Source organism: Physcomitrium patens, chromosome 7 (genome assembly GCF_059467195.1).
Source record: "Physcomitrium patens ecotype Gransden chromosome 7, ASM5946719v1, whole genome shotgun sequence".
NCBI lineage: Eukaryota > Viridiplantae > Streptophyta > Bryopsida > Funariales > Funariaceae > Physcomitrium > Physcomitrium patens.
In genome coordinates, this window is record NC_143416.1 from 2,266,653 (window position 1) to 2,410,831 (window position 144,179).

Below are 144,179 nucleotides of genomic sequence, written 5' to 3' on the forward strand. Positions count from 1 at the left end.
GACATTTATATTTGGGGACTGTAGTGCAGACGTGATGGAGTCCGTGTCGGAGACATCTGCGAAGACAACGGTACTGCCTGGAAAATCTCGGATGGTTTGTTCGGCGTCAACCTTTCCTCCAATGCCGCTCTTCTCCCGAGCAACTGCGATCACGTTGTAGCCGCGATTCACCATCTCTCTCACGACAAATTTGCCGATGTAGCCCGTGGCACCCACTATCATGACGGTGGTATCCTTGGGTTCCTTGCTCCGCCATGACTGCTTGGAAACGGCGGCCTCTACTTCGGGTGCCAATGCAGCTCGACATATCTGACGCACTAATGGTGTCTCTAACTCTCGCGAGATTTTCAAGGATGGTAATTGAAATCCCAGCAACCCTGAGGACTCCCTAAAGGATATATGAGAATGCTGCAAACTTAAGAATCCAATTGAGCTAACCTGAGAGAATCCATGGCTGCACGGGGCCGAGGACACAGCCCCAGGAAGGAGAGAAGACGTAGCTCTTGCGGAGACGAGCGAGAGCGACATTATCAAACAACTTCACAGGCCTTGCAGAGAACAAGCTGAAGATTACAAACCCAGAAAAATCTGCAAATATTCGAGGAATTGCGTACCGGGGCCTCGAAGAAAATCCTGCTGGAAGCTGCTACAACAGCGACTCTCCGCCTCCGAAACCAAAGAAAGCTTCGGAATGTAGGAGCATCATCTACCATACACGGGAACTCTTCATTTCAGCTGAGGTTCATCAATTTCCTGGTGACAAAATCTCCAAGATCTTTTCTTTCCATGCGAAAGGAAGCAGTGCAATCTGGGTGTGGATAACGCTCCTCATCTCCATTGTCGGATGAATGTCGTCCATGAGAGACTCCGCTCGGTCTCGAACCCCTCAAGGTCTGATTGGGAGGACTCTACGTGGGTTAGCCTTCAACGTTACAGTGGAAAGACATGATCAAACTCAGATGCGGATTGATTGGTTTGACAATGTGAGGATATGATTATAGAGTGCAGAGGAGGGATTATAATGGCATTAGCACCTGGCAGAGTTGCATAGAGGCTGTTGCACTTGAATCCAGCAACGAGCAGCTCGTCATTGTGCACGTCTTCATTTCTGCCTGCTGTGTTGTGCACTTTCTGAGCCCTTCACTAAGACCCACTTGCTCAATTTATGTCGGGTGGTTCGGTTCCTTCCTCATCAGGCAAGCTTTGCAATGCAGTATCGGCAGTTCAGATTCTTGCTACAGTTATTGAAGACGAAGAGGGATGAGAGGAGCATGTAGCCGAGGTACACGGCAGTGACAAGAGTACACCCGCGGTTGTTACGAGGAGATGTGGAGAGAGGACACGATGGCACGACTAAAAACTTTAAGAAGCGAGCAGATTGCAACGACTGACTAGGGGTTATTAAGGCGGATTAGAAATAATGGATTCACTAAACCCTAATTAGTCATTGTGTATATGTGTACACACACACATCTGCACTTGTTTGTGGAAACTTGTGTTGATAAGCGTTAAATTCTTGTAAATCTGGATACTGGAAATTATTTCAGAATTCATTCTCGCCTCAATAACCACCTCCACCAATCCACTCAAAACCACGAACAATGTTTCGAGTTTCTTATATGCACCAGATTGACACCAAGTTTTCACGAACAAAATCTAAGAATTTATATGTGTTCCGCTACAAATTTTCTTATTGTGACCACAACTTTGTTGCTGTGTTTTGGTAGTGTTCTGTGCCTCACTATACTTCCTCGTTTTCATTTCATCTTTCACCTTTTGGTGGATGAAGAACAATGTTTTTTTTTTTTTTTTTTTTTTTTTTTTTGTAATTTTTTGTAATTTTTTTTACTAATGTATTTAAATGATTGTACTTTTTTCATACAATAAATCTAAATCAGCTATTTTTTAATAAAACAAAACATGTGCATCAATATAGATATACATATATATATATATATATATATATATACATACATATATATACAGTAACTACAGTATGTTTTTCTTATTTTAATGTCTAATTTTATTTCTAATTCTTTTTCCAAATCCTAACACAATGTTACGTACATTAAAATAAAAAAAAAGGGAAAAAAAAAATTTGAAAAAAAAAATGAATGAAGCTTGTCACATCTAAAGCATGTTCTTGCAAATGTTTGTCATCGAATCATCCAGCAATGGACACATTTAGCATACTGAAGTTAACAATTGTTCAAACGGGGAAGCGAGGAAAGACCCACGCAGTTAGCCCTAAAATTCCTCTTCGTGCATCTCGCTGCACCGATAGACGATTTCAATTAGCCAGCATGCAGAATCGGTGTTCCATATTCTCTCAACCCAGACAATCACTCCTCTGTTGTAAGTGACCCTTCCTTCAAGTTGTTTTTCAAATTATGATTCTTTGCTTTGGAGCTGACTTTACATTCGTTTCACAAGTTATTGGATGTCTTCGTGTAGATCGTGGTCTCCGCTAGAGCGCTCAGTATCAAGTAATGCTGGAAGCAGTAACGACAATGGGCTCAATTTGGTTCCTCCCATAGTAATGTTTTGAAGTTTACACTAATATTGCTGATAAATTACGGAGCGACGATTGCAAAGATGCATTCTCTATCTCAACACGCTTCCCGTGATTCAGGTTCCAGACAGTGGAGCGCAAACATGGCACTCTGCCCTGTGCACAATGGAATGCTTAGCGACAGTGATGACCTTGTAGGATTTGAACTCGCAATCTCTCTCGAGCGTGGCAAATGTGATATCGTGTATAATATAAGACCAGTGATATTATTATCCTTTTTTTCAACGTGCTGACGCTGGCGTTGGTGGCTATTTGTATATATATAATTTTTGGCTTCACTTCGGCCTACACAATGTTGTCTGCCAGTGTGTACTGGGATCGCACATAGAAATTGGGAGTTGAATCCTTATGCCGACTTGCCTCGACACCACAAATATGTGAAGAATCTCAATTCACAAGAATGTTGGAGTTTTTCTTGACGCTGCGACATTTCCTTCCAATTAGGCTACAGTGAGCTTCTCCTTCATACAGTCCCTCCATTCACATTGTTCTCGGTCAAGAAAAGTTTAGATTTCTGGAGATGAATGCGGCTTTGCCGACCTTCACCCAGTTGGGTCTGTCAACGTATTTTTAACTGACCCACATTGAGATATGGATTTTTAGTAGAAGATTGACAGACGGAGAGGTGTAGGGATAAGCATAGGCGTGGCATTGTATCTGCGGTGTGCTATCTCTATTTTTCTTATGCCAGCCTTTCGTTTTTTATGGGATAATCTTGTTTTCTAAGTTTGTTTTGTTTTGCTTCTTCCGGCATTGCCACCGATTCCCGCTCATAATTTTGATCACTTGCTTGTCATGTTTTCGATTGCTGTTTGTGGGTATTTAGCTCAAGAGCCTTGGGGGAGGGAATCTGATTTGGGTCAGAGTGCTGAATCGTGTAGTAGTAGTATAGTGGCAATGCGGTCTTGCGATGGATTTATTAGGTTCGGAAGGCAGCGTGATCTGATGAGAATGATGTTTAGAGGACACAGACGGATCTTGTTGTCTTAGGTTGAGATCTTGTGACTGTTTTTTGGCTTGTCTGTTGTCTGTCCTTGCAACTCAATTATTGGCTCCCTTTATGACGCCGTCTACAAGGACTGTTTCACAGCTTTCATCTGTTTAAGTGTCTTCTGAGCCGAGTGCTGTGAATCGTTATATGCCGCCCTCGTCTCATTTGCCTGTTCTTCTCGGCTCCTTTCGATTGAATTTTTCGGTCAAGTGTAAGTTCATTGCCGATTCTTTTTTGTTTTTGTCAGAATTTTATCCCTGATTTGAAGGTCTTTCGAGCTTCTCTGTGCCTGCGGTTATTTTTTCTTTCTTTAGCAGCGCACTTTAGTCGAGAGTCGGTCAAATGTATTGCTCGCGTTTGGTTTACGCTCTTGCTCAAATCCGTGACTGTATTATCTTTAGATATCTACCGACCTCCTCAAGCATGCACCGGGGAGCCAATGGAAGAAAGATATCGTCGTAGAAGCTCTTCGTTCTTCTTCGCTACCCTGCCGTCCATGGACAGTGAGTAGCTGCCCTTCCGTTCTTGAGGAGGAGCTAGTCCTCATTGTCTCTTAAGCTGATGATGTGGCACCAGCAGGAAAAGAACAGCCGAAAGATTTCCAACATGGGAATCCCCACTCTGTCTTCCAGGAGGCATTCCAGCGGAGGTTTAATGACCTTCGTGACGCTTCTCCTCTTTGCCACCTTAGCCACCTTAGTATGGAACTACGAAGGAGTGCAGAGGCTTGTGAAATTGTTGCCAACCGATGGATTCTATAGTGGGGCCAAGCATCCTACGAATGTGCTTACCCCGATTTCTTCAGCACAGAGTGAGGTGATTCCTCGACAGGAGATACCGGCAGGTTCAGACGCTTCGAAGAATGATTCTGATGCAACCGTTCCGCATGAAACTCAATCTCTTCAGCCTTTAGTTGTGCCTTTGACTATTCTGGAGGGGGCTGTGGCGGAAGGTGCAGGTATTAGCTGAACTACATTGAAGACTATGTATGATGCTTGCTTGCATGTATATGTTTACTACAAATGATTACATAACATGACTGTGAACATGAACTTGAGAGCTAAATTTCAGTGGGTAGCGAAAGTTCAAGTCCTATTTCAATCGGTTTTATGACCTGATGTTTTTTATGTTCACTCCTGAAGAAAGTTTGCATGGCTCCTCCTCATGTGCGCAGTATGCTTGGATGGCTCTCCACCGGGTTATCATCTACACGAAGGGAATGGGGGGAACGCCAGGAATTGGGTTTTGTTTTTGGAGGTCAGCCCATCAACGTTGTTATGCTTGAGCAACCCTTACCATCAGATGCACTCCTAGACTTAAATTGGGAAACCATGCAACGATTGCAAACAGCGAGGCTAATAATTGTATTCAGCTCCTAATGGTCCTTTCCAGTGATGAACGGTAAATGTAGCTTCACGAGTTGACGAAAACGAACTTGTGATTTGCCGGACATGATGCAATCAGAGCATTCACGTTCAGACCCTTTCATAGTTTATATCGAGGCTCTTTCTGCACCTTGTTCACAAATTGTGAAGAGAAGAAAATTAGTTCTAAAGAATAGGGAGCACGCAGAGTAGGTTCACCCAGGGGTGAAAAGTAACAAGGGTATACCAGTCAGTCCAGAGTGCTGTTTATGCATGATGAAGTGGATGGCCATCACGGTTTTAATGCTTCATGAGACGAGAGTGACTGTCTTGATTCCTTGTTCATGTTATGCAAATTTTCAACTGCTGTTTTTAAGTAGTTATCTGCATTTACGTTTGTCGGTCTGTTTCTTGCAGGAAGGAGCGTGGTGTGAAAGTGAAGCAGCATGCAAGGTTCGAGCTCGAGCTCACTTGGGATCTTCCAAGTGGATGAATGATCGGACTTTTGAAGGAATTTTAAGCAACTCAGAGGAGGTCAATCCAGGTTTGAATCTTTATTTTTAGGACTAAGAGCTTTACAACCTTACTGAGAGACTAAAACCACCTGTATGTGTGAACAAATCGGTTTTATTCCATTCTTTACGGCATCGTGATGTATCTAGGACCGATCAAATGTTAGCGTTACGCATGAGCACTGTACAGATGTGAAATCGAGCAATTGCAGAGAAATAGGTGGAAAAAAATACTTTCTGTTGAATATTTTTCTTGGGGTATTTTTCAGATTTTTACAACTGGAATCGTGTATTTGTGAGGTACTGCGATGGTGCTTCTTTTAGTGGCAATTCCAGCTTGCCCACTAAAACCGAGGTTAGTGGTGTGAGTTCTTCTGTCTTGAGTACTTCCGTACATTTCTTTCTAACCGAGAATGTGGACATCCAATACATCCTTGTGTAGATGCAAGAACAAGTGTCTTGATTCTAACTGAATCGTCCCTGTCGATTATAGGGAAATGCCTTGCACTACAGAGGCGAAAGTATTTGGAACTTTGTTATTGATGACCTCTTGAAGAAAGGCTTGAACAAAGTTGAGAAGGTATATTTTCGCTTGCATGTGCCAAACTAAGTTCAGACATCAAGGATCAGCATAAGTGTTCAATTACCGTTGAACCTGTAGTCCTATTATTATCTCGGGTAGCATAAACATTAATAAATCCAACAATGTATTTAACCAATGTCTTCTTAACCGTCAACAGTCACATTACTAGAAAGGAAATGGTCAATGCCATATTTTCTCGTCTTTAACGGCTCTGCAGAGGAACTTTTACCGCCCAGTTGAGGCTGACTAATCCTGTCGTGGGGTTCCTTGTCAGGCTCTGCTTGGTGGTTGTTCAGCAGGCGGCTTATCCTCCATCCTTCATTGTGACAAATTGAGAACAGTTTTGCCGCGTGCCAAGGTCGTGAAATGCATGAGTGATGCAGGTTTCTTTGTTGACATGTACGTTCTCGCATACTATGTCTTCATGTCGAAAAGCGTCTAAGATTTAAGATCTAGTTTTAAGTAGTGCCACTTGGGTTTTACATTGAGCCCTTTGTATTGTATTATCTAGTTATTTTTTTATCATTTTTGGGTAAGTTTAGATGCGTGTGGTCTCTCACTATGACTACTGAAGACTTGCTAGGATCGTTGGCTCGTTCTTGATTCTTTTTGGAAGTTGTGTAGAGAATTAATTCAAGAACTGCATCGATATCATTTAAATAAATACGTGCATCCATTCCTCTAACTGACTCCAGTGATGTACAGGAAAACGTACAAGGGCGAGAACAAAATTCAAACATACTTCAAAAATGTAGTTGATTTGCATGTAATCTAATTTCTACAGCATCAACCTTTCGAATTTTCACCTCGACTTCAATATTTTGTATAAAGATAGTATAAGTGATCAACTTCTGAAGTCAGAAGGTAAATTCCTGATGAGTATAGGATTATTATGGTTGGATGGCAGAATGTCAGTGGCACGCTGCCGGAATACTGTACGGAGACACGGAATTCAGTTGAGGTAATGGAATGTTTACAACTGATAGTCCGGTTTGTCCTCTATGTGAAGTTCATACCTGACATCAATATTTCATAAATTCTAGCAACAAACACGTTAATGTTTTGTTGAGCATTGAAGCCTTCGTAGTCGGACACACTGTTGCTGATGTCTCAGTCGCTCAGACAAGTGTATAATGATATGGCAGTGTTTCTTTCCACAATATTTGATATCGGAAATGAAGACTCCACTTTTCGTCGTCAATGGTGCCTACGATTGGTGGCAGGTACACAGAAGTCCATTATCTTGGATTCGTGCTTTTGCGTGTCGACTCTTTGAAGTTATTTTATTGCTAGAATTTAAAACTGGTAGCAACCACTGAAAAATCTGCTTATTCTGATTTATTGGTTAGATGGACAACATTGTCGCTCCAGATCCACTCGGTGAATGGGATGACTGCAAAAATAATGCTATTAGCTGCACGAACGCGCAGCTGGAGATTATTCAAGGTGCATTTCATTGATTTGGATTCTATCTTCTCTATGACGCTTTATGGATGCATCACGGTCGGAAGCACTATCATTCTAAGCCTAACATTCGTGTCTTGATGCGACGATGACAAGAGAAGAGGAATGAACTTGGGAGTAAGGGTAAATTACTCCTTAAATGTGGGCATTTATTGGGACAGGCTACAGGAAAGAGTTGCTAGAAGCTCTGAAGCCAATACAGAACAGCAAGAAGCATGGAATGTTTGTTGACGGTTGCTTTCATCACTGTCAAGCTTCATATGATGCGTTTTGGAGTGGCCCGCATGCACCTCATGTGAAGGGAAAGGTATTGCAACTTTTCAAATTGTAGCATGTGAAGATCAGTCACTTGTGTTGATTTGGGTCGGATTTTGGATGCTGCTGATTGATAAGTAATATGACAGTTCAAGAAGGACAAGATTCAGTGATGGGACTACTTTTGTTTATACAGACTGCATCGCAAGCTTTGGGTGACTGGTACTTCGAGCGTGATACAACAGCGAGCTCAGTTATCGATTGCGCGTATCCGTGTAATCCAACTTGTCCTCCAAAAACCAGTGGCCGTCTAAGTGTGGGCAGGCCCAGCTTCCGAAACTGGAGTAAGCGCCAGTGACGATTGTTTTTTTTCTAGTTCTAATTATTGAAGATTGTATCCTTGCTATTATTCTGCTATTATCCACTGATATATTAGTGTGTAGACCGATTTCTTGCAAACACCTTCATGAAACCACTACTAACGGTTTGGTATGCGTGAGGATATTTGCCTGGTATAGTCTTAAGTATTTTTACCTCAATTTCTCAATTAATTCTTTGAGCTTTCTCTTCAACTCAGATGTTGCAAACTAGTTGCTCCTTTGAAACTTTTCTTTGCTTTTTGAGAGAGAAAATTTGATAAATTTTTCTTCAGTCTTATCCATTCTTCCTGGTACAAGTGCTATTCAAGAATCCCTAGTACAGTTTAGTACCCATCAGCAGCAATGTTCAGGTGGAGGGAAGTGTACCCTACCGGTTGATTGTTAACTATTATCACTGCAAGTACCATCATTGCATGCTATTTCCTAAGCCGCCCAGGGTGACTCGGGGCACGAGAAGTAAACCCCTCTCTATCTTTTTTTGAAGTGAACCCCTCTCTATCTTTTGCCAATTAGGTTGTTGTCCATCCCTGTCCATGTAGAAGTGTTTTTGAATCACTGTCTTGTGGTTAATGTTTAAGATCAATGTAATGAAGGGATCTTTCTGGGCCTGTTTTTGATAAGTGACGCACTCAGGTCTGTGGTTATCTTCAAATTTTGACATGACTGTTGCCTCAGTGATGCAAATTTGTTGTGGGTACTATAATTGGATTAATTGAGAAGACAATTTTGAAAATTTGAAAACCCCTGGTCAGGTTGAGAAGATGGAGCAGAGTCCGTGTGAATTGCAGAATGTCAATCTACCTCTCTGTTATGGCGGTGCTGCATGTGTCGACGACAAATATTGAAGTAACCTTTTCCATCTCTATTTAAAAGATTCGTTCAGTGAAGTGTAACACTTTGCCAGGATTGTAGAGCAAAACAGTTGTTCTAATAAGATGTCTACCAAATGATTGGTTGATATCACGGCATCGTCTCTCTTGCCATAACACCGAATTGTCTTCTGAAAAAACTGGGCGCATGCTTAATTTATTCCAAGGATTACCGGCAAGTAATTGCGACCTTCAAAAATTGGTTGATGCGTTTGTTGCAAAATTAAGTTAGCAAGGAAGTAGGTAGAGTCTCCAACTAGAGAAATCACACTACTGTGAAGATGATCACGATGCTGCAAAATCCGCCTCTTCATCCCCATACTCGCTAGTTATTCATGATCTAAGAAGGAATTCTCGTCATCTCAACAATGATCATTTTATTTGATTTTGTTGAAAAACCCTCTTATTTCTTTGAGTACTTCAAAGGATCCTTGAGAACGAACAATGCAAGTGTCGAGCCCCTAAGTAATCCAGTGAAGCCGTGTACGCAACACGCTACATACAGTAGACGACTTGCTTTACAACCTAGGGAGATTGTGTGTGTGTGGAGCATTTGGTGCAACACTTAGTAGTTCGTGGAAGATGAGAATGAAGAGTAAACATGGTGCTGCACAAACAGGGAGATGAGCGCCAAGAGCAGGGCCAACATGTTCACAATCGCAGCAATAGCGCAGGCTGCCAGGCCAGTCCACTCCCGTGGATGGTTCTGACACTGCACAAAGAATGTTGTGTGTATAAATATACATAAGTACTATGGCACGTACTTACTTATTCTTATGTATATTTCTACACACAACCTTCTTTGTCTCTAGTAGTGATTTCATCAAATGTTATGTGATTTGCTATGTCATGACCACAATTTAAGTTCTTACTCTTAATTCTTATAATATTTGAATGCAATTTTGGTTAAAAATAATGGCCATAAGATAGAAAACTAATTGCAATGCCATAGAAATATATATCTCATTAGATTGTTGTATCATTTGCAACTAGGTTTATTTTTATTTTGTGAGATTATATTCATTTAGTAACAAAAACTTATTCAAATCTTACGAAGTGATTATAATAAAGCTAGTTGTAGTATTGTTGGTAATTTTTATGTTGTATGTCATCACATTTATTGTTAATGTTTTCTAAGAGGAATGTTTATATAATGTTAAAAGTTTGTAATTGTATATTTTGTTTTGTCATGATATCTTCTTTGCTGTGAGGTAATAAATCATATAATATACTTAGTACAAATTTAGACAAATTAAAGAATGAATCAAACTTTTATAGTTTATATACATTGTTTATGTATATTATGTTTAATCTAGAAGCAATTCTCTAAAGGCCAAACTTTATGGCTTGTGATTATCAATAACACATTGATGTTATAATATAAATATAGCTGAATAGTATTTTACAATATCGACAAAGTATTATATATTTCTTGAAGTATGTAATTCTTAAAGTAGAGGGCTAGTAGAATTTCAACAAAACGTCTTTGAATAATAATGTATCAATTGATTCTAAATTATTTGAGATACTATACAAGATAAATATATTAGATTTTATAAGATTTTAGTAAATAACATTTATATAAAGATTGTAATTAAACAAGGATAAAAGTGCAATGTTTTAACTATACATATAGTTAGGAAGAAGTAAATATTTTCTTGCTTCAAAAAAAAGATCTTTATTTATATTGTTAAGCAATTATATGATTCTAAATTTAATCCTATCTTAAGAATGTATGGAAATCAAATTTATATTATTATATTACTCTTAAGTTGATAACCACTTATGACATGTGTAATTTGTTGGAACATATGGAAAGCATGATATATCAAGTTTGAAATCTTCAATCTTTAAATTAAGTTTTATATTATTAATTTTTGAATCATAAGTTTTACAATTAAAATTCTACTTATATAATTTTTATATACTTTATTAACTTTTTACTATGTGATATATTTTTTTTATATATTTATGTTGATTTTATATTTTATATTTCTTCCATATAAGTATCAAGGATATAAATTGGAAGAAGATACATAAATTTGTGGAATCTGTGTCAAAAGAAAAATGATAAAATAGAAAAAAGTATGTATATTCAAGGAAGAATTCGAATGGCAATTGCCAAAGTCTAAAAAAACATGAGACTCTTGAAACTAGACTAAAAGCAAGAAAGGAATTGACAAGAGTGAGGAAGGCCTCATTCTTGCCTCTATATATACTACTTAACTAAGAACTATGTAGTGACATACTATACGACCACTAATACGTGTCCAACTTGTAAGACACATGTCTAATTTGCAAGGCAAGTTTCCTAAGTGTGCACCATATGTCCAACTTGTACTACAAGTGGTCAACATGTCGACATGTGGCCTCTTTGTTGGCCAAGTTTTCAACCTACTAGACATATATAAATATAAAATGGCATCTATGAAGCTTCTAGGAAGCTTTCTACAAGATATTATCATATTTATCTATTTTAACTTATTTCTATGTATTCTTATTATCTAGATAATTATTAAGATAAATATATATGTTTGTAACATTATTCCCCCCCCTCTTTCTAGGAACAAGTTCCACGAGGAGTGGTGATTATATGTTGATGAAGTTCAAGATGTGCCAAACTATATTTGCCATGTACTTTAATCTTTGTTCCCTTTGAATGTAGTTGATAGGTCCCTTCACCTATTGATAATGTTTCATACCAGGGCAAGAAGACCACCTTCATATTTCATCATTATTGTGGCCTTCATAACTTCCTTCAAACAAAACATTAGTAATACCATCAAGAGTGGTTCCTACCTCCAAAAGTATCATTAAACACCAAGAGTCTCTTTTAAGGTCGTGGTACCAAAAAGCATTGTATCTTGCCATCTATTTGAAGAAGAACATATCATTCTTATGGATCTTCATCTCGATTCTGCCATTTCAAAGGTTGTGATAGTCACAATGTCTTGTCTGGTAGCTCAGCTAATGATAGCTCTTGAGTTGAATCTGCTGGTTGTTGATTTTTCATCTTCTAAGCACTAAAAAATCTAAAGAAATATTGATACAAGATAAAATGAAATCTCCATTGGACTTGCTTTGCTTCATAGCAAAGAATTTCTTGACTCTTCATCTTAGTTTTGATAGATGTCATTATTGAAAAGCTTTAACTTTGGCTGATGCATTTGTTAGATTCATGGATGGCTCCCATGTGCATTCATTAATGTCATATTCCTGCCAATGTACTAGATATTCTAACCTATTTCAATGCCACCTTGAATCTAAGACTTCTTTTACCTCAAATTCTTTATTATTGTCTACTTTTATAGTTGGTGGTGGCATTTGTCTCATTCCTTGTACGTCTATTGTCTTATATGACTCGAGTAAAGATACATCAAATACATGATGGATTTTCGTAAATTCCTGTAGGTGTAATTGATAAGCAATTGGATTGATCTATTCACAAATAAAAAATGGTCTAAGCTCATGATAATCCAACTTGTCATAAGAACAAATAGTTTTAATATTACTACAAAGTAATCATAGCTTATCTTCCACATAGAATTGAGGTTTTTCCTTGCAATAGACATATGCTTTGGCTTATTGTTGTTCTTCAACTTCTTTTAGTTGTGCCTTCATTTTTGCATGTAGCTCTAAGAATCCATTTATCACATCTTCTATTACAAGATTATCAACTTTTAAAAAGTTAAAAGTGTCAAATCATAGATGATAACCATAATTGGTAAAAAAAGTGTTTGTTGAGTAGAAGAATGTACCGAATTATTGTAAGAAAATTCTGCCAATGGCAAAAGATTTGTTCAATTATCTTATTGATAGTTGATGGTATACCTCAAATACTACTCTAAAACTTAATTTACTTATTTTTTTTGTCCATTACTTTGAGGGTAGAAAGTCGAAGATAGTTTTATATCCACCTTCAATATCTTGAAAAGAATTCTCCAAAATCTCAATAAAAATTGTGTTCTTCTATTTGATATAATATTCTTTGATAATCCATGATAGTAATAGATGTTGTCAAGGAAGAATTTAGTTGTTCCTTTATATGTGATAGATTTTTTACATAGTAGAAAATGAGCCATTTTAGTGAAACGATTTACAATCATGAATATGGCATCATATGAACTTGAAATCAAAAGATCCGTGATAAAATCTATAGAGATAGAAGACCATAGTTGTTCTAGTATAGGTAATGGTTGGAGGAGTCCATAAAGTCGAAGACAAGGAGTTTTTGATCTTGAACAAACATCACATGTCTGCACAAATTCTTTAATAGCCTTCAACATTTGAAGCCACCAAAAATCTCTAGATATAAGTTCCAAAATCTTATTATATCCAAAATATCCTGTTGCAAAGAAATTGTGAGAAGCTTTAAGAGCATGTAATTGTGCTTCTCCTTTTGGAACATATAAACATCCTTCAAATAGAGTAGGTTCTCTTTTAACTCAAACTTGAAAGTATCTTGAGACTTAGAAGAATTGTTTTTAATATTATGAACAAGAAGGTCTGAGGACATACTTGCTTGGATCTGCTTGAAAAAAGTCAAATCAACAATCAAAGTTGATTAATTACTTAGAGATAAAATTGTTCTAGCTTCAGTAAAATTATCTTTTATTACTTAATAGTTGCTTCTCCTTCTTTTGATGTATGATAAGAATGTTTAGAAAGGACATGAGACAAACCTTGTTATTTTTCTCACCGATAAATGATATTGAACTTAAATCTTGACAAAGACATGCTTCAATGAGCCTAGCGACAATTCAAAACATGTAAGTGGTACTGCAACTTGAAAAAAGTTCTTGATGAAGATTCGATAATAATTGACAAATCTAAAAAAGCATTGCACATCTCTTACTATTTTTGAAATCTTCCAATCCATGATTGTATGAATTCTTTTTAGATCCATCATTAAATCATTGTTTGAAATGATGTATCCTAAAAAGCCAACTTGAATAGTGTAAAATACATATTTTTTCTTCTTGGCATATAATCTCATATCTCTAAGTTTTTGTGACACACAACAAACATGAACTTCATGTTCTTTTGCTTTTTTAGAGTAGATTAAAATGTCATCTAAATAACAAACAAAAAAATCATCTAAAAACTCATGAATAACATAATTTATAAGATGTTGAAAAGTAGCTGATGCATTCATGAGTCCAAATGGCATGACATTATATTCAAAGTATTTATACTTTGTTTGAAATACAGTCTTCTATTTATCTCCTTTAATGTAGATGAAGTTGTATGCTCCTTGTAGATCTATTTTTATATAAATCTTAGCTTGATTTAATTGATCAAGAAGTCCCAATATCAAAGACAGAGGATATCTATTCTTACTGGTAATCTTCTTGAGTCCTTCATAATCTAAACACATTTGCAATGATCTATTTTTTTTTCTTCACAAATAAGATAAGAGCTCTTGTAGGAGATTTTGAATGGCATAAGAAATTCATGGCCAAGTTCTCATCAATATACTTCTTGAGTTCAGCCAACTCATTTTGTGATAAACTATAGATTGGACCAAATAGCAGCTGAATTCTTTCTTTAAAATCGATTGAGCAATCATATGAACAATGCTTGGAGAAAATATCTGCATTCTTCTTCTCAAAAATATCTTTAAAATCTTGATATTGACTTAGAATTTCACTTGAAATCTTTTCATCATTTAAAATGGATGTGGCTTTAATAACAAAACACAATCCTTCTTTTGCAACATGCAAAAAAGCTTTTGCACCTATAAGTACAAATTTGGCTATAATAGACTCATGGCTTTCTACTGGATTAGAAAAACTTTTAATGATGTTTGAAGAAAAGTCAAGTTTATGAAAAATCCAATCTATCATAGGATCATATTTTTTTAACCATAATAAACTTAAAATAATTGGATTAGTAGAAGATCTGATTATATTAATAATTACATGACTATTTTGACGATTTATTATTACATCTATAGGAAGTATTTCATAAGTAACATCTCTAGAAGATAACAGGGACCGTCTATGACTTCTATGTGTACGGATTTAGTTTTTTGTACTAACTGTATATTATGACTTTTAACAAATTTTTCATCTTAAAAACAAGCTGAGGCTCCTGAATCTATTATGGCAGAGGCTTTGTGATTATTAGATCCTAAATACACATCTATTATAAAACAAAGAGAGAATTTTGTGAAAAAAATAGGACCTTCATTAGGAATTGTACAAGATTCCATCCGCACGATCCCTATTATAATTGAACATATTCGTTTTCCAACATGTTTTCATCTTTGATAGCAATACTCTTCATTTTGTAGTTGCATCATTTCTTTAGACAATATTGAGCAGTGTGCTTAGCTTCTCTATAATATAAACATAGTCCTTCTTGATGACAATAAGTCTTTTCTTATTCGATAAAAGGTTTAAAATATATTGCATTAATTTGCATGTCTTCTACTTTCAAATGTTTAGATTGAGAAGTTATTGGTGTTGTCATTGAATTGTAATAATATTGAGGTTTTTTTTTGTGTAATTCTCAAATTAAAACTCAAAAATTCAATTATCACATTTCACATCAAAGTCAATTGTTTGAGTCAATGTTTGAGGATCAAGTAAATTAAGCATCAATTTCTTTACTTCATATTATAATTTGTAGAAAAATTGGCTGATAAGTGCTACATCATCCCACTTGATATCAATCGCTAATTATCAAAATTGTAAAGCGTATAATATCATTGATTAATGGCCTTGTCACAAGATATGAATCTTGTTAATTGCAACATAGATTGCATCATGTTCTCCATACATAGATCAAAACTCTGCTAAGAATGATTCTAAATTATTCAATATTGGATCATGTCATTGAAAAAATGATGAAAACCATGATAAAGTAAAAAGTGAAAGTAATATTTTAATAAACATGACTTGTAATCCTTGAATTGAATAACTTTGAGATTGTAGTTCAATCACTAATTCTACCTGATTGATGAATCCTTGAAATTTAGATCTTGTGCCATCAAACTTTTCAAGCAATCCAATTTTTGGTTCCTTCAAATTTGAACAATGTTCGATTGTAGGAGCATTAGTATGACTTGGTGTAGATGTTGAAGCCACTCCAATCATCTCTATATCTTCATTGCTTGATAATCTTTTTGCTCCTTGTGGTGGTAGAGTGAGTTGATGCATAGCAAGCATTAATTCTCTCATTTGCTCTTACATTTGAGCCATTGCACTCTTCATTTCAGGAAGCTCTTCTATGCTAACACAATAAAAAGAAAGGTGTCTATTATCACAAAATACAATACTCAAGAATCAAGAAAAAAAATAATTCTAGAAACAATATCAATTTAGATGAAGCTAATCCGCACCTTCTAATATACTTATGTCTTATTAAGAAAAAAAAGATAATCCATTCTTAATCAAGAAAGGACAAAGCTATAATATTATATATGTATTCTTGTCAATATATCAAAGATACAAACTAGAAGAAGATACATAAATTTGTAGAATCTGTGTCAAAAGAAAAATATCAAAATAGAAGAAAGTATGTATATTCAAGGAAGAATTCGAATGGCAATTGCCAAAGACTAAAAAAACATGAGACTCTTGAAATTAGACTAAAAGAAAAAAAAGGAGTTGACAAGAGTGAAGAAGGCCTCACTCTTGCCTTTATATATACTACTTAACTAAGAACTATGTGGCGACATGCTATAGGACCTCTAATATGCGTCTAACTTCCAAGACACATGTCTAATTTGCAAGGCAAGTTTCCTAGGTGTGCACCATATGTCCAACTTGTACTACAAGTGGTCAATATGTTGATACATGGCCTCCTTATTAGCCAAGTTTTCAACCTACCACACATATATAAAGGCAAAGCAACGTCTATGAAGCTTCTAGGAAGCTCTCTATAAGATATTATCATATTTATCTACTTTGACTTACTTCTATCTATTCTTATTATTTAGATAATTATCATAGTAAATATGTATGTTTGTGACAATAAGTGTCCATAAATTTAATCATATTCCTATCTAAAATACATTTTTTGTATTATACCTTGATGACTAATTATAACAAATAACTTTTTAATTAAAATTTTTAATTTTTAGAATAATATATATATATATATATAATTATAATTATATAAATATATATAGTTATTAATTATGTATAGTATAAATTATTTTTAAAATATTTAAGTATCAAATTATTTTTATAATAATAAATATAATTTCATTTAAAAAACTAGATCTAATCTTAATTATTATTTAAATTTTAAAAAAAACTTAAATATATCCAACATATTAAATATTATTTATATTTTATATTAAAATTTATATTTTATATTAAAATTTATAATTTATATTATTTAAAATAATTATTTTTATAAATATATTAAAAGAAAACATAAAATATATATTATTAATATATTTTTTTAAAATTTAGAAAATTTGATATTTGAAAAAATAAGAATAATAAATGCATAGTATATTTTTTATTTTTTATTTTATTTAGTTTATCCAAAACATAATCTAATAAGTAACTTTTAGACATGTTTCTTACATTTAGGCTGAATACACTAAGTTTTTTGATATACTTGTTATAACATTTTTTTAATGCATTGATTTACTTATTATCTATATATATATATATATATATATATATATATATATAGATATATAAAAGATATTGTTAAGCCACCAAAATATTTTCTATTGCCATCACAACCCTCTATCCACCACATACTATCTTTGTTCAATACCTTTCAAATTAACCATTTTTTTTCTCAAGTATATTTCATATTGCTTGATTGAATATAATTTTTGATTAGAATAAAAAATATCAATAAATAAATAAAAATATATAAAGATATTGAATAGGTGGCAAATAGTAGTATCAATAGCAAAAATTGTAGTGGCAATAATAAAAATTATATAGGCATTAAAAATGCCCAATAAATACATATATATACATCAAGATTTATTTATATTATCTTTTAATTCAAATTAAAATTGATTAATAAGACTACCAATAGAAAAAATTATCTATTATAAACAAAAATAAAAAAAATAAATTTATTTGTAAAACAATTCTTGGATGTAGTTTTGTTTGAAAAATCTTCTACCATAAGTATTTCTATTTTCCTTGCTATTTGTTGGAAAGCACTTCTATTCCTTTATTGTCATCTTGTACCTCCATTGCAACATCAATATTTAAAAATGAAAGATCCAGCCAAGCTTTAGGAAAATCTTAAATCCAAGTTTGAGCATCAAAAGATCTTTTTTTTTTTCTTGTACATCATAATTTGACATATTTATGTGTCTTGGATTTTCCAAATTTAAATTCTTTCAAAAATTAAATATATTATATTATCTTACAACTATGATTATATAAATAAAGTATCTTTAAAGAAGAAATGATTGAAAAATTTCTCTCTATATTTTCTCCCACATGTGCTATTCTTGTACAATAATATAAAAACATAAAATTTTAAAGTCATCTTGATTTCATGTCCTATCTATTTCTTGCAGAGAAACAAAATGAACTACTCTTATATAATGCAGAAGCTCATTTTGTTGGAACCATAGTTCTAAAATTTCATATACTTAATATTTCAAAGTTTAAGAAAAAATTATATAAACATGAAAAAAGTACTCATAAGCACCAAGGCAGTTATGGTTGTGACTGTTTTTGCTTATATAAAAAGATATTATACCTCAAAATACTTTGTTAAAGCATTCTAAGAAAATAAGAAACTTTGAGTTGAGGCTTGTGAAGTTCATAGCATAGATGCATCTTTGGACTCAATTGGTGTTTGATAATTTAAAGGCTTATATAAATGACAAAACCTCTAATGATGAGTTAAATGATGCACTCATTGATTCTGCAATAAGACATATTATCCTATGAGATAAACATATTTTTATTAAAAAATCTTCAACTTGACAAACTAAAAATTTAATGACCATACATAGATCAAAGGTATTTTCTTTTGAAGAAAGAATAATAATGATAAAATTGCTAACAAGTTCTATCATAAAATATAAACATACATTGTTTGTACCATCAATACCTCACAGTTTGATCAGCTACCAAGATAAACATGCCAATGGTTATTACTTCTCAACTCCCAATCTAGATAGGTGAAAGGTTTTGGTTTTTGTATAAAATTATAAAATTATTGAAAAAGTCTTTATTGCAATAAATGGTTTATATTGATTTACAATCTAATCTCTCATTATATTTAATTTTGCATCATCTATTACAGAGAGTTGTATTTCTTTCTAGCATCAAGAATTGGGACATCTACGATTCACATTATTTCAAAAAATAATTCCATATATAATTAGGCATAATTTAAGATCTAAAAATATAAATTCTATAGAATTATATCATGCATATGTATAAAGCAAGATGATTGTTTGACCTTCAATTTGAAAACTTCCACAAGAATTACCACTAATACTTGAAAGATTGCATGGTAATATTTATGGTCCTATTAATTCAATATCTTGACCATTTCATTATTTTAAAACTTTTATTGATACATCAAAAAAATAATCACATATTTCATTATTATCAATTTAAAATATAATATTTGTAAATCTTTTATCTATACTTATTTATTTCTAGGTATATTTTTTTAATTATCCTATCAAAACATTGTATATAGATTAAAGTCTTTTGAAGCCTATTGTACTACAACACGGATTGAATTCACATATTGTGTTCTATATGAACATGCTCAAAATGGACTTGCAGAGTCATTTATAAAGTGTATACAATTCATTATCCACCCACTCCTTCTTCAAGCAAATTTATCTACATCTATGTGGGTCATGCAATTTTACATGCTACAACATTAGTATATCTTTGTCCTTCTCTTCTTGAAATTATTATACCACAAGAACTCAATTCAAGTCATATTTCAAATGTATGTCATTTATGGATATTTGGTTATAGTGCTTGGATTCTAGTATTAGAATCTCAACAGCATATCATTGGAGTTCATCAACAAGAAGACATATATGTTGGTTTTGATTCACTAAGCATTATTTGTATTATTAATCCATCAACTACCATATTATTATGTGCATGTTTTAAAATTATTATTTTAAAGAGTATATATTTCCATTACTTTGAGGAAGAATATCTAATCAACAAAGAAATATAATACATGTAATCAAAGCATTGAAAATATTTATAATGAGTCTTAATCCTAAAATATCATTAGCTAAAATTGTGGTTGCCAAGATTTTGTATCTAAAACAAATTGCAAATGAAATATTTGGTAACTTCAATGATGCACCTTGAATTACAAGAGTTCAAAATGCACTTGCTCAGATTGCAATATTATTAATTAATATACCTCAGATTATAACATCAAAAATTAAAAAGACTCGTAGATCAGATAAATAACTATATAAACAGAAGACAATAATATGTGCTGATTCTAGTATTGTTTTTACTAAAGTTCCTACTAAACCTACAGAACTATCAATTAATGATGATATATCCATGCAAATTATATCTTCACCTCATATATAAAAAAATCTTGAAATTAGAGAAGAATAAAATCAAATTAAATAGAAAGTTATCTATTCTATATTGTATTCTAAACAACATTTGGAATAGACTATCTATTACAATAGATGAATCATTTGCATGCATGTTTGTACAAGTTCTTTCTTATAAGAAAAAGGATCTTAAATCTCAAACCATTGAAGAAGCAATGTATAGCTCTAATTGGTTAAAATAAAATAAAATAAAATAAAACTACAATCAAAGAAGAGTATGTTTCTTTGCGTTTAATTATAGATACTCTTACATCTTGCCTCATAGAAAATAAGATAGTATTAATACTCAAGTAAGATGCTAAGGGTTAAACCACTTGATATAAAGCTTGTCTTGTTGCCTAAGAATTTACTCAATGATTTGGCATTGATTATGAATCTACATATTTTTTAATCATGAATTCAATTACATTTCAATATATTATTAGAATGGCAATTTATGCCAACCTTGAGATGCGTCTCATAGATGTGATAATTGCATATTTGTATGGTTCTCTTGATGTAGATATTTCTTTAAAAGTTCTATCTAATTTGGAAGTAAGAATTCTAAATGTACCTTTTCTAAGACAATATCATAGTATTAAATTACAAAAGACCATGCATAGTCTAAAACAATCTAAACGCATGTGATATCAATGTCTTTGAAATTATTTAATTACAAATAAGTTTATAAGTGATCCACTAATTCCTTGTATATTTATCAAACAAGATAAAATTAGTTTTGTGATTATTGTTGTATATGTTGATGATCTTAATATAGTAGTTATTAGATTTTCATGTATTGCAACTACTAACCTATTTATTCATGAGTTTGAGATGAAAATGCTAGAAAAAAAACTTTTTATATTATTCTTCAAATTATGCATCTCACAGATGGTAGCATTTTTCTCTACCAATTAATATGTATTGGAAAAATTTTGCAGAGATTCAATATGATTGATACTTATTAATTGTCAATACCAATGCTTGAATGTGGTTGTGATGGTGATGATCCATACTATTTGTACAATGGAGAAGATGAAATCTTGGAAGATCAATATTCATATCTTATAGTGGTTGGAGCACTTTTACATTTAGCTACATCTACAAGACTAAATATTGCATTTGCATTAAGTGTTCTTACAAGACACAATGCATATCCAATACTAAAATATTGAAATGGCATCAAATATTTATTAAATTATTTTAAAGGCATTGAAGACTTGGGATTATATTACATACAATTTGTAAATCCAAAATTAGCTGGATATTATGATGCAAGATATAAATTTCATATTGCAATAGCTAAATCTCAAACATGCAATGTATTCTTAAGACATGAAGTTGCAATATCATAGAAATCAGTGAAACAAACTATAATTGTAACCATGCAAAAATTATTGCCTTACATGAAGTATCTCCGGAATGTATTTGATTGCAATCAATTGATAAACTCATTCAAACAATCCGTGGACTTTCATATAATAGTTCTCCAAATATCTTGTATGAAGACAATAATGCTTATGTTGCACAAATGCAAGTTGGTTTTATTAAAGGCTTTCTTAGATAAGGTTTTTTCAAATAAGGTTTTAATGAAGTAGCAATTGTTGATCTTTTGAGATTACAAAAAAATATAGATCATAATTCTATACAAATTTTATATTATATAAATATTATGACAAACAAAGAGAAGTGTTGAGAGCATTAAATATAGATAGTATTCTTTATAATATTTATTATAGTTTATAGTAAATACTACAGCTACAATTTTTGAAATGTAGTAGAAAGAAACTATTTATCTTCTCCCCTTTTCTTTGTATACAAGAGACAACCACATCCATATACTTTGGTTTTGTTGTATGTACGTGTGTGTGTTTGTATGTATGTGCATATTACTTCGAACTATTCTTGTGTCTCTCTAACCATTCTCAATAGAAACAAGAAGCTATTCAAGATTATGTATCCAATTGGTATCTAATGATAGGTGGATTTAAAATCCAAATTATTGCATGTATCAATTTTTTTAATAATAATTTGTGGATTAATTGCATAAAATGATTTTATTTTTGACATTTTTAAATTTTTAAATCCTTAATTTTAAATTCTTACTCCAATTAGTTTAAAATAGATTAAAAAATTAGTTGGATATTATTAGTCTATCTACTAAATATATTGTAACTACATAATAATCACTCTTATTTACATACATTTTTTAAGTAGATTAAAGATGTATTAAGCTTATAAAATGTATGGATAAAAAAAAAAAATTAAAAAAAAATTAAAAATCAAAAAATTAATCAAAATAAACTATTGCACATTCTGCAATTTTTTTATTTTTATTTTTTTGTTGTTGTTGTTGTTGTTGTCATATACAAGATTACTTCATGCACATGATATTTTTATTTTCAACAAGAATTCTAGCAACTCAAAAAAAAAATTAGGTGGTAATAGAATTTTTTATTAAATATATTATAAAATATACATTATATAAAACTAAATTAGAATTTGTTTAAAATGTCTTCAAAAATTTTATATTGCAATAATATATAATATAATAATCCAAAAAAAATTGAACATAATTATGTAGATAATTTTTAAAACTAAATAATAAGTGTTATTTCATTATAAATAAATAAATTTAAATTAATGGATTTTAGTTTTATGAAAAAAAATAAAAATAAAATAATAGTTCTAAAATTATAGTAATACACAAAAAATCCATATTTTTGAGTATATATATATTATAGATCTAAAGTGATTCAATAAAATTCTATAGTATTTTTTTTACCAAAAATAATTACATTATTTAATCGATTTTATATAAGAGTATAGAAATGAGGTATTTTAAAGCAATGTATACCTTATGTATATTAAAATTTATTCCTAAGAAAAAATAGAATTATATAAAACTAAGATGGCATGTTAGATAAATAACTAGTTTATTATTTATTTAATATTGTATAATTTTATTTAATCTTATCATGACTATTTTCAAAAAAAATTAGAAGCATAAGCTCTAATTAAAATAGCATAACAAATAGTTGCAATTGTAGTATTACTAAATAAATGTAAAATCAAATTCATATTAAATATTTTAAATTGGAAAAAGATCTAAGTTACTAACTTGTTTTGTAGACTAGTCTTGTAGCATTATAAGACATTTGTGTAGCATTAAAAAAAAATGACATATATATATATATATATAACTTCAAAATAAGTAAATAAAATAAAGAAATTAAAGAAAAATAAGATTTTTTGTTTGCATATCCATATAATATAATTCAAAGAAGTTTCTGAGTTGTATTTTTTGTAATTTATTTTCAAGTAATACATATATATACACACACACACACATATATATATATATATATATATATAGAAGATGATAAGATATATATTTTAATAATTTTAATTTTTCATGCATTTTTCAGGTTAAATGTTTTCTTTTATACAAATGTTATATAAATATTAAAATACTTAATTTTATTTACGATAATAAAATAGATGAAAAGCATAATAAAAAACATATTGAAACATCATTAGTTTTGCGATACATGTTGAGGTTTGTGCGCTACGTAGTGACGATGGTCTGCTGGGGGACTTTCGCCGAAGCACGGTGGCACCTTCCACTCACAACTCTTGCTCCTTATCACAGTCACAATTCCTCACCCACACTCAGTCTCTCTCTCTCTCTCGCACCCACTCGCTCTCGCCCTGCTCACGCCCTCGATCATGACTCTCGACACCCTTGCACTGAGCGAGGGGGATACAATGGAACTGGAAACGGAGGGCATGGGGTTTGTCTACAGGTGGGTTATTGCCTCGCTCCCTCTACATCACTCTCTCTCTCTCACACACACACCTGGATTTTCGTCTCTCTGCTTTGTGTTGTTGGTCCTGTTAGGGTTTATTAGGGGCAGTTGGTTGACATTGATCTCGCTATCGCGACGTCGGGTTGGCACTGCACGGTGGGTGTGATTTTATGTTGAGGGTTTATCGTGTTCTGGTTTTGGTTTGCATATGGGTGATTACTGTTATCTTCGGATGTTTAGCACGGGCAATTCCCTGAATGAAATTGCTCCGCCTCCACCTTCCGGCAATGACAACAACCACAGCTCGAATCACCAGATTCTTTCTACTGGCTTTACTGATGGGATATGTCTCGTTCTGGGGCTCATTCTGGGGCTTTACTGCAGGTGGGTTGAGTTCTCCACCCTCTCTCTATATCTCCCTCACTTGTATTTCGTTCCTCACTTTTGTGTTCTTGTTTACATTAGTGTTTGCAAAGGGCAGTTGCTTGGCAGTGATCACGCCATGGCGAATTCTGTGGGGTCGTCTTGCACAATGATTGCGATCCGATGTAGTAGTACCTCTGCGTGTGTAACTCTGGACTTCTGGAGTGAAGTTCGGAATTTTAGACATTTGTATCTGTATTTCTCCTGTGAGGTTTCACTGTGATAGGATGCTTACTGAATGTACGGATTTTGAGTAGGGTTGCTGCTCTCGTTGGGTTTGTTTTGCTCAAATCTTCGGCCGCAAAAGAAAACGACTCAATTGCGACGCCCACAACGAAACTAAAAAAAACCACAGGCGATCTCGAAGCCGGTGAAGTATCTGTTCAGCCCTTTGAAGGTTCTCACGCAGAGGATGTAGTCATGGATGTGCGTGGTGGAATTGGGACTGAGGGAGAGTTGACTTCGCTTGAAAGCACCATTTCCCAGGTCACACCGTCTGGTGCTCAGGACGAAATCACCGGTTCAGAGATCGGAATGGTCCATGTTAATGAGGAGGCCTTGGCTGAAGGGGACAGGATTGTAGAGGTGCCCGTAGATGTAGTTGACGGGGCCTTGGTTGAAGTGAACGGGATTGCAGGTGGAGGTGGTGAAGCATTCGTTGCTTTCCCACTTGGGGTTGATGTGTTTGACATGAGGAACCTCTCTCAGGCACAATACCTCTCGTTCATGGGGTCTTTTCCGGCACTGGAGAATGGTTCACTTAATGACTGGTGATCATGACTATGCGGTGGCCGCTGCAGTAGTGACAGGAAAAATGTTCGATCAGGTGGTTTCATAGTTTGACACTGTGTCTGTAATTTATGGAATACACCTGGCTTAATAAACTATAAATGAACTGACCAGGAATACACCTGGATAAATAAACTAAAAATAAACTGATCAGGAATATATCTGGATATCACCCTGAGGCTTGTTGTAGATTACGAGTAGTTGGACTGTGGTGCTTGTGACTGGTTCGTCAGCAGGCTTGTGAATTTCCTTAAAAAATTCTGAAATTCTGAAATATATTTTATTATATTTTTTATAGATCACATTTAAACAAGAACATTGATCTTCTGCCCCACTTACTTTTGAAACTTAGTCATTTAACCAATGTTGCCTAAATTCATGCAATTATTTCAGTACTTGGTTTGAATGTGTCCAATAATACCAGTTTAAAGATTCACAAGAAAACATAAAAAATAATACAGACTTACAAGTTAGAAACCTACAAAAAAAAAAAAAAAAAAAAAAAAAAATCTTTCACACTATCAAGTTAGAAACCTAGGACAAAAAAAAAACAAAACAAAACAAAACAAAGTTGGGGATCACTACTCGTTTGACTATCCATCTAACAACTATTTAAATTAATTTCTAATTGGTTTTGTTTTTCAGCCTTACTCTTACATCCTCACTGGCTCTTTTTGGTAGAAAAAGTATAATTAAAATACTATGTTTATAAATATATACACACATATATATATGTAGACTATTGGTTTCAAATGTTAAAATGTCAAGTTTTAATTTTAGTAGTAAACATTATTACACTTGTAAAAATACTTAAAAGCTCAATAATGGTCTTCATAAAAAGAAAATTAAAACCTTTAAGAACATCACAATAAAGATAGTATTATATTTATTACTTTTTATATTATTTAAAAATAATATGTAAATATATGCATATCTTGACTTTAATAAATACAAACTTTATTAAATATTTTATTTTTCTCAAAAGCTAACACTTAGCAATAAATAAAAATATTAAATCATATTTTTATTTTAACTTTTAAAATTACTCATTTAATAATCTTTAGATTAATTATCTTTATTGCAATTATAAAAAATTGATTATATGTTAATAATTAAGAGATTATATTTGGTTGTTTTACATTTTTATTATAACGATCTCTTTAATGCATTGGTATTCTTCTTTAGAATACATATATATACACACACACACACATATACATTTACAAACATCACTTCTTTTCATATATAAATAAAGTGATAATATTAAGGAAGAATTAACCAATATAATAAGTGATGGATTGTGGAATAATATATTGTTTACTAGACACTTACAGCCAAAGGGTTGGAATAAATCAACTTCACGATTATATATTGAGGGATGAGTTTTTAAATATATATTTAATTATTTCTAAGGATTTGGATATGAAGCATGTACTGATTTATTTATTTTTAACATTTTAATTTTTTTATTTAATTTAGGAGAAAAAGAAATCATATAAAATTAGGTAGCTAGTTGATACTTAGTTTTGGATGAATATAAAATCCAAATAATTCCCTATACTAATATAGTTTAATAATTTTTAATTTGTCTAGTTTCTATAAATATTTTAAATTTTTATTTTAAATTTGGGATTTTTGGAAGTCTAAATTTTAAATTTTAAATCTCTAATACAAAGATATTTGTATTTGTAAAAATTAGTTGTATTTCATTGAGCTACCTATTAAATCTATAACAATTATTTAGTATTTATTTTTATTTTTACACATAATTGAAAAGAAAAGAAAAGAAAACAATATATATATATATATATATATATATATATATATATATTAAAGAAAAAAATGATACATAATTAGGATGTAACAACCTTATAAAATATTCAAAAGAAGTAGAATTGGAAAATAAAAAAGCTAATAAAAATAAATAATTGGATGAGCTAATAAAAAATGTAACTTTTTATTGAAAGATGAAAAAAATCAACTTAGTTTTAGGGAAAAATAAAAATTGGGATATATATATATATATATATATATATATATATATATATTAAAAAAAGGCTCATTTTGTCTTATTTTATTTTATGTAAGAAGAAGTGGCTACTCATAAAAGTTGGAAAATATCCTCAATTCTTAAATTAGGACTTTTAAAATAAAAATATTTTTATAGACTTTAATTCATAAAATATACTATTTTACAGACTTTAATTCATAAAATATACTATTTTTACAGACTTTAATTCACAAAATATACTATTTTTAAAATATAATCTACATAGTCCTTTGATTCTTAAAGCATGCTTGATACTAACAATTGTTGCCTAAGTGAAGGAAAAGTGTCAAAATAAAGAATTTGATGTTAGAAAATCAATTTACCTATTTGCGCTTCAACAATTTTTAGTCAGTTTCAAAGTGGATACAACTAGACTTTAGAAGATCATATCTGCCTAATAAAATACATCTACCTATTGAATACGTAATTTTATCTATAAGAGGATGAAAAAGAGATTTTGATGAATTTTCATCTACAAGCAAATCATAGACTTGCTTGCCAAAGCATGGTTGCAACCCTACACATGTAATTACAATTTAAACCTATAACCACACAAATATAAATCCTAACTTACAATAGCCTTTCAAATAAATGCACTTCTATTTTCTTATACAATAGCTCTTACATTGATGAAGATCCTTAAGACAAACATGTTCTTTCTCAAAGTAATAGCAAGGTACAACATCTTTGATATTACAATCTAAGAAGAGACTTTCAATGCATATTGATATTATTGAAGGTGGATATTGTACTTGATAGAATTTAAAATGTATTATTTAAATGTAGCTAAAAATTCCTTAATAATAATCAAATAAATTGGTAGTCTTTTCATCCTAGAATGAGATATTATCAATAGTTACACAAATTTATCAACCACCTTTGTCAACTTATGAAGTAATGATACAATTCTTTATAGAACTTGTCCTCTAAAAGAAGAGGTAATATAACAAATAACCATATTTACTAATATATTTACTTAGATAAGTAAAATAAGATAAAATAAAGTAAAATTAGGTTAAATTATTAATATCTTGTTAAAAAATTTCTAAGAAGATTTGTATAGTTCACATATGTTTATAAGTAATTAGTAGGCTGACAACTTGGTCAAGAAGTTAGATAAATGTTGTACATTTATATAACAAGCTAGACATATGGAGCACATATTAAAAACTTATTTTATATGTAAGTATCTTTCAAGTTAGACATGTGTCGTATGTCCTGTAGAACATTTCCAAATATTTTGTTAGTAAATAGTATATATTGAAGCAAGATTGAGGCCTTCCTTATTCTTGTGAACACCTTTCTTGTATTCTACTTTAATTCAAGTCTTCCTAATTCTTTTGCAATTGGCAATAATCCTTCTAGTTTTAAATCTATATCTATATTTTTGTAATTTACTTTTTTTCTTTTGATGATACAAGATTTTATTTTCATCTTTAGGATTTTATTGTGATTTGCATCAACAAAGATAAAAAATTGACAAGACTCAAAGTACTAGCAATCAAGCTTCTACAATAGAATATGTCTAAATGCATACTACCTAAATGCATATCAATGTAGTTATTTCACCCTTGGGCATATACTTAGAGTGAATAAACCTCTATAAGAGATTATTGCATAGTAATGTGTAGATTTCATGTACAATATAAAGCATTCACATATGCAAATATCCTTAGAATTCAAATGGACATTACTATCTTTAATTCTTATATAGGTTTTAAAAAAATGAAAAATTGGCTTTTGTAACACTTCCTTTGTCTTGAGCATGCTTGCCTTACTCTTTATCTTTTAGATGATAGAAGTTCTTAGTTTTTATTAAAACCAAAAAGTCTTCAAGAAGTGGATTAACTTATGGACCTATGAAGTTGTCACCTTGATAGATTCTTGGCTATTGTCATTAGCTTCATTATCAACATTACATTTATTTATTTATTTGTTAAATCTTATAAATGAATTTTAGTAATATATAAACAATATTCCAAAGCTAGTAGATAAAAGAAGCAGTTATGAAATTTATTCATTTTAAAGGTGTAAGAATAATTTGAGTTTAATTATGAATTTATTGATTTAAAATATTATATTTTTATAAAATCAAAAACTATCTATCTTTAGAAGCTTTTTTTTTTGAAATTTATATATATATATAGTGACTCAAAAAATAATTTTAATATTGATATATTTTGAAAAGAATGATATATTATAGATGAATTGTAGTGAATAATGACATGTGGTTTTTATGACAACTAAAGTACTCTTTTACAGCTACCAAATGAGCATAGATTGAAAAGAATCCATTAGATAATTGCGGAGCTATGACCAATCTAATTTGGAGTAGTATTGAAACAATTTTTTGAGTGTGGCATCTAATTTTTGGATTTTATCAATTACTCAATGTTATATCATTCTATCATCATCAAATTTACTATGACAATATTATTACTAATCTAATGACATCATTAATGCTTACTATAAAAGCAGCATTCTTAATCACAATTCCTAGCATAGATATATTCCAAATTATCACATTCTAGGGCCTTCTAGAATCTTTTGTAAATTTCTAGAGCCTTTTAGATACTTGTAGAATCTTCCACAATCTTTTAGAAAGTTCTATAGGCTTCTAGAAGCCTCTTTAGACTTCTAAAAACTTCCATAGAAAGTACCATAGACTTCTATAACTTTCATTATAGTATAAATAGGAGTCCTTGGAATCACTTTTGCTATCAATCTCATTCTTTGTCTTTAATCTTGACATATTTTTTTATCAAATTCTTGTGTCTTTGACAATTCCTTGAACAACTATGAGACTCATTTTCTACTCTTTTCAAGACAATATCACCTTTGCTCTTCTTCATTCTCAAAAATCTTATGGCCAAATTACTTTTGAACTTGGCTGCAATAAAGCTACTATTTCTAGGCTAGCAAAAAATATTACTTTTAATAGGAAGAACCTTAAATTAAGTAGACCAAAGAAGCTCACTATAAAAAATGAAAGGGCAATCATTTTCCAAATCAACACCATGAAGGCTAAAAATGTTGTTGAAGTTGCTAAAAACCTTAATAAGATTATCAATAATGATGTTTCAATCCAAACCATTCAAAATGTTCTTATAAAATGGAATATGAAAGTTGTGGTGAAGAAGAAAAAGCTACTACTATCTACTTGCTATCAAAAACAATGCTTGGATTTTGCTCTGAAGTACAAGAAATGGACTATAGAGGATTAGAAGACGATTATTTGGTGAGATGAGATAAAAATCAATAGATTTGGGTCAGATGGTAGAAAGTGGGTATAAAAACAAATGGATATGTTCTTGCTTGACAAGAAGATCCAAAAAAACAATTAAGCATGGGGGTGAAAATATAATGGTATAGAATTATATGGGATGGAATGGGTTTGGAAGGATGGCAAAGGTTGAAGAGAGGATGGATGCAAATCAATTTGTGGAATTCTTGAAAAAAACTTGCTCCCTAGCATTGAAGAATTTGACATTTTTAAGGAGGAGGTGATTTTTCAGCAAGATAATGACTCCAAGCATAACTTAAAACTAGCATGGAAGTGGTTTGATCTTCATGACATAAAAGTAATGGATTGGCCTACTTAGTCTTCTAATCTTAATTCTATTGAACATCTTTGGAAGCACCTCAAATGTCAAATCAATACTTAGAAGATAAAACCAAAAGAAGTTTGGAAATTATGGAAAAGAATAGTCACAAAATAGAATAATATTGAAGCAATTTTGTACTAAAAGTTAATAGAAAGTATGCCTAAGAGGTTAGAGCAATTATCAAGGCTAAAAGAGGTCCTACAAAGTACTCATAGGTAATTGGATACCACACTTAAAAAAATGTTTTGATACTATTCCAAATTGGATGGGTCATAGTTCCACAATTACTTGATGGATTCTTTTCAACATGGGCTCATTTTGTAGGTGTAAAAGAATACTTTATTTGCTATACAAACCATGTTTCATTATTGACTACAACTCATCTATAATATGCCATTCTTTCTAAAATATGTCAACATTGAAATAGTTTTTTGAGTCACTATAAATTAAAAAACCATGTAGTATTTTTGATACAATTTGATTTTCTAAAATACCATAAAAAATGTGTTATTTAATCATAATAATAAAAATAATTTTAAAAAGTTTAATCTGCTATATTAAAAAATGATAAAATTTAAAAATTATTTTTATTATAATGATTAATTAACACATTTTTTAGGTATCTAGTATATTGATGATTTTAAGATAATATATTAATCAAGTGTATTTCTCTCATACATGGTAGTATTTTAATGAAGTTGGTTTAAAAGAAAAAATATTAGAATTTATTCTTAAACCATTTTTTATATGTATTATCTTTATTTTTAAAATATTGATTCAAAATCAATAAAATTATTTATACTTGAAATTTTCATCAAAATTTAAAAAAAAAAAAAAAAAAAAAAAAACTACATTGCATTAAATTGTATTATTTTTTACCTTCTAATATACTTGAAATATATATAATTCATGTTTTTAATTGTCTTGAAAATTCAATGCTTTTAGTAATTATGTATATATAAGATTAATCTTTTGTGTTTTAAAACTAGAAAAATATAAATTTAAACAACAATATTTTGACAATTAAAAGAAAATGAGATAATAGAAAATAACTTGTGGATGTTTAAAAAACTAATAAGGAATTGGATAGTCTTTTAAAAGGTTTTTTTGAATCTTTGTGATAGTTTGACAATGGGCTGAAACAACATTTGTAGCAAGATCTTCAAGATAATGTTGAAAAATTCACTACAATAGCAAAGAGTGGCAATACAAGATTGATTTAATTCAAATACAATAAATTCTACATATTATGAAGGCATAAAGATGCCAAGTCCTTCATTACTAATGATTGCATGTTAAATAGGCTTCAATAAAAGATTATTAAGACCAAGTTCAAGCAATAATCTCACCAATTGCTTGAGTAACTAATTGTTTCCTTAGATTGTGGCTCACATTGTGGTTGCAAATTTTTAATACTCTCTCATTTCTAATTCATTTGGATTTATTCTTTGTTCACTACTGAAATAAAAAAAAATCATAAAAAAAATATATTTTTATTTTTATTTTATAGACATTTTTATGTAAATATTTGTATATATATATATATATAACTGAAGAGTAATTAGAACACAACCAAAACTACAATACATTATATTTGGTAATCAATATTGTTCAATAGAATTGCACAGGTACAAGGACAAGGTGTATACAACTCTTATTTGTTTGTTTCATGTATAATTTGGTAAAACAATGAAGGAGTGAGATTTTCAACTAGCAATCTGAATTATTTTTAGTTTCCAAGCTAAGAGACTACAAGATTTTAGATAAAACAATAGATTGAGGCTCATGAAAAAATTTGACACTTCCATTCAATGTGGAACTACCTTAGGATGATCTATGTCCTTGACATAAAGAACAAAAAAAAAAAAGAAAAAAGAAAAAAGAAAAAAAGAACAAAAAAAAAGTGAGGAATTTAGTAAATAAGTCTAATTTTGTTAGAGTGGCAAATAGTTCATAGTATGTCCATCTTATACCTCTTTTTTGAGTATATTGTAATGAGTTTGATAAAGCCAAGATGTGATTGGACTTTCACTTCGACTTACGTGAACGTGAAAAATTGGAATAGCTAGCGCACAAAAATGAGAGAGTAGTAAAAATCTGCAACCACAGTGTGAGCCACAAAAAATACTTTGAAAGTAACATTGCTGCCCGGCGATTGAAGAATAGGGGACGAAATCACGATTTCTGATTGCTGTGTTTCTCGCATGTGATAGGCCTCTTCTCAAGCCACAGAAATAATAAAATAAAATAAAATAAAATAAAATAAAAATAAAAATAAATTGCAACAATAATAACTACACCATTGAAATAGATCACATATCACACATTGTACTTGCCAGATCGCATGTAAACGATACTTAAAGAGCACATAGTAAGAAGAAATCAAACCTTCAGCACGAAACCTATAAGGCAATGAAAAATCCTTACGTATACTTACATCACCAATAGAGAGGATAAATGATGACAAGATTAAATGTACAAAGAAGAGGGACTAACGGAGTGCTGCATGCCTATACCATATATAATAGCTACACCACTAATCTGTATCAGAATTGAAGGGCCTCAGATTTTCTAATAGGTCTCTTGTCCCACCATTTACTAGGTGATCGATGCCATTTGACGAACCTGCTTTCTCATCGTGTTTCTTGATTTTTGGTCTGTTACTCAGACCCCAAATCCGAATTGTATGGTCATCACTGGCAGATGCAAACATATGAGGATTCACAGGATTCCAGCTTACGCTGTTTACAGTGCCTGAATGACCTGACAACACATCAAGTAACTCACCATTCCATCTATGCCAGATATAAACCTGCACCACAATTACCCATCCATATTTTAGAACATTCCCCTAGTAATGGCAATACTGTCTAAGCAAAAGCATACTGTCTAAGTATGACTAGCAGTAACACTAACTCGAGTTGGTAGGCCTAGAGACTGGCAAGAATTCAAAAGTACATTCCGTAACAAAAAAAAAAACTGTAAGTCGTATGCCAGAAAACCTGCAAGTGCGATGAACGTACGCGAGAGAGCAAGCGGGTGTGTGGGAGAAAGAGAGAAAGAGACCTGAGAGTCTTCGCTACCACTGACAATAAATGCATAATCAGTCCCACCGAAGCAGGATCGAATCACATATCGCCCTTGCCTGTGACCTCTATACTTCTTAGGTAGGTCTCTCGTAGCTGCTGAAATGTCCCACAAATGAATCTCCTGACTCACCAAGTTAACCAACAAATATCTCCCATTTTTGCTCACTGAAAGTGAGGTAATTGGCTTCTCCTCCTCAATGACTCGCTCTGTTTTTTCCTCCAGGTTGTAGATGCGGATGTTCTTATGATCACAAATGCTTACCTGTCATGATCCATAAAGCATAGTTTTATCACTCAAAATGCACTTGTGACAGTCGGCTACGATAAAATCTGGGACGAACGGGCTGTAAGAAACATATTTAATGCACGTTGGAGACATACAAGCCTATCCCCACACAAAAATTTGCATTGTCACTGGATTAGGGGAAAATGTCTCGGTATGAAAGTGCTACATGAATAGTTTAACGTCTTTGTTCCTTCAGCTGCAATTTTCAGGTAACTTCTAAAACGGATTCATTAAGCGTCATCCTAATCTGGAAGAATTAAACACCGATATCTAAAGCATCAAACAGGACGAATATTTACCATATGACTTCCATCCGTTGTAATAGCCAAATCATTGATACGAGGCATCCGAGCACCCTTCCAAGCCTCCAACTCATGTCCCTGTAGGAAAGTGTAAAATTAACGACACTTGTATATGATGATCAGGATTAAATCAGGGGACTTCTGGCATGGTATGGACTATGGTTAAGCTGATCGACTGTCTTTTAGTAGTCTCTTCTTTAATGGTTAGGACTAACAGTTGAGCTTGTTTCTCGGTAACTACCAGTACAGTCCGTGCAGACAGTCAGACCTGTGCGTTATAGGCGTGAATTAAACGATAAGATCATCATATTTGAATTTTCTGACGAGGATGAGAAAAACCCATATATAAATAAAATAAAATAATGATGAACAGGAATTTAACTATAATAGAGTTCTTCCTACCTCTAGATCCCACATGTAGATACACTTGTCACCTCCACCAGATACGAAACGTTGTCCATCTGGGAACCACGCACAGGACGTAAAGCAGCTGTTTGGTTTATCATAAGTGTATTTGCAAAGTCCAGTGGCTGTGTCCCACAGCTTCACGACTTCCTCATTCCCACATGTCAATAGCATGGTGTCATCTGGACTCCAAGCAACAAAAGATACAGGCTTCGAGTGACCGGTCAATTTGAACTTTACCCTGAGTGAATCATCTTCGACAACCTGCGATCAATCAAATTGTACACAACATTATTTACTAAGATTCAAATACTGACAAGAGTAAGAAGAAAAATGAAGATACATCCTGATCTCAATAATCGAACAGAATGCAGATAAAATAATCAACAAACCTCCCAAATGATGGCCGTACAGTCTTTGGATGAAGATGCGAGGTAACGACCATCATGCGAAAATTGCAAAAACCAGACCTCATCATCGTGCATTTCTAAAACCTGCACACATGCAATTCACTATGAGGTAAGAAACAGGCAAAGTCTTTGTACTTGCAAAACATCCTGAACTAAAAACATCTCTTTACTCCAAACCTCACGTAGAAGAATTTCCACTTCGAATAGTGACGCCGAAATCTCCCCTACACGATGTCAGAAAATGATAAAAATGATAAATAAAACACATAATACATAGCTACCAATCCATGAGCATGAACAGAAATAAAAAGCGAAAAAAGACAGATATTCTATTGTACCTGCAAAGTCTGTGTCGGAATTTGGTCCCGACTACAGCGATGGTCTGCATAAAGGGACAAGACATCATCCAGTGTATTATGATAAACACATGCTTCGCGCTGCACTTTAAGTGCAACTTCGACAAGATGCTCCAATCGGTTCTCAGGCACCATGATTGAAGGTGGAAGCAACTGCTGCAATTCTTCTAACAAGAACTGACGCGATTCTTGTCCAACACCCTTCCACTGAGCTTTCGTAAGCAGGTCTTGCGGGGAACAAACTATGAAGCTAGCGAGCTGATGAACTTTGGGAGTACTTACTCCTAGTGGTGTAATTTCCGACCGCAAAATTTCGAGCGCTGCAGTTGTATTGCTAGACTGTAAGGACTCCAAAAACTTCTGTTGCAAAATCAGAAATGAAGCAGCCTTAAAAGTGGATTCCTCAAGGACGCCAATTCTAGACAATGTGGTTACACATTCATTCCAGCGCCCTGCCAGAATGTCCTCGCGAAACTGTTGAACCGCTGGCGACTGAAGACGAATACCTGACTCCTCTTCGAGCGCTGCACCTGCCTGTTGATAGCCAAGAGAAAAGAGCGCTTGCTCTATAATCCTCACAAACTCCACCTTCCGAATTTGACCATGAGACCCCACCGTTTCGCCATCATTAATAGGAATACTTCTGGCCATTAGGGCGGCGGACCCCGTGGCTACCACACCTGTCCGAGACCCCTCCAGGGGGGTTATATGACTAGGTTTAGAAAGCTTCTGTCGCTTCAAGGGGGGTTGCCCAACGTCGTTATCTCCTCCCATGTAAGGGCGTCAACCCGATGGCTAGCCCATGCATGAGAAAGAAAAACAAGGAGAAAAGAATTCAAGTCCCCAAACGAAATCTCCAGACACTGGGCTGTGATTAGTCGGCACAGCTCCGACACCCTGTCAAAACGCCAATTTCAAAGTTCTCAAATTGAGGACAATCAACCACACAAGTGAGAGGTGACAAAGATAGGTAATACAAACCCATGTAAAAGCATTTACCAGTTCATAGTTCTCAAACTCAAATTCGATACATGTGGCATCAGAGGCCAAGTCCAGAAAACTCAGAAGCCGACTTCAGGTTTGTCGCTCAAATACAGAAGTCGACAAGATGAACTGTGAGAAGAAATATGTGCCTTACACTACTATAATCACATATGAATGTGGTGAAAAGTATAACCCTCTCCGTAAGGTTCATGAAGCTTAACCGCGTTACTCCATCAAAAAACACTACATAAATTGAACAGATGCAGCATGAAATTCACCAACGAAAGAACACGGGACAAAGATTCGAAGAGTTTCATTACATGAGCAACAGCAGATAGACGATCAACAACGAATGAGAGATCAGCGTATGTGATTGCCACGGGAACAACAGTGCCTGGACCTTCAAGACGAAAATTGCAAGAGCCGGATACTAAAAGATTCAGATTCCACAGCACGAGCCCGAACTACACATTCAACCTATAACCCTAATATAAAACACATAAAATTCACAACACAATGATCAAACTCTTTGACTGTAAATGTTGGAGAATCTCACTCAAAACAGGGAGACTAGCAAACTGTAAACGGTACTTTGTTCTTATTCAACTAAAATACGCCTGTAATGCATCCCTAAGTTGTGCCCTAAATGAAGAGAGACGCCCGAACCCTAGTCCTCTTAAAGAAGAACGACCTCACAATTGAAATCCAAATGTGGCATGAGTCGCATGCCCTAAAACACATGAAGGTACAAAATCGCTCATGCTTCTCCACACGGCAACCTCAACGCCGTCCGAGAAACCCTTATTTCCGGCCACAAGCAAGCCTCCCCAGAAATCCCACTCCATCCACCCCCTCAGTCGCCTCTAATCCCCAACTAACACCCCATTCAAGAATACTACCATATATCTACAGACCCTCGGCATTAGAACGAGGGGATGCGGCCACAATACGCCAATCTCTGCGCTTCATGAAAATCAATGAAGAATCTCGTCTCCAATACGAAATACGAGATGAAGCCAGAATGCCAGACAATTGCTCCTCTCTGTCGTAGCAGGGCAATCCAATCGACTCGACCACCGTCTCTCTCTCCCTCTCCCTCTTGCGCTCTCTCTTCTCGGACTAGCAATAGCAGCGAAGAAAGAGATGGATCCAGTTGGATGTAGAAAGCGACTTACGGGCAGATGAGGAAGGACTGGAGGGCGACAAGTTGAGCAATGCGATTGGTGATGGAACGATGGAAGAGTGGAGCGATGGCGCTGCAACAAAGCATAAACGCTGATGGAAAATGCCAGAGCTTCACTGAGAGCGCCGGAACAAATTGTTCAACAGAAATGGCGCTGCCGGTGAAGATGGAGACAGGCCCTATCGCTGCGAGTGCGTCTCACCGTGGCATGGCCTACCCTACCACTACGGGCTCGACTTCTTTTACGGAGGGAGGTGGTAAAAGAAATAGAAAAAGCGAATAAGGTGTTAGAGTTAAAAAAGAAAAAAGAAAAAAAAGACTGACTAGAACGACTGGTTGTAGGGGTCTAGTGTGAAAGGGCCATTATGGATCAGGATCTTTATTTATCACGCAAGGCGGGCCATTTCATAGCAAGTCACAACCACTTGGTACCCAAGTTCGATTCGCAAGATATTATGAAAGCCCAAGAACAACTCTCACGTTCTTCAGAAATTTTGTGTGTTCCGGCAAGTGTGTAGAATCGGAAAGGAATTTGAGCTGTGACGATTACATCGAACACATTTTGCACGGAACAGACAATCAGATTCCGGCCGACGAGTAGTCATGGAGGCAGTCTCTGTGAACGTGAGGAACGCTGTTGCTGTGGTGGTAGCGTCCGTGATTGTTTACAGCGTGATCAAGTTTCTCAGGGATTCCGTATGGGAGCCGCTGCGATTGAGTCGCATCATGGCTAAGCAAGGCGTGAGCGGGCCCCCGTTTAGGTTCCTTCTCGGGCAGTACATGGAGATGGTGAAGTTTACTGAGTCGTTCCCTGACGTTATGCCAATTAACGATTTCGCGAATATGTCACCCACTGTCACGCCTCAGAACGCCTTGTACTATCTAAAATACGGTAGCAATTCATTGAAGTGGATGATTTTCAAGTTTTTAGCTCGTGCAAATGTGCGACTTGACAATATGCGATAATTCTGGTCAGTTTTTGCGGGGATGTGTGCTAAGATTAAATGCAAAATCGTGTCCAGGAAAAATGTATCTATACTGGTGGGGAACAATGACCCGATTGGCTGTGGGGGACCCGAAGTTTGTGAAGGAACTGCTGATAACAAATCACGATTCTTTGACCAGGTCGCGGATTGAAAACCAGTTTGTCGCAGAAGTGGTCGGCAAAGGATTGTTAAGCCAGGAAGGAGAGAAATGGACAAGTGAAAGGCGCACTCTCGGGCCATTTTTTCATCAAAAATCGCTCGAGGTATCAACTAACTCGTTTAGAGCTTTGAAGGATCTGCACACTGTTCAAATTCAGTGAAGTGGTAGCTCGATCGTACACGTAAGTTGGGACTAAGTAATATTAACACATGTCCATCGCGTGTAGGGCATGGTGGGGGCCATGGTGGAAGGAGCAGCCACAGAATTGCAGAAGTGGGAGCAGGAGGTAGAGAAACGAGGCGGCACGGCGGAACTTGACGTGGAGCCAGACCTTCAGAAGATTTCTAGAAGAATCATCTCCTGCACGGCTTTTGGTGACGATTTTGAAATAGGAGAGCAGATCTGCAAGCGTCAGATTCTTCATTCGAATGAACTTTGGAAGACTTTTCGCAGTGCAGCGTATTGGCTTGTCCCTAGTTACAGGTACCTATTTCGTCTTCCACCGTCGTCTTCTTCAAGTAAAAGCAGGGGTAATTTTTCAGTTATTCTACTAGTAATGCCATTGATTAGTACCACCCGGTAACGTTTGCGCAGAAATCTTCCTACAAAGGGGAACAGATCGATGAACCTATACGGTTCCCAGGTTGATGCCCTTGTTCGTGGACTTATTAACGCCCGGCGAGAAGCTGTTCAAAAGGGGGTAACAAGCTCTTACGGAGATGATCTTCTGGGGTGGATGCTCACGGTTGCAACTGAGGGATGGAGCGCCAACACGAAAGAGTTCAACCAGTTGTCTGTTATTAACAACTGCAAGCTATTCTACTTCGCTGGTCAAGACACGGTTGCGAAGGCAATTGTCTTCACGGTACTAATGCTAGCATTGCATCCGGAATGGCAAGATCGTTGTCGCCAGGAGGTGACGGAGATCCTCGGCGATGAGCAAGATTGGCGTGCTTGCGATATTTCTCACCTCAATGTGGTATAATTTTCGCTCCTTCTCCATGGATTCTAGTCAAGGTTGGCGGTCAGAGATGTGTGTTGCGAGCCATTCCGAGATTTATGTTTCGATATGGCCTGCAGGTGGGAATGGTGTTAAACTAAAGCATGCGACTCTTTCCAACTGCTTTTCAACTTACGAGAGAGGTCGTCAAGGATTTGCAGTTGGAAGGTCTGTTCATTCCTAAAGGCATGCACATCGAGTTTTCTGTAATGGCAATGCATCAAGACAAAGACCTCTGGGGAGACGATGTTGGAAATGAGATTTGCAAATGGTGTGGCAAGCGCGTGTACTCATCCACAAGCGTTTAATCCTTTCGGACTAGGTCCAAAGTATTGCATCGGGAACAACTTTGCAGTGATGGAAGCAAAGATCGTCATAGCCATGATACTTCGACGGTTTCAGCTCGTGTATTCTCCGAATTACAGGCATCACCCAACCGTCACCATGCTGCAAGAGCCCAAGTTCGGCATGCCGATCATTCTCAAGGCTCTGAAAATCAACTGAAGGCTCTAGACCTGTGTGGCTCCATTCCAAAAAAATCATATATATATATATATATATATATATAACTTTTCAAAATAATTCTCTGTATATATACATATATATATATATATATATATATAGAGAAAATGGTTAATTTTGACATGTGATTTTAAAGAAAAATAAAAATTCAGCAAGAGATATCTACTTGTAAATTTTTTTGGCAATGAAAGAATATATTTATATATATATATATATATATATACTTTTTCATTGTAATTACAATAAAAGATATGTGTTATTGTAAACATGAATAATTCAAATAAAAATGATTTTCTTTTTAATTAACATTAGATGATGGCCAATGGAAGTAGCCCTTATTATCAAAAAAATAAAAAAAATAAAAAAGTTAAAAGATGACCAAGGTGGCAAGAGATTGCCCCTGACTGGCGGCAGCCTTCTCATCAATAGGGATCCGGCCGCCGGATCCCTCTCTCTCTCTCTTGTTATTTTCTTTTTGCATCGTCACAAGCTTTAAGCACTCATAAACATTTTTATTAGATTTCCTTCACGTGGTGGGAATACTGCGATGCAGTATTACCTTTTTGATGTTTTTTGCTCTCTCAGATTTGGATTACCAGGGTCCAGCAAAATGGTTGGAAGCATGGAATTTTTTTGACTGTGTGTGTGGTTACAAGGTGTACTCTCGGTTTCGTTGAGAATTAAGGATGGAAGTGGCTTCAATCCAGAGGCACTGGTAGTTTTGAAGCTTGGTTTTTTGTTCCAGTGATGAAGCTAACTTCTTTTTTCTCGGCTCTTTTTATCATTTCTTCTTGTCGCTGCAATGCCGTGACCTCATACCTTTTGTTGTTGTTGTTGTTGTTGTTTTTTTACTCTTGGTAGGTAGTTGGTCTTGTTTTCTACTCTACGGCTAAATTGTGGATGTTGGCAAGGATCTAGCAGACTCCTCTTCTATTGCTTTATATTGAGTAGAGTTCTAGATAGTGGAAGCAGCTAGCCAAACATTCTTTTGTTCCGTGGCAGTAGTTGGTTCTTGTTTGAGATTCGGCTATATTCCATCTTCTGCTTAAGTTTGTATGGTTTGATGATGTCGTTCTAGTGGTTTGGTACTACGTCAAGCGTTAGCATGGTTTTTTTTCTCATTCTCCATCTGCGGCTCAAAGAGGAAGGTGGTTCAAGGTGCATCGTCATGGTCGTCTTTAGCCAATACGATAGGCATACTAATTATGTTGGTGTTGTAAAGTTAGCATGTTGGAGTACATCGTGCTACAACGATGACTTAGGTTTTGAGACTACTAGCGAGATTTGTTTTGTTCATTATGGCTTGGTTATGCGATGCTGTCGTTAATATGATGTTGTCGTAGTAGTAGCTAGATAGCCTCTCCTTGTGTGGATGATGTCAGCATGATCGATCTCGGTGATTGTTCTTCTTATTCTCTAATCTAGTGTTGAATCTCGTGCAAGTAGTACTACCACAATATTTGCGTGAGGATGCTCCATTGTCTTGAGGAGGTGGTGATGAAGAGCAGTTTGAATTAGAGAAGAGGAATACCTTGTGAAGTTGTAGTATTGTAGATTGAGCAAACTATGGCAGTACTTTGTCGAAGTGACTGGATGAGCAAACAGATTGTTGGGTGGATAGACCCTGCCCTCTCAAGGCACTTATGGTGATCTCGATTGAGATAAAAATTGATCAAATATTATAAAGAGGATTGTTAGATAGAACATTTCTTGTGGCTCTTGACACGTGCAGAATTAAGTTGAGCTTTGACCCCTCACAAGAAAATTGTTGCAATGGAGGACTTGAGATATCCTAAAAGGTCTACGTAGAAGTTAGGCAATTCAATTGGTGTTTGTCGACATTGAAGGCGTGTGTACTTGTTGCTACAATGCAAATTGACGAGATTCATTTATCGACATTGTTCTATGGAAGAGATAAAAATTAAGAGTAACGACACGCGAGTTGTGGCGGAAGAAGATCAACATCAGAAGGACAACGCATTCAACGCTTTCAATGTGCCAATCTTCTAAATAAATACTCAAGTGCTTGGATCATCAACGTTACACCCTACATATAAGTTGTTGGGTGGATTGACGTGCTACAATTTATGAAGTTGGCTTCGTAACTCGGCTACTGTTGCTCAACCATGGTGTTGCATTCAGAGATTCTTTTTTTAACATTTTTCATACCATAGTGAGAATCTCCAATTTGGACGACTTAAGTAGAAATGAAGGTAAATTGGAGGAACAATTAAAGTTGGATAAAGCTAGGTTAGAGCTCGAATGAATTTTGGATTTGGTTAAGTTGGATGAATACTTAAGATTTAAATAAATAATTTTTTAGGATGAAATTTTATTCATGAATGATTTTTTTTTCATGGACGCAATTTACTTTAGATGAATTTGTAATTGAATGACATTTAATACTAGATAAGAAATAAAAATTAAACAATAAATAATTAAAAAATTTTAAAAAGATATAAATTTAAATTAAATCATATAATTATTTATCTTTCAATTGTGTATTATTGATTGAGTTATTTAAATGACCTTGTATTGTTGTATAGTTATTAGGATGGATGATAATTATTTAAGTATGAATTTAATTTGTTAAGAGGTTGATTTTTCTTACAATGATGGAAGAATTTTTAATTAGTGGCTTATTAATTAATTAGTAATTGAGAATTAGATGAAAACACCTACTAGGTGGTTATTTTATTTCACAATTGGAAGGTTATTAAGTTCTTTGGACATTAAGTCAGGTTTTGATTAACAATTGTTACAATCCAGGATAATTAAATTATTGTGAATTAAACTCAAGTTCTAATTGATGAAGATTTATTTTAGTTCACAAACTTCAAAAATATTCTTAATGGAGATCTTATAATAATTAGAAAATTTAAAAAATATATATATATATATATATATATATATATATAATATTACTATTTTTAGAATCTTTTAATCCATGATAATTTGGATCTTTTTAGAATCCATCATTTGAAATGATGCATCTTAAGAAGTCAACTTGAGTATGTAAAATACATGATTTTTCATCTTAGCATATAATTTGGATCTCTAAATTTTTGTAAGACAAGACAAACATGAAGTTCATACTCTTGTATATTCTTAGAATATATTAAGATAGTATCAAAATAATAAGTAATAAAAATATCAAAAATTTCTTTAAAAACTTCATTTATTAGATGTTAAAAAGCAGTTGGTGCATTTATGAGTCCAAAAGATATTATATTATATTCAAAATATCTATATCTAGTTTGAAATACAATCTTCCATTCATCTCATTTTTTGATGCATATTAGATTGGATTTTCTTTATAGATTTATTTTTATATAGATCATTATTTAATTGAATTGATTAAGAAGTCTTATAATCAAATATAGATGATATTTATTACTAATGTTGATCTTATTGAGTCATTAATAGTCCATACACATCTGCAATGATATGTCTTTCTTCTTCACAAATAAGACAAGAACTTCTTAGAGAATTTTGAATGGCATATGAAGTTTTTAGCCAAATTTTTGTCAATATACTCCTTAAGTGCAACCAAGTTTTTTAGTGATAAGTTATAGATTGGTCCAAATAGTAGTTAAGCTCTTTTTTAAAGATCAATTGAACAATCATATGAATGTTGCTTTAGAATGATATTTACATCTTTTTTCTCAAAAACTTCTTGATAATCTTGCTACTCACTTAGAATGTGGCTTTTGATCTTTTCACCATAAGAAACGAATGTAGCATATCTGATAAAAAGTGATCATTTTTTTGTAACATGCACAAAAATTCTCGCATCTACCGATATAGATTTGATGATATTCGACTTATGAATTTCTATTCAACTGATAAAATCTTTGATTAAACTATAAAAAAAATAAGATTACAAGAAATCTAATCTATTTAAGGATTATATCTTTTTATCCATAATAATCATAAAATATTTGGCTTAAAATAAGATCTAATCATATTATATATTACTAAGCTATTATGACCATTAATTATTGCATCTAATAGTTTTATAGATAACATCTCTAAAAGACAACAAATGATCATCTATTATTTCTACATATATGGACTTGGTTTTTTTAACTATATATATTTCTTATTTTTTGCAAAAGTCTTTGTTTATGAAATAGATTGAGACTCCTAAATCTAATAAGGCAAGACTTTGTAATTTTTTGGTCCTAAATAAACTTCTATCATAAAACAAGGTGAGAGATTTAAAGAGAAAATGAGGCTTTTATTATATATTACATAAGATTTTAATTATAGAGTCCTTATTATAATTAATAAAAAGTATTTTCTAATATATCATCTTTTATAGTAATTATACTTTTTATTTTTTGTTTACATTGCTTTATTAGATAAGATTAAGTAGTGTGCTTGAATTCTCTACAATATAGATAAAAACCTTCTTGACAATGTCAATTCTTTTTATATATAATAAGAAATCTGAATTGTATTATGTTGATTTGCATAGGCTCTAGCCTACATGAATAAGCTTCCAAAAACTTAAAATATATTGCTATAATTTTACTTATATTTCTTTAATCAAATCTTTATTTTTAGTATCTTTTAAAGAATCAATTGTAATATGCAATGGCTTAAGTTATAAATTCTTCTAATGAATTTTCTTTTAGCATCATCGACAATATATCCTTGGTATTATCTTTCAACCCATATCAAAATTGATTGATAAGGGCTTTATCATTCTGATCCACATTGCAAGTAAGATTTTGGAATTCAACAGTATATATAGTGGCTAAATGTGATTTTTATTATTAAAATATAAGTTTGGTTTCTACTATCCTTTCTCAATAACTTTTTTCAAATATGGCCATAAATACTAAGAATGAATTCAAATCATAGAATAATGGTGAATCTATTTTTATTAAAGGTATAATTTTTTTTAAAAAATACTTCTAAAAAGAAGTGCACTTATGAATCCAACTTGAGTAAATCAATTAAAGTATAGGAAAGGATGCAACTTTAAATAGAGCTTCACTTGTTGTAAAAAACCTCAAAATTTTGATCTTGTTCCATCAATTTTTTAATATTATATTATTTTTTTATCAATTTTTTAATATTTTATTAATTTTATTCCATCAATATTATAATGTTAAATTTAAATAGCTATTATAAAAAAAATAAGAAGATATAGAAAGTCTTGAAATAAAACTAAGGACTAAAAAAGCATTGACAAGAGTGAAGAAGGCTTCACTCTTACCTTTATATATACTATCTAATTAAGAGCCACGTTATGATGTTCTATAGGACCTCCAATACGTATTTAACTTGCAAGTCATATGTTTTAACTTGCAAGACAAGTTATCTATATGTGTGTCACATAGTTAGCTTGTACCACAATCTATCAACATGAGCAACATGTGACTCACTTATTGGCTAAGTTTCTAACATATTAATCAACAACAAACACCTGTAAAGTCAAAGTCACTTTTATGAAGCTTCTAAAAAACTATTCTATGAGATATTGTCATGGATATACTCATAATTACATATACAAATATATAGAAGTAAGTAAAAGTAGGTAAAAATAAGTTAATTCAATAGTATTTGATATAAAAGCTTCCTAGAAGCTTCATAGACGTTGCTTTGACTTCATAGGAGTCTTTAATTGACTTTTTGGATTAGAAACGTGGTCAACAAGTTGGCCATATGCCACACATGTTGTTAGCTTGAAGACCAAGCTAACTATGTAGTCCACATGTAGAAAAATTTGCCTTGTAAGTTAAGGCATGTGTCCTACACAGTCAACACACATTGGAGGTCCTATAGAATATCACCACGTAGCCCCTAGTTAGATAGTATATATAGAGACAAGAGTGAAGCCTTCTTCACTCTTGTCAACTCCTTTCTTGCTTCGAGTCTAGTTTCAAGGGTTTCTAGTTTCTTTGTCTTTTGGCAATAGCCATTCCAATTTCTCTTTCAATATACATACTTGTTTATTTATATTTTGTTACATTTCTTTGAGTGAAGGCTCACTTGTCTGAATTACTTTTTCATTGAGTTCTTATCCTTGACAGATTGACAAGAGTACACCTACAATATTAGAGCTTTGTCTAATCTTAATTAAGAGTGGATTACCTCTTTTTCTTAATAAGATATAAGCACATTAGAAGTTATGGATTACCCTCTTCTGAACTAATATTGTCTTTAGTATTTTCTTTGTTCTCAAGTCCTTTCTTCTATTTGTCTTGAGTGATATTAGGCATCTTTTCTTTTCTAAGTGTTATCATAATAGAACTTGTTGAAATGAAGAGTGCAATGGCACAAATGCAAGAGCAATTGAGGAAGTTAATACTTGCGATGTATCAAATCAATTTACCACCAGAAGAAGCAACAAGATTGGCAAGAAGTGAAGATATAGAAATGATTGGAACTGCTTCAACATCTGCACCAAATCATGTTCTTTTTTCTATGGTGGAACGCCCTTCCAGTGTTAGAGAATCAAGAATTGTCCTACCGGAGAAGTTTGATGGCACTAGATCCAAGTTTCGAGGATTTATCAATCAAGTACAACTTGTGATTGAACTTCAACCCCAAAGCTATCCAACTCTAAGATTGTAAGTTAGATTCATTGGTACGCTTCTTTCAGGTTCAACACTATCATGATTTTTGTCTTTTCTTGAACGACGAGATCCAATATTAGATAATCTAGAGGCTTTTCTGGCGGAGTTTTGCTTCATGTATGGAGAACATAATGCAATTTGTGTTGCAACCAATAAGATCCATATTTTACGACAAGACAATCAATTAGTAATGTCGTATGCTTCACAATTTTGACAACTTGCAACTGATATCAAGTGGGATGATGCTGCACTTATTAGCTAATTTCTCTACAGATTACAATATGAGGTAAAAAAATTAATGCTCAACTTACCTGATTCTCAAATATTGAGTCAAATAATTGACTTTGCTGTGAAGTGCGACAATCTCCTTTTTGAATTTTGATATGAGAACTGTACAAGTAGACCTCAATGTTACTATAATTTAATGGCAACACCAACACCTCTTTAACACATACATTCGGAAGTAGAGGATATGCAAATTGATGCAATACATTTCAAATCTCTTATTGAGCAAGAAAAGACTTATCATCGTCAAGAAGATTATATTTATATTGTGGAGAACCAAAATACATTGCTCAACATTGTCCAAAGAAACTATGCAACCACAAAATGAGGAGTATGGCTGTGAAAGAAGACAATATGTCAAAAAACGAGTTTGTCCAGCTACAATAGGGACCGTGCGGCTGGAATCTTGCACAACATCTAGTAAAGGTCCTATTTTTTCCTCAAAGCCCTCTCCTTGTTTTACATTAAATGTTATTTTAGGACTTAAACATTACAAAGCCTCTGCCTTGTTAAATTCAAGAGCCTCAGCGTATTTCTTAGATGAAGAATTTACCAAAAGACATAGCATATCTTTAGTAAAGAAAACTAAACTTGTTCATGTAGAAGTCATAGATGGTCGTCCATTATCTTCTGGAGATATTATTCACGAAATCCTTCCTATAGAAATAACAATCAATGGTCATAATAGCTTTGTAGTATTTAATATCATTAGATCTCCCTCTAATCCAGTCATTTTAGGTTTATAGTGGTTAAAAAAATACAACCTTCAAATAGATTGGATTTCCCGAACTCTTACTTTTTTTTAAAAGTATAACTAAGAGTGTAGTTAATCAAATAGAGAGTCATAAGTCCAGTTCAATTAAACCTGTGTTTATAGGTGCAAAAGCTTTCTTGCATGTTGCTATAAAAGAATCACCATATATTATTTATGCCACACCTATTTCTATTGGTGGAAAGACTTTAAGAGGCATTCCAAGCCAATATCAAGAATTTTAAGATGTATTCAAAAAAAAGAATGCAGATACACTCCCTGAACATTGTCCCTATGATTGTTTCAATTGATCTTCAAGAAGGAGCACAATCGCCATTTGGACCAATCTATAGTTTATCACAAAATGAGTTGACTGAACTCAAGAAGTATATTGAAGAAAATCTAGCCAAGAATTTCATACGCCATTCTAAATCTCCGACAGGAGCTCCAATTCTATTTGTGAAGAAAAAAGATGGATCATTACAGATGTGTGTTGATTATTGAGAACTCAACAAGATTATCATCAAGAACAGGTATCCACTACTTTTAATATCTGGACTTCTTGATCAGTTGAATCAAGCTAAGATCTATACAAAAATAGATATCCGAAGAGCATACAATCTAGTACGCATCAAAGAAGGAGATGAATGGAAGACTGCATTTCGAACTAGGTATGGACATTTTGAATACAACGCCATGCCTTTTGAACTTATAAATGCACCAGTAGCTTTTCAACATCTAATGAATGATGTTTTTTGAGAGTTTTTGGATGATTTTGTGGTGTGTTATCTAGATGACAACTTGATCTATTCTAAGAATCTAGAAGAACATAAACTTCATATTTGTCATGTATTACAAAATTAAGAGATGCATGACTCTATGCCAAGATAGAAAAGTGTGTATTCCACACTACTCAAGTCGATTTCTTAGGTTACATCATTTTAAATGATGGACTTATGATAGATCCTAAGAAAGTTCAAACTATTGTAGATTGGAAGATTCCAAAAATGGTAAGAGATGTTCAATGCTTTTTGAGATTTGCTAACTACTATTGGATCTTCATCAAAGACTTCTCTCGAGTTGCAGCTCCACTTACATGTTTGACTTGTAAAGATAAACTCCAATGGAATTAAGAAGCAAAAGTTGCTTTTGAATCTTAGAAGATGGCGTTTGTTTCTGCACCAATCTTGTATCGTGTTGATTTTTTCAAAGCGTTCTTTATGGAAACAGATGCATCAAACTTTGCTCTAGGTGCGGTTTTGTCACAAATGGGAACAGATGACAAACTTCATCCAATAGCCTTTCATTCAAGAAAATTCTTAAGATCAGAAATCAATTATGAGATCCATGACAAAGAACTTCTTGCAATTATGGATTCTTTTCAAGAATGGCGTTATTATCTAGAAGGCACTTCCAATCTAGTCACCGTATATACGGATCTCAAGAACCTCGAGTATTTCATGTCAATACGCATATTAAATCGTCGTCAAGCTCATTGGAGCATGTCTTTATCATGATTCGAGTTCATCATCACTTATCGGCCAGGAAAACAACAAGGTTTATCTGATGCCTTGTCTAGACATTTTTATCTTGTACCAAAAGAAGGTGATGCAGCTTTTGAGCAACAAAGAACGATTCTCTTGAAGTTAGAGCAATTTCATCTTCAAATAATAAAATCAACATTGCCTGTTGATTTAATTTTTATCAAGCAAGTCTAGTTAAGTATGTCTTTAGATCCTCTTGTTCATGATATCAAGAATAATTCTTCTAAATCTCATGATCCCTCTAAATTCGAGTTCAAAAACAACCTACTCTATTTCGAAAGATGCCTATATATTCCAGAAGGAAAAGCACGTTTACGTATTCTTCAAGCTCATCACGACTTCCCAACAGCAAGACATTTTGGATACAATAAGACTTTAGAACTGATATCTAGGGATTTTTGGTGGCATCAAATGTGGAAGGCAGTCAAAGATTTTGTACAATCATGTGATATTTGCTCAAGATCAAAAACTCCTCGTCATCAACCTTTTCGACTTCTTCAGCCATTATCCATTCCAGAACAACCATGGTCTTTTGTTTCTATGGACTTCATCACGGATCTTCCAATCTCAGATTCTTATAACTTTATATTCGTGATAGTAGATCATTTTACTAAGATGGCACATTTTGTACCATGTACAAAATCTATCACAGGTGAAGAAACAGCTAAGCTCTTTCTTAACAATATCTATCGCTATCATGGATTACCTAAGGATATTATATCAGATAGGAAAACTCAATTTGTATTAAGATTTTGGCAGACTCTTTTCAAGATTCTAAAAGTGGATATAAAACTATCTTCAGCATTCCATCCTCAAACTGATGGACAAACGGAGCGTATCAATCAAGTTTTGGAGCAATATTTAAGATGTACCATCAACTACCAACAAGATGATTGGACAACTCTTTTGCCATTGGTAGAGTTTGCTTACAATAATACAATACATTCTTCTACAAAACAAACACCTTTTTTTATTAATTATGGTTATCATCCATGATTTGATACTTTTGACTTTTCAAAAGTTGAAAATCTTGCTGCGAAAGATTTGGCGATTCATTTGTCAGAGCTACATGCAACGATGAAGGCGCAGTTTAAAGAGGCTCAAAAACAATAAAAGATCAATTCCAAATGTCTATTGAAAGGAACAACCACCATTCCACTTGGGGTGATAAGGTATGGCTACATCGTCGCAATATCAAGACCTCTCATCCTTATGACAAGTTGGACTATCGAAGGCTGGAACTATTTTCTATTTCTGCACAAATCAATCCAGTTGCATATCGTTTACATCTATTGGAGTCAATGAAAATCCATCTAGTATTCCACGTGTCTCTTCTTGAACCATACAAGATAGTGGACATATTAAAAAGATGACAAGCTCCACCTCCTCCTATAGAAGTGGACAATAATGAAGAGTTTGAAGTAGAAGAAGTCTTAGATTCAAGATCGCGCCGAAATAAATTAGAATATCTTATCCATTGGCACGGATATGATATTAGTGAATGCACATGGGAGCCAGTAAAGAATCTTGTAAATGCAACAAAGGCGGTGGAGGCTTTTTATCGATGACATCCATCAAAATCAAGATGAAAACCTTCTTTATAAAAGAAACAACATCTAGGCAAGATAACATTCTACTTTCAATCCTTATTTGTAGCTTCTTTGTAGTTGTGATGCTCAAGAGATAGAGAACCAACAACCATGGGATTTGACTCAAGAGCCTTCATTTGTTGACATATCGAACGAAACATTATGATTGTCACAATCTTCAAGACGACGTAATCAAGATGAAGATCTTCAAGAACGACATGTTCTTCCTCGAATAGATGGCGAGATACAACGCGTTTGGTATCACGACTTAGGAAGGGACTCCCGATGTTTGGTGATTTTACTAGAGGTAAGAACAACTCCTGATGGTGTTCCAAATGTTCTATTCGAAGGAAGTTATGAAGGCCTCAACAATGATTAAATAACTGGGTGGTCTTCCCACCCTGGTATGGAACACTACCAATGGTTGAGAGGTCCTATCAATCATCTTCGAAGAGAACAAAGATCAGAATATGTGGTGAATACAATTCATCGCATTATAGATTTTCTCAACATATGATGACCACTCCTCATGGAACTCGTCTTTGGAAGGGGAGGTAATATCACGAACATATTCATAATTACATATACAAATATGTAGAAGTAAGTAAAAGTAGGTAAAAATAAGTTAATTCTATATTATTTGATATGGAAGCTTCCTAGAAGCTTTATAGATGCTGCTTTGACTTCATAGGTGTCTTTAATTGACTTTTTGGATTAGAAACGTGGTCAACAAGTTGGCCATATGCTACACATGTTGTTAGCTTGAAGACCAAGCTAATTATGTGGCCCACATGTAGAAAAATTTGCCTTGTAAGTTAAGGCATGTGCCCTACAAAGTCAACACACATTGGAGGTCCTATAGAACATCGCCACGTAGCCCCTAGTTAGATAGTATATATAGAAACAAGAGTGAAGCCTTCTTCACTCTTGTCAACTCTTTTCTTGCTTCGAGTCTAATTTCAAGGGTCTCTAGTTTCTTTGTCTTTTGGCAATAGCCATTCCAGTTTCTCTTTCAATATACATACTTGTTTATTTATATTTTGTTACATTTCTTTGAGTGAAGGCTCACTTGTCTGAATTACTTTTTCATCGAGTTCTTGTCCTTGATAGATATTATAAAATTTATCTATTTTAATTTACTTCTATTTATTTATATTATTTATGATACTATTAGAATAAATATATATATTCATAAGTAGTTTTTTAACTACTTTAAAGAATATATTTTACATTCTATTAAATATATTACTAACTTCTAATATTATTACTAAGCATTTGGAATTGTCTTCAAGAATTGTAGTATCAAACATGTTGTATCTCCCTATTTATTTAAAAAAATAACACATATATCTTAAGGATCTCTGTTACATTAGAAAAGCAACATATATACATTAAGATAATTTAATTTTTTTATTTGACAATTTTGTAAATAATATCTCCTTAAGATAAATTTGTTGAGTATTAATTCTCTATATTGGAAAAAAAATATTTGATAAGTTGATTATCAATTTTGTTTCTTTCTAAATTATACCATTTTGATGTCAAAATATGGTCTTTATTTTTTTATAGATTTTATACTGATAAAAAATAGTATTAAGCTTAGGCATACTTATAGAATTCTTAGATGGATTTTATGTGTATTTATCAATATTATATCTCCATTAGTATATAAGATATTCTAATATATTTTTTCATTATTATAAATATAAGACTTCTTCTACTTCAAAATCTTGGTTGTTATTTATTTTTTAAAGAATAGTAGTTATTACTATTTTTAGTACTTTAATTATAGTATATGATCCAAAAAGAGATATTTGGAGTATATAATAAATCTTCATCGATAATAATAATTAAAATTAATATAAAATTAGAATATATTTTTTTGGATAATAAACACACCAAATTTTTAATAAAATTATCTTTTTAAAAGATTAATTGGTCTTAATATTATAATAGAGTAACTATACCTTATCACCAACTTTGAATAGAAGTTATTCTTTTTTAAGAAATTTTGTATCAATTTTTTGTTACTCTTAAGTCTCTCTTAGTTGTATCTTTATTTTTGTATAAAACTCTTCTATTTTAGTTATTATGTCTTTTATTACTAAAAAATTAAAAATTAAAAATATTAAAAATATTAAATTAAGATCAAATAATCCACCATCAAAAAATAGTATTGTTAATATTTGAGACTAAAAGATCTTCAATAAAATCCATTAAAACAAATGATCAAAATTTCTTTGAAATAGGTAAAGATTGAAGAAGTCTATAGAATCAATGATAAAGTGTCTTCATTCTACAATAAGTTTCATGCAATTAAACAAATGTGATTACATTCTTCTATATGTGATGCTACAAAAATCTCTTGAGATTAGCTCTAGTATTTTTATATATCAAGAATATCTTATTGTTTGTAAGTATTGTTATACTTATAATATATGCAATTACCTTTGATTCTTTGGAATCTAAAAAAGTGTTTTTTAATAAAAAAAGATTATACTTAAATTCAAATTTGGTGTAGTCATTATAAAGGTTATTTTTAATATTATAAATAAGAAATATTAATATACTTAAACAAACTTCATTAATAAAAATAATTTCATAATAAATTATATACATTGATTGAAATCCATATTTTTTTAATAAAAAAATTAATACATATACAAGAGATTTATATACCAAATTAGATTCTTTATAGAACTCATATCAATATATATTTTTAATGTAATATTTTTTCTCTCTAATAAGTTATAAATTAGTCAAAATAAATTCTAAATTCTTTCTTAAAGATAATGTGTAATTTTAAAGACAATTTATATGTAACTATATATATATATATATATATATATATATATGGATGTTAAAATATCTATTTAAATATAAAAATATTTTCTATATAAAAGATAAAATAAATTATTTATTTGTAGCTTAATAATATTATTATTCTAAAAATAGATATTTAAATTTTTAAAATTAAATTTAAATTTTAAAATTTTATTTTTTTAATTTAAAAAAATCTACTCCATTAAGAATTATAATTTATTAATTAAAGTAAGTCTCAAAAGTTAAGATTATTAAGTTAGAAATGTATTTTGGTTATTTAATATAGATTATGTTTGTATAAAAAATTAAAAATTAAAAATTAAACCACAAGTCTAATAAATAATATATTAATAACCTTGACCTAAGATGTTTGGATTGAATTACTATAATTTATAATTTCAATGAGAAGTACAACTTGATTGATAAATCCTCAAAGCTTAATCTATAATCATTAAACTTCTTCAAAAGAGTAACTATTGGTTTATTAGCAGATGCAATTGTATTACTGTAAGCCACTTAAGATAAATAATTATAAAAATAAATCTTTCCATTTTTATGTCTTTTATATTAATTACTTTTAATATTGGTTGTTATAGTAAATAAATAATTTGGAATCAATATGGATACAAGAAATTAATTTAGTATTATAGTTTAATATAGTACATAATTCTTTAAATTGATATTATTTGTTTTTGTAGTACTCAAATAAACTATTTTGAGTCAAAATTACAAAAATACATAAGATTTCAGTGATTAATTTATATTTTTTGCTAATTATATTATGATTTTATTATAGTATTATATAAACATAAATTTTATAAAATCGAATACTTTGCAATAAATCAAACCATTTTTTTTTTAATAATTTTCAATTTCAAAATAATTATGTAATTTTTTGATATTATGGACAACTCTATTATAATATATATATATATATATATATATATATATATACTATAATCAAATTTAATTTCTATTAAATATTATTAAATCTAATTGCTAATTTTGTATTGCTCTAATTTGCAAATCTTTCAAAGAATATTGCTATAATTTGTTTTAAATTATCTTTTTGTTTTTATTTTATTTTTATTCTATGAATAATAGATTTGAAGTGTTTAACTTAATATTATAAATATTTTGAATGTCTATATTAAATATGTATTAGAGTATCTAAACTTATATTATATTTTTAAATATTTACTAGTAATATATCATAATAAAAAAACACTAAATATTAGACTTTAAAATGGACAATTCAATGTTATGTTCCATTAAAGATGTGGCTTTAAATTTTTTGTTCAATAAGTGTTCAAAATAGTGGAAATAAATGCAAAGTAATTTTTTGATAGAATTCGCTGTTGTAATAATACAAATACTATGAGATTAGAAGTATTGGAAACAAACAAGTCATGGTGGATGTGCCTGTTGATCCACACCTATAGAAAATCAATTGTAAAATTGCAAAAAAATAAAATAAAATAAAATAAAAATAAAAATAAAATAAAAATAATTGCTAAAGAAGTGAAGTGACTTCAGTATCAAGTAAGTAGAGATGGTAAATGACACAATTTTTAAAAAAGAATAAAAAAAATTGAAGAACTTTATTGCCAAAGAACTCAAATAAATTGATTGCTGCACAATCAGAACAAACCCACTATCAAAGAATACACAAGTGAAACTATTTGACTATTGAAGAAGTCCATTATCATCCAAACAAATACTTGTAATGACATCCATTGACTACTCCAAACAACTAACTTAATATGCTTCAAAATTTATAACCCAAATTCTCAAATATACACAAAACAAAAAAAAAAAAAAAAAAAAAGTTAACAAAACAAAAAAAGACATGATATATTATAATCTTCATATTAAGGGGATTTAGACAATGTTTTTGGGTAACCAAATATCAAGTTTTTTTGGTTCTTGGAAATCCAAATTTTATGGATCACTCAAATATATCACCTCCTCAAATATCACTATTTAAACTTTATTATCATCTTCAAGTTTATGAAGTATCACTTAATTATTGATGATTTGAAAAAGTCAAAAAGTGGTGTGGTATGGAGTAAAAAATGGAAGCAAGTTAAGGCAAGCAACTCAATTTTTTATATTTCATTTGCCCCACTTTTGATATTTGGATTTCAAAATCACCAACCTTGCAAGGTGAATGATTTGGTGAAGTATCAAGTGACATTTCAAAATATCACAGGATACTTTATGGGTGAAATATCACCCAAAAGCCTTAAATCTGAATCTCCTTATTCTAAAGAAGACAATGAGAAGCAAATTTGCTGCACTCTGTACTGTGATTAAGCCAAGTGTATCTGCAGTGCCCCATCCCAGCTCGTCTAGTCCCCCTTATATTGTTATATAATTCAAACTAGAAAGGGAGGAACGAACCACGAGGTAGGCCAGAGTTATCCACGTCGTCGTCGACTGTCTGCCCGGCGCGTCTGTTTGTCGGTCACCGAGAGTTCTTCGCATCGGACCAGCCTAGCGCTTCCGAGAATGGTCAAAAAGCGAAGGGAAGGGTGGGGGGGGGGGGATGGAGGCTCCGGGTCTCGATGACGACGGTGGCTGCTGGAGTTGGAGTGGAAAGCCGGCCTGAGCTTAACTTAGGTCTGTGACGTTAATGAATGCATTGAATCGTCGCTGCCATAAAGTATGGTGCGTACGTTGTTGCTACGGATCAATTGGAAACTCCGTTGCGTGCGTGAGTGAGAGTCTGCGAGATCTTGAGATCGGAATGATTGTTTGAGTGCGGTGGAAGTGTATCGCGAGATTTCGGTGCGAGGACGAGGTTGGAGAAAGATCGAGAAGGAGATGATCGGAGAGGTGGCGTAGTGAGGTTGTGAAGTAAGGTTGTGAAGGTTGAGACTGTAGCGTATGCGATGGAGGATCAGGGGGTTGCATTGCAGGTGGAGACGGCCGGGCAAGCCGTTTTGGCCGCCTTGAATTGGAACTCCTCCCCGGAAGCCAGGCAGCAGGCCCTCGCCTACCTTGAATCGGTGCGTCTCTCAATCGTGGTCTTGTCGATTGGATATCGTCGATGCAGGGATTTTAGGTCTTGTTGTTCTGATGAATGCATACCGGTGGTTATCGATTCTTTCAGCTCTTGTGGTCGAGATGTTCTCTGAATTGTGAGCTTAGAGTGTGAAAATTTTGAGGTGGAGGGCGGCATTGTATTCTACGTACGTCGCTTCTGTTTCCTGTGGTGTATTGTGGTGGTTTTACTGCAATCGATTATGATACGTTTTAGATATTCGCAACTTTCAGGAGTGGAGGTCATCTGGTCGGTTTCTAGTCATTGTAACAGTCGAGATATCTTCTTTTCGCGCAGGGTCGGAATCTTTGCATCGAGAATTCAATTCATGTTTTAGTCGTTCGCCAGAAGCTCACAGTGCGTTCGGGAAGGAACACATCCGCTCGATCTGGTAGTATTAGTTTGGAATTGTATAGTTTGTACCATTCATTTTGTTGTTGAAGCCGGGTGTGATCGCAGGTGGTTTCGTATTGTAAAGAAGTGCTGTATGTTTACATTCAAGTTTTATGTGATTGGAGAATCCGAGAGCATGACTTTGATTTGAAACATAATTTATGGATTTTCCTCTTGATTTGTGAGTGGATCTCAATCAGAAAGTGTCAACAGGTTTCATAACTCTCAATTTTCTGAAGCAACACCATGGATGCTAATCCTGTAATTTTGTACATTAGCTTGCATGTCATACTTCCTCGGAAATTTGTAGATATCAAGAGATTGAACAGGGCTATATTTGTTCATTCGTCATATTTATCATGCTAGAAATTGCGGTGTTTCTTTTCCCGACCATCAAGATCGATCATTAATGTTTGGATGTGTGTTATGGACGAGATTGATATAGGGTGCAAGTTGTAGAAATTAATGTTCGACCCCTCTTTTATTTTGTCTTGAGTAGAAGTCGACCTATCTTACAAACAGATCTGCCAATTTCATGGCAATTCGGTATCCTGTGACTGTATTTTGAAAAGCTAATTATTGTAAATGATGCCTAACATATTTCTACTCATGTTGCGGTGTGCAGTTGAAAGCAGGAGAAGTTCATGTGTTGGCTACTGTTGCGTTTGCTTTGGTCACGCCTGATCAGTCTTCTGAAGTCCGCCTCGTCGGTTTGAAGTTGCTCCAGGTAAATGGCAAACGCTTGTCTGCTTTCAATGCTGAGTTCTCTTGTTTAAGAAGTGAGTACACTATCTACGACACTCGTGCACAATATCCCGAAGGTTAGCTATTTAGAGTGTATTATTAAGCGTGTCTGCACAGCACATGGTCCGGATGCGTTGGGAGAATTTGAACGCTGACGAGAGACGACAAATGGCGGCAATGGCTGCGAAGTTGTTAGAAGAAAGTGCTAAGCCTAATGAACCGTGGGTCCTCAAGAGCCAAGTTGCGGCTCTCATGGCTGAGGTGAGTTATTTATTGAACAGTTTGTTATGCAATGCGTTTCTTGCGTCAAAACTTTGCTAGTTCTGGATGACGTTGAATTTCCCCAACATGGTTGTGAGAACTTTGAATGTTGATCTTATGAATTCCTTTCAGATATGTTAAAATCTTAAACGAGCTAATCTTTTGCGCAACTAGGTGTTTGGTATGTTCCCGTAGACGAAACATTCACACAGAATGCGCAATACATATAATTTTCCTTTCCTTGAACGGCGGAGGTGGTGTTCTGTTGCTAAGAGGCTTTTTTACTTTTTGCTCAGATAGCTCGAAGGGAGGGACCGTCACTGTGGAATGATATTCTTCCTGCGCTTTATACCCTCGGCAGCAGCAGTGCTCTTCATGTAATGTCTCTCAATTGCGTTGTTGGCGGTTTCGTCCGAGTTTATAAACATTTAATTTATGTTCATATTTTGTATATATTGCTTTAACAAGACAGAATTGCCTTCACAGTTGAGAGAGCAGTATTCTATCTAACTTAAAGTTTGGCAGGCAGAATTGGTTGCTACATTTTTTCGTTGGCTCCCCGAGGATGTCACCATCCATAATGAAGATTTGGATGGTACAAAGCAATCTTTTCACTTGTTTGCTGGCTCATCAGTGTTTGAGGAATCTCTAAGCGAAAGAAAATAGTTGTAGCCATCTACCATGTTCTTTTAAATTAAACTAGTAGTTATTTTTACTACCAGGAACGTTCCTCGCGAACGTCTTAGTTCAACTGCATTCTGACCGATGATGTGAGTAAGGGACAATTTTTACTGAGTTCCCTTCTTTCAAGCGCTTCATTCAATAGATGTTTAACAACGTCTGTTACCTTGCGTGTAGTGTTGAAAGAAGCATTCCGTGACCTACCCTTCATGTATGCTAATGTTCTCCTGCTTACATTAACTACAGGAGAGCGCCGAAGTCAATTGCTCCAGGGTCTCTCTCAGACATTGCCAGAAACGTTACCATTTCTTTATAAGGTCAGTAGTGATCGCACCCGAAAGTTTTTGCCAAACCTAGTTACGTTATGATACATTTGGCCACAAATTTTTAGTATGAAGCTGATATAGTCTTGGTAGCATTAAAGTTCCTGTGAATCAATGAGTGTATACTTGTTGCAACGTTTTAATGTTGAGTGTCATTATCTATCGACTTTTGGTTATCAAACTTCTCAATCCAGTTGGTACTTCAAGTTGTGTTTGTTAGTTTTTTACGTTTTAATTTTCTGTAATCCTCCTGTCCCGTTCGATTATAGATTTCGTATAACTTCTTCACAAAAGAGCCGTGATATCTTTCAGATGTTAGATCATCACTTTGGAGCAGCCATGGCAGCTGCGAAGCAGAATCAGATAGTGTCTGTGACACAACATGCCTCAGCCGTGACTGCAGCATTAAATGCTGTAGTTCCATATGCGGAGTGGGCTCCTGTGGTTTCACTCGCTAACTATGGCCTTGTTCAAGCGTAAGACAACCACTTGTTAGTTTTGCTTTCAACCTTGTCCTTCAGTACACTGTACCTTGTGTTGCAGCTATCATCGTAAACATGTGAACACTGTCTTCAGCGTTCGCCCACAATATGCTGTTAAAGTTTTCATCGATTAACAAAATGCTTATTGACAGAAGGGTTTGGTCATTTTAATTGAATTATGGATAGTGTTGACTATTTTTGTATCACCATTTAGTCTCCTGGAGTGTTGACGTTGGTTGCAGATGCGGCTTCTTACTGAGTGCTGCGGAATTCCGCCTAAGTGCTTGCGAGGTATTCAAGCTTCTGGCTGGAAGGTATGATGACCGTTGAATTCGATATGGATGCTTAGTGGTCGATATGTGATTGGCTATGTTTTCTTTCTATGTCTTTCTTCGGTTTCTTTTATTTTTGAACTGAACACCCCAGGAACCAACTTTTGATACGGTCCATATTGCAGGCGTAGACCACTTGATGAGTCAGTGGGAAATTACAATGTTGCTATGGAGGGTGTTTTTGACACTCTTTGCAATGTATCAAAAGCCTATTTCTCTGAGCTTAGTAAACGTGCAGCATCTGGTGAGGGTGAGGACGAAGATGTTGATCAATTCGGTGAATGTCTGTGTGAAGCGATGGTGGCTTTTGGCTTGCAGAATCTTCACTGCGTTGCTCGAAATAGTCCTAAAGTGACTGACTATCTTAACCAGGTCATCTGCGCTCACGTATACATCTATTAATCTGTTCGTTTGGTTGGGCTGATCATGTATCTTCGGGCATTCCTCAGAATACTAGCCCTGTCCTGTAAGGTGATTAATTGTGAAGCATTGAAAGCTGTTTTCATTATGTTCCCGTTGTTTGATTGGTTCGTTGATATCTTATATTTAATTGTTTATGCGTGCAGATGCTTTGTTTCCTTCAACACCCTAAGCTTGCTTTACATTCTCTTGCCTTACCCTTATGGACGGTACTCAGACTTCCAGAGTTAAAGTTGTTTATTTTATTTATCATATTTTGAGTTGTTTGTTGGTACTAAGGAGGAGAATAAAGATTACAAGGTGCTGATTTTTGTCATAGTTGAATTGGGTGTGAAAGTTACAATCCTTGACTTTGTGCATGAAATTTATTTTACTACTATTTCAATGCAGTGATTCAACTGAACTATTTTTATGAGCTTTTGTAGTGGGGTATCATTCATATGCCTCGCAAATGGGGGTTAGTGCTGAGGTTGTCGAACTGTTGTGAAAAAATGTTTTACTCAAATGACAGCAATTGTTTCTCATTCAGACTTTGCTACGGGAATCGTCCCTAGCCATGAGTACCACAGATCAACAAGGACTTACTGAAAAAGAAAAGGAAAAACGAAGTCATGCAGTTCATATCTCTCCCGACTTTTGTGCTGTGCTCTTAGATGTTGCATTCCAACGCCTGTTGATTAAAGATGGTGGAGATACCTCTGCTGAGGATGAGAGTGGGATCCAAGAATTTTCAAGTGCCAATGACTTCAGGCAGTTCCGGAGTCGACTTGTAGGAGACTTTGCCTTGAAGCTGTTTCCATTATCGTCTACTATTTCTATTTATCTTCTCCAATGCCATGGGAATTTGAGTTTGATTCCTATTCAGCAGTATTGGTTCAGTTCCAAGCTATTGAAACCCTAGTTAAGTTCACATTCTCACAATCCCTACTCACTGCACAAATTGCAGGTTGAGCTCGTTCGTCATGTTGCAGCTCAACAACCACGTCTAGCAACCTCCAAAGCTGCCGAGCGCCTCCAGATGACTATTAGTAGTTCAAATTACGAATCAGTCTCTAGTAAGGTATGGTTAAGAACCTAGCAGTTCAAGTTGGCTAGTGGTTCTATGGGGCAACACTCGTAATGGCTGAAGTTGTATGTCTGCGTGTTTGTGTTTGACATTCACTCGTTTGTTGTAGCGCAAAGTCACGTTGTACGATCACCAGTCTATCGGCAGTTATATAGTAGATGTTGATATACTGAGTGAATTGATTACTGTTCTGAACTATTTGTATTTGTCAGGAGCACAGTTGTATCTTTATGAAGTTAAAAACGTTTTGTGTTTTGTTCTGTAGGAAATTACGGCCCTTGAAACTACTCAAACGTACCTTGAGAATATTCTGAACGGAATTCAAGAGAAGACATTGGCCGCTGCCTTGGCAACCACTGCATCCTCAAACGAACTTAGAACCATTCTGGAGGGTAAAATTTTCCTGCAGTTGCTTGTTGCCATGCCATGTGGTTCGACTTTTTGCGTTAGTCGTTCTTCATATTTTGTTTCATTTGGTAAATCGTTTTCCTAAGTCGTATGAATGTTGTTGGTTTGTTCTTTCCAGATATTCTGCAACTACTGTTGTCAGTGAAATGGAATGGACCTGCATTAGTTGAGCTTCATACGCGTCATTTCGATGCCATGAGCCCTTACTTTAAGCATGCCTCAGCTGCCATTCCCCTTGTGGTGGGGAAGTTTTTCGATCTCTTGACATCTTTGCCTGTGTATAGGGTAAGTGCTTCTCTGCCTGCAAGGTTGTCTGTTGTTTGTGCATGATCTACAACAATAAGTTACTCCTGTTTCCTTGTTGTTAGTCCATGTCAGCATAGTCGCCTATGGAGATGTACAAAATGTTGTCTAAAGTATCTGTCACTCTACAGGAATATGGAGACACTGTGAAAGATACTATGAGAGCTCGACTGCAGGTGTGTACTTCTTTCCTGCGATTAGCGAGGGCAGGAGATGCAGCCATGTTGCCATACATGCAGGTATGTTTTCTGCTCAGCAGCAAGCTGATTGAAACAAACGTCTAGTTTCTTTGTTTGAATAATTTCCTCTAAGTTTGTCTTGCTTTTCATTATACCCTGTATTTATGGAATGAGCAGGGCATAGCTGAGACAATGACCACATTGCACCGAGAAGGGCGTATGGTTCGATCAGAGCTGAATCTTTTAGGCGAGTCATTATTGATTGTTGGATCAGCCGCAGGGTACATTCTTCACTTCTATTATAATATATTGTGTTGTGTCACACTCGATTTTTCAGTTTCACTAATCGTGCAACCTGGTAATATTAGACATCTTTGTTGTTACGGATTATTTTGCTTCTACATTTTTCTGTTTTCACTCTAAAGACCGTGTTAACTTCAATCATTGCGGCAGGGGTGAGCAGCAGTTACAGGTCTTAGGCTGGTTATTTGGGCCTATGCAGCAGCAATGGATCCAACCTGCCTGGCAAGATCAGTACTTGGCAAACCCTGCGAGTCTTGTTCGGCTTTTTACTGAAAATTCGAGCAATGATGATGCGCATGCGGAAATGTGGTCAATTTATCACACAGTAAATTTTTTTGAGCGAGCTCTTCGGAGGTGTGCCAACCCATCTGGAAAGACCTACAGTGGTTCATCAGCTACTGTTCACAATGTTGACATGGATGGTGCCGTTACGCCTGCCTCTAGTCATGCGATGATCCAGCATTTGACATGGATGGTGTCACCTCTTTTGAAGGTAATGAAAAAGAAAATTCTATAGATGATTAACCTCAAGCCCTATTGGATTGAAGGACAACAGAAAGCTTCTAAGGGTATTTGAATGGATTTAGACTTTCACGTAAGGTTGTTCATGCGCCATGTCCAGGACACTGAACATATTTCAATGAAATGATCGGAAAGCAAGTTCAACTAGTGTATAGTCAGGCATGACTTGCGTTTGTGCTCAACGTCTGTACAAGATGTGAACTAGGAACGAACCATTTTATTTATGTGTTTTCCTTGGGTGGCCATGCAGCTGCTGAGGTGCATTCATGCATTGTGGTCCCCATCAGTGGCATCAAGCTTACCTCCACAAGTGCAAGGAGCTTTAACTATGGCTGAAGCTGAGCAAGCCTCTCTCCTTGGGGAGTTAGCGACAACTCGGGGACCTGCTGGAGCCTCTTCAATGACCGACAAAGGGGTTGATGCTGGAAGCAGCATTGAACACAACAAAGTGAAAGAAATTAGGACGTGGATAAAAGGCATACGTGATGCTGGGTATGGCTTCTAATCATTCAGAGTTCTTAATGTATACTCGAGTAGACGGATTTCGTTTTCGTGTAAAGCAATTCTTGAAATTGATTGTCGTAAGCTCTGATCTGTCATATTCTTCTCTTACGGCTGAGTAAACATGGCGGTCTTCTAAATGAACTTGCTTACAGGTACAACATTTTGGGGCTTGCTGCAATCCGACTTGGAGAAGGATTTTTTGTGGACACCGATGGTCGGCCTGCAGCTATGGCAACTGCGTTACTTGAGAATATCGAACATATGGAACTTCACCACATTCGTCAGCTCCTTCATCTGGTTGTGATTCCAGTGGTGAAAGTATGCCCAGCTAATCTTTGGGATCCGTGGTTGAGGTTGCTCTTGCCTCCAATTCTCATCCATTGCCATCGTGTGCTGTCAATATCTTGGACAAGCCTAATCAAAGAAGGGGCATTGAATATCCCTAGCAATTGGTCTTTGAACACGGATGTTAGTAATCAAAGCTCTATGCAGCAAATACAATCAGAGGTGATGAAAGAGAAGCTTCTAAGGGATTTGACGAGAGAGACTTGTCAACTGCTCTCAACTGCAGCTTCGCCAACACACAACCGTGCGACTCAACAGGATGCATCCGAAGGGGATGGCGGAAGCATGGAGGTCGTAGGGACGCAGCAGTTGAACAAAATGAATAACTTAGTTTGGTGAGTAGCATTCGGTCGATATGCTGATTTCACACCTATCAGAAGTGAGTTTTAGAATTTATGTTCATGTTGCAACTTATTTCAACCCCTTTTAATTGGGAGCCGTTCTATGATTGATGATGAGTGATTTCTATGAAAAGTATGCTAAACCCCTTGTAAAATACTCAATGGAGCTTGGTCGATGTCATAGGTTTCTACTGCAGCTCAGGGAAGCCGCAACAGCCGCTCTTCATGTGGGGATCGATGCTTTGGAGTGGCCAGACAGTGAGTCTGTTCACAAGGCTTTTGTTTTCTGTGCAGCCGTTACAAATGTGGCAACCCTGTCCGGCGATTCTCAGTTGCAGGAGGTGGTTGCAAAGGACATGTTCAGTTCTGCTATTCGTGCGCTCATGTTGGAGAGCAACGCATCCGCTCAGTCTGAACTTGTAGGGCTTCTCCGCGATATCTACTTGCAAATTGGCTCTCGGCTCTCAACACCTCGTCAGGTACATTCTGTACAATTATCAGCTGTGAACTCATTTATAGCTTTTTATCCTGTAACTTGGGGCTTTAATATGTAGCCAGTTATTTTAGAAGACAGTTTTGTAGCACATTGGCTGATCTAGGGGTGTTGCACTGTGCTCGTAATTGGTGTTGTTATTGATCAATGAGTTCCTTTTCCTGGAGCTGGCCGGGAACGTGTCTTGTATTGGTGTATTTCATGCAATTTATCAATAGTTCTCAAATGCGAGGTTGACTTAAGCTCAAATTCTGCGTATACAGCGCTCGTATTCGTTCTTGAAACATGATCTAGCCAAAATTCAATCTTCCATTTTAATGTTCTAGACTTGGGATCAGAAGCGTCCATTTACATTGTGCAACAGGTGCTTTTGGCTCTCCCTTCGATCTCACCAGACAGCTTGTCTACCTTTGAAACTGCGTTGCATAAAACTGCAAGTGCCAAGGAGCAGCGCCAGCTTATCAAGTCATTTCTACTCTCTGCTGGAGGAGACCAGCTGAAGGCATTCATCCCTCAGAAAAATACTAACGTCATAACCAACGTTACAAGTAATAGTTTTCTTTTCTATTTATTCCAGAACTACTGTTGAAGTGTGTCAATTTTTACTAAGAAGCTTGGTGTCTGCAACACATTGCGAGGGGATCTCCTAATTAAGTTCCTCTTTCTGTGAGTAGATCCTGTTCCAAGACGTTTTTCTGAGCGGTCTTCCGATCATGACCGGGAAGAATTTGGCAACATCGGTTTGGCAGCTATCATCTGAATATGGAACACCCGTCTCAAGCATAAAACTCTATCTTTGACCCGACTGAAGCAACTAAATCTTGAACGACTGAAGCAACTATATCCTGAACGACTGAAGTGCATCAAAGACACATTTTGATGGACACGTGGAGTACGCTCTTCAAAAGTTTTAACTTCAGCCCCCAAGGCCTTCAGGAAATCGAGAAATTGACGAACAGCAATATCTAACTGTCTGCAACTTCGTAGAAGTGGCAATTCAAATATCTGTGCGTTCCATTTATGGTTACTGAACTAGGACTTGCTTAAATGCAGTTCCCAGTTGATATTCTTCGAATTCACAATTAGGTTTCTGTGACGTGTTTATTCGACCTGTGGTTACTAGGACCTGAATATGTAGATTCAAAGAAAGTTAGGCCCCAGTTTTCGCTAGCACTGCTTAATGCAATAGCCTACCTGACTTGAACAACAAATCTGTTCCATCTTATGATTGTTGATGTAAGAAATTAAAAATGTAACTCACTACTGCATTCGATTCTGTTGTAGCCATGAAATGCCGATTAGAAGAATCACTGTAGTGTTTCCATTATCTCCCCAAGGTGTAGGAGAGCATGGCTGGTGAACGGCAGTCGATACCAGGTCTTTGCCAGACATAGTCATCCTCATTTATTGTTCCCACCTTACACGATATATCTTGGCTATTGCAATAGATACATACTGAAAAAAAATAGTAATAAAACATTTAGTTGTTAATTTTTGTACTAAATTATATGAAATTTCTTTTAGAAATTAATTAAAGATTTATTATAATTGTTATAATTTAATTGATTTTTTTTTAGTTGATTTGATTAAAATTGTTATTATTTAATTGCTCAACTACAATAGATATTTTGAAATTTTAATAAATATTAATTAAATTATTAATTTTAATTGAGATAATTCACCATTTTTTGCTTCAATCGAACTGACAAAAGCTGCAAGATTGCAAAAATCCTCACTAATCCTAAATTTCAATTATCCTAGATTATAATCTATAAAAACTTTGACAACCTTCAATCTAATTGGTCTAATTTTGACCTTGGTTCACAACCAATCCTCTTTGGGTATCAATTCTTGATTTACAAGATAAGTTTTTTGTATGTGCATCACATAATTATCTTATTTTGCAAGCTACTAGCATGTGATTAACTTATTGATCGAGTTTTTAACCTACCATCAATTATTAAGACATATAAAGTCGAGGCAGTGTCTATGAAGCTTCTAAGAAGTTTTTCTAAAAAATATTATAAAATAAATATATTTTTACCTACTTCTACTTAATTATATAGATAAATATTAAAATAAATATATATATCTGTGATATTACTCCCCTTTCTAGAGACAAGTTCCTCAAGAAGCAGTCATCATATGTTGAGAAAATCTAAGATGCTACAAATTGTGTTTACTACATACTTTGAACTTTGTTTTCTTTGAAGATGGTTGATATGTCTTTTCAGCCATTAATAGTGTCTTATACTAGAATGGAAAGACCACCCTATTTTTTGATCATTGTTGAAGCCTTTGTAACTCTCTTCAAATAAAATATTTGGAACACTATTAGGAGTCGTTCCTATCTTTGTTAAAATCACAAAACATTGAGAGTCTCTTCCAAGATTATGATACCAAACACGTTGTATTTTACCATCTATTTGAGAAAAGATAAGTTGTTCTTAAAGATTTTCATCTTAATTACGTTGTCTTGAAGGTTGTGACAATTGTAATATCTTGTCTAATAAGTAAACAAGTGATAGCTCTTGAGTTGAATGTGCTGATTGTTGATTCTCAATCTCTTTAATATTACAAATATACAAAAGCTATAAAGAATGATAGAAAGTAAAATGTTATCTTTTTTGGCTCTCATTTCTTTTTTAGTAAAGATTTGCTATTCTTTATCTTCATTTTTATGGATGTTATTAATAAAAAGCCTCAACTTTCTTTATTGTATTTACAAGATTGTTTACTAGCTTTTATGTATATTCACTAATATCATATCCACGCTAATGAACAAGATATTTCAACCTATTTCAACTGTCCCTTAAATCTAAGACTTCTTCTACCTCAAACTCTTGGTTATTATCTACCTCTATAAGAAGTGGTGGTATTTGTCTTCTTTCCAAGATATTTATTATCTTATATGTTTCAAGAAGAGATACATGAAATACAAGATAGATCTTCATATACTTTAGTAGATATAATTGATAAGAAATTGGATTGACTTATTCACAAATATGAAAAGGTCCAAGCCTATAATAGTCTAATTTGTTACAAGGACAAAAGGTCTTGATATTATAAGGAAGTAATCATATGTTGAATTGTGGTTGATCCTTGCAATAGGCATGTACATTGATATTTTGTCATTCTTGAGCTTCCTTTAATTGAGCCTTCATTGTTGCATGTAATTCTAACAAATAATTTATCAAATCTTCTACCACAAGATTATCAACTTTTGAAAAATCAAAAATATCAAATCATGGATAAAAATCATAATTAAGAAAGAAAGGTATTTATTGAAGAAAAGAATGTATCAAATTATTGTATAAAAACTTTATCAATGGCAAAAGAGTTGTCTAATTATCTTGTTGATAATTGATGATACATCTCAAATATTATTTCAATACTTATTCATCCATTCTAATAGACCATGAGTTTGAGGATGAAAAGTCAAAGAAAGCTTTATATTCAACTTTAAAATCTTAAAAAGGATTCTTCAAAATCTTGATACAAATTGAATCTCCCTATTTGATATAATATCTTTATATAATCTATGATAGTAATAGATGTTGTCAAAAAAAAATTACCTATTTTTTAATTTGTGATAGATTTTATACATGGTATAAAATGTATTATTTTGATAAATCGATTTACTATCACAAATAAAAAATCATACAAACTTGAAATTGAAAGATCTGTGATAAAATCCATATAAACAAAAGATCATACTTATTCTAAAATAGATAATGGTTAGAAAAGTCCATAAGATCAATAATAAGGAATTTTGGATCTTGAACAAATATCACATGATTATACAAAGTCTTTAATTATCTTTTATATTTAATGCTACCAAAAATTTCTTAATATTAGCTTCAAAGTCTTATTATATCTAAAACGTCCCATTGTTGAAAAGTTATGATGAGCTTGAAGAATATGTAATTGTGCTTTGTCTTCTAGAATATATAATTGTTCCTCAAAATAAAATAAATTATTTTAAAATTTAAACTTGAAAGTATCACAAAACTTGAAAGAATTATTTTTGATATCAGAAACAAGAAGATCAAAGGAAATATTTGATTGAATTTGCTTAACAAAGGTTGAATCAATAGTCAATGTTCAATTTAATTGCTTGAAGATAAAAATGCTCTGCTTTCAAGAAAATCATTCTTTGTTGATCAAAAGCTACATTTTCTTCTTTTGATATAAAATAAGAATATTTCAAAAGGATGTTTGTCAAATCTTGTTGTTTTTCAAGTCAATAAGTGATCTTGAAATCAAATCTTGATAAAAACATACTCCAACAAGCTTGGCAACAATTCTAAATATGTGCCAATACGAAGTACTTGAGGTTTTTTTGATCTGTATATATGATGATTGGACTCAAGGCATCTTCTAGATAATGATGTCATTCTTGAAATGAATCCTCAATTATAAAGAGCTCTTTGTTGTAAATCTCATAATTATTCTCAGCTGCTAAAATTTTTTTGGAATAAAAAGCTATTGGATAGAGTTTTTATCTACTTCTATTTCTGATAATAGTGCACCTAAAGTAAAGTTTGATATATTTGTTCTAATGAAAAATGTCTTAGAAAAGTCAACATGATATAAGATTGATACAAAAGTAAATTCCTTCTTTAAAGCATTAAATGATGCTTTGATTTTTTTACTCCATTCAAATTTGTCTTTGCAAGTCAAACATATAGGTAGAGCTACAATTTAAGAAAAATTCTTAATGAAGATCCGATAGTAATTGGCAAGGCCCAAAAAGCATTGCATATCTTTTACTATTCTTAGAGTCTTTCAATTTATGAGTTTGAACTTTCTTTGGATCTATTATTAGTCTTTTGTTGGAAATGATGTATCCTAGGAAGTCAACTTGAGTAGTGTAGAATTCACACTATTCTAATTTGGCATATAATCTTGCATCTTTAAATTTTTATAATACATGAAAAACATAAACTTCATATTCTTCTATATTTTTAGAATAGATTAAGATGTCATTCAAATAATAGATCAAAAAATTATCAAAAAATTCACAAAAAAATCATTCATTAGATGTTTAAAAAGCAACTGTGCATTTGTGAGTCTAAAATGCATGACATTATATTCAAAATGTCCATACTTGATTCAAAACATAATTTTTCAAACATCTCTTTTTTTAATGTATATCAGATTATAAGCTCCTTATAGATCTATTTTTATATAGATCTTTACTTGATCAATTAATCAAAAATAAAAGATATTTATTCTTGATGGCAATTTTGTTAAGTCTTTGTTAGTCCATGCATATCTATAGAGATTAATTATTTTTCTTCACAAATAAAATAAGAACTATTCCTAAAGATTTTGAATGGCATATGAAGTTTTTAGATAAGTTTTCATCAATGTATTTTTTTAATGCAGCCAATTCATTCTGAAATAGGCAGTAGATGGATCTAAATGGTGATTAAGCTCTTTCTTACAAATCAATTGAATAATCATAAGGTCAATGCTTTAGAAGAATATCCATATTTTTTTTTTTCAAAAAAATCTTGAAAACCTTTATATTGATTAGGAATATCACTTGACATGTTTTCACTATAAAAAATAAACATAGTATATATAGCAAAAGATAATCTTCCTTTTGTAGCATGCATAAAAGCTCTTGTTCCTATTAATAAGAATTTGAATATACTAGGCATATATATTTTTACTTCACTAAAAAATTTTTGGTTCAAACTACAAAAAAAATCAAGGTTACAAGAAATCCAATTTATATAAAGATTATATTTTTCAAACCAAGATAATCCAAAAATAACCAAATCAGACAAAAATCTTATTATATTAAATATTATTATATTATTATGATCTTTAATTGCTACATCTAAAAGAAATTTTTTATAAATAATATCTCTAGAAGACAACAAATGACCATCTATGACTTCTATATGTAGAGATCTAGTTTTTTTGATTAATAATATCTTTTATTTTTTGACAAATTCTTTATCTATAAAACAAATTGAGGCTCCTAAATCTAACAAAGCTAGGACTATGTGATTTTTTGGTCCTAAATAAAATTCTATTATAAAAAAAGGTGATAGATTTGAGAAAAGAATAGGATCTTTATTAAGAGTTACACAAGATTCTAACTATATAGTTCCTATTATAGCTAGAAAAGCTCATTTTTTGATACATTCTTTTCTTTGGCAATCATACTCTTCATTATGTAATTATATTTTTTCTTTGAATAATATTGAGCAATGTATTTAGCTTCTCCACAAAATAAGCATAAATCTTTTTGACACCATCAAATCTTTTTCTAATTTGTGAAAAGTTTAAAATATACCATATCAATTTGCATTGGTTCTAGCCTTAATAAATAAGTTTCTAAAAATTTGGAAGTTGTTGTCATTACTTGACTCAATCCTCTCTATCCAAGTTTTTATTCTTAACTTCTTTCAAATCATTAATTATTGCATAGAATGGCTAAAGTAATAAATTATTCTAAAGATTTTACTTTTGGCATTGTTAATAAAAAAATCTTTAATATTATCCTTCAAATCATATTAAAATTGATTAATAAAGATTTTTTCATTCTAATTCACATCACAAGCAAGGTTTTTAAATTCAACAACATATATAGTGGTTGATTATGATTCTTGTTCTAAAGATAAGAGCTTGGTCTTTGTTATTCTTTTTTGATCACTTTCTCCAAATGTGGCCATAAACACTTCTAGGAATAAATTCAAATCATAAAAGAGTCATAAATCCTTTTCTATCAAAGGTGCAAACCAAAAGAAAGCACTTCTAGATAGAAATGCGCATATGAATCCAACTTGAGTAAATCTATCAAGATATTAGAAAAGATGAAACTTTAGATAGAGCTTGACTTATTGCAAAAATCCTTAAAATTTTGATCTTATTCTAATAAACTTCTTAGGCATACTAATCTTTATCCTTATCTTACTTGTAGAAGCAAAATTTCCTAGATTTAATTGTGAGATTAATTTATTTGTTTTTTTCAATTGTACAACTTCTTGAAATAGCTTCTCAACTTCTTCTATAGATATAAGATTAGTATTTCTATGATTGGTACTCGTGATGCATGAAATTTCTATCCTAAGAGTGTTGATAAGTTCTTAAAGATCACTATTAGTTGCAAATATATTTTCACTTCTGCCAAGTTTAATATCCATGATTTTTCATTCTATTTTAAATAACTTAATAAATCTACAAGTCAAATAAAAAAAGGGTAATTTTCAATCTATAATATTAAATAAAAATTCCAACAAAGAAGGATAATCTACTCTCTTTAAGAAAAAAATTAGTATTAGAAAATTAAATTGTTTATTTAAAAGAAGATAGTCAATAATAGAAATAATAAAAATAGAATAATCCATTCACTTTTAAAACAAGATAAGAACAATGAATTAGGGCTCTTATCAAATTGTCAAGGATGTGAATCTCAAAAAAAATAAATATTCAATATACTCTTATGTTATTGAAAAAGACAAAAAAAATTCTTAAAGATAGTAATATATTAAACTAGAATAGCTATTGCCAAAGATAAGAAGATTAGAGAGACTTGAAACAAGACTAAGGACTAGAAAAGCATTGACAAGAATAAAGAAGGTTTTAGTCTTACCTCCATATATACTCTTAACTAAGAGCTACTTGACAATGTCCTATAGGACCTCAAAAATGTGTTGACTTTGCAAGATATGTATCAAAACTTGCAAGGCAAGTTTTTTATATAAATGCCACATAATTAACTTATTTCTTAAGCTACCAATATGTGATTAACTTGTTGACTAAGCTTCTAACCTACCATCAACTACAAATACATATAAAATCAAAGCAGCATCTATAAAGCTTCTAAGAAGCTTTTCTAAAAAATATTATAAAATAAATTTGCTTTTATCTATTTTTATTTAATCATATAGGTAAATATTAAAATAAATATGTATATCCATGACATCTTCTTTTTCAAATCTACTAATCTTATATATTTTAAGTACTAAAGTTGAATTTTGTATTCTTTCTTTCTACATTTGTAGTTTAAGATTTTGATATTGTATTTATTACATAGTATTCATATGTGCCTTCAAGATTTGTATTAATGATTTAGAAAATTTTACTGTAAGATCCAAATTGCATTTCCTTAGATTGAATGTATTTATAATGATGGGTAAGATTAAGAGGTAAGTTATGGATTCTAGATTAGAATATGTGAGATCTGATCTATCAACTCCAAATTTACCACATTGCATCAAGAAAAAAAATGTTAAGTGATAGAATTTGGAGCCAACTCCAAATCTATTACAATATCATAAACTAACAAGATAGGTATGTCTTTACTAATTGATTCCATGCTACTACCTTCTTTTTTGGAGAATTTCCAATTGCATTGTTTTTACCTTGTTCAACTTCTTATATTGATTGTATGTATGTTTTTTTTGGACCTGTGTGATTTTCTATTATTATTCAGAGAAGTAAAAAGATACCAATTGAGCTAAAATATTTGATAATATTGTTTACTATAAAAGCATGTTTCAAATTCAAGGACATTTAATATGCAAAAGTTTATTTTTTTATAATTTAATTTAGGTTTTTGGCAATATAATAATCTTGATATTCTTTGAAATATTTCTTGAATGGTCCAAATACACATGTATCTAGAAGCTGTATTGCATGTAATATATAAGATGATATGATTAGAATGTCTAATCTTGTATTTTATGTTAGTCTTTCTACTTTAATAGTAATATAGCTTGCATGTTTGTCAAGGATTAATAGATGTCTTTAAATAAGAAAAATGTCACTTAGTTATCTTATGCTCTTAATAAAATAAAAAATCCATGCAAAAAATAAATAACTTGTTATCTAAGCCTTAAGTTGCATTGCTATGGTCACATCTAGCTTGCAATGCTCTATGTAGTTTTGCTGAAAATGTTTTCTTTTAAAAATGTAAAAAGATAATAAGTCAAATCTTGCTGCATTGATATAAATCAATACTTATAGTCATTCTCTTTGATCTAAAATGATAGAATGTATTTGATAAGATTCTCTTTGAATTATTACAAGCACATTACTATTTTTTCTTGTTTATACATTAAACTTATTACAATTCTACATCCTTTCTAAAGGATATCCATACAATATATATAATCCACTTAGATTATCATAGAAGCTCTATACATTTTTTTGCATAATATGTTTGTTTTAAAAGATGCAAGAGCTTATGCTACTCACACCATGAGCTCCAAGTGTTAGTTTTTAAACCAACTTAATCATCTATTATCAAAGATTTTATTTTTGGATAAAAAGCTTTGGATCTTAATTATTTCAAAAACCTTTATTTTTAAAGTTTTAGGCAAGAGAATTAGATCCCTATTACTTATGGCTAAAATGTACTTCACAAGCTTATTTTTTTCTTCTATTGTTAGCACCTTTTAAATTCGTTTTTTAAAATAAAAGATGTCATTCCATAATATCACTTCCTAAAAGTTGTATATGGAATATCATGGTTTATTGATATTTTTTTGATGCTTCCATGCTCTTCATATTTTGCTAATGCTCCTCTTATTTGCTCATCATTCTATAAAGAATTATTTTTTACATTGATAATATTGATCAATCATTTTTTTGATAGTGGTAGTTGCAAATGTTGGTTATTGACATGTTGTAAAGTTGTTTGAATGCTCGTGATATTCTCCACATCAAGATTCTTGAAGAACAACATCCTACTCTCTATTCTCATTCTTTTCTTATCCATAATTCCATTTGAGCTATCCCTTTCAATGCCTTGACAGCCTCTTCTCTGTCTTTTCTTAGTCACATTGCTCCAACTTCTTTCACCAACTTCGCCACTCCTAAAAATTCTCTTAGTTGTAAATGTAAAATTTTAAGAGCTTTATAATTATCAACTTGAGTCTCAATAGGACAATTTGACTCTTTTACACTATTATATTAATCATCTTTGCTAGTATTGGAATTGATTTCTAATGGCTCACTTTGACTTAGCAATTCATTACATGCTCTTGCCATAATGTTGATTTCAACCTATCCATGATACTCTAGATTAGGATCATAAAAAAAATAAAAAATAAAAAAATTATGCATTAAAAAATATACATATATAAAATAAATATAATAATTAGGTATTAAATAAGTAAATTCTATTGAAATAAATTAGTTTACACCTGTTTGATAAGATTTGTTACATGATACTATATTCCATGATAATATATATTTTTATTAGATTAGAATTTTTTAGAATTAAATTTAAAAAGATATAAAATATTTTTATTTTTATTTTTTAGATATTTTTTATTAGAAAAAAAATCCAAATATTATTATTTAAATAAAGTAATTTAAAACTTAATTTATTTAAATTTATAATTTATTTATTATATATATATATATATATATATATATATATATATATATATATATATATATATATATATATATATATATATATATATATATATATATATATATATATATATATATACATGCATTTAGATATTATAATTTAATCATTATTACTTCTTTAGATATTTTATTCTTATTTAATAAAGCTTATAAATTATTTTATGTATTTTTTAAAATTAGTCTTTTTTCTATTTTTTTCTTTTGTTTATTAACAATCTTAAGACATTACAAAGATGAAATTATTAAAATACAAAAATATTTTGAAAATCAACTTAATAAATTAATATTAACAAGTGAATAATGAAATATCTCAAATAAATATAAAAAATGATGAAAAAAATTATTAAAAAATCCTAATTTTTTAAATATTAGAAATAAGTGTTAATTGATTATTTATTTTATTAATTTAATTTTGATTTTTATTGTGATTGTGAAGAGCTTCAAGGTCAATTTAGATGATGTGAGATATATTAATAGAATATTATACTTATTATAGTATGTTATTTTTATCTTATTGCATAAATGTACACTTTTATAATAGAATTGAAGATTTAGAAGTCATAAGTTGTACATCTTCGTGTTGAATGAAAAATCACGTTGATATTGTAAAAAAAAAAAATCCTTTTGCATGTTTATTTTTTGGTTATGTCAAGTAAAAGAGACATGTGGAAAAGTAGATGATTGCATTGACATGTATTAAAAGCATTTATTATTTTGGATTGTGATATAAATTATAAATTGATATAAAAAGAAAAAAAAAACTAAAAATATAATTATTTATATAATATCAAAAATTTATAGAATAAAGATTATTCTAGTATCATTTGAATTCAATAATAATCTATATTTGTTTTGTACATAGGTCTTATATTAATTAAAGAATGTTTAAAGAATTTTACTAAAAGAAGTTTTAGAAATATAAAGAGATGTTAGAATTATTAATTAATTACCTTGAGAGGTATAAATATTGGTCATAATTTTTCACGCCTTCAAACGTAGAATGGATGGTTTTCAAGTTCTTACAATTATGAAAACTAAATACTTAAAGAGATGTGAGGTTGTCAAATCCTTTAGACACCTCTCTCAAGTGCAAGCAACCATCTAATTATAATACTTGTAAAGAAACCACAACATCAAATGCATCATCATTAAACTTCATTTTCTTATAATCTTAAAAATTTAAATATTCCAATGATGATAGTATCTTCAAACCCTATGGCATGTCTTTTAAATTTTTAGATACACCAAATCATAACTTCTTTAAATTTATTATGCCCTCAAACATAGCATAGATGGTTTTTCAAGTACTTGCAATTTTGAAAACTAAGTTCTTAAAGAGATGTAAGGTTGTTAAATCTTTTAGATACCTCCTTTAAATTTAAGCAATTATTGAAGTATAGTATTTTTAAAGAAACAAAAGCATCAAATGCATCATTACCAAAATTTATTTTCTTAAAATGTTGAACATCTGAATACTCTAATATTGATAGTGTCTTCAAACCTAATGGCATGTCTTCTAAATTCTCACATCTATCAAGCCATAACTTCTTCAATATAGCTGTAATTGTTTTAAGGCCTAACCATATTGTGACAAAAACATTCATAAAATGGCTTTGATACAAAATGGCTTCAATATCATTTCTAAAGATTGATATAAAAAGATCTATAAAAAATTCTACTCCAATTGTTGTTCCATTTTCAAAATTCCTAATGCAACTCTATCATTGTATAATGTACTTAATTGGCTTGTAATCTTTTGAGCAAGTCAAAAAAAAATTGTTGACTTTTTCTTAGATATTCATATAATTGGTCTTCATCATCCTTAACTTCATTCCAATTATATGGATCAAACTATTTTTTTGTAAGATCTAATTTTTCACATAATTCTTTTTTTGAGCTAATTTCATAAATCATGTCATGAAACCATTTTAATTCCAATAGCAATTTTTCAAAAGTCTCTTTTGTTTTTCTTTGCATCAACACAACTTCTTGCCAAGTTTCAAAACAACTTTTAACCAACATCATTACTTCATAAAACAATTTGTGACAAATCTTCCAATAATGATTTGTACTTCTTACAAAGCTTTTTGTAAATTAACCAACAAGTTAATGCATTGATTTGGATTGAAGCAATCATCAACTACATCATGGATGTCTTCAACCTCTAATTCCAATAACTTCATCTTCAACGATAGATCCCTGATCTTGGAGAAAGTTGCACAAATATTTGCCTACATCATATACAACAGGTCAACCATCATTGTCCAAACACATCATTTTCCAAACACTCTTCAATCTAATTCAAAATGTTATGATATAGGATACTTCAAGCCCACATTTTCCTCAACGTGAAAACGACAAAATGGTGAGTTATCAGATACAAGAATCATATTCTAAACTCAACAATGACCTCACGACCATCCCATGTTGTTACATGTGTTGTACGAAGTAAGATTTAACCGTTCAAGTTATCTGCTTCACAAACAGATATTCTTCAAGATCCCTTCATCAAACCTACTTCCTAGACAAATTTTGTATTTCACAGCCCGGTGAACAATCTTCGGCAGTTTTAGGTACCAGCATTAGTACCACACTTTCAAAAACAACGGACCAAGTCACTCATCGACGATAAATAAAATGATGCTTACTTATACTTGTGAAACCAATTGATACTAACTGCCGACAGGAACACGGAAATTAGCAACCTAAGCTGCCGTTTACGAATGAATCAGAATTGACAACGATTTCAGTCCTAGAATACAGTGATGCTAAAAAGACAGAGCCGGACATGTGAGACAAAGTCATCGTTGCGGAAATCATCAATCATGTGAGGTCAAAATTTTGTCACGAAACAGCAACAAACTGATCCCTATGCCAAATGAGCCAACCAACGTTTCAAGACAACCCAGCTACCGAATTCCTGTAAATAATGATATTTAACACCACAGTTCCTACGAACACATCCCAAGGTCATGGTCAAGAATCATCACCTCTTGTGACTACCAACTACCTGTGTACAACTTAATCCCTTCATGCAATTCTGCCTGAAAATCAGGAACATAGTTGCAGTGCACCCAAGTACCCCGCCACAAACGACGTCAACGAAACCTTTTCGAGAAAACCACGGCAATCGTAGAGGTCTCCTTAAGCTGCAAAGAGCGTTGCGTACCGACCCTCCACCACTGCTATACCCAAGCCTAGTTACTTGCTCCCAAACTACGGAACTCTCGACTCAGCACAATGTAGTCCACGAACTCACACCACACCAGCCACAGATTCATCTTCGGATGTGTGGAAAGGTTCTAGACACCGTAACATGAAAAACGATCAACCGCTACAACCTACTAAACTGTCTTCTTAGTTCTGAAGAAAACAGCCAAGAAGTGCTGTTACCGAGACCTGCTGAGAACAGAGATGATCACGCAAACCGGCAGCCTACAATCAATTTACACGGTGCAAAAGCTACACAAAAAGCACCAACACTACCGCCAACTACCCGAACTAGATTTTGTCGACTACTGCCACCAAAACAATTGATAAGGCATGAAGGTAACCCACACATGTGCCATCTCTGAGATCTTCAACAGCAGCACCTACGCCACGATCGGTGGACCCCGAAATAACCACCTAGCCGCAACTCCTTACCGGAAGACGATGGTCCCGTCTCAGAAACAAAGCAGAGCAGCAACTCCGTCCGCAAGTCTGAATATTGGCCCCAAAGAACTTGAGGTCGCAAGAGTAGAAAAGAACACTAATTAGCGACCTCGAAACAATTAACAATGTTTTAGTTGAATATAGCAAGGAGATGAAAATAGTAAGTAGAATAATTTTATAAATTAATGTGTGTTAAAATAGATTTTTTAGACTATTTGATTTTTTTAAACTAATATAAAATTTAAATAAATTAATTAAAATAAAGACAACACTTTCTAGAAGATTAATAACTTTAAAATAAAATCTTCACCTCAGCAAAACAAAGTAAATTTATTTTTGTCAATTTTATCTAAAAAGTTGTTACAGCTTCATGATTCTTTTGTTAAATAACCAGCACATGTATCAGATTAAATCTAAGAAGTAAAGATATTAGCTGATATTGAAACCAAGCCTATTCAAAAGGTGCTTTAAGTTGATTGAAGTTGACGCCATTTAAATTACACCTTGACATTTTAATTAAAGCAACATATGTTAAGTCAAAAGATCACCTATAAAAGCAGCACTTCTTAAGAATGAATAGTAAGTTTCATTTAAACAGTCTATTCTAGATCCATATAGTCAGAAATGTTTATTTATTGAACAGGCTTAAAATTAATATACAATAAGTACAGCACTACCACTTTTAATAACAAAATATTTTGATTAGTGGCAATCAAATGGATCAGCTCAAGAATTAAAAATAAAATAAAATAAATTGCAACATTTGCAAATGTCAAAGAATATACACTCCATTATGCATATACAAGTAAAATGTATTTATTCACATAATCAAACATTTACTTGCAAAATTCATTGATGGTACCATGAGAACCTGCTTGAGCATACTATGTATTTGCAAAAATGTCCAAAACTAAAACATGCATCTCGACTTTTCATACATGTCCATCAACAACAAAGTCATGCAGAATTTGGTGAAATTTTGTCTATTCAATACAAGCAAGAAAAACTTGCTCCAAAAATTGCTTAAATTGCTCAATGAATAGAAATTCCTACAAACCAACATCTGTCCCTTCTTTGGCATAATTCCAAATATCATTATTGTTGTTTGAGGCAGTAACTTCTTTCATCTCCCCATATCCTCTCTCAGGTCAGAGACCATTGAATCTTTGGCCATTGTGACATAGTTCAAGGTTTGTAAGCATGGATTCACAATACCAGACATGCATGACTTAAGAGCAAGGAATTGTTTGTGAAGAAACTGGATAGAATTGAATCAAAAGATCTGTAGTGTATAACAATCTTTATTTACATCAACAGAATTGGGTCAAAAGCTCTGTTTTCTATAATGATCTTTATTTATATAAAAAATTACTTAAACATTAGATCCTCAAAGAGATGAATCACATCAATAAATAAGATTTTCTCTTATTATTGTAGAGACAATATTGACATCTTTTATAATATCACATATTAGGCTAAAGGTGTTTAAGGTGAAGATATCATTATGTTATCAAGATAAAAGTAAGAAAAGACATAAAGAGACTTTTGACATCAAATTTAATGTTGCTACTATGGTGTATCAAGAACTAATATTTTTAGTTACAATATTGGATCAAATTGAGTTTAATGCAGCCTCTATGAATTTCAAAAATTAAAATTTTTGAGCTTACTAATGACAACTTAGATATTTATGCTTAGACCATAAATACATCAATTGGTAGGATGGAACTAGCTATAAGCATCACAAAAAACAACTTATTTTGAAGCTTTGATAAAATAATTTTATGGATGTTAGTATCATAAAGATAAAAGCAATAATCACAAATGCAAAGTCTTGGTAGCAGTTATAGTGATGTACTCAATGGATTTTACTTTAGACTTTTGAATGACGACTATCTTTTATAGGCCAAAATAGAAAATAAGAAATGGACACAATGCTCAACTATCAATTTGATTTATTTGAATTCTTACTGGTAATATGGCTAATATCTATTGCTTTGCAGGACTTATAAATGATGAAAATTATTGACTTAAGAAAGACTTTAATAAGTGAGATTTATTGTAGACATTGTTATTATATTATGTAAGAATAGACTTAAAAATATATTAGGCATTTACTTATAGAAGGATTTATTCTTACCTTGAAGTTAGATTCATGATTCCAAAGAAATACATAAGGTGTTAAAAAAATACCTTTTGACAATTTGCAACAATCTAAGTAAACTTCCAAATATACTCAGTAAATCTTATCAATCTTAGAAAATCCTAAGAGTATCCTATTACACTCTAATTAGCTTTAATAAATCCTGAAAAATTCTTAAAAATACTAAAGAAGTCCTAGTTAACCAAAAAAGAATCTAAAGAAATCATAATGAAACTTTAAAGAAATCCAAGTCAAATCTTTACAATCCTAAAAAAATCTCAAATAAACTTTTATCAAATCTTAATCAAATCCTAGATAAATGTTAATCAAATTTCAATCAAATTCTAATTAAATATTAATCAAATCCAAAATAAACTTTAATTAAATTCTAATTAAATTTTGAATAAATCCTAAAATTTTATAATCAAATTCTAATCAATTTCTAAGTAAATTTTAATAAATTCTAATCAAATATTAATTTAACCTAAAACAAATTCTAATAAAGCATAATCAAATTTTAACAAAATCTTAACAAAATTATTAAAATTATAGTCAAATTTTAAGTATATTAGAAAAAAATTCAATAAAAATCTAATTAAATCTTAAATATATTCTAAGAAAATCTCTAAAAATACTAAAATAGATTTTAAATATCAAAAAAATATTAATTAAATTATTTATTTAAAAAATTTAAACCTATAAATCTATAATTTAAAGAGAAACATTCAAAATTTAAAGAAAACTAAATTTACAAATTGGAAGAAAAAACTCCACTTGAATGTTTGTCATTTTCTTTCTTCAACCTTGATGTCAATCTTTGAACATTAAATGCTCTAAAAATATTCATAAATTTTAGACATTAAAATTAACTATAATTTTATTAAAAAATTATTTAAATCCAATTAGTAAGTTGCTCAAATTTATAAAAACCTTCACTTATCTTTAAAATCCAAATTTAAAACCTTAATCTATTTAAATTTTAATAATCTTTGATCTAATTGTTTGATTGAGTTCAATTTTTTGACATGCATCTACTAAAATTGTATTTAAAAATCCACAAATGTTCAACCATAGGTCTATTATAATTCTCAAAAAATTCACTAAAATATGATATTATTTTATATTCTAAAAAAAATTCATTCATTCAAAATATTACTAATTTTGCAAACCTCTCACAACACCACTATCTATTCAAATCCTTCAAAATTAATGCTCAAAGTTATTTTATTAAGTCTTTTTTCCAACTCCGCTCTTTCATTAACAAAATAACCCCACATTTATCATAGATACTCAATTTTATGCCTCAAGGTCTAGATTTGATCCTAACTCACAACCAATTCTTTTTTAACATCAATTCTTTGAAGTAATTTTTTTTGAAAGCTACTCTTTATTTTTACTTAAATATTCTCATAATATTATTTTTACTAAATTTATTCTTTTTTCTTATTTTAAGCCTTATAAAGTAGATAGACTTTAATTTTTATAAAAAAGTAAAATTAATACTAAATTTTTTTTACTATCTTCTTAATTTTTATTTGTGTTATTATTTTATTTTTAATCCAATAGCCATGTTACAATACAACAATATAGAGCATTATTTAGACTTATTAGCTAAGTTAAGTCATATGCATTTAAAGATAATATACTTTGCTTAGTTTTAAATACAAACTTAGAAAAAATTGTAGAGTCTATTTTAATGAAAGAAAAAGTTCCATGGATTTTTAAACAAATATCTTATATTTACAAGATATTTTAGAACCTCAAAAAAATAATATTGATTGGTCAAGCTATGGATTTAAATTATCTCACATATATAATAACATTAGTTATGGTAGAAGAAAAGAGGTTGACTTCTAGTTTAATAAGTCATATGGATGTATAAAAGATGAATATTCTAATAGTGAAATCATCTATAATTAGAAAAATGTGTTTGATATTTAAAGATAAAGACATAATGGTTCTTTATGCATGGAAATTATGGAGCAATATAAAAATTCTTGAAGGATTAGAAAATAAAACAGCAATTTACAAACCCTACTAATTCATAGAGACAAAGTTCACTAAAACATTGGTATCTTGTGAATTTAACATAATGAATTATGAGCTTATTGATCAAAGTTAATGAAATATTTTTATAAGATAGAAGTAGCATATTAATTAGAAGAATTGTAGAATCTTTTATATGTAGAAGAAAAATATAGAATGGTAGATTTGAAGCAAATAAGGACTATTCCAAGTGAGATTCAATACCAATTAGTTCTATACTTAATGATCAAACAATGAAAATTTATTTTATTGATGATGCTCTTATTTATTGCAAATCTTATAAATATAACATGATAAAAGGAAAGATACTTTGAGATTGTATATTGAAATTATTTGAAACCAAGTTGGTAGAATTTCTACAAGTAAATTATGAGTATACATCTACTATAATTAAGTTAACTAAAAAAGATACTTATGGTAATTAGACTTTAAAAAATATGTAGAAATTATAAAAATAATATAATTACAAAATTTATAATTGTATTTATATTATAGATAAAGTTTAGACTTTGCAAGTCTGTTACAAACTACATGTTGATACAATAAGTATATATTGGTGATAATTGAGAATTTTTTTAAGTTGTTAGAAGTGGTGCCTTTGTTTGATAAGTTTAGTAAAAGAAATGCATATGTTTTCTTGAAGAAAGTATTAAGTTGATTTGGAGCTCAAACAAAGATTTTGACAAATCAAAGAAGAGTATTCCTAAAAAATATCAAACCTTATGTGAGTAAGCAATGTTTGATCATAGAACAACTTCAAGAATCCATTGATAAGCAAATAGTTTGGTAAAATTCATAGTATAAACAATCAAAAGAGGGCTTTGAAAATACAATTTTTAAAAAAGTGATCATAGAAATTGGGATTTATAATTGCTTTTATTTGCAATAGACCAAAGAATTGATAAGAAGCCTCACTAGCATCATTTTAACCTTATTTTTTATTGTATGGCAAGGATTTGGTATTACATATAGTTATCAAAAGAAATGTTGAAATTTTTGTAGTTAATATGGATAATCCAAATATGAGTGCAAGGATTTGTAAGTAATAAGTAGACTTATATAAATGAGTAATTCTAGGATCCTTAAAGAGTTTAATTATTATATAATGTTGAAAGATTCTATTTAAATTATTTATAATTTTTTTAATTATATTATTTTTATAATTAGATTCCATTAAATTAGACTCGTCAAATATATCAAATATATTCAACTTATATTATAGTATTTTTTTTTATATATGCTATAATTTTAAAAAAGGAACTATAAACCACGAGCATAAATGTTTTTTTTGAGAGAATATGTCTGCCCACAACAAATTGCACCAAATATTGTGGATGTAACAATATGACATGTAATTTTACATATATTAGAGATTCTCAAGTTAAGAATCTTGCTCTTAAAAGGTTATGATAGAATTGCACACTATGTCATTTGCGACATGTAGATGGTAGAATTGACACCAAGTTATTATATATTTTAGCTAGGTTAAAGTATACATTATGTAGAAGTACTCAAGGCATTGCCAAAATGGTTTTTTATGATGTTTATTCCACAATGTGGTAAATGGATAGTTTGAATCCACCACTAGAAGCAATTCTAACTAGAGATTGGTCATATCTAAAGTGTGTCAAGAATGGTGGATATTTAAAATACATGTAATAGTTTTCATTTAAATTATCTTTTCACCTCATGAATTAGATATGAAGAGGTTTGCTAATGTCAAAGGAGATTCAACATAGGTAAAGGAATCAAGTAGATATTTTTATCCACTTACTATATTTTGAGTCTAGTTCAAGTCTTGGATATTTATTTCTCTTCAATAAATCTTCTTTATTTGTGTAACTTATGGATTTAGTCATTACTTGTTGATATTACAGTTGTAGATTATATTTCAATTACATATTGTAAGTGTGTGGTTGAGACATGCTACTCAAGCCATGTGCTATGTAAAGTGGTTGTGGCTTGTTGTCACAATCCATGTAGATGTAATGGTAATGTGGTGATCACTACAATTTGTTTAGTGTGGAATGTATATATGGCTATTTTTAGTTTTATCAACCATGCAAATGGTATGACAATGCATATAACACATATAAAGTATTTGTTTTAACTAGTCTTTAGATTATAAATTCTCACTTGACCTTACAATGAGAAACTTGTGTGCCATACAATTTATATGTATTATGACTTATAAATAAGAAAGATATCTTAACATTGCATAGATACAAACAAATGATGATTTTGTGTTCTTTGAAACAAAATAAAGCATGCCAATTTTATTATCATAAACACATTCTTGCCTTACATACATATTGATTCTCCTCATTTAAATTTTCAAATTTACAAATTTGAATGTCCTACATAACATATTTGACTGAATTTATAATTTTTCAAGATATAAATCTTTTCATGATACATAATACATTATAGCAATTCATTCTGTGCACCATGGAACCTAGCATACTATTTTCTACAATTTTGAGAATAAAGCTTTGGTTTCTTTAGTTCTAATTAAATAAGTGGATCACATGTACATCCTTAAAAACACTGATTAAACTTTCTTCAAAAAAAGTATGATCCAACCAGAAGCTTTTAAATGTGCTAAAACCATTCTTCTAAATTTCTAAAAAAGTGATGCGATAGAGCTGTACAAGTAAACTCGCAACTCAGTCTTGCCAACAAACCTCTGAGATTCAAAAACATTACCACAGAAAATGAAACTTGAATCCAAACATCAGATATTTTGGGCAAGTCCATGACTAATTCTTCTAAATGTACCTGAACACTCCATATCTCTACTATCATCAAGTAAACAACTCACCAAGTGTCACCCAGTCCAAAGATATTCATGAGAGAGGTCAGAAACAAAAGGCACCTCCCAGTTCAACTTTTTCTAACTAGTGTAACATAAGCATACAACTCTCCACCCTAGTTAAAGTGTGAACGGTCTAACGCAAACAAGCAAGCTAGCTGTCTGAACGGCCAAAGTGAGGATTCAGTTGATATGGCTGGGAATATAGACGAGCCAAATAAATCAAGGTGGCCTGGAAGTGAACTCGTCGTTCTCTGATTTGAACAACAAGCAGAACTGCCACATGCTAAACAGCAGCTCCAGGCCAGAATAAAAGATGAACACAATGTACAGGTGCTCCAAGACCAAACAGTTCTCAAGTCAACAGGTCTTTCGCAACAGCCAGGCGAGGAGGCTGAAATAAGGCTACAAATTCTCAACCTCGAGATCATCTGCAATTGGCAACTTCTCGATGGCTGTCTTAATTAGATTCACGTCCGTAGCCGATGGCTTCAAGTCTAGAGCAATGCAAAAATGATGGATAGCACGTTCTAGCATGTCTAATCGCTTGTATATTCGACCCATCAGAAAGAAGACACTACTCTCCCGTGGAGCTAGTTCCTTCAGCTCCTCCAGCTCTGCCAGCGCCTCATGGCAACGTCCCTCGCTCATCAACACATTGGCTCTTTGAAACTTTGGGAGAGGGTTTTTCGGGTCTGCAACTATTGCTTGCTCCAACAAAGCCAAAGCTTCGCCATTCTTCTTCAGTGCATGCAATGCCATGCCCAGATAGCAATGCAACACCGAAGAGCGGGAATTCACGAAGAGAGCTCTTCGAAAGTGGTACTCAGCTAGCTCATACTTCTCTTGCCGAAAGTAGATAGTACCCAGTCCATACCAAGCATTGTAATGACGGGAATCGAGCCGAATAGCTTTGCGGTAGCAGGTGAGACCCTCCTCAAAATCTTCCATCGCTACATATTCGTGCCCACAAAGAGTATGTGCGTAAGTGAAATTCGGATCTAACTGAAGAGCTCGTTGGAAGAACTTCAATGCAGTTTCGTGATCCTTCTGCAAACTAAAACAGTTCCCCATCACACACCATGCCTGCGGCGACAACCGGTCCATAGCAACGGCATCTTGTGCTAAATAACTCAACTGCACATCTTTCTTCATATGATAAAGCGCTGTTGAATACATGTCCATTCCCTCTGAGCAGTGTGGGGAGACACGTCGCGCCCAGCTGTATACACGCTCCGCCTCAGCATAATTAACCATTTCCAAGTACGCTCTTCCCACTTGACAAAGCACCCAGGCAGTCGCAAAATGCTGTTGAGGTAGCTTGGAAAAGCTTTGAACAGCTTCTTGGCAACGAAGCATGCACAGATGACGATACCCTTCCCCCAAAATCCGTAACAGCTGGAATAATTCCGAAGCTCCACGCGAGATGCATCGAGCTGACAGTGGTGCCTCCTCTTCCGCACCTTCCAATTTGGAATTACTCAGCCCCTCGTCCACGCCTCCAGAAACCTCGAAGCTGTCAAACAGTTTCCTACCATCGTCCACGCTAATGCCCACAGCTTGCTTCCGAGATATGGTTATCCGCGAGGGCGTGACTCCGGTACCTCCGCCTCTCACGGGCGCAACAACTCCTCCAGCATTGGCTCCTGACCCCATCGTGGTGGCGCCTACATTACTCGTAGTGCAAGGTTGCTGTGCCTGTGCAGCATTACAGTCTCCACTCATGTTCAACCTTGTACTCCTTCTAGGTGCCCCCTGCTCGAAGAGCCTTCCAGGTATTTGGGTGTACCCTGGGCGCATGGAAAGCGATCGCAAGCTCTTACGAAATTTTCCATCGGGATCAACAAACTTCCGTCGCTGCTGCGCATACCCAACTGTCCCTCCACCTCCTCTTCCAACTCCCTCACCTGCTCCCCCTCCCGCAGGGCTAGCACTCGGGTTGGTACTACGACCCGGTCCTGGAAGTCCCAACCCTAAGTTCGGAACAGGCGCAGGGGTACACATACCCTCGGACGTTGGAGTCATGAACGCACTCCCTGCATCGCTAACAGCACCACCGGAATGCAGCCTCCTATGCTTAGGGCTGCCATTGCTGGACACAGGGGTACGAAGCGAATAATCATTATCATCATGCTCATTCTGCATCGCATTCAATTGCCCGAGGAACTCAACTTTCTGTAGCTGAAAACTTGCTGCATCGCTGAACACGGAGGCAGCTTCCTCTTCCGCTCCAAGGCCACACAAATCCTCGTATGCAGACCAAAGAAACGGATCCAGAGACAACGCTTGCGTGTAATGCCCAATTGCTCCCTGCCTTCGATCCGACTGCTTGCAAATGACGCCCAGTAGATAATAGCTCGCTGCTGAACTGGGCTGCGACTCAGCACCTGGTTCCAATGAACTTAACAATGCCGCTTCCGCCTCTTCCAAATTTTGCATCTCCATGCACGCCAGTGCAAATAGGTATCGACATTGCCGCGATTTGGTACCTTTCAGAACATGATAAGCCTGGTGTGCCTTGTTGCTCCGGAAATAGCACGTTGCCAGCAAGTGCACATTACTCTCCGAGGGAAACTCCGCACACAAGCGCTCACACAGGAATGTAGCATTCGCGTACAAGTACGCACGCAAAGACGACCGAACACACTCGTGCAGATAATTCTCCATCCTCCCAGCTCTCTAAACCCACAAAACCCTATCGTCAAACCCTAATTTTACATCAATCGACCTCTCCGCCTCCATTAATCGCCCTGCTCCAACTGCAACTGAAGATCCAGCCACGACGGGCCCTGGAGTACCATCCCAAGCCCGATGCTTCGCCTTCACACGCTCCAGGATTCGAAAATGCAGTTTCCGTTTGATTCGCGTTGCGTGGAACAACAAAAACGACGACCAAACAGAAAAAAAAAAAAAAAAAAAAAAAAAAGACTCACAGAGAATTCGTTCGAACACCCCAAAACCAACGCCTCACGTGCCGTCTCGTGTTCCTGCTCACAATACGCTCCTCTCAGAGCGACATCGAAGCGGCCACACACATTCCAACTCTATCATCGCCCCAATCCACCACTCCACAAGATCCCCCCAACTTCCAACCCCCCAAAACCCCCCGAAAAATCGGCCCGTTGCCCAAAACCTGCGTCAATCGAAGCGCCAATTCTAACGCGCTGTCACACACGCCGTGTGCCGTAGTTAAAGTCCTACAGTGTTTTCTCCGATTTGCGCGACTTCGACGTCTGTTGTAGCAGCTGCAACTTCAAATGCGAGCCAGAGAGCGAAAGAGTGCGATTGAGCCACACCGCCAAACCTGACGCGCGATGGCTGGAAACGAGTTTGAAAGCTGGGCAGTCCCGCCCACCTCAAGTTCCCTTGCTTGTTCCCCGTCGCGTCGTTCCCTCTATGTACATACGAATAATATATGGGTCGCGTATATACCTTTGCTGTCTCATACCTTCTGGTGAGTGTCTAGATAGTTTTAGAGTTTAGGGTTTGGAACTTGGGACATTGGGTTTTGTGATTTGACTGAGGCTTGGTTGTTGTGTAGTTGAATTGTAATATTTCATCGTAGTGGGGATAATCATAAAATGAACACCTAATCTGATTCTATAAAACATGATTCGCCACTTTAATTAAGATGATGAGCTCTTGTGTAAACTCTTGGTAGAATCAATAAAAGGTCAAAACATTCAACTTCATTCCTTGGGGATGTAATGTATGTGTGTGTATGTGTATGTAATGTGGTCAAGGTAGGTGGGTTAATCATTGGCAACTAGATTTGTTATTGTTAAATGTGTAACAATCAATTCACACAACTATGAATAAGAAGGTTATTTTTATCATTTCTACATTTTTATTTCTTTCTTTGTTTATTGCACATAGCATATAAGTTACATCAATATAATAGAATAACTCTAAAATATTTAAATTAATTGGTGTTTATTTTAAAAAAACAAAAAACAAAAACAAAACATCTCAAAGTAATATATCATTTTCAAAACGTGAACATAAATGAGCAATCCTTCAATATTCTTGCAAAACGCATTCAAGATAGTTGTATTTTAATATATGTATGTGTAACTCAAATATACTACGAGTGCCATATAAAATTCACTAGTAATTATTTTAAGGCAAAAAATATATATTCTATCTCACAAAATAAACCAAGTAAAAAACAAATAATAATAATAATAATAATAATCATAATAATAAATTATGGAACTTTTAAAAAAGTGGCACATGATATATGGAACATGCATACTTTTCAAGTTGTATTGAGATTTAATATAAACTTAACCTTGTTGTATTTTACACGTAGTACAACTACATACTATACATACTAATTGTATGCTTTAAATTTTAAATTAAAATGCATGTTAAAATATTAATATTTCATAAATTGTTTTAAACATGCACATATAATAGGACACACAAATACTATAAAAAAAAGGCATTTATATGTTTAAATAAGCAATTTATAACAGAAATATAAGCAGCATGAATGAAATAAACTAAACATCAAAACACTGTTATAATCTATTTAACAGGTTTGATTCTGTTATAAGATAGAATACAATTATAATCGATGGAACCAATTTCACATATATATATATATATATATATATATATATCAATAAAAAAATACGTTAAAATTTTTAATAAAAGAGTCAAATTTTAAAACTTTTATGTTTTTGTAATGTGCGCATTTATATATATATATATATATATATATATTTCTCATGTTATATTCAATGTATAAATGCATACAAATAAATAATTTGTATAATAAAGTCATGTACATAACATGAGAAATAATTATATATATATATCTCCTATTTTATATTAAAAAGGAAAAATAATGATATTTATTACCACGACATTTTCAAGTTAACTTAATTTCAATAGCATTTTGATATTCATAGCATTTAAAAGCATATGTATTATATCTTACTATTGTGTTTTGTTTTCATATTAATGGTAATTTCAAAAAATGTTGTTCAGGCTATCCAAAATGAATGCTGATCTCATTAGACATTTTCTACAGTTTTCCATCGTCACAGCAACAAGAAAAAAACAAACAAACAAACAAACAAATATGTGTCAATAGATTCACCACCATCTTGACTAGTACAGACCATGATACTTGAATTATTGTAACATGAAATTATGTTTACAATAAATATTCTTGAACTACTGTAACGTAAATTTGTGATTTAAATTGTATTCTTATTGTTAAAAAGTGGGTTTTAGTATGAGTATGTATAACAATTTTTTTTCACGGATTGAACTACTAAAATACATACAACAATTTTGTCCACATTATCATGATTTTGTTGTTGTTGTTGTTGTTGTTGTTTTGTTTTGTTTTTTTTTTTTTCACTTACCATGCATTGTTAATGGTGACTGATGTTAGTTTGCTGTTATTTTAGATTTTTTTTCTTTTTTTTTTTAAAAAAACCCATCAAAATGAAAAAAAAAATGTATATATGTATATATATGTTTGTAAAAACTATTTGAAAGAAATATCCTGTTAGAAAAAATTACTTTTACACATTTGTTTGTATTGTGCTACTTAAAATTCCTTTTTTATGCATATACACACTTATGTATATATTCTAAATCTGGCAGAAATGATAATTCTGTTATGGATGGCTTTTTTTAGTATCATATTCAATAGTTTTGTTTCTTGAATATTGTTATTATATGCAAAAGGTCATTATTTCATGACTTGCAGCCCTATTTTGTACAAGCAAGAGAAAGAATTTAATGACAATATCAATTCAATAAAATAATAAATACATTCACAAAGAGAATTTAAATTTCAAATTAAAACCCAATTACATTTATTTTTGAAGGCTAGTGTGAATGAAACCACATTATACTTGCAAGTTCACCAAGTTTTTAAATTCATGATATTACAACTTGCATATTATTCATGCATTTGCAAGGTATTAGCTTGCAACCAACATTTTTTTGTTTTGTTACCATACTTGTTATTTTTTGTTATAAGAAGTGATGATTACGTTTGTATTATTTTTCATGAAATAGGAAGAATTTGTAAGCCTACTAGCACTTTCTAATACTTGTACTACAATCTATTATTAAAGAAATAAAAAATAAAAATAAAATTGTAAGCAGGAGGACCTATTCTACGACAGAAGGGTTGTGGGCATCATTGGTGGGTTGATTCGAACTTGTCAGAGATAACCTCCCGCAACGATCCAGCTCTGCAGAATCAGAGTTGTTGAACGTGTCAACAGGACAATTCCACCGAGAATACCAGGTCAAGACGCGACCGCCACTTCCACAAGCTCATCGCCAGCCCTCCCAACACCAGGCCAACCCGCTCATTCAATGGGCCACCCCGTGGAAGACCCGGGGTCTGTTCCCGGCCATGTGGTGACGAGTTCCACCTAAGCATTAACCGAAGCCCAGGTGGCGCCATGCGCCAGTTGTGAGGGAACTAATGGAACAAATGGGAACAAATGAAAACTCGAAGAGAACGTCTGCGAACACCAGGGGATCTCGTTCGAAGTGGCGCGAAAGCCGAGATGGACTGGCCGGCAGGACGGGACCTGGGTGATACATATAGGGCGGCCCTACGTTTCGGGGGTTGAAAGCCCTAGTCTGAATAGACGCAAACTCTTTTTGAGTTTGCTGCTGCTCTGCGCCGTCGTCGTGCTCGTCGTCGCACTCTCTTGCTCCTCCGTTCGCGCTCCCAGATCGGTGCGTTTCTTTCCGCCGCTGCCAAGCATTCCCTCCTCTTGTCGCCTCTCTACGCTCCTGCCCCTTCATTCCCATTCATTTGAGCTCTTTTATGCAGGTTTTTGGTTGTACACGACGCCCTTTAGGGTAACGGGTTTGTTTGGGCGGTTTGCGATTTGTCGCCCTTCAGCGAGTTTGTTTGCTTTGTGTGTTTGTGTGGGCGTGAGTGCATGCGTGGATGACAGGTGCGAGTTTCGTGCATGTATTTATCAGGATGAGTGTGATTAATTGGTGTTAAGTTAGGTGTTCGACGAGCGTGGATAGCCATGTTATTTTCCCTCCCTTTTCTCTCATGTCCAAGTCTCATCTGCTCATGAGATGTTGTTGTGACTGGGTGTATCTTTGTGTCTGTTGCCTGGGGTCTGGGTGTGAGTTGACTAGTTTTGAATGTTATTTCGGATTGTTTGGGCAGTTTTCATGCACCAGGTGCAATTTACTCGCACGCAGAGTCTTTTGTCTTTTTTGGGGTTCTGGTTGAATAAGGTTGAATTTTTGTGGTACTTGACTCTTGAGGTCCTTTACAGTCCAAGAGTTCATTCTCCCTAGCATCTCGGTCTTTGTGTGAAGTTTAACCCTCTTTTCCAATTGTTCCCCACCAACCTGTGGGTGTTTAGCAACTTGCGACTGGAGCCCTTTCTCTGAGCGTCGCTCTTAGGACTCTTGGGTAAAGAAGTGGTTCTAAAGCCGGAAATTGTATATAAATCTTTTCGACGTTGAATGCTTCTTAGTATACGTTTCAATCGTTCTGATGATGATTAAAAATTCGTTAACTGAAAATGGCCAGGAGTGCAGTATAAATCTGATGAAAATGGTCTTTTAGTAGCATGGTCACCTCCAATACACCCGACTTTCATTTCTGAACGTGTGACCTCGAATTATGCATAGTTTACACTTAACGAATCTGACGTCATGAAAATAGATCGAGCGCAATTAATTTGATTCTCTCCTGTGTGTTTAGAAAGATCCTTTTTGTGCGATTTCTAAGTGATTCTTACGGTTATCGATGCTGTTTTACTACTCAGCCTGAAAGTGAGTATTTCAGTTGCAGCTGGGCACTTTCTCATACTTGTTGATTTCCCTGGTCAGTGCAGTTGTGAAGTGCTATGGCTGGTTCTGCTCCCGAAGGTTCTCAGTTCGATGCCCGCCAGTATGATGCCAAGATGGAGACTGTGTAAGCTCATGTTACTGCTCCAGCTTTGATCATCTCGATTTTCCTATTTCGTGAAACGTGCTTTTTATATAAGGATGTAATCACGCTTGAATGGTGACTCAGTGCGCAATCAAACCCTGCTAATGTTAAGTCTTTCCGGTTTCAGCTTGGCTGGCGAGGGTGAGGACTTCATTTCCACATGGGAGGAGGTCCACGAGACCTTTGATGTGATGGATCTACATGAGAATCTTTTAAGGGGAATTTACGCATATGGTAAGGTCTTCACCTAATTTCATTGATATTCTAATCGAATGCAATTCATTTATTCATTTATACATAAGTTACTCCTCCTTGGGCGCATTTTTTTAGTAGGCACGCATTATCTTCATAGTTTCCTTCCAATAGGTTATAACATTGCGATCCATTCCTACTAGCTTAATTTTGTTAATTTTTGCAGGTTTTGAGAAGCCATCTGCTATTCAACAGCGTGGTATTGTACCCTTTACCAAGGGCCTCGATGTTATTCAGCAAGCACAATCAGGGACTGGCAAGACTGCTACCTTCTGCTCTGGTATTCTTCAACAATTGGATTATCAACTCCTTGAGTGTCAAGCACTGGTTTTGGCACCAACTAGGGAGCTTGCTCAACAGATTGAGAAGGTTATGCGAGCTCTAGGTGATTATCTCCAGGTAAAGGTACATGCGTGTGTTGGAGGTACCAGCGTAAGGGAGGATCAGAGAATTTTGCAAGCTGGAGTCCATGTTGTGGTGGGTACTCCTGGTCGTGTGTACGATATGTTGCGTAGGAACGCACTTCGTGCTGATGCAATCAAGTGCTTCGTGCTGGACGAAGCTGACGAAATGCTCTCGAGGGGATTCAAGGATCAGGTGTGTAAAGGATTTTTCAAGTTCAGTAGAACTTGCATGATCTTATTGTTCCTGGATGATAAGGAAGTGATCTTTATACTTGCTCGACAGCTGTGAAAGTTGGTGCTGCTTATTGACTTAGGTCAGATTGGGTGAGTTGTGCAGATTTATGACATTTTCCAGCTTCTTCCCCAGAAGCTTCAAGTTGGTGTGTTCTCTGCCACCATGCCACCCGAAGCTCTTGAAATCACCAGAAAATTCATGAACAAGCCTGTGAAGATCTTGGTAAAGAGAGATGAGCTGACCCTTGAGGGTATCAAGCAGTTTTACGTGAATGTAGACAGAGAGGAGTGGAAATTGGATACATTGTGTGATCTATACGAAACTTTGGCCATTACACAGAGTGTCATATTCATCAACACTCGCCGAAAGGTCGACTGGCTCACCGACAAGATGCGAGGTAATTTCTTGAAGGAACTCCTACTGATCGAAATTTTGTGGAGCTGTCGTGACATTATGTATACTGATGTTGATGTTCTGGATTTCGTGTGATCAGCTCGCGACCACACCGTGTCTGCGACCCATGGAGATATGGACCAGAACACCCGTGATATTATCATGCGTGAGTTCCGCTCAGGCTCATCCCGAGTGCTTATTACCACCGATCTCCTTGCTCGTGGTATCGACGTTCAACAAGTGTCTCTGGTTATCAACTACGACTTGCCTACCCAGCCTGAGAACTACCTTCACCGTATCGGACGTAGTGGGCGTTTCGGACGTAAGGGTGTGGCGATCAACTTTGTAACAAGAGATGACGATCGCATGCTCCAAGATATTCAGAGGTTCTACAACACTGTGATCGAGGAGCTGCCTTCCAATGTTGCAGATCTTTTGTGAGTTGTTGATATTGTTTTCTGTAGCACCAGGAAGAAGGGGTACTTCGTAGATATGCCGGTGCCCTTTCCAGTGCTGGTCGCGGAAGTAGTATTGCGTAAAGGCCAGATTGACGGATCGAATGATTGTTTAGGAGGAGATTCTTTAGAAGGATCAGGCCTTAACACGAGTCTGCGCTGGTTGGAAGTGCCTTGATCGGATTTGGAGGACTGGAATTTATGGGGCAGTTAACGAAGGAAGTATTTGTTACTATCTAGAAGACTTGTTGTGGCCAATCGTATTTATTGGGAGGCTTGTTTCTTTCTGGAGATTGATGTTGTCGATCTGCATTTGTGTGATCTTATGTCTTAGCCTTGCGCTCGGTGATTTCTCGCACAACTCTCATAATCGCGTGTTTCTTCAACCAGTACCCAATCGATTTGTATAACTCCGGCTTCTGATAGTCCAGAAGATGGACGTAGAATATCAACAGTTTGAAGCGCTCTGGGAAGATGGAACATCATGCTAAAGAAATAAAAGTTTCAATCACTCCGTTGTATTTGTACTTGGGCATTTAGATTAGTGTACGTTTTCTCTTGAGTGGTTGTATGGTGCAGATCACCCTCCTGATATACCTTTGAAGTTAATGTCCTGATCTACTCATTTTTATGAGTGCAAAGCAGAACGCCTTGGGTGACAACTACCGGGTATTGCCTCAATAGTTTAGGCCGGGTGTCACAAGATCTGGACCAGGGAAACTAGAGTTCTGGTTCTATCAATCCTTTTCTGCGAAATTGATGGTTACGGAGTACATGCATCCCGTATTCGGAAAATGTGGTCGCTGTATCAAAGACATTTTCTGTAAATGCTCAATGGCAAAGAGTGTCATCGACGGGTTAGAGTCTAAAATCACGGCATAGCTAACTGTATTCCAGAGCAACAGAAGCTCTATTCTAGGAAGGGACTGACATCACTGATGCTGCGGGATTGAGTCAAACCTCGTTCATGAAGAGCTTGCTGAACTTGAGTCCCACTTTCTGACAGGGGAGGACGCTTCAATTCTCCACCCTGCATTTGTCAGAGGCGATTCATTGAAAGTGAAATTGTATGCGGCTAATACGCTCTTGAAGGCACTTCTACCAGCTCTGGACCTGCTGAAAGAGGAGGTCAATATTCTAGAAACTTAAATTAACAATTAACAATCACAATTAACAAACTTTAGCAGATGAATATACCATTAAACTACAATGCCATGGCTTAAATGATAAGAAAATGTGCGTCTGTTCGATCGATGAATGTAAAGTAGCTTGCTGTCTTAGCAAGAATTCAACGCACAACACGTGATTCATTCCACCCTCTCATTTGGGTCAAAGTTATCGGAGAGCGATCATCTAATGATGTATTTGAAAATCTTCTCAGGCATTGATAAGAAACTAATTTTTATCGCTGTTGAGCATCTCGCATAGTTCAGTAGTAAATTTTTTTCACTGCGATACTGTATGAAAGTTTTCAGATTCTGTTCATGGTTCTAGCCCGATTAGGGTTTATGAAGCATATAATGCACAGCAGTTTGCTCAAATTCTGTCCCAGACACTGTATAAGACCGAATGAAGCAGCCTTTGATAGTGTTGCGATGTGATACGAATGAATGTGTATGAACGAAGATTCTTAGGGGGTATTGTCACAGATGAACGAGTATTGTTATGAATTTTGAGCAAGGAGAGAAGGAAAGTATCTACATGCACCACGATTGGTGTGTGAATGAACTTGAGATGCGACATTCCTCTCGCAATAAAGTGGGCATCAGGGTTTTTGTTGCACAGATCCCTGCTGAGAGTTTCTACGTGGGTTTGGATCCAAACTACAGGGTTTTCTAGGGGTGATCTGTGGTGAGAGGTCGCCCAGTTTAGTAGAAGCTTAATGGCGAGTGCCGATTCCGGAAGGGGGTGAGCAGGTTAGGGTTGTCAATTGTGTGAAACATTCTACAAGACTCGAAGGATTTCTTACCGTGGCAACGACAGCTATGCATTGGAGCTGGATTTTATTCCGTGTCGCAGCGAGGAGAGGAGCGGTTCTGTTTTGGGTTTGGCCGTGCACAAATTGGTCTTAAGAAATGATGAAACTAAAATGGGATTTGGTGTGGTTCGAGCTCGTCATCTGCAGTGAAGGTAGACCTGTGTGTGATACCTCGTGCCCGAGACATCATAGGAAGGCCAGGTTCTGATATAGCGCGTAAGAGGCGGAATACTGGTTCAAATTTGAGTAGTGAGAGCGGTTTAGTGAATTATTGTGGGTAATGGCGGTGGCCTGGGCCCTGACCTCCTGTCCGCAGCCAGGGTACTTCGGTTGTGGGCATCAATGCAACAATTCCAAACCACCTACTTGGGGAACAATGCAAGGAGTTCCTCTGCAGCAGTCGTTGTTCACAAGTAAGGGAGAAGCGATTCTGGCAGGGGCTGCTGCCGCTTCTCAGCAATCCAATGCAAGAATTGCGAAGAGCAATCGACGCTCGCGGTTCGGTGAACCACTTCCTACTTTTGGTTTTGAAGAAGACGAAGTAGAAGAAAGCAACAATCTCTTAAACCAGCTGCTTTCTGATGTAAGTTATTGCATACCCGCCAACATGTATTGACGAGACGTGTGATTACTGATTCAAAATTAGGTCAATATTTGCGTTGGCAAATTTTGGTGGTGTTAAAAAATTGCATGTTGTGTAGTTCCCTCAGTTGTACCAACTAAGCTTGATTTATAGATCGCTGTAGAAAATGTTGACGTGGGAATGACATAAATGGTTGCAGTAAGTGCTGCAAATTCACCTCTAACTCTGATAGCCAGACAAACCCCACAGGTTTGTTAGTCTGTGTAATTTACTCCTGAAAAAAATGTGAGTGACAGGAATTGGAAATATTGGAACGAGATAAAAGAGACACGGTATCGACGACGAAGAAAGCTGAGCGGAAGCTCAAGAACCTGGGAATCGAGTTCAAGAGAGCCGAGAAGATTATACCATCAGTGCCTCGAAAAGTGAAACTGATTTCTCCAGCTGTTCTTGATGTTTTGACTTCCACTGACATTGCCTCAACGTCCTCTACGCGTTCTTCAGTGGCAGGTAATAGCGCAATCGATAATGTCATCGTCCTCCAGCTCTAAGTCTTGATTAATTGAAACCTTCGTTCGTGATTTCCGCTGCAATGCAACAAAGCTGCGTAGCCTTGCAAGCATATAGATTGTCGTAGTGGCTCTTAATCTCTAGCATGCGTAGTTCTGATGCTGTAGGGGAATTTTTGAAGTGTGTGACATTCTCTTGTATGCTTGCAGGTACAAGCGGCAGGAATGCACTCCACGAGCCACCGGTACTACCACGTTCAAAGTCGTTAAGTAGCAAGGAGTGGGAGGAGCAAGCATACGAGATCATTCGGCGTCAAAAACTAAGAGAGTCTGCAGCACTGCGAGCACGTCGAATGGAGAAAAAGTCCTCGCAGGTCTCCAGCAAGAAATATCTTGGACCATCCCATCCTGAATATAAGTTATTGGATTCGAACTGCGGTGTCACAAAATCAGCGGAGGTAGTAATGTCCCGAGTTCTGTTCTCTTCCGATTAAGTTGCCTTTGATTTTGTCGGTGTTCAAATTTTAACTCATGTTTCTAAAGCCAAGAAAAGTCCTGTTTCAGATTCTTGTGAAGGAGACGGCTGATGAAATGGAGGACATGGCGTTAATCAAATTATCTTGTGATCTTAACCTGGAGCCCAAGTTTTTCCCCTTGCTTAGCTACCTCCACCAGCTCGGGCTCGGTGAAACCGACTTTCGAAAGATTGCCGAGCGTCACAAGACGTGCTTGCACACAAACGCCGTCATGGCAAAGGAAAGAGTGGAGTATCTTCTTAATGAGGGCGTAGAAAGCGAGAACCTGAGCAAGCTTATCGTACGCCATCCTCAGATCTTAGAGTACACGATAGATCGGGGGATGAAACCCCGCATTCAGTACTTGAAACGGATCGGAGTACCAGAGTCTAAGCTGGGCCGGGTTATCACTGTGGCGCCTTCTTTGCTAGAATGCAGCCTCCAGCGCTCCTTGATACCTAGGGTGCAGTACCTCAAGGACGTGGTTGGGATCAAGGACGCCGATATCGGACTTATCGTCACACGTAGTCCACAGGTCAGACCCAGAGTCTTTCCTGATCATCATGTGCACAAATGTATACATGTTTCCACGAATTTCGTGGACTTGTTGCTTTAGCGCTTGCAGGTTTGTGCTCCGCCCTTCTTATGTTGCTTCTTCACTCCTGTCAGGTGCTCACACAAAGTATTGAAGACTCTCTGGAGCCGCGAGTGGAGTTTTTTATTGCCGAGATAGGCGTCACAAAGGAGAAGCTTGCGAAGATGGTAACTCGACATCCCCAGCTCCTCCATTATAGCGTGGAGGATGGCATGAACCCCCGTGTGGATTACCTCCGCAGCATTGGACTGTCCAAAGAGGACATCCTCAAAGTATTTGCTCGTCTCACACAGGTATCGATACGGACATTAACACTTTGAATGGCGTGGTATTAGCTTAAGTAACTAACAAACTTTTCTCAAATACTGGAGAGGCACTCATATTGCTGTTAAGAGGATGTACATTTCCTTTCTGCCATTGTCTATTGAAAATGAGGAGATCGCAACATTTGTTGCTCGACACTGAATCTCTAAATGTAATGCTAAATCCACTTCTTAGAGTGGATGAAAAATGATGGTTAACCTATTTAAATATGGACTGCTAAGCCTCTGGGTATCAAGTATTGATTAATTGTGAAAGCTCTAGCACCGTTGGGTTACTTGTCACCGGTACTTCGAGCTGCAGGTGGCAGGATGGATGATACTAATTAAAGTGGTTCATACGAATACGAGATTATTTATGTGGCCTCACGTTCATGAAGAGGAGTTTAGTGACTTCTCTTTATTGAGTTCCTCACACAAGCAATGTTCTGAATCTGGGGATGAGGGTTGTTGAATTGGAGGGTTCAGTATTGGCACCTGAAATGACTAGTGTGTCACGTTGGTCACTCTGCACAGATTCTATCACTGTCGATCGAAAACTGTCTGAAGCCCAAGTATGAGTACTTGGTGAAGGAGCTGCAGGGTGGCCCTCACACGGTGACGAGTTTCCCAGCGTACTTCAGCTTATCTCTGGAGCAGCGGATCAAGCCTCGGCACCGCTTCCTTGTTGCACTGAAGAGATTACCCACTGGGCCATTTCCCATGAAATCCTTAGCCGTCACCGACTCCTGTTTCTGCAAGCAGTGGGCTAAAACGTCTTTGGAGGAGTACCAAACCTTTCGCAATGAGCTGCTGTTAGGTGACTTTGCTAAAAAATTTGAGTGGAAAAACAAAGTCCACATTTGACAGAATAGTCTTGTCTTTGTTATCTTGTCCAATTCTTCTTGCTCAGGTGTAAATGCATTCTCTAGTGTACTTATTGTCTGATTTACTCATGTCAATATGTAAAAATATATGTTTTTAAATTTAAATAATGCAAAAAACATATGGATATATATATATATATATATATATATATATACACACTGCTATTGGGCCCTTTATTTTGTTGTAAGAATGACTTATTACATCAAGTTATTGAGGTGTATAAAAGAATAATAGTATTTGAATGGATGCATGGATAAATGAGTATATATATGTATATATATTAGTGGAAATCTATGCTGTTGTCTTTGAAAAAGGTGGTCAATGGCAAATATTTATTGGTTTACTTATTTGTTATAGCTCCATGTTTAGTAATCTTGTACTCTCGGCAATTTTTAGCAACAACATGCAGATTTTGATCTTTAATTGTTCTAAAGTTGAGTTATTGACTTTTGCTTCATTTTTGATGAAAGTAATGAGATATGTAGCTAATTAGAGATGGTTTTTGTCTCCTCTGGTTTATCCCATTTTTTTATCCCCTAAGCTGTTTTATATAAAAGATATTATTTATTATAATTTTAGATTATATAATATATTTATATGATTAATTAAAATTTTGATTGTCATTTTTATGACAAATACATTTTACAAATACATTATTCCAAGGTGTTGAAAGCTTTAAACATGTTTGAGGAACCCTTGAGAATTTTGTTTTGTTGCCATCTACATGTCTCAATTCCTTTCCAAGACTTGTGTTTCTTTGAGACTTGTGGCAGTAGAGGCAAGGAGTTACAAACATCAAAAGTTTCTTTGATGGAGAAGATTACATTGTGTGCTGCACACAAGGACAAAGTATAGACTTAATTTATTTCAAGGGCTCAAGAAACTGTGACTTGTATTGTAGGTTTAGAATAGCACATTATAGAAGTCGGTACTTGTAGTGCATTGTAGACATCATTGTAGTAGAAAATCCAATGAGAATGTGGATCTTATGAAGATCTCTCCCTGCTCGGATTTTTTTAAAACATTTACAACCAAATCATATGACTTTTTACCACATTCAAAGTGGATTCTAATTTAAAAGTTTGTTTTGTTGTATCAAAGATCTATAATGCAATTCTAAAAGAGATTATTATTATTACTATCAACTTTATATAAAATTAAAAAAATTCTTAGACTATTAGAATGAAAAATGAATAAATTATATTTTCAGTTAAAAGAAAAAACTAATTTAGCTTAAAATCATAAATTAATATTTTATTTTATTAATCAAAATCTTTTATTTATAAAAAAATTAAAAATTAAAAATAAATTGATTTCAATACATAAGTCTAATTTAAAACACTTTCAAAATTATTTAGCACAATTTTAAAATATCTTGCAAATTTGGACCTAGAATTTAGAATAATAATGTGGAGTTTTTTATATTCCAAAACATGTTTTTAACTTGTTTGATTGTTTACTATAAATTTTTCAATTTTACAACATATTATATCTCATGATATTATTGATATATGTATTTTATTATTGAAGTAAAACTTTTTTTATCATTAATGTCTCTATCTCTTATTCAACATTTGTTAAATTTCATAAAACTAATTCTATCTTTTATAAGCGCATTACTTATTCAAATACTTCATTTGTAGTTAAATTCACTCAATAAAAAAGAAGAAAGAACTAATTTGGTATTTAAAGTTAAGAAATGTGCATAATTAAACAAAATATACAGCATGTATGTGTATCTGGTGATATTGTAAATCTGAGAGATGATGCACAAATTATATAGCTTTACTTAAGTATACACCAAATTTAAAGAGCTTCAATTATTACTAAAAATATAAAGCTAGCATAGAAAGCTTGACAAGAATTTGCTTGGCATAATTCAAAAAAAAAATCAGCTTGGAACCATGGAATTATGCTTCCATTCAACCATCAATTAGTGAATACAACTACTAATTTTTCATTGATATCTCAACAGAAGTGACGTATGACATGCTTCTGATCACCTATAAGGTTTTCAGTCATCATATTTTCACCTGTATGATCAACCATCTTCCCACGTTGTAAAGAGTAGCAATGTGATCCTTCTCACTAGGTATCTCACAAGATTCCTCTCCTCAGAATCAAGGCAGTCAACACTGGCTGCTTGCCGCCCAGTTCTGTTCTCTCAGTAGCCTGCACAAAGTTAAGCGGATGCGGATCCGGTGCAGAATATACGGTGAACTTCACATACAGTGCACCTCAGGTTCGAGATTACCAATTTTGAATGAGAACTTGGGGTTGGAACTCAACCGCAGGTGGTAGGCCAAATCTCCACACACCAATCGACCAAGGGTGTAGGAGGTGAGGGCCGCGTCAAGGTATAGGTAATCGAAAGCTGCTGCATTCCCACCCAATGACCAATGCCGTGAAGCGAGCTGTTAAATTGACATTAAGATGGAAGCTACAATGATTAAGATCCGAGAGCAGGAGGAAGAAGGAACAAGAGGGTGCTGTTGAAGACAGACCAGGTGGCCAAGGCTTCGCTAGAAATGTTGTCTGCCATGTATGCAGATCCAACGCAACCACGCGAGGTAGGCTCTCCTTGATTTAATTATTCGCTGCGCATTGTGAGATTGAAGAGATGGGAATATTTCATCTGTAATAGGCACTTTATGAACCATGTTACAGTAATGATTGTTATGTACTTCGAGCAAAGTAGTTCGTACTTTTGACTATACCAGGAACAAACTAAGACCAGTTAGCTACAATTAATAATTTTAAAATTAATTCATATAGAGATTCAGCGAAAAAGCAAATTAATTCCGATTAAGCTCAAGGTTAAAGTGAAAACCAAAAAAATATATCGACACTGATACCAAAGGAATGGGAATCGAAATGAGACTTATGATTCAGTTGTTCGTAATACCAGAATAAGCAAAGAGAATGAATTTGAAATATTCAACTTGGTGTAACAATATATCCAACAATAGCAACATGGCAGAGGCTCTGATAGTAAATCTTAAAGTCATGTGTCGAGTTGAGATATGAAGGAGAATCGTTTAAGATACAAGGAAGGGACTTCATATGAAAGCAAGCATTTGACAGAGCAGATCTTCCAATTTAAAAAATCAAGGAACTCCATAATGTTAAGTAATTTGCTAACTAGAAGGGTCCAATTTGCTTCAAAGTGGGATTCAATAATGAATGTTGCTACTGTAAGTTTTTCTGCAGTGTATATGACAATGGGGTCATGGTTTCATACCAATGCTTAGGCAGCTATTCAGTTGCTTGACTTGGGCTTGGTTCCAAAGTACTTCCATGTGGTCGACTTTCTTCCAAATTTGATTCTGATCCTAAGAACCCCAAACACCAGCACAAACCATTCACTGTCAAGTAGGGTTATCAACATAAATGTATTCCTAGAAATATCTTGCCGGATGATCACCTCATGATACAGAAAATTTCGAAGCATTGGTTAAACTCTTAGAAAGGTCAAGGAAGCAGGCTCACTCACTTCTAGAAGGTAAAGGGGCATCATCCGTCCGCGATTGCAGAGATTTGGAAGCTAGCGTTAGCGATGAAATGGCGTCACCACCATTCATTTCATCTGGTTTGGACACGGCTTGATCACCAGCTTCTTTCGTGCCTGGTGGTGTCAATTCTAAATCTGCTACCTGCGTATCCGTGACCTACCAATATAAGTTTTAAGCCATCAAAGCAAATCACTTATGGTCCTAAGAACTAAAAAAACGTGTTAATCAGTTCAAACTAACAACCACACGAAATAGTGCTTGGGATTACGCACTGTAAAATAATTTGCAGAAATACGAAATTCGCATTACCTCAGGTATTTTATTTGAGTCTTCACCGCGTTGAGAGGGAGGCTGTTCGGATGCTGAAGGAGGACGAGAGGAACCTCCTGGAGTTTGAAGCTGCAAGCTGGTCTCCACTCCCTGCGGCTCTAGAGAGGCAGTTTCTGGCCCACTCGTAGGTGGGTAAGTACTGTGAGGCGGACCCCTGGGCTGCTGGCCTGGTGGCACAAGGGTCATACCTGGTACAGCATACGGCGGTGGCGGTGGCTGCATCTGTACCATGTATCCAGGCATGGTGGACATAGGGGAAGGGTACTGAGCATACGGCCTCTCGACGTGCGAGTGGTTGCCAACGGAGGCGGAGTAAGGAGGGTAGGGCATGTACGGGTGTCCTCTCTCGGGAGGCCGGGCACCGTAAATGGCATATGGATGCATGTAAACGCCAGGGGGTGCGAGAGAGAGGAAAGGAGAGGGCCCAACTACAGGAGGTTGGGAAGTTGGCACAGCTGGTGCAGGCTCACTAGCTGGCGGAGTGCTCGATGGTACAGCGGAAGACGGGGGTTGAGGAACCGGCATGGGGTGGGGGTGAGGGTAGGGGTAGGGGGGAGCTCCCATCAGAGCTGCGGTAGGGTCCATGGATATCCATGGTAACATTCCTTGCAGACGTTGTTGCAGCTGGTTTTGAAGCTGTTCTGTTTCTGTCTTGAGCGCTGCTTTCTCCTCTCGAAGCTCCGTCTTTTCTTGTTGAAGCTGGACAAGAAGAAGTAGTTAGCTAATGAATAAGGCTAAGAATCCTGCGAATATAAAAACTCACATGCATAAAACATTCTGCTCATCCATCCGGTTGATGTCAATTGTTTTCATTAATTTCTTGGCTTAGCAGAGATTGGAAGAAACAGACTCCCTAATTAAACTTGATGTATGAGGTAGTTGCACCTGCTGGTGAATCCGTGAATGACAAAAATGAATAATCACTCACATCACGTGACTCATCCAGAAGGGAAGTCTGCTCGCATTTCAAGCGTTTGACCTCAGACCGCAGATCCTTTACAACTTGTACACTGTCTCCAAGAATGGTCGCTTTGTCATTCTTAGGTCGATCCGGATCTGCACTCGCAAACGACAGCTTGGGAAGTTAATTTTGTATTTTAATAATATTAGTTCATACAAAACAGTGTAATCAATATAACTAAAATAAGGCCTTCAATTATACGCAATTGAGTTAAAGAGAAAGCATCAATCCGCTTTCTCGATTCTCGACAACAATCTTTATTGAAACTATTCAACAGCGAGATTAATAGTTTCAACTTTGAATGCTATGGAAAAACCACTACAGAGAAGTAAGTCTCCAAATACTTACCAAGGACGCCAGCCAATTCCCCAAACTGTTCATTTAATCGATCTCTTCGAAGCTTTTCCCTATCAGCCTTGTGTACCTTCCTCACTGATGCAGTGTCTCCATTTTCGGTTGGTCCTACAGCTCTTCCACTGTCGACCAGATGCTTAGGCAGGCACAATTAGGCCTATTCTCTACATGCTTTGCTGATCAGTGAAAAGCTTAAACAGTTATTCATTCAAGAGCATAAAGATATCCGAACCTGGTTCCAGAGCCCACTTGCACCGGGGGGTGAGGGTGTTGAAGCTGTTGCTGCTGTTGCTGCAGCTCTACGGACATGTGAAGAGTAGAGTGCATCCCGTGGTGTAGAGGAGGATGCGAATCTATGCCATGACCGCCATGACCAAGGTTCATGTGTTGCAAGGGACCCGGCTGTGTGGAGTCAACATGAAGTGGAAACTCAGAATGATGAAATAGAGAATGAGGAGATCCCTGCTGCTGCGTATTGTGCTGAGGAAGAAGATTCTGGTGAAGCCAAGAATTGCTCGAGGCCGCCATTATGTAACATTCGAAATGCTCCTGACTAGTGACACAAAAATTAATTTTTGGTTGTCGCAATCACCATGTCCACTTCGTCGTCATCAAACTCACCTACCAAGGTATCGGCTACCATCGTATTCAAGAATCATTTTCTTTCAATGAAATTACAGAACTAAAAGTTTTATGAAGATGACGATATGCTCCAATTCACTGCTACCAAAACTCTATGGATACCTCTTTATTCCGCATTTTATTGGCGACCACAGGAAATTCGGGCAAACAAGAAGATACTACACCTACTGCTTGGCAAGCAAAGAAAGTCCAATCTCTAAATAAAGTTTGGATGAAATCAGAGGGCTCCCGTTGACGATGAGACAGCATTCCGTATACATCTGCTAGCGCAATCGATTGCAAGTTGATGTGTTCAGCTAGCGACGATCGTCCCCAATAGTTTCTTCTCACGCTATTCTGCGAAAATTCGATTGTTAATGGAAGTATTCAAAACCAAAGCATTCATCATAGAAGACGCCGTCAGCACATGCAATACTTTAATAGAATCTAACTCCAGTTACTTGAATAAAAAGATGTTTGAACTTCAGAGGCTTCAGAGACAGCAAAATCACTTGAGAGGTGTTTGTGCATGTGCAAATAACCAACTAGAGTTACATTGTGAGAGCCCTAAACGTAGAAATTTTTAGCTCAGCGAAGCGTATTGCATGTTCAGAGCTCTTACAATGTCCTTTGCTGAGCTAAAAATTTGAAGACGTTTGTCTCACAGTAACCCGTCCACGCAAAACGTCTGCCTTCTCTCACGATGATCCATGATGGGAGTAACGAAACCATGCATTTAGAGCTGTAGCTAAATATACAAAGCTCTCTACAATTGAAGTAAACGAAACCCTGGCACCCACATACTCTGTGACAACGTATATGACGCCCAAAACAATTTGCGAATGATGCGCAAAAATCCAGCTACACTACTTCACCTGCAGGCCATTTGCTGAGTGCTCCAAATTCCTGCTTAATGCCAGAACCATACCAAAGAGCCAGACACTCCAGAATGCGAACAGCAAACATTAACAAGCGCCGAATCTTCAAAGTTTGATTGCCTCTCTCCCCTGCTACGTTACAAGAAACTATAGAAAGGCAGTGCTTCAAAGCCCATACGCCGCCAAAATATAATAATGAATATATCGTTCCTTCGGAACAACACTACGAACCTAATCTCGAACCACACTGTAGCTTCATTTTCATCTCGAATTTCAGAATGTGAATTTAAACATGGACCCCAGAAAACCCGGAACGCAACCGAAAACCAGCGTAGGATAAGGATTTAAGTACCTGGCGCAACCTGGCCATGGCCGTAGCCTACTACCACATGGAATCCGCAAGGGGACTCAATTAGAACATCAGCAATATCGAAACGAAGACGAGGAAAACCAAAGAAATCTGCATTCCTTCCTTCGTGTCTCCCACATCCAGAACACGACAAATTGACAAGCGCATACACCCTGAAAACCGAGCTTGGAACTTCAAGCTTGGTGGCTATGGCGATCCGGCGACAAGAACGACGACCCCAGTCGCAGTGGCATCAACACCGCCTACCACGTTTCAGTGTAGCCCCACCTCCCAAATCCCCACTCACTTAGCGTTCCATCCACATTAACGAAATATTAATTAGTCATTCAACTTCCGAGAATTCAGTTGTTACATTTTCAGAATGGATAGTTGTTTGAGACCCGGATTATTCTAATGATGCTGTACCATTTATACCAGCCTCCACATCAGAGGGTTGCGTGTGCCGTTCACGTTCGGATGCGTGCTGTCGACACGATCTCGGCTTGCCAGAGCTAGGCTATTTTATTTTAGGGCTTTTTACTGCACTTGAAAAGATGCTCTGCTAATTTAAAACCACGTAGCGACTCTGAGAGTCTGCGAGGTAACCACAGGTTGGGACTGTGGCAACTTCAATGCAATGCGTATGAAATTCAGACTTCCTGATTACATGGAGAGTTCAAAGTTGAATGAACTTGCAGAACTCCGATCTGAGGGATTGCTTTCTTCTTGGCGCCTGCTTGTTGTGGCTTGAAATTAACTCAATGCTGAGCTCAATCAATACCAATTCGAGAATGGTTGCACCAGTACCGACCGATTGTGTCGGGGTCTGATTTTCGTGTAGTTTTAAGCTCAATGTATTGCATGTGGAGACTTCGGCTGTAGTTCTTCTCACGATGGAACTCTGCGATTGAGTTTTTTGTTCAAAGAAGATTTAGCCCTGTGGATAAGAACTCAGGAGGGATTTCACAAATAGTAGATCTGAAATTGCGCAGAGTTCTCAGATTGAATCTGAGATAGAGAGAGGGTATATGTCTGTCTCCTTCTGCTCCGCCCGGAAGTAGACGGTATTCATTGCGTAAATATTAGATATTGTCTTGTTAACCTCCAAGCCTCCCATAACCTGCATACATGTTTAGATCTCTTCTGGAATCAATCAATATTAAATGCTCATCGAGGTGATGCAAGTAATGTACAAGCTGCTGATAAGAGAGTTAGCACACTGCTCGCTATTGCGTGTCGTGGAGACGGTTGCTGTTGCCCTTGAAACATTTTCACAAGCAATGATGGTTTGCTGCTCACTCATCTCAGAGAACTAGTTTAACCAGCAATATTATATTTCACGGTCCGTCACAATTGTGATGCTGCACCTTGATGGTCGATATCCAATTTGTCTGTACAATTCCCTTCACGTCTCAATATCAGCTTGAGAATTGGTTAGCTTGTTGAAGGAAACGTAATGCTCACACGTGGTGCTGAGAGGAGCCCTTCGTTTGTATCTTTTTAGAAATGTCATTGCAGGTGCTTGTTATTTGAAATATCTATATGCTTACTTTGGACTCAGATATGTTGGCGAGGGTCCATTCAAGAATGACGTAGACAACGAAACCTTTAAACGAGTCTGCAATCCATGTGATGGCCGAGTCAAATCAGAAGTGGAGCAGTTATCTAGAAAAACATTCAATCTTGTTCTTGCTGCAATGACAGCCAATCCTGTCGATCATTTCGGAGTTGCGGTGTGGAGAACAGGCCATCACAGCATTGCCAACTTTGGTTTGCTGCGATGCCTCCCATTTTGTCGCAGCGAGCTCCGGCTCCGAGACACTCATAGTATTGCTCCACAGCATGCACCCTTCTCCTCAGCAGTGCTGTGCAAAGATCTCATTGATTCATTCACATGGCAGACAAAAATGACACTGAATCGTTTTGTCTGAAAAGTCCTTATCCTTAAGCAATGTCCAGTATACTAATAGCATCTAATAACTAGTTCTGTATTCTATTCTGAATAATGTCTTTATTTATTAACTATGAATTTGTTTACAAGAGTATTTATAATACCGAGAGAGTGACGTACCTAGAGGGATGTGCCCTCTCCATAAAGGTGCACCATTTCTGTTGAGGCATAGTCTACTTACGCGTTGTTTTTGCAAAGGTAGAGTCTACTTGTTGGTTTAATATGCCCTTGTAAGTAGATTGAGGTGTAGGTTGGGTTCTTCTCCAAGCATATTAAATAGTAGAAGATAAGGGGTGAGCTTTGGACCTAATAAAGATTTTGTAAATAAATTGGCTTGAATGTCATTAGAAGGACAGTAGTCAAATTTGATTTTTTTATTAAGTTGCAAGTTGTTGAATAAAGTGATAGCGCACGACAATGTGCTTAGTACAAAAGTGAAACTTTGTTGTATCTACTAGTGTAAGAATAGATTGATTATTGTAATGAATGACAATGGCAATTTTTAAGGTTTTGTCTTACTAAAGGTGATGAAAAAGATGATATAATCAAATGGCTTTGGAAGCAATAGTAGCCATGGCCATATATTTGGCTTCCATACTAGAGAGAGTAGTGGATTGTTGCCTTGTAGAGCACCAGCTAATGGCTGCTTAAGAAAGAAGGAAAATATATTTAGATTTTGAGCCACACTTGTCCACCTTGTAGGTCCAATTGGCATTGCTAAAGCTAAAGATAGGTCAAGGAGATTGTAGGATTTGTTGATAGTTAAAAGTATAGTCAAGAGTACCACAAATGTAGCAAAATAAATGTTTATATACTTAAATATATATATTTTTATGTATATATTATGCTAGTACACTTATCACAAATGCATTGTTGGGTTGAGTGCATATGATAGCATAATATCAAGGACAAGAACTCATGAAAGATATATAAACAAGTGATATAAGTATCAAATAGAGATGACAAAATGATCATAAGAAAATATATATAATTAAGAAGAAATGGAATGGCTATTTCTAAAGATTAGAAATCTAAAGACTCTTGAAATTAGACTAAAAGTAAGAATTTTTTTGACAAGAGTGAATGAAACTTTATTCTTGCTCCCATATATACTATCTAATTAAAAACTATGTGGTGACATTCTATAAGACCTTCAATACATGTCTAATTTACAAGACACATGTCTTAACTTACAAGGCAAGTTTTTTATACATATGCCATATAGTTACCTTGTACCACAAGCTACCAACACGTATTATATATGGCTAACTTGTTGACTAAGTATTCATCCTATCAATCATCTATAGATACATATAAAGATGAAATCACATTTAAAAAGCTCCTAGAAAGCTATACTAAGAGATATTATCAAATTAATTTATTTTTACCTACATCTACATATTTATATTATTTAAATAACTATGAAAATAAATATATATATGTTTGTGATATTATCCTCCCTTTTAAAGATGAGTTCTACAAAGAATAGTGATCATATATTGAAGAAGTTCAAGATGTGGCAAATTATATTTGCCTTATATTTTGATCTTTATTTTATTTGAAGATACTTCATAGAACTTCTTAGCCATTGATAATATTCTATTCCAAAATGGGAAGAACATCCTATTATTTGATCATTTTTAAGGTTTTTATAACTTCTTTTAAATAAAATATTTGTAATACCATTAGGAGCCATTCCTACCTCCAATGAAATCACTAAATATTGGGAGTCTCTTCTAAGGTTGTCATACCAAACATATTATATTTTTCCATTTATTTGAGAAAGAACACCTTTAAAAAGGTCTTCATCTCTACCATGTCATTTTGAAGGTTGTAACAATTGCTATGTCTTGTTTGGTAAGTCAACAAATAATAGCTCTTGAATTAAATCTGCTAGCTGTTGGTTCTCTATTTTGTTAGGGCTACTAATACAAAGAAATCATAATGAAGGATAGAAGATGAAATCCAATCTTCACTATCTTATATGATTCAAAAAAAAACATGTGAAATATGGAATAAATCTTTATTGATTCTAGTAGATGTAATTAAATCAATTTATTCACATATATAGTAATTCAAAAAACTATTTCAATGTTGGCATATTTTAGAAAAAATAGTATATTTTAGATGAATTATATTAAAAAATGATAAATTTTTTATTTAGAAAATAAAATATTCTTTTAGAGCTACCAAATGAATCCAAATTAAAAAGAATCCATCAAGTAATTATAGAGCTATGACTAATTCAATTTGAAATAGTATTGAAATATTTTTTTGAGTGTGGTATCCAATTACATATTAGTACTTTGTAAGACCCTCTTTGGCCTTGATAACTGCTTCCAACCTCCTAGGCATACTTTCTATTAACTTTTGGCATAAAATTGCTTTAATATTATTTCATTCTATAGCTATTCTTTTCTATAATTTTCAAACTTTCTTTGGTTTTATCTTCCAAGTCTAGAATTGGTATTTGAGGTGCTTCCAAAGATGTTTAATGGAATTAAGATCAAGACACTAAGTAGGCCAAATCATTACTTTAATCCTATGATGATCAAGCTACTTCCATGTTAGTTTTGAGTTATTCTTGAGATTGTTATCTTGTTAAAAAATCACCTCCTCTTCAAAAATACGAGATTCTTCAATCCTAGAAAGCAAGTTTTTTTTAAGAATTTCCACAAATTACTTAGCATTCATCTTCCTTCCAACCTCTGCCATTATCTCAATTCCATTTCATCTCATATAACTCCATACTATTATATTTTGACTTCCATGTTTAACTATTTTTTAAATCTTATAGTTAAGCAAAGAGTGACCCTTTTGTTTTCATACCCACTTTCTGCTATCTGATCCAAATCTATTGATTTTTATTTTATCTGACTAAATAACCTTCTTTCAATCTTCCTTAGTCCATTCTTTATATTCCAGAGCAAAATCCAAGCATCGTTTCAAATAACGAGTAGATAATAGTAGTTTTTTCTCTTTTACCATGACTTTCATATTCCTTTTTTTGAAAATATTTTGAATAGTTTGAATTGACATATCATTATTAATAATATTATTAAGATTTTCAGTAACCTCAATAATATTTTTAGCCTTCTCAGTGTTGATTTGGTAAATGATTGTCCTTTTATCTATAATAATGAGTTTTTTTGGTCTATATAATTTAAGGTTTTTTCTATTAAAAGTGATATTTTTTTATTAGCCTAGAGATAGTAGCTTTATTACAACTAACTGTAGAAGCAATGTGGCCATAAGATTTTTGAGAATGAAAAAGAACAAAGATGATGTTGTCTTGGAGAGAGTATGGAATGGGTCTCATAGTTGTTCAAAGAATTGTCAAGGATATAAAAATCTGACAAAAAAATATGTCAAGATTAAAGACAAAGAATAAAATTGATAGCATAAGTGGTTCCAAAGACTCCTATTTATACTCTAATGAAGGTTACAAAAGTCTATGGTACTTTCTATGGAAGTTTCTAGAAGTCTAAAGAAGCTTCTAGAAGTCTAAAGAGGATTCTAAAAGCTTATAGAACTTTCCAATAGATTGTGGAAGATTCTAAAAATTAGCAAAAGATCTTAGAAGGTCATAGAATTGATAATTGGAATATGCTTGTGTTAGGAATTGTGATTAAGAATGATCCTTTTATAATTTCTAGTAAATATTAATGATATCATTAAATTAATAGTAATATTTTTATAGTAAATTTGATGATAATAGAATGCTATAATATTAAATAATTGATAGAATCCAAAAATTAAACACCACATTCAAAACATTATTTCAATACTACTCGAAATTAGATTGGTCATAGCTCCACAATTATCTAATGGATTCTTTTCAACTTAGGCTCATTTGATAGCTATAAAAGAATACTTTATTTGCTATATAAACCACATATCATTATTTATTACAATTCATCTGTAATATATCCTTTTTTCTAAAATATATTAATATTAAAATAATTTTAAAATCACAATAGGAAATGATCAAAATTTATAATAATCTAATTTGTTTTTAGAGCAAATAGACTTGATGTCAAGGACAAGAACTCGATGAAAGCTAAAGAGTAAGTGAGACTTTTCTCAAAAAAGAAATAGGACAAAATAGAAATATGTATATTAAGAAAGAAACTGGAATGGCTATTGCCAAAATACAAGAAAACTAGAGACCCTTGAAACTTAGACTAGAAGCAAGAAAGGAGTTGACAAGAGTGAAGAGGGCTTCACTCTTGCCTCTATATATACTATCTAACTAGAAGCCACGTGGCGATGTTCTATAAGACCTCCAATATATGTTGACTTTCTAGGCCACATGCCTTTGCTTGCAAGGCAAGTTTTCTATGGATGGACCACGTAGTTAGCTTGTTCTTTAAGCTTCCAACATGTGTGGCACATGGCTAACTTGTTGACCAAGTTTCTAACCTAAAAGTCAACTATAGACTCCTATAAAGTCAAAGCAGCGTCTATGAAGCTTCTAAGAAGCTTCTCTAGAAGATATTACACAATTAACCTACTTTTATCTACTTTTACATACTTTTATCTATTCATATAGGTAATTATATGTATGTCCGTGACATTACCCCCCCTTCTAGGGACGAGTTCCACGAGGAGCGGTGATTATATATTGAGAAAATCTAATATGCGGCGAATTGTATTTGCTACATACTCTGATCTTTGTTCTCTTCGAAGATAGTTGATGGGTCCTCTTAGCCATCGATAGTGTCCCATTCCAGGGCGAGAAGACCACCCTGTTATTTGATCACTGTTGAGGCCTTCATAACTTCCTTCAAATAATACATTTGAAACACCATCAGGAGTCGTTTCTATCTCCAATAATATCACCAAACATCGAGAATCTCTTCCAAGGTCGTGATACCAAACGCGTTGTATCTCACCATCTATTCGAGGAAGAACATGTCGTTCTTGAGGATCTTCATCTCGGTTGCGTCGTCTTGAAGGTTGTGACAATCGTAATGTCTCATCCGGTAAGTCAACAAACGAAGGTTCTTGAGTTGAATCCGCTGGTTGTTGGCTCTCCATCTAATTAGCGTCACAAATGCAAAGAAGTTACAAACAAGGATAGGAATTTGAATGTTATCTTGCCTCAATCTTGTCTCTTTTATAAGAGAGGTTTTCATCTTGGTTTTGATGGATGTCGTTGATGAAAAACTTTGACTTTAGCTGATGCATTTGCTAGATTCCTGGATGGCTCCCATGTGCGCTCACTAATATCATATCCGCGCCAATGAACAAGATATTCTAGCTTATTTCGGCACCGCCTTGAGTCTAATATCTCTTCCACCTCAAATTCTTCATTATTATCTACTTCTATAGGAGGCGGTGGCATTTGTCTTCTTCCTTGTATATCCACTGTCTTATATGGTTCAAGAAGAGACACGTGGAATACAGGATGGATCTTCATTGACTCCGGTAGATGTAACCGATATGCAACTGGGTTGATCTGTTCAGAAACAGAAAAGGGGCCAAGCCTACGATAGTCCAATTTGTCACAAGGTCGAGTGGTCTTGATATTGCGACGAAGTAGCCATACCTTATCACCCACGTTGAGTTGTGGTTGCTCTTTACGATATACATCTGCATTTATCTTTTGTCGTTCTTGAGCTTTCTTCAACTGCGCCTTCATTATTGCATGTAACTCTGACAACCGATTTGCCATATCTTCTGCTGCAGGATTATCAACTTTTGAAAAATCAAAAGTATCAAGTCGTGGATGATAGCCATAATTGGCAAAGAAAGGTGTTTGTTGCGTGGAGGAATGTACCGTATTATTATAAGCAAACTCTGCCAATGGCAGAAGGTTTGTCCAATCATCTTGTTGGTAGTTGATGGTACACCTTAAATACTGTTCCAAGACTTGGTTTACGCGCTCTGTTTGTCCATCAGTTTGAGGATGGAAAGCTGAAGATAGCTTTATGTCCACTTTTAAAATCTTGAAAAGAGTCCTCCAGAATCTCGACACAAATTGAGTTCCCCTATCCGATATGATATCTTTAGGTAATCCATGATAGCGATAGATATTATCAATGAAAAGCTTAGCTGTTTCTTCACCTGTGATAGATTTTGTACATGGCATAAAATGTGCCATCTTGGTGAAACGATCTACTATCACAAATATAGAATCATAAGATCTTGAGTTTGGAAGATCTGTGATGAAATCCATAGAAACAGAAGACCATGGTTGTTCTGGTATAGGTAATGGCTGAAGAAGTCCGTAAGGTCGATGTCGAGGAATTTTTGATCTTGAACAAATATCACATGATTGTACAAAGTCTTTGACTGACTTCCACATTTGTGGCCACCAAAAATCTCTTGATATGAGTTCCAGAGTCTTATTATATCCAAAGTGCCCTGCTGCTGGAAAGTCATGACGTGCTTGAAGAACACGCAAACGTGCTTTTCCTTCTGGAACATATAGGCGTCCTTCAAAATATAATAGATTATTCTTGAACTCGAACTTAGAAGAATCATGAGACTTGGAAGAATTATTCTCGATATCATGAACAAGAGGGTCTGAGGACATACTGGACTGGATTTGCTTGAGAAAAGTTGAATCAACAGTCAATGTTGATTTCACTGCTCGGAGATGAAATTGCTCCGGTTTCAAGAGGACCGTTCTTTGTTGCTCAAAAGCTGCATCTCCTTCTTTTGGTGCAAAATAAGAACGTCTAGACAGGGCATCGGACAAACCTTGTTGTTTTCCTGGCCGATAAGTGATAATGAAGTCGAATCTTGACAAAGACATACTCCAACGAGCTTGACGACGATTCAACACGCGTGCTGACATGAAATACTCGAGGTTCTTGTGATCTGTATACACAGTGACTGGACTAGAAGCGCCTTCTAGATAATGACGCCATTCTTGAAAGGAATCCACGATCGCAAGAAGTTCTTTATCGTGGATCTCATAATTGATCTCGGCTGCTGAGAATTTTCTTGAATGAAAAGCTATCGGATGAAGTTTGTCATCTGTTCCCATTTGTGATAAAACTGCACCCAAGGCAAAATCCGATGCGTCTGTTTCCATAAAAAATACCTTGGAAAAGTCAACACGATATAAGACTGGTGCAGAGACAAACGATGTCTTCAAGGCTTCAAATGCTGCTTCCGCTTCTTGATTCCATTGAAATTTATCTTTACTAGTCAAGCGTGTAAGTGGAGCTGCAACTCGTGAGAAGTCTTTGATGAAGATCCGATAGTAATTGGCAAATCCCAAGAAACATTGGACATCTCTTACAGTCTTTGGAATCTTCCAATCCATGATTGTTTGGACTTTCTTAGAATCCATCATGAGACCATCATTTGAAATGATGTATCCTAAAAAGTCAACTTGAGTAGTGTGAAATACACACTTTTCCATCTTGGCGTACAATCCTGCATCTCTAAGTTTTTGTAATACTTGACGAACATGTATTTCATGTTCTTCAACGTTCTTGGAATAGATCAGGATATCGTCTAGATAGCAGACGACAAAATTGTCTAAGAATTCACGAAATACATCATTCATGAGATGTTGAAAAGCAGCTGGTGCATTCGTGAGTCCAAAAGGCATGACATTGTATTCAAAGTGTCCGTACCTGGTTCGAAACGCAGTCTTCCATTCATCTCCTTCTTTGATCCGTACTAGATTATATGCTCCTCTTAGATCTATTTTTGTATAGATCTTAGCTTGATTTAACTGGTCAAGGAGTCCTGATATCAAAGGTAATGGATACCTGTTCTTGATTGTGATCTTGTTGAGTCCTCGATAGTCAACACACATTCGTAAAGATCCATCTTTTTTCTTTACGAATAAAATTGGAGCTCCTGCTGGAGATTTTGAATGACGTATGAAATTCTTCGCTAAATTCTCGTCAATATATGTCTTGAGTTCAGCCAACTCATCTTGCGATAAACTGTAAATTGGTCCAAATGGTGGCTGAGTTCCTTCCTTGAGATCGATTGAACAATCGTATGGGCGATGCTCAGGAAGAATATCTGCATTCTTTTTCTCAAAAACGTCTTGATAATCCTGATATTGACTTGGAATGCCACTTGAAGTCTTTACGCTTTCAGAAATAGGTGCAGCATAAATAGCAAAAGTTGATCCTTCTTTTGCTGCGTGTATAAACGCTTTTGCACCTATAAGTGCGGGTTTTTCTATACTAGACTCATGGTTTTTTACTTGATTAATAGAACTGTTACTAATGCTCCGAGGAAAATCAAGTTTACGAGAAATCCAATCTATTCGAGGATTATACTTTTCTAACCATGATAAGCCTAAAATTACTGGATTAGAGGGAGATCTAATTATATTAAAAATTACGCAACTACTATGACCATTTATTACTACATCTACAGGAAGTGTTTCGTGAGTTACATCTCCAGAAGACAACGGACGACCATCTATAACTTCTACGTGTACAGGTTTAGTTTTTTGTATTAATGATATTCTATGACATCTAGCAAATTCTTCATCTAAAAAACAAGCTGAGGCTCCTGAATCTATCAAGGCAGAGGCTTTGTAATTATTAGGTCCTAAACGCACATCTATTATAAAACAAGGAGATGGTTCTGAGGAGAGGATAGGACCTTCATTAGAAGTTGTACAAGATTCCAGCCGCACGGTCCCTATTGTAGCTGGACGTACTCGTTTTCCGACATACTGTCTTCTTTCACAGTCGTACTCCTCATTTTGTAGTTACGTCGCTTCTTTGGACAATGTTGAGCAGTGTGCTTAGGTTCTCCACAATATAAGCACAATCCTCCTTGTCGACGACGAGACTTTTCTTGCTCAGTAAGAGGTTTGAAACGTACCGCATCAATTTGCATATCCTCTACTTCCGAAGGTATGTGTTGAGGAGACGTCGGTGTTGCCATTGAATTGTAGTAACGTTGAGGCCCACTTGTACGACTCTCGGATCGAAATTCAAAAAGTCGATTGTCGCACTTCACAGCAAAGTCAATTGCTTGACTCAATGTTTGAGGATCAGGTAAATTAAGCATCAATTTCTTTACCTCATATTGTAATCCGTAGAGAAATTGACTCACAAGTGCGGCATCATCCCACTTGATATCAGTTGCAAGTTGTCGAAATTGCGAAGCATATAATGTTACTGATCGATTGCCTTGTCGCAAAATACGGATCTTGTTGGTTGCAACACGAATTGCATCATGTTCTCCAAACATGGATCGAAACTCCGCCAAAAAAGCCTCCAGATTATCCAATATTGGATCTCGTCGTTCAAGAAAAGATGAAAACCATGACAATGCTGAACCTGAAAGGAGTGTACCAATGAATCTAACTTGTGACCCTGGAGTTGGATAGCTCTGGGGTTGAAGTTCAATTACTAGTTGGACCTGATTGATGAATCCTCGAAACTTGGATCTGGTACCATCAAACTTCTCGGGCAAGGCAACTCTCGGTTCTCTAACACTCGAAGGGTGTTCCATTCTGGGAGAAGGGACATGGTTTGGTGTAGATGTTGAAGCAGCCCCAATCATCTCTATATCTTCACTTCCTACCATTCTTGTTGCTCCTTGTGGTGGTAAATTGAGTTGATGCATCGCAAGCATTAACTCCCTCAATTGCTCTTGCATCTGTGCCATTGCACTCTTCATTTCAACAAGCTCTGCCATAGTAGCACTTAGAAAAGAGAAGATGTCTAATAACGCTCAAAACAAATAGAAGAGAGGAATTGATAACAAAGAAAATACTAAGAACAATATCAGTTTAAAAGAGGGTAATCCGCAACTTCTAATGCGCTTATGTCTTATCAAGAAAAAGGGGTAATCCACTCTTAATCAAGAAAAGACAAAGCTCTGATATTGTAAGTGTACTCTTGTCAATCTGTCAAGGACAAGAACTCGATGAAAGCTAAAGAGTAAGTGAGACTTTTCTCAAAAAAGAAATAGGACAAAATAGAAATATGTATATTAAGAAAGAAACTGGAATGGCTATTGCCAAAATACAAGAAAACTAGAGACCCTTGAAACTTAGACTAGAAGCAAGAAAGGAGTTGACAAGAGTGAAGAGGGCTTCACTCTTGCCTCTATATATACTATCTAACTAGAAGCCACGTGGCGATGTTCTATAAGACCTCCAATATATGTTGACTTTCTAGGCCACATGCCTTTGCTTGCAAGGCAAGTTTTCTATGGATGGACCACGTAGTTAGCTTGTTCTTTAAGCTTCCAACATGTGTGGCACATGGCTAACTTGTTGACCAAGTTTCTAACCTAAAAGTCAACTATAGACTCCTATAAAGTCAAAGCAGCGTCTATGAAGCTTCTAAGAAGCTTCTCTAGAAGATATTACACAATTAACCTACTTTTATCTACTTTTACATACTTTTATCTATTCATATAGGTAATTATATGTATGTCCGTGACACTTGATATTATGACAAAGTAATTATTTTTTATCACCAATATGGAATTGAAGTAATTCTTTGCAATATGCATCTATGTTGATCTTTTGTCATTCTTAAGCTTTTTTTAATTGTATCTTTATTATTGTGTGTAACTTAAATAAATGATTTATCAAATCTTTTGTTATAAGATTATTAACTTTTGAAAAGTCAAAAACATCAAATTATAGATGATAACTATAATTAATAAGAAATATATTTGTTGAATAGATAAATGTATCATATTATTATAAACAAACTTTGCTAATGGTACAAGAGTTGTCCAATGATTTTGTTGGTAGTTAATACTACACCTTAAATACTACTCCAAAACTTGATTTACTTGCTCTGTTTATCCATCAATTTGAGAATAGAAAGCCCAAGATAGTTTTATATCTATCTTTAAAATCTTAAATAGAGTTCTTTAAAATATTAATACAAATTGAATCTTCTTATCTAATATGATATCTTTGAATAATCCATGGTAGTAATAGATATTATCAAGGAAAAATTTAGCTATTTTTTTATATTTATAATAGATTTTATATTTGATATAAAAATATTACATCTTAGTGAAATAATCTATTATTACAAATATATAATCATAAGAACTTGAGATTAAAAGATTTATGATAAAATCTATAAATACAAAAGATCATAGCTATTTTGAAATAGGTAATGGCTAAAGAAGTCTTAAAGATTGATGTCAAAGAGTTTTTGATCTTGAATAAATGTCATATGATTGTAAAATTTTTTTAATAATTTTTTTAATTTGAAGCCACTAAAAATCTTTAGATATTAGCTTTTAAGTCTTATTATATTCAAAATATCTTATTGCTGAGAAGTCATGATGAACTTGAAGAATATGTAATTGTGCTTTACTCTAAGGAGCATATAAATGCTCCTTAAAATAGATGAGATTGTTTATAAATTTGAACTTGAAAGTATCATGAGATTTTGAAGAATTTTTCTTAATATCATAAACAAGAGGATTAAAGATATACTTACTTGAACTTTTTTAAATAAAGTTAAATCAACAATTAATGATAATTTCATTTTTTGAAGATGATATTGCTATAGCTTCAAAAAAATGATTTGTTATTGATCAAAATCTATATTTTTTTTTTGATACAAGATAAATTTTTTTAAAAAGCGAATTTAATAAACCTTGTTGTTTTTTTGATAGACAAGTGATCTTGCATTCAAATCTTAACAAGGATATGTTCCAACAAGCTTAGCTATAATTTAAAATATGTACTGATATGAAATACTTGACATTCTTATGATCCATATATATGATGACTAGATTAAAAGTGCCTTCTAAATAATGATGCCATTCTTGAAATGAATCTATAATTATAAGAAGTTTTTTAAAATAAAAAGCTATTAAATGAAGTTTTTCATTTGCTCCTATTTGTGATAATAAAAAATCTAAAAGAAAGTTCCATGTGTATGTTTCCATAAAGAAAGGCTTAGAGAAATCAATGTAATACAAAATTGGTACAGAAATAAAAATTATTTTTAAAGCTTAACATGCTGCTTCCGCTTCTTGATTCTACTCAAGTTTTTCTTTACAAGTCAAATATATAAGTAGAGCTACAATTTGAAAAAAATTCTTGATAAAGGTTTAATAATAATTGGTAAAATATTAAACATCTCTTATTATTTTTGGAATCTTCTTACACTTACAAATATGGATTTGGTTGTACTAGAGTTATAACTTTTTACTTGATTAATAATACTTTTAGTTATATTCTCAAAAAAATCAAGATTATAAGAAATCCAATCTGTTTAAATATTATATTTTTTTAGCCGCAATAAACTTAAAATGATTGATTTAAAGAAAAATCTAATGATATTAAATATTGTAAAGCTAAAATGACCATTAGTTGCTACTTCTATAGGAAGGATTTTATGAATAACATCTCTAAAAGAGTACATATCACCATCTATAACTTCTATATGAATATATTTAATTTTTTTATTAAAGATATGTTATATCTTTTAATAAACTCTCTATCTGAGAAATAAGCTAAAGCTCTTGAATATAATAAGGCAAAGGCTTTATAATGTTTAGATCTTAAATTAACATCTATTATAAAATAAGGAGAGGATTCTAAAAAGAAAAATATGACCTTTCTTAGGTATTATAGAAGGTTCTAACCACATGGTTCTTATTATAGTTGAATAAACTTTTTTTTTGATATATTGTCTTCTTTAATAGTCATAATCTTTATTTTGTGGTTGCATCATTTCTTTGGATAATGTTGAATAGTGTGCTTAGATTTTCTATAATATAAACACAATCTTTTATGATGATAATAAGTCTTTTTTTGCTTAATAAAAGATTTGAAATATACCACATGAATTTAAATATTCTCTACTTCTAAATGTATATATTGAAAATACATTGATGTTGCCATTAAATTATAATGATATTGAGGCGGACTTGTGCAACTTTTAGGTTAAAATTCAAAAAGTTGATTGTTACACTTCACAACAAAGTCAATTGCTTGACTCCACATTTGAAGATTCGGTAAGTTGAACATCAATTATTTTATTTAATATTGTAATTTGTAAAAAAATTGGCTAATAAATTCAACATCATTTTATTTGATATTAATCACAAATTATCAAAATTGTGAAGCATTCAACATTACTGTAGAATAGGTAAATAAACTTTGTGGTAAATTACTGGTTGGTTATTGATAACCTTGAGAATTAGACTGATGATTAGGCAGTTTAGTTGGTAACAATAGGTTGTTAGTGGAATAAATGGTTAAGAATTCAAAGGGTCATAACCTTTGAAATCCGCTAGCCGATGGATCATCTTTTTGGTAGGATAAATAGGTTGAGGAAAGAAAGATTGGAGCCAGACTGTGTGAGTTGTAAGTTGGGAGCCAGATTGTGAGAGTCGCAAGCTGGGGTAAGCTTGATGCTACCTCTTTGTTTTCTTTATTATTTGCTTATGAAGAATTGTGATTGAGAGAAGTATTGTTGAATTGATAATCGTAGAATGGATTATGGGTTGAATTAAGACAGAAGTAGTAAGCCTCGATGTTTTGTAGTTTGATACTTGATTTCAGATAGCCAAAATACAGTCAATTGTGACACTAACAAACCCAATTCATATAACTACTCTTTCCCTGTGTTCGAACCCACCTCTATTAGTTCAATTGCTTTGGTATAGTGAAGCTTGAACTTAATGAGAACAACAATTACAGATCAAATTCTTTGATGGAAAATAAAGACCTTATTGGTTGCAACATGAATTATATTATGTTTTCTAAACATGGATCAAAACCTTGCTACAAAAGCCTCTAAGTTATCTAACATTGGATTATCTTGTTCATAAAAAAATAAAATCATGATAATATAAAATTTAAAAATAATATTTCAATAAGCCTAACTTGTAATCCTAAAATTGTATAGATTTACAGTTAAAATTCAATCATTAGTTATACTTGATTGATCAATCCTTGAAATTTTGATTTTATGTCATCAAACTTCTTAAATAAGATAATCCTTGGTTTTCTAATGTTTGAATGGTATTCTATCATAAAAAGAGTAATATGATTTGATATAGATATTGAAGCAACTTCAATTATTTCTATATCTTTACTTCTTGTTAGTCTTGTTGTTCATAATGGTGATAAATTGAATTGATGCATATCAAACATTAATTCCTTAAATTTCTTTTATATTTGTGCCATTACACTCTTTATTTCAATAAGCTTTGAAATAATTACATAATAATTTTTTTTTAATATCTCAAAATGATTAAAAGAAAGGAATGAAAAATTAAAAAAATCTAAAAATAAAATTAATTTAAAAGTAGATAATCTACAACTTCTAATATACAACTTATATCTTATGAATAAATAAAAAAATAATCCATTCTTAATTAAAAAAAGACAAAGCTTTGATATTATGAATATATTCTTGTTAATCTGATAATGACAAGGATTTGAAGAAGATACATAAATAAATAAAATAAGTATAAAAGAGAGATAACAAAATAATAATAAAAAAATATGTATATTTTAGAAGAAATTGAAATGACTATAGCCAAATATTAGAAATTTAGAGACTTATGAAATTAGATTAAAAGCAAGAAAAGGGTTAACAAGAGTGAAGAAGGCTTCATTCTTGCTTCCATATATATTATCTAATTAAGAATTATGTGGTGATGTTTTATAGGACTTCAAATATGAATTTAATTTGCAAGACATATGTTGTAATTTGTAAGACAAGTTTCCTATATATGCACTACATAGTTAGCTTATACTACAAGCTATCAACATGTATGACACTTAATTAATTTTTTGACCAAGTGTTCATCCTATCAATCATTTATAAATACATATAGAGGTGAAATTACATATATGAAGCTTCTAAGAAGTCTTTCTATAAGAATTTATTAAATTAATCTATTTTTACTTATTTCTAGCTTTTCATATTATCTAAGTAACTATAAAAGTAACTATATATATATATATATATATATATTTGTAACACATACTTTGAGTGGTTTCAAGGCTTATGATGTGATGGACTTCATCAAGGTCAAATAATATGAATCAAGAATAAAGTTGAATCTTCATCAATTAGATAAGAGACAAGTTATTCCTTACAATCATAGTATTGTCTAAGTAAAAAATAAATATAAAAGAATAAGATCCATAATAAAAGTAGTGCACATTTCAATTATTAATAGAATTGATAAATCTATGTATAGCCAAGAAAGCATCAATTACAAGAAATCATTTGCGTAGAGATTACTTGAGGCCATAGAGTATCTTTAATGGACAATATACAAGACCAAGACGTGATATTTGAATACCATCAAAGATAGCCATGTAGATTTCTTCATGGAATGAGTTATTAAAAAATATTTCTTTAACATCCATTTGGTGAACATGAAGGTTATGTTGAATAATAAGTACTAAAATAAGGCAGATAGATTGAATGTGTACCACTAGAGCAAAAGTGTTAGTATAGCCAATCTTATAGATTTGATTGAAATCATAAGTAATAAAATGGGCCTTAAATCTATTAATTTTACTAATACTTTTGAATTTTATTTTTAAAATCCATTTTTATATGATTGGTTAGCAATAAGATGAAAGCTTGATAAATATCTATGTGCTATTGACAGTATGAAAATTTAACTCACTAGCAATGGTGTATTACTATTGAATGGCTTCTAAAGATGCCAATGCTTGTTTTTAAGTATTAGATTAGAAGAAAATATAAGTAAGAATAAATAAGGCATGCTTATAAGAAGGAGGATATTATAGATTGGAATAAAGATGCAACATATTCAAGTTATAATTCTCTACTAGATTGTATGGAGGAGGAACTATCTTTGTAATACATACAAATATGTAGCATGGAGCTTGGAATAATAATAGAAAGGACACGTTAGTACTAGAAATGGAATTTGCCAAAGAAGTAGAATTAATAGAGAAGATTATAATAAGGTTGTAGCAAGCCAAAAATAAATGACGAACAAGTAGAGCCACAATAAAAATTGGATCAGCTAAAAAAGGCATATTGGTACAAATAACCATGACATTGGTAAGGCCTATGAAGACAAATGGTCTAATATGAAGCTCAAGCATTAGCAAAGCCTATTGAAATGAAAGATCTAACATGACACTCAAGCATTAGTGTGGCAAGAAAAGTAGATTAAGCCAAGATTGGTGGGCTAGCACATAAGATAAACAACTTGGCAACGGCCTCAACAAGTCAAGTTGAAGATGGTGGATTCATAGTGATGCAAAAAGAAGATGAGACAAGAACCATTAGTAGTAAATAGAACAACTAATACAGAGCATGAATATAAGTTTGGAAAAAATATGTACAACATGGTACTAATGACTAGTAGACTTGAATGAAAATTTAAACTGAAGTGAGATCATTGGCTTGAATTTGAACTTAATCAACGACAATGGAATTGACAAAGGAGATAATTGAGGTGTATTGGATATTGATGAAATTAATAGAAGTAGGGCACTATGACCACCAATTATTGAATAAAAATAAGAGTTGAAACTTGAAAGAAGTTAAGTAGTTGCTTTGATTGGATTAGAGCTATATTATAAGTATACAAAATTAAGATTATTGTTATGGTAGAAATAGATTGATTTTTGATTGTTGTAGGCAAAAGAAATAAAGATTTTTCATAAAATATAATATTACAAAAAATAACCATGGTGCCTATATGGATATTTTAAAGTTTATATCTTTTATTAATATAACTATAGCCTAAAATGATACATTTATTTATTTCAAGAATAAATTTTAACTAAAATTCATTTACAATCTTGAGAAAGTATTGGCTTCCAAAGATATAATAATATAATATATTTGATTTGTAGTTATGTTATAGCTCAAAGAAATTCTTATTATAAGTAATGGCTTTGATGGAGCTTTAGTTTTGGACATAAGTGGTGTGATTGCTTATCCTCAATATAATTTGGAAAGATATGCTTCATGAAGCATATATCAAATGACATTAAATAAAGTTTGATTTTTTTCCACAACACCATTTTATCTTGGAATATAAGCAATTATTAATTGTCATTGAATTCTATGTTGGAATAAGTATTTATTAAAGTTAGACAAGAAATACTCTCTTCTTTGATCCAAGTAGAGTATTTGTACAATATAGCCTATTTTTTTTGTCTATAAATAAAAAAAATTTAAAATTCAAAAATTTACTTTTACAATAAAAAATAACATATTATATACCTTAAATAGTCATTAATGAAGACAATATAATATTCAAAATAAAAAAATATAGGTAGAAAAATCCTTTGATTTAAATCAAAATAGATAAGATCAACATATTGATTGACTCAAAAAGTGGTGACTTTGGAAAATTGGTAAAGGTTTATTTTTCATATAGTTAAGGATAATACATATGTTAAAATATATGTTTAAGTAGCAATTCTATAATGCCTTTATATTAAATAAATTAAATAAGGCATTGAACACTTATGTAGCCTAATCAAGGATGTCAAAGGTGTAATAATTTTCTTATATTGATTTGAATGTTGGATTAGAAAAGCATATTATTATAAAGATTTGGAATATTGAAGAAAAATTATTACAGCTATTAATGGTCTTGATATTAGAAAGAAGCACATGCACAGTAGCAACCATTGGATTTAATAGTAGGTAATAAAGATCTGGTAAGTAGTATAGTAGCTAAATTAATAAAGGCAATAATATTTGAGAGAATAGTATTGATAGTAGAGATAATATATAATATGGTAGCTGTAAATCCAAAAATGGTAGGCTGGATGATAATAGTTTTGATAGTTGTAAGTTTCGTAGCAACTTGCTTAGCAGCAACGTCCTTGACAATGGCAGAGAAGAAAGTACATGCTATGATAATAAGTGTTGCATAGGTAGTAATTACAATGCCAAAAACTAAGAAGCAAAGTTAAAAAGGTGGAAAAATATTTCAAAAATCAAGTCATGTAGTGGAGCCAAAATGAAGCTAAAAGGACAAGTGAATATAATGCTTGGGGATGAAGGATGTGGGATCTCTACTATTAGAAAAAATTCTTATAAATTCAATTGAGTTATTTATGGATGCAAACTATTATAGATGTGAATAGCCACATAAAAAGATGGTTTAATTTTCTTAGAAAATAAATATAGATTATCTTATATAAAATACTTTGTAAAGAATTATTATGACAATCTAATATATGACAAATTTAATCTTCAATAAAGAGGTCACTATCTTATTAATCATATTCACAAATAAAAAACACGTTTTTATGTAACTTAAAAATATAAAGAGTCTTGATGAGGTAAAGAATTTTTTTATTAACTAATCAAATTTTAATTTTAATTTTAATTTTTTTTTTACAAATTAGAAGTGTGATGTCATTGCTAGGATAAAATTTATGTTTATGAAATAAGAGTGGTTAAAAGTTAGAATTTTTTTTGTTTTTTATATGATAGATAATAAGTAACGCATGTATCTACAAACCATTGAGTACCTTTGGTGTCACCGTTTAGAATAAATTTTACAAAAAAGAAATGTTTGGATGAAATATATATGTACATAGAAGTAGGATAGAATTTCCTCCATATTTTTGACCTTCTATATATATATATATATATATATAGAATTATATAAATTAATTGTAGTAATTGTATTAGTTTTTAATTTGTTCTTAAAACAATCAAATCTCCTATAGCTTTTTTTTTCAATGATGAGAAGAAGTGGTTGGTTTTGATTTATTTTTGGAAATTTTTGGATCTTATGTATATGTCTTTTGTATGAATCTTAGTTGCTACTTGCTTTTATTTTTGTGGCCAACAAAAAAGACTTGTGATTAAAAAGAGGAACCTTTCATAGTAGTCTCTTCTTGAAATAAAATCACAATGAGTTTGGACAAAGTTGCAATTCCAATGGTTTGTAATGTTTGAATTAGGGTGTCATATGGGATGATTTTCTATTTAGGAATATACTAGGTACCTAGCTATAGAGAATTTAGCTTTGGCTTATATTCCAAAAATCCCTTTACTTTCTATAAGATGTCCAAATTATAGAAAAACCTCTCAAAACATATTTTTTTTTGCAAAAGATTTCTTCTTCTTGAATTTTAGAAATTCATATCTTTTGATCCAACTATTCAATTTTTTTCGAATTTCTATGTAACATAGATTCTATCTTTAAGCTTTACCACAAAAAAATAAACCATAAGTCTATTACCAATTTACTTGCACCTTAGAAACCCTAGAAGGTGCTCTAAACCTTAATCTGCAAGCATCCAAATACTATTTTCTTCATATCTCAAAAATCCAAAAATTAAAATACAACAAAATTTGTGCATAAAGTTTATTAACATGATTACATACAATCTAGAAAATTTTGAACCAAAATCTTGTCAAATTGCTCAAGATATAGCTCAAAACACAACCACTTGTAAATCAGGTTACTTACTACCCTTAGATTTGAAGCATTGACTTCAACTTCCAATATCTCCTTCATTTCAACTTAGAATCCATCAAAACATATGCCAAAAGTATAGCCAAGAAAATTTTCTCTCCAATCCTAGTTGCCGATCCTTTATTGCTTTCTGTACGCTCATGTTATATTCAAAAGAGTGACAATAGGTACAAAATCAACACTTTAACTTTGAGTGCCTATATCTCTTTCATATAAACTCCAAATCATACAAAAGTTTCACCAAAACCATAGCCAAAAATCTAAACTTGCTGATCCTAGCCTCCAAAGTTCAAATGCTCTCAAAAGAGTAACCCTAATCCCTAATAAGGCCTCGGGCAGCCTCCTTGAAGCTTCATTGGGCATGATTTTTGGCCAATAGGAATAGAGATTTTTATCATCCATCTCCATTCATTCATATAGATACCCTAACTTCTCTTTTTTGCTATGAAGACCCTTCTCCAACCCTTTTTCTTATAAAATTTACATAATATGCCCTAAACATCAAATAAAAGAATCAAAATAAAACTTCAAGGATCACCAATGTCTAACAGAGGTCACATTAAATATGTAAAAGTTACTATCAACCAAAATTAATTTTAAAAGCCACTATTAAAAAAAATAAAGTTATATAAATTCTAATAATAGTTCTTTTAAACAACCTCCTTTCAAAGAAATAATCTAATTACATTCTATAACCAATTAAAATCCATTAACAAAGCTTTTATCATATTATATAATAAATTATACATTAAATATTTATGTGCATTATTTTCACATAATAGTCAAATTACAACACAACAATAGTTCCATATTAAGATAGCATGGATCTCATGAGAGTAAATACCTCCATTTGTGGTGGTATTATCAATCCTATGGAGTGACATTGTTGAAGTAGTATTATATAATTGTGTAAGTATTGTGTCATGGATTCATCAAATTTTATTTTGTCTTATAAAATTTTCTTAAAGATGAGCTTGAGAGATATTTTTACTTGTTAAAAATGTGTTTCAAGAGTAAGCCAAGCTTTGTTAGTGGTTTGATATGCTCTTATATGAAAAAAAATTATATTTTTAACACAATTCCAAATTGCTTTAAGGACACTATAGTCACTTTTCTTCCATGCACAAATTGCCATTTGATTTAGTAGATGTGTTGTTATAGTATCTAATTCTATACTAAAAATTGGCTCTTTTTCAACTCTAAAGACTAGATCCGATATTTCTTCCATTTTGAACTTCATTTGAATTTTTAGTTTCTAAATGGTATATCATAATTCATCAAATTTTGGCCATTCTTTTGTTAAAAAATTATTTGTAGTCATGTCAAGTAGGATATACTAATGCCTTAATTTTTTTTGAATATCTTCAACAAAGCCTTTTTTTTCTTCTTAAATGTGTTATTCTTATTTTTTTGGATTTTTTTAAAATTCTCTAAATGATATTATGATATCATAATATATAATTTTATATCATAAAAGATACTTTAATATCATAATTTTCAAAAATATACTATTATGATATCAAAGTATCTTGTTAAAAATTTAAAAAATTCCAAAAAAATAAGAATAGCACATTCAAATCTAATAATGATAATAATAATTAATTCTTTGTTATATTTTGAATGATATTTATATTTATTGATTATTAATTTATTTATAAGAATATTTACAATGCTTAAAAAGTGATGTATTTAGAAGAATGTGCCATCTCAATAAAGGTGCATTGTTTTTATAGAGGAGCAATTTGTGCTCAATAAGAATGCATTGTTTTTGTAGAGGCATAGTTTACTTATTGGTCTAATATATTGTATTACTTCTTGAAGCTTTTTACAAATTTTTTAGTTATTAATATGGTTAATATATCACTTTGTCTAAGTCCATTCTTTGCACTTCTTGAATTGTGAAAAAACAAATGCTAAGGTCTATATTAAATATGCTTTATGTACTTCAATTTTTATTTTAAAGATTCATTATAATGAAATATATATTGATTTTAATTATATTATTGTTATCTAAATATTTTATTTTTAAACTCTTCATTTTTTAATCTTAAGTTTATTCAAAGAAAAAAAATAAAAATTATTTATATTAATATTATGAAATAAATTAAAAATATTATTTATATCATGTATTATTGATATATATATTTATATCAATACATTCCTTCAATCTATATTAATGATTCATTTTTCTATTGATATAGTTTTGTTTTGTTCCTCACAATACTCTAAAGTAGGTCAAATATCTAATAGAAAATTTCTTATTGGCAAGTCATTGGTGTGAGTTATTAAATCAACTCACTAATTGTTTTAGGATAAAAATATGCATTTAAAGTGCTTTGAACCAAAATATATGGTGAATAGTATAGAAATCTTTAGTTAAATAGAAAATTAAAATGTTTGTTGTAGAATTAGAGTCTTAGTAAGTCTTCAAGGTAATTATCTTAGTTGATTTAGTATTTTTTACTTATTATTGAGTATTGAGGATTATTTATTAAATTCAACATTTATATTGGCCTTCTATCTATATATATTATATTTAAAAAAATATATAAAAATATTAGCTAGTATTTAGAAGAAGCATGAAAAAGAACCTTGTCTTTTTAGTTATTACTATAGAAAGTAGGATTTATAGTATATTTAAATTATTTTTATTACTATAAAAAATCATCAAGATAGGAAATTATAGACTTAAACTGATATTATTATTATGGAACCATTATAAGAATTTTTAAAATTTATTTAGAATTTATTTAGAATTTATTTAGAATTTTTTAGGAATTTTTAGAGTAATTTCTAAGACTTTGATAAAAATAAGTTTTACCGCTTCGGGAGCCATTATGAAGAAATAGAGCAAGATTTGAAGGCCACACAAGGTTTTTAGGCTAATTGGGTATTTTTAATTACCACGATAAAATCAAAAGTGTAAAATTATTGATTTTACTAGTAGAAAATATGAGGACTAGTAGCTAATGTAGTCCTTGTAAGAAGGGAGGTGCACAAGTTCTACATGGATTGTAGCACCTTGAAGGTAGTTAGGAGGATAATACTAAGGCCTTATGGCCTCTCTTAGAAACTCATATACACTACTTATGAGCCTTGGTGAGGCTCGTACTTTTGATCTCTTAAGCAAGTTATCTTTGAGGCAAAAATTATTTACTTAACTTTTTATTTATTTACTTATTATTTTTAAACCTTCATAACTAACTCATAGTAATTTTTTAATATGCTTATTTTTTTCTTTTTCTTGCTACTTCCACTTCATACCACCAATTAAAAGCAACTCTTAGTTGAGGCCATTTTGTAATTTGGATTGAAGAGTGGATTTTACATTCTCAGCTGGTATCTTTTTATTTTATTTTTTTTATTATCTTATTCAATTCTATCATATTATATCATCTTCTTCTTGTAGAAATCATCAATTTAGTTTTTTCTATGCTGCTTTGTTCAAATATAGATAGTTTTAGTTATAATTTGATTTATATTGTTATTTCTTTAATAATTTTATACATTGATGTTTAGTCTATTTTTTTTTTGGTTTTTGGTGCTTGTATCATACGAAAAGGCAATGAAAAGATAGAATTCTTTATAGCCGTGGTTGCATCTTTATCAAAGGCACATTCAATTCACATATTAAAAATAAAGTTTTGTGAGTTCAAAACTTCTATGCAGTTAGTTGAAGTTACAGTGACAATATTTGTGAATTTTGGTTGAAAGCTTGTCTAGGGATATAGAGGCATAAAATTCAAAAAAATTAAGATTTTCTTAGAAAAAGAGTTATATATTTTTTAAAATAAAACTAAATAGGATTTTAGATAAATTTATTTTATTTTATTTTTTTAATTATTTATGCTAGTATTATATATAGTCTAGTATTTTTTATTTTAAATAAATTTAATTTATTTTAGAAGCTTTATAAAATTTTTTGTTTATTATAAGTAGATAAAAATATACTAGACCTTGATTATTCCATCTAATTATTTGTATCTAATGTAATGGTGGTTTAATTCTATATATTTTTTATATTGATACATGATTAGATTTCTAATTGATTAAATACTACTCACATTGTTATATAACAATGAGATAGAATCTTTGTTGTTTAAGTAGAGTTCTTTGAAAAACTTGCAAAAGTATGTGACATCATATGCGGCTTTAAATAAAACATAATATTCTATTTTTATCAATAAGAATATAATAGATAATTGAAGCTTACTTAACCATCCTATTAATACCAATCTTAATTTGTACAACATGCCTAATCTTATTTTACAAGTATCAATGTCTCTTATCCAATCTATATTTGTATATGTATGAAGTCTTTTTGTGTCTTTTGAGAGATAAAATATTTCATGGTTTAGAATACTTTTAAAATATAATAATATCTTTTTGGTTATAATTAGGTAAGTGAGCTGAAGGTTGTTCATATATTTCAATACTCTATCTACTACAAATTGGATGTTAAGGCAATTGATTGTAGTATAGAGTAATCTTCTAACAAGACGTTGGTATAATTTTCTATTAATTGCAGGAGTTTTAGTTTCCTTTGAAAACTTTGATTTTGAATCCATTGATATTGAAGAAGATTTACTGTAGGTAAATTCAAGTTTTTTTAATAGGATTTGAATATAATGTCACTAATGAACATAGATCCTTTTAATATTGTGCTTCAATTTGACTTCCAAGTAAAGCTTTGCTTCTTCCAAATTTATCATTTTAAAGATATTTACAAGTCTTTTTTTTTTTTTTTTTAATACTTAGATGTATATTGTATCATTTTTTATAATTATTATGTTCTTAACATTAAATAGCATAATTGTGTATTTTACATCTCACATTATGAAACACATGTGAATTTTTTATTTTTTTATTTATTTTATTCTTATATAGATTTTGATCACATAGGTAGTTATTAATGTATCTATTCCAAACTCTAAGAATCTTTTTTAGTCTATATAATGATCTTTCTAATTTACAAAATTTTTTTGTACTCTCTCTTTCTTCAAAACTTAGAAGTAAGAGTAAGTATACTTCTTCTTCAAGCTTTTCATTGAAAAATATTATTTTAACATTTAGGTGTTGTAGTTTCTAAACTTCCTCTTACTACAAGTACTATTACAATTTTAATAGTTGTCCATTTAATGACAAGAGCAAAGATTTCAAAGAAATCTATTTCCACCTCTTGTTAAAAGTCTCAAGCCAAAATCTTGTCATTGAATTTCTTGGTGTTGCTAGTGGATTCCGATTTCATCTTAAAGATCTACTTGGCCAAAATTGAACTTTTTCTTTCAAGTAGATTTACCAAATTCTATATATTATTTTTTTTATATGGATTCTATAACTTCTTTTATTGCATCTTATAATCTTATATATTGAATTTTCTTCTTTATAACTTCTTTGTTCTATTTCTATTTCAGCTCTTAGCATATAACTATCTTTAAATCTTGTATTAAGTTTTCTATTATAAATAAGACACTTCAATTGATGATTATATTTTATAATTATTTTTCAAGGAGCTTTTTTATATGTAATTTAATTATTACTTGATATGGTTTCAAATAGATAGTTTTTTAGTAATATATTTATTTTAAGATTTGTATATGCTTCTTATTTAAAGTTAAAAATCAAAATTAAATAATTTTGATCATTTACTCATTGTTATAATGTATCAATTACATCTTCAATTGATAATTTTAATTTAGAAAATATGTCTACTTTTACAATTGAGATTGCATTCTTTTTTACATATTCAAAAGTTATTAAGATCTTATCAAATACTACATCTTGACTAATTTGGATTTTGTAATGTATGGAAATAAATAATCTATAGACTTTAATTTGAATATCATATTTCAAAAATATGAACTTGATTGTTTTGCTTTCTAACTTGGTTGTATCTTTTTTTGAAATGTGAAGATAGGCAACCAATTCAAATACTTTAAGATGGTTTACATGTAGTTTGGTTATACCGTAGAGCTGTTTTAGAGTAATTTTATGATTCTCTTTAATAGAACTAATGTTTATTAGGTAATTTGCATAATAGACAGCTTTTGTTTATAGGTAGGCTAGAAATTGACATATAGTAGACATTAAACATGTTCTTTTTATTATAGTGTAATTTTTCTTTTTATTAACTTCATTTTGCTACAAAATATATTATTGTGTAATAATACAATTATGTGATAAAAGATAAAAAAGACTATGTATTTTATTATAAAATAATCTAGTAAAAAGATATAGTATAAAATAATGGATAAATAATATGAAGGTAGTAAAAAATTTTAGTTTTAATATTGTCTTTTTATAGAAAAAACTTCTACTTATTTTGTAAGAGCATGAATGAGCTAAATCAAAGTAGATGAGATAATTAATTGATATAAACATCTTTAAGAGAGAGTTAAGAAAAATATTTAGTAAAAAATACCTTAAAATATCAAGAATTAATATCTAAAAGGAATTGGTTGTGAATCAAGGTCAAAATTAGATTCAAAGGCATAAAACTGCACATTGACCACAATTGTGGAATTTTTTAGTTGATCAAAGAATAAAAATTGAGAGCACACTTTTGAAAGGATTTTTAAGAGTTGGCTTAATGTGATTTTAAAGAAAATAAAAATTTTGAAGGCTTTTCAAAATAAGAGATGTACTTCACTAGTTTTGGATTTTAAAAAAATAAAATGAATTTTATTAATTTAAAGATTTTGTGAATTTTATGGCACATTTATAAGAAAAAATTTGTGAAGTTCTCATTGTATTTTTTTTAAATGTATTTAAAAAATTTGATGTCAATAAAGTTGTTAGATTAAAAGATATGAGATTTTTATCAAATTAAGATTTCAAATACTTGAAATTTAGGATCAATGAGGATTTTTACAATCTTAAAAAATTTTCTATTTTTGATGCAATTGAATAATTTAGCAAAGATAAATCACTATTATAAGTTCAACATTTAGATTAGAAAAGGAAGGCAATTTACATCTAAGAAGTTTAGGAGCTTTTTTTTGTTTAATTGGTGAATTTGATTTTCTTCAAATTTTGTAGGCATGTTAATTACTTATGGATTGAAATATAAGTGAAATTTTAGATAAAATCAATTTTTTAATTCAGATTTATTGAGATTTTAGAATAGCTATTGGAATTGATTAAGATTTGCTTAAAATTCTTTTAGGATTGTTTAAGATTTGTTTAGGATTTAATTTAGAATTTAAGTTCTGATTAGAATATCATTTGGATTTCATTAAAATTTGATTTAGGATTTAATTTGAATTTGGTTAGTATTTGATTAGGATTTTTTAGAATTTCATTAAAATTCAATTAGGATTTAATTATAATTTAATTAGGATTTTATTAGAATTTGTTTAAATTTTATTAAAATTTTATTGAGATTCATTAAGATTTTGATTAGGATTTAATTAAAATTTTATTAGAATTTATTTAGGATTTTATTAGGATTTTATTAGAATTTTTTAAGATTTTATATAATCTCATTAGGATTTATTTAGGACTATATTAAGGTTTGATTAGGATTTACTTAGTATTTATTTAGGATTAATTCAAGATTTTTATTTTTAATATTTCTTTAGGATTATTTTTCAAATTTTTTTAGATTTATTTTTGGTATTTTTAAAAATTATTTTTATTTCTTTAAATTTTTTATTTTATTATTTCTTTAGGTTTTTTCTTTTTTTATTTTTTAAAATTAATTATTAACTTTTTATATTTCTTTAGTGATTTATTTTAGATTTTTATTGGATTGGTTAAAGTTTGATTAGATTTGTTAAAGATTGATTAATTTTTATTCAAGATTCTATTAGATTTGATAAGATCTTGTTGTTGGATTTTTTATTTACCTTCCATAGCTAGATGTTCAATGTATTTTCAAATAAAAATTTACATTAAAATATAGATAATATTAAAAATAAAAAGAAAAAAATATAAATATGTTTATATTTTTAAAAATAATATATATTTTAATCAAATATAGACATAATATTTGATTCTTCTTATTTTTCTATCAAATTGTTTTAATTTCATAAAATTCTTATATGTTTTATTCTTACTTCATATAAAATATATCCAACTCTTTTGAAAAAGTCATTGTTGAAGACTACAAAGTATTTGGAGCCTCCCATAAATTGTATTCTTGTAGATCTTATTAAGTGTGAGTACATGAATTGTAGTATCTTTTCTACTCGATGAGACAAATTTTTTGAAAACCTTTTTCAATTTTATTATTCAACAAGGTAGTCTTAGCAATTTTCTTATAGTATATGAAGTAGTGGTAATCCTTGTACTTAGCAAGCCTTTAACAAATACTATAAAGCTACATAATGTAAGTGTCCAAACCTTTTATGCCATACTCAAATTTATTTTTACATAATAAAATAGAAATTTTAAAAAAACCCTTATATTTCTTTTATGAATAATTTGTGTTAGCACATTACTTATATTTTTATATTATACCTTCTATTTTTTATTTTTTCTTGTTAATAATCTTAATAATTTTTTTAATAATTAATAAATTTATTTTTAAAGATTTTTTTTTCTTAATATAATCTCATTATTTTTAATTTTTACTTATTTTTTATTTTTTGATATAGCAATTGGAAATCAAATAATAGATTTGGTTATATAATAGGTATTTTTGCCTTATATGCTAGGATTGGTCTTTGAACATCAATCTTTTTTTTTTTTTTTTTTTTTTTACCAATAATACTATGACTTCTTTAATTTCTTTTTAATTTATTCTTAATCCATTATTTTCTTTTCTATCTTTAAATAAAACTTTTAATTTCTCTTGCAAATTTCTATCAACCACTTCAAGAACTAGGTCAAATTTCTTTAATTATAATATTTATTTTTTCTTCTTTAATAATCAATATTATTATTTTTTAATTTTTTTTAGTAATATTGTAATTTAAGATTATTATTAGAAAATCAATCAGTTCAAAGAATTACCTTTTAGGAATCAAAAACTTAACTTTTAAGAAATATTCATCTTTCAATGCATATAAAAAATTCTTCCATAAACTTCTAAAGTGTTCAATAATTGATCTTACATGCATTTTATTTCTTGATTAATAATATGCTAAAATAATGAAATCATCTTCTTTTTTAAATATGCTTCAATTCTATATCTTGCATATATCATTTCAAATATTTTAAAATATCTCTTTTTTCAAATTAATCAACCATATCAATGACAAGTTGTAATGTTTTGTTTGCCAAAACCTTTGGTCAATTATTACTTTTTTGTTGTTACATGAATAAATTAAATGCTTAAAATATACTTATATTATTTTAATTCAAGTACATACCTTATCTTCTAGAAGTAATTTTCTTTGAAACTCTACTTAAAGCTCAATTTGAAGCTCTATCCAAAGCTCCACTTGAAATTCCAGCCTCTTCTTACATATCTTCTTTATAATTTAAATATGAAAAGAAAAAATAACTCAATACCTTCTTGCTTTAGTTTTTCACAATTCTTTTATCAATGTATTGTATTATATGAATTCTAGCTTATAAATGTGTAAGGAATTTGGCTATAAAAGAGATTTATCTAAATTCTAAAATTCTTCTTAGAATCTAATAAAAAAATGAGATATTTAGAAATACCACTCAACAATCTAAATTCTCTTTAAAATACTAAATTCAATCAATTGTAAATCCTATCAATTCTAGATTGAAAATCCTAAAAACATTTCAAGAAATTTTAAATACATCCTATTAAATTCTAAGAAAATCATAAATACATCCTATCGAATTTCCAAAAAATCCTTAAAAGATCTAAAAACAAATTCTAAAGAAATATTATGTAATTTTACATAAATTCTAATCAAATTCTAAAAAAATAACAATGAAATTCTAAGAAATCTCTAAAAAAATATTCAATAAATTTTAATAAAATTTTAGATAAATTCTAAAAAAATCCTTTTAAATTTCAAAAAAAATATAAATAAATCTTAAGAAATAATAATGAAATATTAATTATCAAATAAAAAATTATTTAATATAATTTTTTTTTATTAATTATTATTAAATCAATTTTTTCTTTATTAATAGGATTGGAATTGATTTTGTAAAATTTGAACATATAGGAAAAAATTTTCAAATAAGAAGTTAAGACAAAGCATATATTAGTTGAATAGTATTGTCTTTAAAATTTATATATTTAAATCGAAACATGAAAAATTTATTGTTCATATGAATACGTGCAAATTTTAATTTAGAAGAATCTCAATTTTGAACAACAAGTAAACTTCATTTTTTAGCTAGTTCTTTTATTATTCAAAATCTAATTACTTAATAATATAAAATTACAACTAAGCTAATTATTAGATAAAAAGATTCAATTAAATAACTTCTTTTTAATTCTAATCAATTTTTTAAAGTAACGACCAAAAACTAATTGAATTAATTTTAATAATTATCATCAAAAAAATAATTCTAAAAAAATAATTATTTAAAATAATTCCAATAAAAAAATTGACCATTGAATAATATCTATAAAAGACTTTTTAATCCCATTTATAAACAATGATTCTAAAAATATTATTTTAATTTTTTTTAATGAAATCAATTGGTTGTATAATTGTCTTTTTGGCTTATCATATGGATTTCTTATTTAGATCTTTTATAAATACATAAAGCATTAAAACTAGTAGCTAATATTTTGTGAAGAAGATCTAATTCAATACTATATTATCTTTGAGTGATTCTTTAGTTCCTTTCAATGATACAAGAATGTATTGAAGATTTTTTTTCTTTGAGATTCATGTCCTTAATAGTTTGACAAGAGTGCTAACATATTATTTTTGTCTTGTTTTAGAAGTGAGTGGATTACTCTACTTCTATTGTTGTATTTTGAAAGTTGCTGACTATCCACCTTTAAATAAAAAATCTTATTTTTTAACACTAATTTTTTCTTAAAGAAAGTGCACTATCTCTCTTTATGGAATTTTTTTTATTAGAGGTTATAGATTACCCTCTTCTAATTTAACTTTTTGAATTTGTTTGAGTTGTCTATGGAAGGAAAAATTAAGGATTCTACTTTCATCAAAAGTGAGAATAGATTTACAACTATTGTAGATCTTCATGAACTTGTCAATATCTTAAGATTGGAATCTCATGAATTTTCAATGTGAACCATGGAGATACTATGCCTACGCCTATGAAAGAAGTTCTAAGTCTATGACAAAAAGTTATGTAATTGAAGGAAATAAGTAAATCAACCTCACAACCAAATTCAAGGAATTTTGCTTCTACAAGTATGATGGAGACAAGGATTAATATACTTGAGAAGCTTGATGGAATAAGATCAAAATTTTATCAATTTTTGTAATAAATTAAGTTTTATCTAAAGTTACATTCTTTCCAATATTCTGATAGATTTATTCAAGTTGGATTCATAAGCACACTTCTATCAGAAAGTGCTTTTTTTTGATTTGCACCTTTAATATAAAAAGATTTGTAACTCTTTTATGATTTAAATTCATTTCTAAAAGTATTTACAACCACATTCAAAGAAAGTGATGGAAAAAGAGTAATAGAGACTAAGGTCTTATTTTTATGGCAAGGATCACAGTCAGCTACTATATATGTTGTTAAATTCTAAAATCTCACTTATAACATGGACTGAAATCACAAAGTCCTTATCAATCAATTTTGATATGAGTTGAAGAATAATGTCAAAGACTTATTATTGATAATATCAAAGACAAAAAATTTGAAATAATTTATTGTTCAAGCCATTGCATGTAACAATTGGTTACTTAAAAGATGTCAAAAACAAAGATATGGCTAGAGAGGAACAAATCAAATAATGATGGCAGCTCTTAGACTTTCAGAAACTTATTTATTAAGGCTAGAAAAAATGCAAATTGATATAGTACATTTTAAATCCTTCATAGAGCAAGAAAAACATTGACGACGTCAAGAGGGCTTATGGTTATATTGTTGAGGAGCTAAATATATTGCTCAATATTGTCCAAAGAAATGATGCAGTTATAAAATGAAAAGCACAATTGCCAAAGAAGACAATGTGTCAAAAAATGAGTTGCTCCAGTTACGATAGAGATCTTGTGGCTAAAATCTTGTGCAATATCTAATAAAGGTCTTATTCTCTCCTCCAATCCCTCACCTTCTTTTATAATAGAAGTTTGTTTAGGACCAAAAAATCACAAAGTCTTAGCCTTGTTGGATTCAAGAACCTCAATTTGTTTTATAGATGATGATTTTATCAAAAAATAAAATATATCTTTAGTAAAAAAATCAAAGCTGTCCATGTAGAAGTAATAAATAGATATTTATTGTCTTTTGAGGATCTTACAGATAAAACTATTTTTGTAAAAGTAACAATTAGTGGTCACAATAATTTAGTAGCATTTAATGTGATTAAATCTCCTTTTAATTTAATTATTTTAGGATTATTGTTATTAAAAAGATATAACCCTTAGATATATTAGATTTCTTGCAATCTTAATTTTTTCCATAATTTAGCCTAAGGTCCTGCTAGGTAAATAAAAATCTATAAGTCTAATATATTCAAACTCTTATTTGTAGGTGTGAGAGCTTTCATACATGTCGCAAATGAAGGGCCATCTTTTGTTATATATGCCACATCCATTACTAATGGTGAAAAGATATCAAGTGGTATTTCTAGTTAGTGTCAAGATTTTTAGGATGTTTTTGAAAAGAAGAATGTAGACAGTCTTTCAAAGCATCAGCCTTATGATTGTTCCATCAATCTTCAAGAAGAAACTTAACCACTATTTAGACCAATCTATAATCTATCACAAAATGAGTTGGCTACACTCAAAGAATACATTGATGAAAACTTGGCCAACAACTTTATACACCATTCTAAATCTCTAACCGATGCTTCTATCTTATTTGTGAAAAAAAAGACAAATTTCTACAAATGTATATGGATTATTAAGGACTTAACAAGATCACGATTAAGAATAGGTATCTTCTACCTTTGATTTCAAAACTTCTTGGTTAATTAAATCAAGCAAAGATCTATTCAAAAATAGATCTATAAGGAGCATATAACCTGATCTGCATCAAAAAAAGAGATGAATAAAACATTACTTTCTGAACTAGGTATGGACATTTTGAATATAATGTCATGCCTTTTGGACTCATGAATGTACTTGTTACTTTCTAATTTCTAATAAATGATGTCTTTTATAAGTTTCTAGATGATTTTATCATCTATTATTTGGATGACATTTTAATCTACTCTAAGAATATAAAAGAGCATAAAATTCATATTTGTCATGTGTTACAAAAATTAAAAGATGCAAGATTACAAGCAAAGATGAAAAAGTGTATATTTTATACTAATCTAATTGACTTTTTGGGATATGTCATTTCCAATGAAGCTCTTATGATGGATTTAAAGGTCTAAACCATCATTGTTTCGAAGATCTCAAGAACAATAAAAGATATGCAATGCTTTTTGGGTATTGCCAATTATTACTAATCTTTATCAAGAAATTTTTTTCAAGTTACAATTCCACTTACACGATTGATTTGTAAAGACAAACTTGAGTAGAATAAAGAAGCCAAAGCATCATTTATTGCTTTAAAGAAAGAATTTATTTTTGTACCAACTTTATATTGCATCAATTTTTTTAAGGTATTCTTTATGGAAACAAATGCATAAAACTTTGCCTTGAGTGTAGTATTGTCACAAATGAGAAAAGATGACAAATTCCATCCAATAGCTTTCTATTCCAAAAAAATTTTAGCAGTCAAGATTAACAATGAAATCCACGATAAAGAACTTCTTGTAATTTATTTCAAGAATGGCATCATTATCTAGAAGATGCTTCAAGTCCAATCACAATATATACAAACTACAAGAATGTCGAGTATTTTATGTTAATACTTATTTTCAATCATCGCCAAGCCCATTGGATTATGTCATTATCAAGATTTGATTTCAAGTTTATATATCAACTTCAAAAATAAGAAGGTTTATCAGATGCTATTTTTAAATATTCTTATCTTGTACTAAAAGAATTAGATGTATCTTTTGATCAACAAAGAACAATCCTCTTGAAACCAGAGCATTTTCATCTTTAAACAATGAAATCAACATTGACTGTTGA

At 32.7% G+C, this 144,179-nt stretch overlaps 11 protein-coding genes across 39 annotated transcripts in view; 7 read left to right on the forward strand and 4 right to left on the reverse strand.

The window, feature by feature from the left end:
* Nucleotides 1-1,287, reverse strand: part of LOC112284586 (divinyl chlorophyllide a 8-vinyl-reductase, chloroplastic) — a 2,331-nt gene extending 1,044 nt beyond the window's left edge. The window contains exons 1-2 of the mRNA XM_024524487.3: nucleotides 1,035-1,287; nucleotides 1-893 (exon numbers count right to left, since the gene is read on the reverse strand). The exon at nucleotides 1-893 is cut by the window's left edge and continues 1,044 nt beyond it. Of these exons, the coding sequence (XP_024380255.1) occupies nucleotides 1-528 (528 nt within the window). The 5' untranslated portion in view covers nucleotides 529-893; nucleotides 1,035-1,287. The remainder of the gene's footprint in view (nucleotides 894-1,034) is intronic.
* A 933-nt stretch (nucleotides 1,288-2,220) lies between these two features.
* On the forward strand, nucleotides 2,221-9,169 carry LOC112285153 (pectin acetylesterase 7). Of its 6 annotated transcripts, XM_024525740.3 has the most exons (15): nucleotides 2,221-2,355; nucleotides 2,633-3,774; nucleotides 3,965-4,521; nucleotides 4,738-4,820; nucleotides 5,345-5,471; nucleotides 5,709-5,794; nucleotides 5,933-6,019; nucleotides 6,297-6,421; nucleotides 6,728-6,788; nucleotides 6,930-6,983; nucleotides 7,168-7,245; nucleotides 7,372-7,468; nucleotides 7,648-7,793; nucleotides 7,938-8,085; nucleotides 8,874-9,169. In XM_024525740.3, the coding sequence occupies exons 3-15, from the start codon at nucleotides 4,125-4,127 to the stop codon at nucleotides 8,876-8,878; spliced, it is 1,494 nt and encodes a 497-aa protein (XP_024381508.1). In that variant the 5' UTR covers nucleotides 2,221-2,355; nucleotides 2,633-3,774; nucleotides 3,965-4,124; the 3' UTR covers nucleotides 8,879-9,169. The 6 variants fall into 6 exon arrangements, with proteins under 6 accessions (XP_024381508.1, XP_090107792.1, XP_090107793.1 ...); XM_090251666.1 differs by lacking the exon at nucleotides 8,874-9,169 and having other exon boundaries at nucleotides 7,938-8,605; XM_090251667.1 differs by lacking the exon at nucleotides 8,874-9,169 and having other exon boundaries at nucleotides 2,633-3,022; nucleotides 7,938-8,605.
* Nucleotides 9,170-24,197: 15,028 nt separating this feature from the next.
* LOC112284339 (uncharacterized) lies at nucleotides 24,198-25,714 on the forward strand. Of its 2 annotated transcripts, XM_024524054.3 has the most exons (3): nucleotides 24,198-24,332; nucleotides 24,576-24,719; nucleotides 25,016-25,714. In XM_024524054.3, exons 1-3 carry the CDS (start codon nucleotides 24,256-24,258, stop codon nucleotides 25,530-25,532), a joined length of 738 nt encoding a protein of 245 aa, XP_024379822.1. In that variant the 5' UTR covers nucleotides 24,198-24,255; the 3' UTR covers nucleotides 25,533-25,714. The 2 variants fall into 2 exon arrangements, with proteins under 2 accessions (XP_024379822.1, XP_024379824.1); XM_024524056.3 differs by lacking the exon at nucleotides 24,576-24,719.
* A 7,877-nt stretch (nucleotides 25,715-33,591) lies between these two features.
* LOC112284871 (WD repeat-containing protein 26 homolog) lies at nucleotides 33,592-38,350 on the reverse strand. Of its 4 annotated transcripts, none has more exons than XM_073535381.2 (7): nucleotides 38,210-38,350; nucleotides 36,033-36,947; nucleotides 35,677-35,778; nucleotides 35,282-35,548; nucleotides 34,877-34,957; nucleotides 34,422-34,553; nucleotides 33,592-34,014 (listed from the first exon to the last, which is right to left on the reverse strand). In XM_073535381.2, the coding sequence occupies exons 2-7, from the start codon at nucleotides 36,822-36,824 to the stop codon at nucleotides 33,739-33,741; spliced, it is 1,650 nt and encodes a 549-aa protein (XP_073391482.1). In that variant the 5' UTR covers nucleotides 36,825-36,947; nucleotides 38,210-38,350; the 3' UTR covers nucleotides 33,592-33,738. The 4 variants fall into 4 exon arrangements, with proteins under 4 accessions (XP_073391482.1, XP_024380969.1, XP_024380970.1 ...); XM_024525201.3 differs by having other exon boundaries at nucleotides 34,269-34,553; XM_024525202.3 differs by lacking the exon at nucleotides 38,210-38,350 and adding an exon at nucleotides 37,050-38,120 and having other exon boundaries at nucleotides 34,269-34,553.
* A 330-nt stretch (nucleotides 38,351-38,680) lies between these two features.
* LOC112284649 (cytochrome P450 72A15-like) lies at nucleotides 38,681-41,258 on the forward strand. The gene is made up of 5 exons (XM_090251670.1): nucleotides 38,681-39,109; nucleotides 39,240-39,466; nucleotides 39,590-39,846; nucleotides 39,958-40,342; nucleotides 40,444-41,258. Exons 1-5 carry the CDS (start codon nucleotides 38,821-38,823, stop codon nucleotides 40,462-40,464), a joined length of 1,179 nt encoding a protein of 392 aa, XP_090107796.1. The 5' UTR covers nucleotides 38,681-38,820; the 3' UTR covers nucleotides 40,465-41,258.
* On the forward strand, nucleotides 40,610-40,867 carry LOC149988518 (cytochrome P450 734A2-like). The gene has a single exon (XM_090251671.1). The coding sequence runs from the start codon at nucleotides 40,610-40,612 to the stop codon at nucleotides 40,865-40,867; it is 258 nt and encodes an 85-aa protein (XP_090107797.1).
* Nucleotides 41,259-57,062: 15,804 nt separating the features above from the next.
* LOC112285037 (protein HASTY 1) lies at nucleotides 57,063-66,881 on the forward strand. 6 transcript variants are annotated; one of them, XR_012217926.2, is made up of 22 exons: nucleotides 57,063-57,478; nucleotides 58,532-58,633; nucleotides 58,768-58,911; nucleotides 59,208-59,288; nucleotides 59,437-59,506; nucleotides 59,839-59,909; nucleotides 60,228-60,391; nucleotides 60,640-60,711; nucleotides 60,855-61,101; nucleotides 61,296-61,358; nucleotides 61,679-61,918; nucleotides 62,096-62,209; nucleotides 62,481-62,607; nucleotides 62,742-62,908; nucleotides 63,058-63,165; nucleotides 63,283-63,386; nucleotides 63,559-63,901; nucleotides 64,181-64,422; nucleotides 64,587-65,114; nucleotides 65,415-65,599; nucleotides 65,978-66,161; nucleotides 66,288-66,881. XR_012217926.2 is itself a non-coding variant. In XM_024525502.3 (22 exons), the coding sequence occupies exons 1-22, from the start codon at nucleotides 57,362-57,364 to the stop codon at nucleotides 66,371-66,373; spliced, it is 3,669 nt and encodes a 1,222-aa protein (XP_024381270.1). In that variant the 5' UTR covers nucleotides 57,063-57,361; the 3' UTR covers nucleotides 66,374-66,881. The 6 variants fall into 6 exon arrangements, 4 of the variants coding, with proteins under 4 accessions (XP_024381270.1, XP_024381271.1, XP_073391515.1 ...); XM_024525502.3 differs by having other exon boundaries at nucleotides 65,305-65,599; XM_024525503.3 differs by having other exon boundaries at nucleotides 65,305-65,599; nucleotides 66,009-66,161.
* A 19,633-nt stretch (nucleotides 66,882-86,514) lies between these two features.
* LOC112284213 (cell division cycle protein 27 homolog B) lies at nucleotides 86,515-90,006 on the reverse strand. Its single transcript, XM_024523814.3, has one exon. The coding sequence runs from the start codon at nucleotides 89,337-89,339 to the stop codon at nucleotides 87,078-87,080; it is 2,262 nt and encodes a 753-aa protein (XP_024379582.1). The 5' UTR covers nucleotides 89,340-90,006; the 3' UTR covers nucleotides 86,515-87,077.
* Nucleotides 90,007-93,294: 3,288 nt separating this feature from the next.
* On the forward strand, nucleotides 93,295-96,650 carry LOC112284369 (eukaryotic initiation factor 4A-9). Of its 4 annotated transcripts, none has more exons than XM_090251672.1 (6): nucleotides 93,295-93,616; nucleotides 94,518-94,602; nucleotides 94,748-94,854; nucleotides 95,039-95,469; nucleotides 95,614-95,908; nucleotides 96,005-96,650. In XM_090251672.1, the coding sequence occupies exons 2-6, from the start codon at nucleotides 94,535-94,537 to the stop codon at nucleotides 96,343-96,345; spliced, it is 1,242 nt and encodes a 413-aa protein (XP_090107798.1). In that variant the 5' UTR covers nucleotides 93,295-93,616; nucleotides 94,518-94,534; the 3' UTR covers nucleotides 96,346-96,650. The 4 variants fall into 4 exon arrangements, with proteins under 4 accessions (XP_090107798.1, XP_024379881.1, XP_024379880.1 ...); XM_024524113.3 differs by having other exon boundaries at nucleotides 94,523-94,602; XM_024524112.3 differs by having other exon boundaries at nucleotides 93,295-93,392.
* Nucleotides 96,651-97,733: 1,083 nt separating this feature from the next.
* On the forward strand, nucleotides 97,734-101,902 carry LOC112284368 (transcription termination factor MTERF9, chloroplastic). The gene is made up of 6 exons (XM_024524110.3): nucleotides 97,734-98,920; nucleotides 99,217-99,430; nucleotides 99,640-99,887; nucleotides 99,994-100,479; nucleotides 100,614-100,832; nucleotides 101,376-101,902. Exons 1-6 carry the CDS (start codon nucleotides 98,618-98,620, stop codon nucleotides 101,703-101,705), a joined length of 1,800 nt encoding a protein of 599 aa, XP_024379878.1. The 5' UTR covers nucleotides 97,734-98,617; the 3' UTR covers nucleotides 101,706-101,902.
* A 1,702-nt stretch (nucleotides 101,903-103,604) lies between these two features.
* Nucleotides 103,605-109,085, reverse strand: LOC112285030 (uncharacterized). Of its 12 annotated transcripts, none has more exons than XR_002970580.3 (9): nucleotides 108,127-108,728; nucleotides 107,116-107,861; nucleotides 106,878-107,005; nucleotides 106,497-106,624; nucleotides 105,548-106,267; nucleotides 105,220-105,379; nucleotides 104,968-105,058; nucleotides 104,231-104,323; nucleotides 103,605-104,100 (listed from the first exon to the last, which is right to left on the reverse strand). XR_002970580.3 is itself a non-coding variant. In XM_090251679.1 (9 exons), exons 3-8 carry the CDS (start codon nucleotides 107,409-107,411, stop codon nucleotides 104,982-104,984), a joined length of 1,509 nt encoding a protein of 502 aa, XP_090107805.1. In that variant the 5' UTR covers nucleotides 107,412-107,861; nucleotides 108,127-108,196; nucleotides 108,735-109,085; the 3' UTR covers nucleotides 103,605-104,361; nucleotides 104,968-104,981. The 12 variants fall into 12 exon arrangements, 7 of the variants coding, with proteins under 7 accessions (XP_090107805.1, XP_090107800.1, XP_024381255.1 ...); XR_002970578.3 differs by having other exon boundaries at nucleotides 103,605-104,103; XR_016504056.1 differs by having other exon boundaries at nucleotides 104,231-104,361.
* Nucleotides 109,086-144,179: the final 35,094 nt, after the last annotated feature.

Excerpts from the sequence above, each read along its gene's own strand:
- LOC112284369 (XM_090251672.1), top strand. The coding sequence starts at position 94,535 with ATGGCTGGTTCTGCTCCCGAAGGTTCTCAGTTCGATGCCCGCCAGTAT. Across the intron at positions 94,603-94,747 it reads GATGCCAAGATGGAGACTGT|CTTGGCTGGCGAGGGTGAGG; the intron begins GTAAGCTCATGT and ends TTCCGGTTTCAG. Across the intron at positions 94,855-95,038 it reads AAGGGGAATTTACGCATATG|GTTTTGAGAAGCCATCTGCT; the intron begins GTAAGGTCTTCA and ends TAATTTTTGCAG.
- LOC112284368 (XM_024524110.3), top strand. The coding sequence starts at position 98,618 with ATGGCGGTGGCCTGGGCCCTGACCTCCTGTCCGCAGCCAGGGTACTTC. Across the intron at positions 99,431-99,639 it reads TACGCGTTCTTCAGTGGCAG|GTACAAGCGGCAGGAATGCA; the intron begins GTAATAGCGCAA and ends GTATGCTTGCAG. Across the intron at positions 100,480-100,613 it reads TCGTCACACGTAGTCCACAG|GTGCTCACACAAAGTATTGA; the intron begins GTCAGACCCAGA and ends CACTCCTGTCAG.
- LOC112284339 (XM_024524054.3), top strand. The coding sequence starts at position 24,256 with ATGACTCTCGACACCCTTGCACTGAGCGAGGGGGATACAATGGAACTG. Across the intron at positions 24,333-24,575 it reads GGCATGGGGTTTGTCTACAG|CACGGGCAATTCCCTGAATG; the intron begins GTGGGTTATTGC and ends TCGGATGTTTAG. Across the intron at positions 24,720-25,015 it reads ATTCTGGGGCTTTACTGCAG|GGTTGCTGCTCTCGTTGGGT; the intron begins GTGGGTTGAGTT and ends GATTTTGAGTAG.
- LOC112284649 (XM_090251670.1), top strand. The coding sequence starts at position 38,821 with ATGGAGGCAGTCTCTGTGAACGTGAGGAACGCTGTTGCTGTGGTGGTA. Across the intron at positions 39,467-39,589 it reads TTCATCAAAAATCGCTCGAG|GGCATGGTGGGGGCCATGGT; the intron begins GTATCAACTAAC and ends CATCGCGTGTAG. Across the intron at positions 40,343-40,443 it reads ATATTTCTCACCTCAATGTG|GTGGGAATGGTGTTAAACTA; the intron begins GTATAATTTTCG and ends TATGGCCTGCAG.
- LOC112284871 (XM_024525201.3), bottom strand. The coding sequence starts at position 36,824 with ATGGGAGGAGATAACGACGTTGGGCAACCCCCCTTGAAGCGACAGAAG. Across the intron at positions 34,958-35,281 it reads TCTACATGTGGGATCTAGAG|GGACATGAGTTGGAGGCTTG; the intron begins GTAGGAAGAACT and ends ACTTTCCTACAG. Across the intron at positions 34,015-34,268 it reads GTGGTAGCGAAGACTCTCAG|GTTTATATCTGGCATAGATG; the intron begins GTCTCTTTCTCT and ends ATTGTGGTGCAG.
- LOC112284213 (XM_024523814.3), bottom strand. The coding sequence starts at position 89,339 with ATGGAGAATTATCTGCACGAGTGTGTTCGGTCGTCTTTGCGTGCGTAC.
- LOC112285037 (XM_024525502.3), top strand. The coding sequence starts at position 57,362 with ATGGAGGATCAGGGGGTTGCATTGCAGGTGGAGACGGCCGGGCAAGCC. Across the intron at positions 60,712-60,854 it reads TTCAAGCTTCTGGCTGGAAG|GCGTAGACCACTTGATGAGT; the intron begins GTATGATGACCG and ends TCCATATTGCAG. Across the intron at positions 61,919-62,095 it reads GGCAGTTCCGGAGTCGACTT|GTTGAGCTCGTTCGTCATGT; the intron begins GTAGGAGACTTT and ends CACAAATTGCAG.
- LOC112285030 (XM_090251674.1), bottom strand. The coding sequence starts at position 107,411 with ATGGCGGCCTCGAGCAATTCTTGGCTTCACCAGAATCTTCTTCCTCAG. Across the intron at positions 106,625-106,877 it reads GGAATTGGCTGGCGTCCTTG|ATCCGGATCGACCTAAGAAT; the intron begins GTAAGTATTTGG and ends TTGCGAGTGCAG. Across the intron at positions 106,268-106,496 it reads TTCTGGATGAGTCACGTGAT|CTTCAACAAGAAAAGACGGA; the intron begins GTGAGTGATTAT and ends CTTCTTGTCCAG.
- LOC112285153 (XM_090251666.1), top strand. The coding sequence starts at position 4,125 with ATGATGTGGCACCAGCAGGAAAAGAACAGCCGAAAGATTTCCAACATG. Across the intron at positions 6,789-6,929 it reads AAAATGTAGTTGATTTGCAT|AATGTCAGTGGCACGCTGCC; the intron begins GTAATCTAATTT and ends GTTGGATGGCAG. Across the intron at positions 7,246-7,371 it reads GTGCCTACGATTGGTGGCAG|ATGGACAACATTGTCGCTCC; the intron begins GTACACAGAAGT and ends TTTATTGGTTAG.
- LOC149988518 (XM_090251671.1), top strand. The coding sequence starts at position 40,610 with ATGTTGGAAATGAGATTTGCAAATGGTGTGGCAAGCGCGTGTACTCAT.